This window comes from Ovis canadensis, chromosome 2, assembly GCF_042477335.2.
Source record: "Ovis canadensis isolate MfBH-ARS-UI-01 breed Bighorn chromosome 2, ARS-UI_OviCan_v2, whole genome shotgun sequence".
Lineage (NCBI taxonomy): Eukaryota > Metazoa > Chordata > Mammalia > Artiodactyla > Bovidae > Ovis > Ovis canadensis.
In genome coordinates this window covers 239,950,134-240,064,276 of record NC_091246.1, presented here as the reverse complement: position 1 = coordinate 240,064,276, position 114,143 = coordinate 239,950,134, and the positions used below count along the sequence as shown (strand labels likewise).

General features: G+C 46.9%; 1 protein-coding gene, 2 long non-coding RNA genes and 1 other non-coding gene across 5 annotated transcripts; 2 read left to right on the top strand and 2 right to left on the bottom strand.

The window, feature by feature from the left end:
* Positions 1–5,718: 5,718 nt before the first annotated feature.
* Positions 5,719–10,008, bottom strand: LOC138432958 (uncharacterized). The gene is made up of 3 exons (XR_011254055.1): positions 9,631–10,008; positions 7,592–7,739; positions 5,719–6,153 (listed from the first exon to the last, which is right to left on the bottom strand). It is a non-coding gene; the product is annotated as an uncharacterized lncRNA (long non-coding RNA).
* A 6,341-nt stretch (positions 10,009–16,349) lies between these two features.
* TRIM62 (tripartite motif containing 62) lies at positions 16,350–54,176 on the bottom strand. Its single transcript, XM_069574729.1, has 6 exons — positions 54,079–54,176; positions 53,123–53,647; positions 38,073–38,168; positions 32,755–33,011; positions 31,514–31,629; positions 16,350–18,864 (listed from the first exon to the last, which is right to left on the bottom strand). Exons 2-6 carry the CDS (start codon positions 53,528–53,530, stop codon positions 18,314–18,316), a joined length of 1,428 nt encoding a protein of 475 aa, XP_069430830.1. The 5' UTR covers positions 53,531–53,647; positions 54,079–54,176; the 3' UTR covers positions 16,350–18,313.
* LOC138432959 (uncharacterized) lies at positions 53,114–58,993 on the top strand. 2 transcript variants are annotated; one of them, XR_011254057.1, is made up of 3 exons: positions 53,114–53,212; positions 56,523–56,636; positions 58,603–58,993. It is a non-coding gene; the product is annotated as an uncharacterized lncRNA (long non-coding RNA). The 2 variants fall into 2 exon arrangements; XR_011254056.1 differs by lacking the exon at positions 53,114–53,212 and adding an exon at positions 54,042–54,345.
* A 6,001-nt stretch (positions 58,994–64,994) lies between these two features.
* LOC138434959 (U6 spliceosomal RNA) lies at positions 64,995–65,101 on the top strand. Its single transcript, XR_011255005.1, has one exon. It is a non-coding gene; the product is annotated as a U6 spliceosomal RNA (small nuclear RNA).
* Positions 65,102–114,143: the final 49,042 nt, after the last annotated feature.

Genomic DNA, 114,143 nt, shown 5'->3' with positions numbered 1-114,143 from the left:
GAGGGATTGGGGGCAGGAGAAGGGGACGACAGAGGATGAGATGGCTGGATAGCATCACCGACTCGATGGACATGAGTTTGGGTAAACTCCAGGAGTTGGTGATGGACAGGGAGGCCTGGCATGCTGCGATTCATGGGGTCGCAGTTGGACGCGACTGAGCGACTGAACCGAATCTTGGAGGATGGGATGGCAGGGGTTTATCCCTGAACCTCGAGGCAGGAATATCTAGGCCCTTCTCCTCAGCTCCTGAACAGCAGCCTAGATCCCGCTAAGGGCAGACCACTAACTGGAAAAGACTAGGGACCCCGCAGGCTTCCAGAATTATAACCCAGGAGAAACCCGGGTCCACATACTATGAATCTTAGGTGGGGAGGGATACAAGATATCTCAATAGCTCTTTCTGCTCTTCCGCTCAGCTGAGTGACCTTGGGGTAGGATTACCATGTAAAATATAGGACGCCCTGGTAAAGCTGAATTCAGAAAAACGACGGCTACTTTTTCAGTAAACGTATGGCCCATGGGCTAACACTGTTGTTTATCTGAACTTCACCTTTAACTGGGCGTCCTGCATTTTAGCTCCTCAATCTGGCAACCCGACCGTGCAAGTCACTGTCTCTCTCTGGGTTCGTTTTCCCCATCTGTGCAATGGGTGTATTCCAGAGACACTTGCCTCAGGGACTTCTCAGGTGGAGCAAACCACCGCGAGGACGTCCCTCCCCGCTGCGAGGAGTCGCGTGGGAAGCGCGCTGGTCTTGGGAGAGGTTCTGGCTGGAATATGAACCAATCCCTGCCTCTAGAAGCTCACTTTTCTCATCTGAGTCTCCGAGTCTATCCGGAGTGGAAACGATGCCTTTAAACACCGTCTAAACTAGCCTTCCTCGCTCGGCTCCCGGCACAAGCCAAGTCCCCGGGGACGCGGATTTCCGGCGTCGTGACGTCACTTTCGTGTCAGAGAGCCTCCCAGGTTTCGAGCCCCCCGCGCTCTGGCGCCCCCTGCCTGAGCGGAGGAAGACTTTACCAAACAGCGAGAACAGACAGCCGAGTCCAACGGTTGAAGGACAAGACAGACGGAGCTCGCAGCCGCCACGAATGGAAAAATCGCACCTTTGCCGAGGGAGGGCCTCCAAGGGCAAGGGGTCCTCCCGGGACGCAGCAGGCAGGCAAAGGTGCAGCCGGGCCCCTGCTCGGCTAGAAAAGCCCGCAGTAACACCGGAAGTGGGCTTCTGCCCGCCAGCTACTTACACTTCTCCTTGCAAAATAGGAGTATCCATGAGTAACGGGACGTGAGAGCTTTATCGATCTTGGGAGGCTTGTCCTCAGTATCCTCCCCATTCATCCATTTCACTGCCTAGAGGAGACGCCTGATGAATTCACGCAGAAAATCACGGGCTTTGAAGGAATTCCTGACTTGCAGGCCAATGTGTTTTACCTTTCAAAACGATACTCACTGTGTGCCATGCTCTGCCCTACCCCTTCACTCTCATCTTCTCATTTAACCCTCGCAAGCCTGTGAAGTGGATATTATAACAGGAACGCCGATTCCTCAGTGCCTGTGTTGGAATCCTGGAATCCTAAGCAGTTATTACCTGTGTTTCCTGTGCATCTGTGAAATGAAATAATACACCTATCTCATACCCTAATTCTGAGGATTAAATAAGTTAGCATGTTTAAAATACTCAGAACAGCAGCTGATCCGTGGTCACCATAGGAACCACTTAGGTGACCTCCATTTAAAAAATAGGAAACGGAGACTTTGAAATGAAGTAACTTGTCTAGAATAGATAGTGTTAAGTACTAGTGGAGGTAGGTAGGGAAGCAGCTCTGCCCCCTCTGGAGGAACTTCTCAATCATACTCACCCAGCCCTCTTCCTGTGAAATCCTGTGGGGACCATGATTGTCTTAGGAGCCCCACAGGTATTTATTTAGTAAGACCCTATAACCACATGACTGCTCTCTGGGCATTTAAATAACACCAGTCAAGATGGTGAGGTTCTATAACTTGTTCTGTACATCTCCGCTGAAGATGGACTTCCCTGGTAGTTCAGATGGCAAAGAATCTACGCACAATGCAGGAGACCCTGGTTTGATCCCCAAGTTGGGAAGACTCCTTGGAGAAGGGAATGGCAACCCACTCCAGTATTCTTGTCTGGAGAATTCCATGGACAGACCGTGGGGTCGCAAAGAGTTGGACACGACTGAGCAACTAACACTTTTCACTGGCATACATCTCCATTGAAGATGGTGAGCCTGCAAGGTCCACTCCTGCTAAATCTCACTGATATAAAAGTAAGCAGAAATGAACTTCTGAATGTGTTGAATCTGAGATCCTGTGAAAGATCCAAATGGAAACAATTATAACTTGGTGTGGTAAGTTGTGTGTTAGTGGGAAACAGAGGGTTGCAAGCGAGGTCTGGTTAGTGAAACTGCCTGCTAGAGTGGGCCTGGCAGAAGCAGTGGATGGAAGCAGAAACCTTGGTGGAAAAGTAGGAGCTGGCCAGGTAGAAAAGCCTGGGAAGACTGAGGGAAGTTTTCCAAACCAGGGAAATGGTGTGTAAAGGGATAGTGGTGCAATAATTCTGTGCACTTTCTCAGGAACTGGAAGATGAGAATGCAACAGCGATTGAGCCATTATGAAAGGCAATGTGGTAGTGCTGGCAAGTTAACAGAAATTTCTGAGAAAGGGAGAGAAGAAATCAGCTTTGCACTTTAGGTGGCTCATTAGAGGGAGTGAAGGGGTTGTGATATGCAGTCTCCAAGATGTCCCCAGTGACCTCAAACTTCAGTATTCACACCCTGCTATGATTCTCTCTCTCTCTCTCTCTCTCTCTCTCTCTCTCTCTCTCTCTCTCTCTCTCTCTCCAGTATGGACTGGGCTTGTTGATTCCATTCTAATGAACAGACTATGTTAGAAGTGATGGGTTACCACTTCTGAGATTAAATTACAACAAAAAACCTGTAGCTTCCGTCTTTGATACCCTGGGGCTTCGCTGGTGGCTCAGAGGATAAATCGTCTGCCTGCAATGCAGGAGACCCGGGTTCGATCCCTGGGTTGGGAAGATCCCCTGGAGAAGGAAATGGCAACCCACTCCAGTATTCTTGCCTGGAGAATTCCATGGACAGAGGAGCCTGGTGGGCTACAGTCCACGGGGTTGCAAAGAGTCGGACATGACTGAGCTACTTTACTTACTCACTTGCTCACTTGCTCTTGGGGGAAGACATCTTCCACATTACAAGCTGTCCTATGGAGAGGTTTAGGTGTCCAGAAATGGATGTCTCTGTCCAATAACAAAGACTTGAGGGCTTCTAATAGCCATTACTGGGCTTGAAGTTGGATCCTCCTCCAGGTGAACACTGGGATGACTGTAGCCCTGGTCAACGCTTGCTGGCAGTCATGTGAGAGACCCTGAGCCAGAGGCACCCCCTAAGCCATGCCCAGATTCCTGACCCACAGAAACTTCGAGATAATAAATATTTGTGGCTTTAAGTTTTAACAAAAAAATTAAGGTAATTTTAATGCAGCAGTAGATAACTAGATAATAGACAGGGATTAGAAGCAAACAGAAAGTAGGTTGATTAGGAGGGGATGCTTGTTCTAGGCCAGGGAAGAGATAATGAGAATCTGGATTGAGGCATTGGCTGTAGGGGTGGATGGATCTGAGATAGGTCTGGAAGTAAACAAAAGATATTTGGCAATGAAGTTGGATGAAGAATGAGGGAGAAGGTGGAGGAGAAAATAACACTGGTGTTTTGTAACATGGGGGATGGTATTAGCTAGAGTTGCCAGCATGCAAGCCTCTGGGGATAAGTTTAAAAAGTAGCTCCTTGAGATTTCTGGCAACAAGAAGATAGATCAACAAGCAGACTCGTGGACAAAGAGAACAGCCACTGTGGTCTGGGGGAAAGGTACTGCAGAAAAACACAGAATCAAAGGAGTAAGAACTGGAAAGTGCTCTCTTCCCTGAATTAAATTTATTTGTCAAAACGTATGGTGTACTGTTCTCTCCTTCTTCTGCTCATTCATTCAGCAAGTATATAGTGTCTTCCCTGCGGCAGGTGCTGTCCCGGGCACTGGGGACATAAATGTGAGCACAGAAGTCTTTGCCTTCATGGCATTCATGTCTTCCTCGCAGGAAGAGAAGCAATAAGAATTTTGGCTTCTGCCTGTTAACCCTCTTCGACGTTATTTCTGTCTTAATCTTTGACAGTTTCAACACACACAGAGATGATCCTCCTGACATTGTTCTCTCAGTTGCTTGCTTCAGAGATCTTGTCCTAGACCTTGCCATGAATTTAACGCTCTAACAATACCTCGTGTCTTTCCAGTTATTCTCCTCTCTCCTATTGTGACTCCATCAATCTTCAGTGCCAGGAACTGAAATCTATTAATCTTTCATTTTGCATTTTCTCCCTCCCTGTTAATGTCCTCTCTTCTGGTTATATCAGTCAGGCTAGGCTATGTGGTGCTGTAGTAACAAACAATGCCAATATTTCAGGTTTATATTTAAGGCTTGCATTGTAAGCTTTAATACAGTGAAGAAAGATTTATTTTCTGCTCACACAACTTGAACATTGTTGGTCGACAGAGGACTCTGCTTTTCATAGTGAGAAACCCAGGCTGATGGAAAAGCCACCATTTCAAATAACATTGGTCAATATGTGAGAGGGGAAAGAGAACTCTGGAGGGTCTTGGCAATTAAATGCTCCATCTAGAGTCTGTAATCTAATTGGCCAGAACTAGCCACATGGCCACACCTAGCCTCAAATGGACAGAAAAGTGCATTTCTTCCCAGAGTCCAGAAGCAAGGGGTGGGGTTGGAGAACTGGAATTTTTATGAATATCTCTTAAATATTCCCATGCCGGCTTAAATTCCATAGTTATTTTTATCATCATTCCCTTGCATTTACCCACTACTTCCTTGCCTCTTTTTTATTTGTTGTATGTATACTCTCTAAGCAAAACCACAACTCTGGTTAAATATAACTTTCCACCTTCACCCATGCAGCAGAAAGCTCTTCTTAGAGTTGCTGGAAACTTCCTAGGACAGGACCTCCAGTTTACCATAGATTGGGCCAATATTCCTGTCTTTCAAATTTCAGGATCAGCAGTTAGGTGCGAGCAGGAGCATTCAGAGGACATTCCATTGAGGGAGGAAAGACACATCTGTTGATTGATCTCCTATTGTGGACCACTTTGCAGGCATAACTACCGGGGACTATGCCTTAAAGATCATAGATTTGCCTCTTTGGTTGCCAGAGAGAATAGGGGAAGATATGTGAGATGGAGTGATGGGAAGGACTGCATCTTAATATTTCAGCTGCTGCCACCAAAGTCTATCATCAACATCTTTACCTCTCATTCTCTCTTCAGCTCCTCCTAACTGATCTCCCTACCTCGAGCTTCAAGTCCTTTTCTGTCCATTCTGTAAGTGGAAGTCAGAGTGATCTTCCTAAAGTTATATATATATTTTGTCATGTTACTTCTCGATTTGAATCTCTTCAGGGGATGCCCACTGCTTTCAGAATGAGGCCAGGACTTCTTAGCAGATCCTTCATCACCTTGAATATCTTAATCTGTGCTATCCATTAGGCAAGCGACCAGCCTCATGTGGCTGTGGAGCACTCCAAGCATGGCCAGTCTTATTTGAGATATGCTATATGTGTAAAATACACCCCACATTTCAAAGACATGGTTCAAAGAGAAGAATGTAAAACATCTCATTAGCAGTTTAAAAATCTTTACTAGATACTGAAATGATAATATTTATCTATATTGGTTGAAATGAAACATTGTTAATGTTAATTTCACTAACTTCAATTTTTAAAATGTGGCTACTTAGAAAATGCAAAATTTCATATGCGGGTCCTATTATACATACACTGGACCATGCTGACTGTATACCCCACCAACTTCATCTCTCTTCACTGTTCATTTTATTTAAAGTTTTTTCTTGAAAAGTAACAAACTGATTCTGAAAGAAATGAAAATTAAAAGTTTGGGGAATTGATTGCAAGGACTTTCAGAATCAAAAGGAGTATTGATAAATGGGTCTTTGAAAGGAGCAGGGTAGCTCCAGGGGCCTCAGCAGCAGAGGTTGACAGGCATTAATATAACTCAGCTCCATTTCTGGGTGTCACATTCCACAATTCAAATTCCTGGGAAGAGAGAATTTGATTAGGTCAGTTTAAATCAGGTGTGTCTACTTCTGGATCAATCCACAGTGACTAAGAGAAGAAGCACTCGCTGTGAGACGCTTATTGTAGAGTTCTCACCCTCAACCCTACAGCCATTATGTTCCTAAGGGGCAGTAGAAGCTCTCTAACTTCTAGGAGTCAGCAATATTTTTCTTTCAAGGACAAGATAGTAAATGTTTTAAGCTTTGTGAGCCAAAGAGTCTCTGTGACAACTATGCCACTCTGCTGTGTAAAGCAAGAGCAGTCAGAGACAGTACATAAATGAATGGGCGTGACTATGTCTCAGTAAACTGTATTTATAACACTAAAAAGTGGGCCATAGTTTGCCATCACCTTACCCTGTACTTTCTTTTCTCTCTGCCTCTACTATCCTTTCCCACCTTCCTTCCAGCAACTTCCCATCATCCTCAGGTCCCAGTTTAGATGCCACTTCTTGGAAACTTTCCCTAACCCTCCCCCTCTAGCTTGTTGTTGGTCTCTGCTTTACGCTCTGCTAGACTCCTGTACTCTATCCAAGCACTTCTCACACTCTGTTATCATTGTTCTGTAACAGCTGCTAGATTCTAGTTTGGGTCTCATTTGTTGTTATAATCCAGCACCTGGCATGCCTGGCACTTGTTACACAGCTGGGTACCACTGGATAAATGTAAGACGCCATGGACCTGTGGCTGGCAGACAGTCAGAACAGACATCCCTACATCTTAGGGCAGTGCTGCGAATTCTGGGCTTTTGTATTAAGCTGCGTGAGACCCAATTTCCTCACTTTGTTGCTCCTCTGAATCCCAGGTTTCAGGTGGTAGACGAGGAGTCTCCTGGCAATTTCCGTGCCATCCAAGCCTTGCCTGCCAGGGGCCATAGGGCTATACTCTCCTCTAAGAACCATAGAAAAAGCTGAAACAGCATGACCTCAGGAAATCACTGGCAATGCGAGTGTTTAGAGATATGAGAAGTGGAAAGACTGAAGGACTGCAAGCCTTGGATACTGTGATAAGCCATGCCACAACCGGGGTGAAACAAGGAGTGTTCTCATTCGGTCCCAGGAGGAGGACTTTCTGCTCCTTGGTCAGGTTCCCTGTGGAGGCCCCACCAGGCAGGGAGCATCCCTGGAAGGTAAGGGGGCAGTGTGGTAAGGGCAGCCTAGGTCTCATAGTCACCCAGAGCCACAGTTACGGGGGCTGCAGAATGAGCTTCCTTGACCTGCAGGGTTGATGATTACATCCAGCAGAACCTGGACTGTGAGGCCGCACATGTGGCTGTGGCCTCTGCGAGGCTTTATCCAACCCAGTACATCATCCCTTGTTGCTTCAAGACAACGAGGAGAATTTCTTCTCTTATGGGAGACAAAGAATAAAGCTGATTTAGAACCGCCCCCCGTGCTGAAGGTGCTTAAGTGGCTCACCTGGGCCCTCATGTGGGTGGCAGGCGGGGGTGGGTGACCCGAGACAGCCGGCGGCAAGTTTTCCATAAGATGAAGCTGATGATCAGGAGAGTGGACGAGGAGAGCAGGGTTGGGATGATGATCGCTGCTGCCGGCAGGCCACCCACGTCTGGGGACGAAGGGACAGAGGCATCAGGGCAGGGGCAGCGGAGTGCTCCCCAAGGGCGGGCTGTTCCCTGGCCCTCAGTAGCTGGGGCCCCACATAATATTGGGGCCCCAGGTCTGAAGGAGGACTGGTACAGAGCAGTCACAGGCTTGGAGGCAAAGACTGAGTGGCCTTGGACAAGCAAGCCATAGTTCATTTCCCCCAGTGCTGGCACTTGGTGCTAGGCACGTGTTTGTGGACTGAAAGGGAGAGGAGTGATGCTACAACACAGGTGCTTTCCATACCGCGTCTTAGCCCGTAGCAAGCTGCCACCTCCACTTAGCAGATGAAGAAGCTGAGATGCAGAGGCTGCCTCTTTGGCTCACATTCAATGCTTTAACCACATGATCTCATTTCTGGCCTCCTATCCCTAGCATATGCTGTTCCCGTTGCCCGGAACACTGTCCCCAACTCTCACTCATGCTGCAGGTCTCGACTTCCACGGTACCTCCCCCAGTGGCCCCTCTGATTTTCTCTCCTCTTGTCCAAGCCCAGTCCTCTGCGCGTGTGCTATGACTGTCTGGTCACTATCGCCTCTTTGATGGAGACCTGAGACAAACCTGTCCCTGCTCATCTCAGTGCTACCACATAGTAGCAGCTCAATAAGGGTTTGTTAGGTAAGAGATTGAATGGCAGAGTGCGGGAGTGGAGAGCACAGTGGGGCTAAGAGGAGAGTGGGGAAGGGGCTCCCCTACCCACAGGTAATGTCACCTTTGCTCCTTTGGGACCTGCCCAAAGTCAACACTTCCCGGAACTGAGCCAGGGGAGGGTAGAACCAAGCTGGGCTGAGCAAACATAACCTTTTCTACCTGACTGCCCCAATCAGTTCTGGGCATTTGACTCCAGTCCAAGGACTGTTTCTAGCTCAGCAGCTTCCCTCTTTGAAAGCTAGCCAGGCAGCACAGGAGGTGAGGGTGGGCTGGGAGGCAGAAAGCCTGGCTTCACCCAGCTCTGCCATGAACACGCTGTATGACCTTGAGGAATCCACCTCCCCTCTCTGGTAGCAGTTTCCTCAACTGTAGCAAGGGAAGAATGATCTCTGCACACACAGCACAGTGGTATGTGGATGGGCTAATAATAAGGAGTGTGGGCTTGGGGGTCCCACAGCCCTGGGTTCATATCTGAGCTTTACCATTTAATGTGGAAAATCATTTTAACTCTACGGGCTGTGTTCTCATCTGTGAAATGGGAATAAAAGTGGGTACCTCCTCTTAGGCTTGTTGTGAGGATTAAACAAGTTGACAGCTAATAATACACATTATGTTAATGACCCCTCAAACAAGCCCTGGTGCACCATTAGATTTAACCAACCATACGGTCTTCAGGGGCTTGGAGAGAAAAGAGAGCATTTGGGAAAACATGGGTTTGAATTGGGTTACAGAATTCCAGAGCAGGGAATTTGCCTTAAGAACCACGTGGTACATTGGAGGGGAAACTGAGACCCCCCCCCAACCACTGCCCGCCGCCCAAAGAGTGGATAAGAGTCTGGTCCAGGATCACACTTAATTCCTTACTATTTGGCTGGTAAATTCCTGGGGCAGAGCATGGGCTGGGAAGTTGGCTATTTGCTTTGGGAACCAGAAAACTTTCAAGTGGCTCAGCTCCTTCCCCTATCCTCCCCCAATCCCCATCTGCCCCTGTTACTCCTCCAGTCCCAGCAGCATGAGGAAAAGCTGGCTGAAGAGCTGGCTGAAGTACAAGGGCAAGTGGCACTCCACTCCTCCCCTTCCACTTGATTCCAGCCTCCCTGCTCCACTTCAAGGTCAGGATTGCCCAAGTCCCCCACCCTGCAGGACTCAAGAAGCCCAGGGTCTAAGTGAGCAGCAGGGTTGGAAAGCAGCAGGTATCTACTTACTGCACCGGTGGGCGGCAGTGGAGAAGTTGCAGGGGGGCCCTGGGCCCATCCGTGGGGTGTTGGGACCTTATCCCAGGAGGGGTGAGGCGGCAGGTATTCAAGGCCTTCCTGGGCCTTCCCTTCCTGAAAGTAGGGGGCAGGCCAAGGTTAAACCCTGGTGCAACAGGCTCTGGCTCACTGTTGCAGCAGGCTCCCTACTCAGAAGGGGAGTCAGGACAAACAGGCTACTAGGGGGACCTCAAGGTCAAACAACCTTATTGTATTAAATTGATGCTGTAGAAGACTATTCAACAATATGGGAAAATGCACACAATCTAGTATTAAGCGGAGGAAAAAAATAAACTAGCGAACAACAGGAGAGTGTGTTCCAATTTTTGTAAACAAACACATGTACTCACATGGAGAAAAACCAGCAAACGTAATCACCTAGACATGAACAGTGGTTATCTCTGAGCAGTGGCTGATGGGAATATGTACTCTGTGTGTCTTGACTGTATTTCACAATTTTTCTACAATGAACATGTTATAAGAAAAAAAGTTTACTTAGGAAAGCAAGACATTTAAAATGAGCAAAGAACTTCCCTCATGGTCCAGCGGTGAACAATCTGCCTGCCAATGCAGGGGCCATGGGTTTGATCCCTGGGCTGGGAAGATCCCACATGGCTGCAGGGCAACTAAGTCTATGCGCCACAACAAGAAAATTCACCACACTGAGAAGCTGGTGCATGGCAGCTAGGGAGTAGTCCTGGTCACTACGACTAGAGAAAGCCCGAGCACAGCAACGAAGACCCAGCACAGCCAGAGATAAATAAATAAATAAAATTTAAAAATAGAATGTGGAAGGCTTTTGACCAAGAAACTGTAGGAATTTATAGAACTCACGGTCGCAAAGAGTCGGACATGATGCATGCACGCACAGAACTCATAGGAAATTAAAAATGAACATATTTTTATAAAAGAAAAGGCTATCTTTGTTTATGTACAAACAAGAATGCTTAGAAGGACCTGCAACAAACTGTAAACAGGTGTTGACTCCTGGGAGCAGAATGAGGGGACTTTCTGTTTTATAGGCTTATATCTATTGTAATCTTTTTGCAAAAAGCAGAAGTTATTTTATAATGAAAAAAAAAAAAAAAAGACAATCAAGGAATGTTCCTCATCTTTGCCGGCTCTTCCTGGTTCTCTCTGGGCAGAGCCTGGCCGGGAGTGTGTCAGTGTGCTCGTCCTGGGCATCTTTAGGGAGGAGCCATTCCTGGTCTCTATGCCCCTTCCCAACTTGGACACATTAACCAGCTTGGACACTAACCAGCTCCAGCCAGCAAAGATTTTCTTTCTTTTTTTCATAAGTTCTTTTTTTGGGTGTGAATCACTTTTAAAGTCTTTTTACTGAATTTGTCACAATATTGCTTCTGTTTTATGGTGTTTCTTTTTTTTTGGCCTCGAGGCATATGGGATCTTAGCTCCCAGACCAGGGATTGAACCTTCACCCGCTGCATTGGAAGGCAAAGTCGTAACCCCTGGACTACCAGGGAATTCCCTAGCAAACATTTTCTGTGACCCTCTCTGTACCCATGACCCCAGGGAACAAGATCCCTGCTTCACGATGCTCATGGTCTAGTGGTAGTGGGAGACCCAAAGTGCTTCAAGGGTGCAGAACGCTGCGTTCCACTGGACCTGAATGACGAGGACAGCTTCACCTTGAATGGGACGTGAAGGATGAGTAAGATTTCTATTCTAGGAGGTAGACAGGTATTACAAAAGCAGAAGTGTTAAGGACCAAAATCTGTTCCACACTCTCCACCTGAGATCCCAATATTCTTTTTTAAAAAATATTTATTTATTTATTTGGGTGCCCTGGGTTCTAGTTGTGGCTCATGGAAATCTTCAGTCTTCATTGCAGCATTCGGGATCTTTAATTGCAACATGTGGGATCTAGTTCTCTGATCAGGGATTGAACCCAGGCCTCCTACATTTGAACACAGAATCTTAGCCACTGAGTCACAAGGGAAGTCCTGATTTTAATATTCTGAGTGCTCTGATGCTAATATTATATACATCATCATTTTTTTCCTCCACCAGGAGATCCTCAAAACAGAAAGGCAGTATTGAGTCACCATTAGCCTGTTGGTTGCTGGCGAGGGGGAGTGAGGGCTGAAGGCTGGGTCAAGAGTAGGACTTGGATTGGTTCAGTACATGAGAGCCACAGTCATTTCTGGCCAGGTCTGTGCCCACACAGTAACTGCTGCTGTATTGCTGCCTATATGGAGCCTTCCTATTCCCACTATTATCTTTCTCCCACCTGCTTGGTGTGGTGTCTGAAATCCGACCACTAGCTGTTCTCTAAAAGAGGTTTCTTTATACATGTGCATGGGTTGGGGAAGGAGGCATCGAAAACCACAAGTCAGTTACTCTAAGGAACACAGGAGGGTAAGTGTTGATGGAGGAATGAAACGGGTGGAGGAGGGCATTCCAGAAGTGTGACAGAGGGAGACCCTCAAAGAAGAGGGAAGGTGAAGTGGATGGAGACTGTTGGACAAATTCCATGAGGCTGCCTCAAGCTAGAACCTTAGAACTAGAGTTTCTAAACTTGTCCCATAGCCCACGGCCACCCATCTTTTCCAACCAGAAGTGGACATCAGTAAGGTGGCTATTCTGGGAGTTGTCCAGGGTCACTGATGAGTCAGTGAGACTGAGTGGGGGTCCACTCCAGATTTACAGGTGTGTCTAGATCTTGGCCCACAGCCCACACCTGTGAGAAGCACACACCTCCAGCTGGTCTCTGTTTTTTCCTGGGACTTCCTGGGGCCCTTATCTGCTTCTCCTTCCTCCTGGTGGCAGGAGAAGAGCTGCTGAGCCTGGGACCCCATTCCTGATTTGTAGATCTGGCAGCTTAGTCATCGAGGGGCTTCACCTGGGGTTTGCAGTGAGTACAGGAAGCAGGCCCAGGGTCTCAGCCTACAGGGAGAGAGGGGGCAAAAGCCCCTTCTTTAGGAAAAAAAAACCCAAATCCCTATGGAATCAGGGGACCTCCTTGGGCCATCACCCCCAGTGCCCTCTCTTACCTGTGACTCCCAGTAGCTCCAGCAGCTGCCCAGGTGGCTGTTACTAGCTCTGGACTCGGTTGCCAGTAAGGGAGGTACCAGGTATGGGTAGGCACCGACTGACTCTGCCCCGGAGGAGGGGCCACTGGGGTCCAGGCCAATTCTCCGTTCTCTTCCGGGAAGAGGATGGAGAAAGGTAACCAGCTCTTAGTGCCTGGAGCTGCAGGGACCCAGGCCACTCCCCTTCTCCTTTGGCTCTGACTCCAAGTTCCCAGGGGGTAGGAGGAGGCATCAGAATCCACAGCGGGGAGATTAAAGGTTGCATGAGAAACTGATGGCTGTGAGTCTGGAGACCTGGGTCTGGGCTTGCTCTCCCTCATGGACTGGTGACTTCCCATTCGGGTCTTAGCATTCTTACCTGCGAAATGATGGCGTTGAGGCCAGTGGTCTCTTAGCAGCCGTCCTGAAGTCTATGATGCTGACTAGCATGCTCAACTGGGCTGTCTCCACTCAGAGAGGACTTCCTGACTCTGCTTGTTCTTCTTCTTCACCTGGGTTCCCCTGTTTGGCTCTGCCATGTGCTATATGACCTTGAACTAGAAACCAACCCTCTCGGGGCCTCCAGATTGGGCTGGAGGAGCCCTTGGGTGCCTTGAGCATTCAGACTTGATCATATTGCAGCCCGCAGTTTTGGGGAGCTCACCAGGGCTTGGGCTTTGTGCCTCTGGCTCTAGCTTCCTGAAAGGCCCTCCCTTGACACGACATCAGAGTAGGAAGCCCCCTGGTCCTCGGGTCCAAAGTGGCCGCTCTTCCCCTGCTTCACTGCATTACTAGGGTGAATGGGGAGCATTTTGTAACAGTCAGAAATATGATATAACTGTCAACATTTTGAAAGAAGATGGAAGACTGTTCTATATTCTATTCTATATTCTATCTAGGGTAAACAAAAATCTACATAATTTAAACCAGATAGAAAAGAAAAACAAAGGAAAATGAGCATATTTCAAAATAAAAGTCCCCCATCTCTTGCTATTTTTTAGAGACTACGCCTCCTAAATGCGTCTCTCTTTTTCTCTCGCTTTCATTCCTTCTCCCTCCCTCTCTCATTCCCTTTCCTTCTCATTTCTTCTTTGCTTCCCAGCACTCCTTCTTCCCCAGAGACGCTGGCTAGAATTGCAGATGTCCCAGAGTAAGGAGAAATTACCTTTCCCTGGTGGGAATGAAGATTCAGCACCTCGGTCAGCACACTGCCCCTCCCCCAACCTCATCCCACTCCTTTCCATCTGCATTTAAGCCTGTGACAGGGTCCTTTGCAACTTACATTTGGGTGGAGCATCTGGGGAGAGTGAATAGAGCTAAGACTCAGACAGGAGGGGATGAAGCCAGGGATGCTGCCCAGGTGTGAGCAGTCAGCCTCCTGGGATGGCCTCTCTGGCAGGAGAGGAGGCCCATCCCCTGAGCCCCTGAGCTGAGCCTGTGCTGCTAGGAGGCCTTATCTCTGTTGTTTTCTATTCCTGCTGCCACCCCAGAAAGACCCAGAGCTAATGGCCTTGTTAGGTGCTGAGCGGGCCAAGCCCTGGGACCAACATAAGACTTACAGGATCCTGGGCCATCAGAACCACTGCCTTGGCAATCAGTTAGCTAGAATCTGAATCTCCTTGATAGAAATGGGGAAACAGAGGTCCAGAAAGGGAGAGAGACCTGCTCCGGGTCACATAGTGCCTTCACGAGTCCACCTTTGATCTGTGAGGTACATGAGGTGGAGTCTATAGGTGAAACTAGTTGCATAATTCAATGGTGTGGAGTCTGGGTTAAGTTCCCGCCTTGAATCCCAGGGGCATCACACTTCTGGTGGCTGCTGCCTGTCACTGAAGCTGTTCTCAAAGTTGAGAAGCATTTCCAGGGAGGCCAGTGAAGATTTGGGCTTTAGCCTTGGACAGGCCTGAGTCTGATTTTCAGCGTTACTGAGTACTGGCTGTGGGTCCCCTGGGAAGTAGTGTTTCCCTGCTCAGATACTGAGATAATGATACTGACTTCATGGGCTTATTTCGATGTTAGATAAGGTGCAAAAAGTCCCACTGCTTTGCTTGCTGACCATGAACATGGTTGTGAATGGGATTTTTGTCATTCTATCAATTCTTTCCTGCCCTGGGGAAGATCCTTGCTGATCCGTGCTTCCAAACCGAGGCTGGACTGCCTTTGTCTCCCCTCTTCACTTACCTGTATTAAGTGTGGGGTTCCTGGTGTTGTACTGGCAACCACAGATTCTTTCATTCAGGAAGTCTCTGGACACTTCATACCTGGAGGTCCCCTGATTTCCCAGAGTCCCCAGTTGGGTGTTAAGATTAGATCCCTACACTCCAAGACACTTGGAAACCAGGGGTGAAGATAGGGCAACAAGCAGCCTTTCTGGGACCAGGTGCTGAACCTGAGTCAGGGGAGGGGAAGGAAGGCCTGTGGACAGGTTACTCCTCTTCCAGGGGACAGATGCCCTGAGCAAAATAGAGGAGTGGGCTTGGGAGGAGTCACAGGGATCTGAGAGCATGGGACGAGGGGGTGATGGGGTTCTCTGGTCCCAGGCTCACTCCCTACAGCTTCTCTGTAAACTGGGGCGCTATCAGCCATTCAGACACCTTTCCCTCTGCCCTTGCCAACAGCCCCTCCTCCTCCTCATTCATGTCCATCTTCCAAGAACCGCAAACAAGTAGTGACTTGGGTAGTTCCCTCTCTCTTTCCTCCCCGCCTCCAGGTATAGGTGAAGATCCACCTGGTGCCTTAGAGAGCACCCAGTCTAACCTCCCTCATTCTGTAGGTGAGGCAATGGAGGAAGGGACCCTCAGGGTACAAAACAAGTCAGCACAGAAACAAGACTAGGCCCAGGAATCCTGCTTCCAAGGCCGCTTCTCTGCACTGCGCAAATCCAGGGGGGCCCAGTGGCCTTTCTCCTTAGCGCACACACCTGCGTGCCCACATGCAAGGCCGTGACTCCAGGCGGAGGTGGGATGGACCTCCTCTGACATGGAGAACCTGGGGAACTGCCTGGCCTGGGTGGTCCCACACCCCCTCAGAAGGCACAAGAAAGAAGATAGACTCCTTAGGAGCAGAGCCAGCCCAGAGGTTGAGAAAACCCACCCAGCTCTAGGCACTGACTCTGGGAGGCAGCTGGGTGACAGGCAGGTCCTCCCTAAATGCATTGCACTTTGCAGCTTATAACACATCATGTGAGATTGGTGTGATTATCCCCATTTTCCATGTGAGAAAACTGAGGTCCAGAGAAGTTAATTCATTTTTCTAGAGGCACACAGTGACAGAGCCTGGATTTAAGCCTAGGTCTGTGGGGTTCTAGGGCCCAGTCTCTTGCCACTGTCTCGTGAGCTCCTCTCTGCTTCCAAGGCTACCACCATGCCCTCCTCCAGGCCAAGACTGACAGTCTTCCCAGACTGGTAAATTGTGATGAGAGTGCCTTGGGCTCAATTCTAAACTCGCTTAGTGTGGGACATGGGGCTGTAAGCAAGTCATGTCCTCTCTGTGAACCTCATTTTCCCCCTCTGTAAAATGGGTATGGTGCTACTCAGCCGGGTTGCTGTGTGGATTAGCCATGTTGATTTATGTATGCTGCCTGGGCCAGGATGGGTGGGCCTCTGTGCATGTCAAAATGAATGGCACTGACCACTCACAGCCTGTAACTTTAATTTAATACAAATTCATCATAACTCACAAAATGGGTAACATTTAAGATAAAAATACTGCTGGGGGTGGCCCAGATTCTGGTAGCTGAATGGGTGGGGTGAGACTGAGGATTCCTCCTGCCCAAGGGAGGTCCCCATGGGCAGCAGTTGTGAGGTGGGAGCCCCCCCAGGTTCAGCTAGTCTGGCTCCTTTGAGATGGGTATGACCAAAGACCCCAAGTTCAGAATCTAGGCCCCAGAACTGGAATGGAAAGCCTAGGGTGGGAGGCTTTCAGCTTGGTTCTGCAGGCTCACTCTAGGGGCGCCTGTCCTGGACAGGGACACAGCCTTGGAGCAGGACACCTAGAGGCTCTGCTGCCTCAAACCCAAGGCCTAGAGGTGGATTGCAATGGCAGAAACTTAAAGTGAGCTTGTTCAACACCCATTCTCACTTTCTTCTATTGTGCCTTTTTGTATGGATGAAGCTGGAAAGAAGAAAAGTACATTTCCCAGACTCCCTTGCAGCCAAGGTTCTGGATCTGATTTATGTTTCCCCAAACAGAATCCCTTGTAGAGATTTGGATCTGGAAACCAAATTGTCTGGAGGGAGGCAGGCCTCAGGACATCATTTACTGGCATGGACAGTAGCAGAGACTGCACAGTTCTGCAGCCAGTGGCTTCTGATGCAGTGGCTGCCTGCCGATGGGAGCAGCGTTCTTAGTCATAGCAGACGTGATGAATTTGGCGGCTGGGAGCTGTTCCTGGAAATTCAGCAGAGTCGGCTCCTCTAGCCCTTGCAGTGATTTTGCAAAGCCACTAGGGACGTGGTAATAAATCCTTGTCTAATTAAAAAAAGCTAAAGCAGCTCATGTTTTCTGCAATAGTATCCCAACTGAGACAGATGCCAAGATTGATGGGGGGGCCTAACCGACAGCCCACCCCAGTGCTCAGGGCCTAAACAACTGCTCTCCCCAGCCTTGCTACACCCTTACCAAGTCAAGAGGCCTGGTTGGACCTTTGTTCAGAGCTACTGGGGACCTCCACCATCCAGTGATGCTTGTCCTACATGAGCCTTGGGGTGTGCCATCCTGTTGCCTTAAGACCTGTGGGCTTACTGGCTGTAACACGTGGGCTCAACTCCTGGGTGCCTTCCACAGGCCACAGCGTCATTTTTATTGTTGCTGTTGCTGTTTAGTCACTAAGTCGTGTCCGACTCTTTTGCGACTGTAGCCCACAAGGCTCCTCTGTCAATAGGATTCTCCAGGTAAGAATACTGGAGTGGGTTGCCATTTCCTTCTCCAGGGGAATCTTCTCGACCCAGGGATCAAACCCACATCTCCTGCATTGCAGGTGGATTCTTTACCACTGAGCCACCAGGGAAGCCCAATATCACTTTTACCCACAGATAAATGGGAAAATCAGGAACTATAAAACTCTTGGTACAGGGGTGGAAGGAGAGGGTGGTTCTCAGGCGACTTTGGGGCTAGCTACCACCTGTGACCACCGTGGGCTATGATCAAGGACAAAACAGCCCATCACTTGCTTGGTCAGGGGCAAGTCTCAGGCCTGGGAGCATAAGAGGGTTCTCTCTGCAGCTGCCAACTGCTGGCAACACTCTGACACATCCTGAGGTCAGGGCATGTGGGCGGGAAGGAGACAGGGATACAGTCACCTGCCAGAGAGGAGGATGAGGGGTTAGGCAGGGGCTGCCATGAGGAGAAACCAGGTCTAGTTCTTGGACCACAACTGCATCCCCATCAAGGTCAGAGCTACAGAACATCAGTGCTGGAAGAGATTTTCCGGGTCACAGAGCACACCCTCCATTTCACAGATGGGGAAATGAGGCTGAAGGGTAAACAACAGGCCTGAGATCTCAGGGGTGGCCCCGCTGGGGTGGAGTCCAGGCCTCCCGTCTATGGGGGCAAGGCTCTTGCTGGTGGCCAAGCCCAGGCGCCCACGGTCGCCCTCCACTGCACTAGATGCGGACGGTGTTGATCCGCAGAGGCTGCACGTTCTTGCCATTGGCGTGGCTCTGACCCGGGCTGAAGTAGGAGCAGAGCTTGCCCGGAAACTTCTCGCGGAAGGTGTAGAGCCAAGACATGTCGTCGGCGTTATAGAAGATGAGCAGGCCTTGGTCATAGTCCAGGAAGACGCCCACCTTGTCGAGCTTGTCGCGGACGTTGAGCCGCGTCCAGGGCTCCGTGCAGGCGCTGTACTGGTTGCCGTCGTGCATGACGATGCAGTAGAAGCCGCGGCTGGGCTGGATCTGGATGCTGCCCTTGCGACTCGCGGCCTCGTGCGCCAGCCCGATCACCCACTGGGTCTTCTCCGCCACCACCACCTCCCAGTAGTGGACGCCGCTACTGAAGGCCTCTGAACCCAGCACTGACACCTCCACGTCGAAGCGCTTGGGCGAGTCCTGCAGCGGCTGTGGGTGCAGGTTGCCATAGGCCACGATGGTGCAGTCGTCGGACAGAATCAGGCGCTGGTGGGCGGTGCCCGGGTCCAGAGTGAGGGCGGCTGGCACTGCGGGGATGGGGGAGGAAGAGAAGATGAGTGGAGAGAAGGCTGTGGACCCACTCAATGGTGCCTCCCTGAGGCCAGGTTCTGGCTGGCCCCCAGGAGGCTGTGTGATGCTGAATACAAGCCTGCCCTCTCTGGGCCTCAGCTTCTTCCTTTGTAAAACGGGACGGTGACAGGTTGAAACTCGGTTGTAGAGGAAAAGAGCTATGGCGGCTTGTTCACTGATGATTTCCCCGGGGGCAAAGCTCACAGTGGGTACTCTGCAAAAATTTGCTGAGTAAACCTGAATGAGGTCCAGAATTGGATGATTTCAGAGCTGAGAGGAAGCTTTAAGAGTCTTCAGGTGCTGGATAATCACTCTGTGGGGTAATCTGGAAACTTGTGGGGGTGTTTGAGTTGTTTCCATAGGTAGGATCCAGGATGCTAAATTCCCTGAATGAAATGTGCAGGGTGGTCCCATACCCCCCACCAATAAGTTTCGGATGCTCCCCCAGATATTCATGTGGATGAAAAAAATCTTTACAATGACCCAGAACTATAGTTTAACTCAATTTTACACATAAATATGAAATAATATTTGTACAGTTTTAATATATAGTGAATATTTTGAAATGCAACTACCCCATAAACTGGGGGAACACTGAATTTGTTTTGTCTGGAACTTCACTAAGAATTGTTCGCTTTTTTTTGGAAAGTACATCTCTAAGAACACCATTGACCAAGATAACCTACCTATTTCAGACTGCATCTGAGGCAGAATGGTGTTTACCTATGGTGTGAGCACCCGACTCATTCATTATGTTTTCTGGGGTGGTTGTGAGTGAGCTTCTACATATTGACATATACAGTATTTTATTATAACCCTTTCCTTCTATTTTTTCCTTTATATGTATCATAGAATATATACATATATATGGGTGCCTATATACTTGACATTGTGAGAAGGTCATACTAATTTTGAGTCATTACAAATTACTTGTTATGAAAAGTATATGATGGGTCTGAAAAAGTTGAAAACCACTGATTCTAGGCCAATCCTCCCATTTGACAGATGGGGAAACTGAGACCAAGAGAGGAGACTTGACTAGTCTCAGGTCACAGACAAACACTGGCAGAGCCAGGACTAATCAAGACCAGGTGCAATCCAGCCCTAGCCTTCTCTTCCTGCCTGCCTCTCACTCACCACCTCCCATTCCAGTCAGGGCCAAGCCTTCACCCAGACTTTTCCCTCCTCCACCTCACCTCTGCTTGTTGTAATCATCCCCATGAGACTCAGTCCCAGCGCTCATCCTCAGGGAAGCCATCCTGATTGCTTCCTCTGAAATTTCTCAGCGTTGTTTGTGCCTCTCTCCTGACACCTGGGATAGTCTTCTGTGCCCACAACTTATCACGTACACCAGGAGGGCAAGGACCATGTACTCTCCCAGCTAGGTTCTCCCTGGCGTGCCCCGTGCCCAGCATCTACATATTGACATATACAATCTCCCCCATGGCCTAGCATGGGGAAAGTTTCCAGAAAGGCTCACCATATTAAACGGACCCTGCTTGTGTTGGTCTTTGGGCAGGCTGGGACACTCAGCTCTGAGGTGGCCATATTGATTTTGCAGGCTTGGCTCTCAAAGTCTCATGAACTCTTGTCAAAGATTCTGTTTACTCTTGCCTCCCTGAAGGAGCTGATGCCTAGCCAGAAGAAGGAGTTGAGAATTGGCTCCTGTTAGCCTGGAGCATTTCCATGGCAGAGCAAGACAGAGGGGAGAAAAGAAGAAAGAATTCTGTCACTGGTTCCTTGGAGCAAAGGAGGGACTCCTCCATCTGACTCTCTGGTGCTTTCGTTATCTGGCGGAGAAGGGCCATGATGATGCTCGGCTTGAGCATCACTTCCAAATTCAGCCACCTCTCCTGGCTGTGTGTATGTAGAGAAATAAAATGCCTCAGTGATGGCCATCATCTCTAACAGGGAGTGGCAGCCAGTCCCTGAACGGTGCTCCTGTTCTCAGTCGACTAACAAAGCTGACCATTGACTTAGAGCAAGCTCCTTTCCTGAGCTCTGTCAGGAATAAATTTAGTCTTGAGTTTTACACCCTCCTTTCCTATTCTTAGAAGCCAGAGGGCTATATGGAAACAATTAGCCCTGTGAATAGAGAGGTCAAAGGAAACATAATTCTCTATCCAGAGACACAGACGAGAGGAGCCATGAGAAGGAGGACACCGAGTCAGCAGAGGAACGTTTCACCCTGTCCTCTGGTCACAGCGCAGCCTGTCAGACCAGAAGGCTCCCGCCACGTGGAATGTGGGCGTTCCCACCGCGGGGTCAAGAGGTAGGAGGTGGAGGGGGTGCTGGAGGTATGTGTATGGGGGAGCTCGGGAGAGAGGAAAAATCTAATCAGATACACATGGGGCCACTCCTGGCTGTGGAATGTGGGTCATACTCAGGTATTCGTGGCAGAGGGGCAAGAGAGACAGGAGATGGGCACAATGCCAAGGTGTGGGCAGCTATCTTGAGTGCCTCGGGGAAAACTGGGCCTTATATCGGAGGTGCCAGGATGATCTGAGGAGACCAGCCAAAGGCAGAACCCGGGCTCGGAGAAGGATGGGGCTGGAGAGGGGGCGAGAGATTAGCACGCTGGAGGGCTCAGCTCCATACTCTTACGTCGAAGTAAGGCAACGTGGGCACTTCCAGTGCCACTGGTGAGTACGGAGGGCACTCTAGGAGGCAGCCAAGTGGGTTTTCAGTGGTTCTGAGATTGGACCTGCAGGGATGAGCTGTAGGATAGAGGAAATCCGTACTGAACTGGGTGCTAACTCCTGGGGGCGACCTGCAAGGGACAGGACTCGCCACTCATTGCGTGGACCTAGGGGAGGGGTCTGCTGTTCATTGGTCATTTCCGGCAGTAGAAGTGGGTTGGGGGCGGGACCTGATCCACAGTGGGCAGCGTCCAACAGCCCAAAGGGCGAGGCTAGGGGCAGGGCCTGGCATCCTTATTAGGCAGAGGGTGTGACCTGATTCTTAAGAGGCTCTTGCACCCTAAAACCTGGGCTGAGGTCCGCCTCCTCATAAAAAGAGGTCCTGTCTTCGGTCCTCCATTCTGTACTTCCGGACAGAACTGTGCTTTTGAACTGTGGTGTTGGAGAAGGCTCTTGAGAGTCCCTTGGACTGCAAAGAGATCCAACCAGTCCATCCTAAAGGAGATCAGTCCTGAGTGTTCATTGGAAGGACTGATGTTGAAGCTGAAACTCCAAAACTTTGGCCACCTGATGCAAAGATGTGACTCATTTGAAAAGACCCTGATGCTGGGAAAGATTGAGGGCAGGAGGAGAAGGGGATGACAGAGGATGAGATGGTTGGATGGCATCACAGACTCAATGGACATGAGTTTGGGTGAACTCTGGGAGTTGGTGATGGACAGGGAGGCCTGGTGTGCTGTGGTCCATGGGGTCGCAAAGAGTCGGGCACAACTGAGGGACTGAACCAAACTGAACTCTGAGAAGTCAGTCCCCATATGGGTACTGGCAAACCTTCCACCCATCCTTTATTTTCAGAAGAGGTGCCAGACTCTCCTGAGGATGAACAAATCCTGTCCCCTGGGGTTCAGCATTTTAAAGGTCAGAGCTCTTTTCTAGATCCTGGGACAATGTTTTACACAAACAGAAAGAAGGAGCCGAGGCAGCCCATCTGGTCTCCAGGTGTGTTCTCCATCCATTTAAGCATCTCTGAAAAGTAACCTAACCGATCACATGGACCACAGCCTTGTCCAACTCAATGAAACTATGAGCCATGATGTGTAGGGCCACCCAAGATGGATGGGTTGTGGTGGAGAGTTCTGACAAAACGTGGTCCACTGGGGAAGGGAGTGGCAAACCACTTCAGTATTCTTGCCTTGAGAACCCCATGAACAGTATGAAAAGGCAAAAAGATAGGACACTGAAAGATGAACTCCCCAGGTCAGTTGGTGCCCAATAGGCTACTGGATAAGAGAGGAGGAATAACTCCAGAGAGAATAAAGAGGTGGAGTCAAAGTGAAAACAATGCCAAATTGTGGATGTGACTGGTGATGGAAGTAAAGTCCGATGCTGTAAAGAACAACATTGCATAGGAACCTGGAATGTTAGATCCATGAATCAAGGTAGATTGGAAGTGGTCAGACAGGAGACAGCAAGAGTGAACATTGACTTCCTAGAAATCAGTGAACTAAAATGGACTGGAATGGGCAAATTTGATTCAGATGACCATTATACCTACTACTGTGGGCAAGAATCCTTTAGAAGAAAGGAGTAGCCCTCATAGTCAACAAAAAGAGTCAGAAATGCAGTACTTGGGTGCAATCTCAAAAATGAGAGAATGATCTCTGTTCGTTTCCAAGGCAAACCATTCAATATCACAGTAATCCCAGTCTATGCCCCAACCACTAATGCTGAAGAAGCTAAAACTGAATGGTTCTATGAGGACCTACAAGACCTTCTAGAACTAACACCCCCAAAAATGTCCTTTTCATTATAGGGGACTGGAATGCAAAAGTAGGAAGTCAAGAGATACCTGGAGTAATAGGCAAGTTTGGCCATGGAGTACAAAATGAACCAGGGCAAAGGCTAACAGAGTTTTGCCAAGAGAATGCAATAGTCACAGCAAACACACTCTTCCAACAACACAAGAGAAGGCTTTACACATGGATATCAGAGATGATCAATACCAAAATCAGACTGATTATATTTGCAGCCGAAGATGGAGGAGCTCTATACAGGCAGCAAAAATAAGACCGGGAACTGACTGTGGCTCAGATCATGAACTTCTTACTGCAAAATTCAGACTTAAATTGAAGAAAGTAGGGAAAACCACTACATCATTCAGGTATGACCTAAATCAGATTCCTTATGATTATACAGTGGAAGTGACAAATAGATTCAAGGGATTAGATCTGATAGATAGAGTGCCTGAAGAACTATGGACGAGGTTTGTGACACTGTACAGGAGGCAGTGATCAAGACCATCTCCAAGACAAAGAAATGCAAAAAGGCAAAGTGGTTGTCTGACAAGGCCTTACAAATAGCTGAGAAAAGAAGAGACATGAAAAGCAAAGGAGAAAAGGAAGGATATACCCATCTCAATGCAGAGTTCTAAAGAACAGCAAGGAGAGATAAGAAAGCCTTCCTAAGTGATCAATGCAAAGAAATAGAGGAAAATAATAGGATGGGAAAGACTAGAGATCTCTTCAAGGAAATTAGAGATACCAAGGGAATATTTCATGCAAAGATGGGCATACTAAAGGGCAGAAACTGTATGGACCTAGCAGAAGCAGAAGGTATTAAGAAGAGGTGGCAAGAATATACAGAACTGTGCAAAAAAGATCTTCCTTGACCTAGACAACCACGGTAATCACTGCCCTAGAGCCAGACATCCTGGAGTGCAAAGTCAAGTGGGCCTTAGGAAGTATCACTATGAACAAAGTTAATGGAGGTGATGGAATTCCAGTTGAGCTGTTTCAAATTCTAAAAGATGATGGTATTAAAGTGCTACACTCAATGTGCCAGCAAATTTGGAAAACTCAGCAGTGGCCACAGGACTGGAAAAGGTCAGGTTTCATTCTAATCCCAAAGAAAGGCAATGCTAAAGAATGTTCAAACTACCACACAATTGCACTCATCTCACACACTAGCAAAGTAATGCTCAAAATTATCCAAGCCAGACTTCAACAGTACATGAACCAAGAACTTCCAGATGTTCAAGCTTCATTTAGAAAAGGCAGAGGAACCAGAGATCAAATTGCCAACATCCGCTGGATCATCGAAAAAGCAAGAGTGCCAGAAGAACATCTACTTCTGCTTTATTGACTATACCAAAGCCTTTGACTGTGTGGATCTCAACAAACCATGGAAAATTCTTCAAGAGACGGGAATACCAGACCACTTTATCTGCCTCCTGAGAAATCTGTATGCAGGTCAAGAAGCAACAGTTAGAACTGGACAAGAAACCAGAGATGGGTTCCTAATTGGGTAAGGAGTTCGTCAAGACTGTATGTTGTCACCCTGCTTATTTAACTTCTATGCAGAGTACATCATGAGAAACGCTGGGCTGGATGAAGCACAAGCTGGAATCAAGATTGCCAGGAGAAATACCAATAACCTCAGATATGCAGATGACACCACCCTTATGGCAGAAAGCGAAGAAGAACTAAAGAGCCTTCTGATGAAAGTGAAAGAGGAGAGTGAAAAAGTTGGCTTAAAACTCAACATTCAGAAAATGAAGATCATGGCATCTGCTCCCATCACTTCATGGCAAATAGATGGGGAAACAGTGTCAGACTTCATTTTCTTGGGCTCCAAGATCACTGCAGATGGTGACTGCAGCCATGAAATTAAAAGATGCTTGCCCCTTGAAAGAAAAGCTATGACTAGCCTAGACAGCATATTAAAAAGCAGAGACATTACTTTGCTGACAAAGATCCGTCTAGTCAAAGCTATGGTTTTTCCAGTAGTCATGTATGGATGTGAGAGTTGGACTATAAAGAAAGCTGAGTGCCAAAGAATTGATGCTTTTGAACTGTGGTGTTGGAGAAGACTCTTGAGAGTCCCTTGGACTGCAAGGAGATCCAACCAGTCCATCCTAAAGGAAATCAGTCCTGAATATTCATTGGAAGGACTGATGCTGAAGCTGAAACTCCAATACTTTGGCTACCTGATCCGAAGAACTGACTCATTGGAAAAGACCCTGATGCTGGGAAAGATTGAAGGCAGGAGGAGAAGGGGATGACAGAGGACGAGATGGTTGGTTGGCATCACTGACTCGATGGACAGAGTTTGAGCAAGCTCTGGGAGTTGGTGATGGATAGGGAAGCCTGGCATGCTGCAGTCCATGGGGTTGCAAAGACTGAGGGACTGAACTGAACTGAGACCTCAAGGTCAAAAGGCATTCAGGAAGGAGCATGGACTGCAGGGGGCCCAGGATCTGTCTCCTGGCCACCATCAATCACATACTGCAGCAACCCAAGCAACAGAGAAACTCCAAAGTCCAGCAGCTCCAAAGACTGGGCAGCAAGTCATTTGTGCCTCCTTGTTCTCAAGGACAGCTTTGAGGCCTGACAGAGCAAGAAACACCATCAGTTGTTTTCTCTGGTCAGGCCTTTAAAAAGTCTGATTCCTCCTGCCTACTCAGGCCCTCAGCTGCACCCAGTGGGGCATTAAAAAAAAACACTTTCACATCCTCTAGCTCATGAGACCAACACAGCAGCCCCAGCAGCACAAATTACTGTACCCATTTTTCAGAAGAGGAAACTGAGGTTCCAAGGAGATTTCTCTGAATTAAGTGGCTTGCTTAATTTGCCACTTGGGGTGGATGTGGAACCGGAACTCAAGCTAAGGTCTTTTCACTCATGTTCCTTCGTTTAGGCCCCAGAAAGCCTGTTCAGCAAGACTGAGGAAACATCTGATGATTCATGATAATCATAAGAAATAGGTGTCATGCATTTACTAAGTTCCAGGATTATCATCACAAATAAATAATCTTATTTAATTCTCCTACCTACCCTGGCCATAAATCATACCTTCCACCATCTGTTTCACAGATGAGGAAACAAGCTTAGACAGGGTGGAGATCTGCCCTGGGTCACACAGCTTGACAGTGAATATGTTGGAACCCAAAATGATTGGATTCAGATAAGCAGGGGGAGGAGAGAGCAGCCCAGAGAGGGAGGTGGCAGGAGCAAAGGAAGCAGTGTCTGGTGTCCTCTGGACAATGGCCACTTGTCCTGGGTGGGGAGGAAGTTGGTGCCCAGGAGATGGGGCAGTCAGGACAGGCAGTTGCAAGAGGGTTTCCAGTGTCAGCTGAGGGGTGGGGCAGGGTTGTGGGTGGGAGGTGGAGAGTCGAGGTTCCAGAGCAGGGGAGTAACAGGTGATAGATAAAATTCTCTGGTGACCCAGTATGAAGCCTGAACTGGAAGGCGGATAGGCAGGAAGCTGCTAGAATCCAGGGCTAAGTCCCTGGGGGCGCCTGCCCCTCCCATCTAGACATAAAGGGCCTTGGTTTTGGCAGAAGAGCCAGAGTGACTTCACAGGCCCTACAGACAAAGGAAGAGGCCCGGCTAACCAGGCCACTGTTCTCTGAAGCCCCAGGGCTGCTATCTTTGGCAGGATGTTCAGAGCGCACACTGGGTCTCCCTCAGCCCCTCTTCTACAGGCTGCTTTCTCAGGGGAAGTCATTCTTAACTGGGGTGGATCTGCCTCATAGGGGACATTGGACAATGAATGAGATATATTTGGTTGTCACATGTGGGTGTGTATGTGTGTGTAGCATCTAGCTGGGTAGAGACCAGGGATGCTGTTAAACATCCTACCATGGAGAGGACAGCTCCCAAGACAAGGAATTATCCAGCCCCAAATGTCAATAGTTCTGAGGCTGAGAAAGCCTGCCCTGGGGCAATCAGCAAATTCCCACATCCGTTTGCTCTCTTGTGGGGGAGTCAAGAAGGGAACACCAGTATCCCTATAATAGAGGAGGAAACAGAGGCTTGGAGGGAGGAAGGGGCTTGTCCAAGGATGTGCAGCAAGTTCCTTCATTTAACAAATAATCACTGAGCACCTACTTAATACCAGGCTATTACAGTAACAGAACTGAGACCAGGACTCATTCATTTTTTTATTCAATCATCCACAAACATTTACTGCGCTAGCTGCTGGGGGTGTAGAGTGATGAATCAGACTCAGCCCCTGACCTCTCAGAGCTCACAGTTTAGTGAGAAAGACAGCCATGCAGACATTAACAAGAGAGCAAGACCAGGAAAGCCCAGGGCTACTTGGAGAAATCCAGGAAGGCATTTCAGAGGAGGTTTTTATAAACTACGATGTGAAAGAGAGTAGGAGTTAGTTCTCAAAGACTGAGGTTTGTGTCAAGGGTTTTAGGGTTAGGGAACTGCTTGTGCAAAAGTGAGAAAAGTGTGCAGGAGAGGGAATATGGCTCATGTAAGCCCTGAAGATGGCTCAGTGTGTCTGGGTGTGATGTAGAGGGAGAAGGAGAGGCTGCTGCTGCTAAGTCACATCAGTCATGTCCGACTCTGTGCGACCCCATAGATGGCAGCCCACCAGGCTTCTCCGTCCCTGGGATTCTCCAGGCAATAACACTGGAGTGGGTTGCCATTTGCAGGGCCCAAATCTCACAGTGCCTTGATATATAAGGTTTAACTGTCTGGATTGCCTTGCTGAGCTGTGATGGGGGTGGGGCAGGTGGTAGCTGAGATAAATCAGCTCCTGAGACCATCTGCCTGAGGGGCTTCCCTGGGTCAGGACCCTTGGCCGGGCTTCTTGCTTCTTTGAATTATGCCGCTTCACCCATGTGTGGCCCTCACCCTGCTGGGTCCCACTGTGAAGGTCCGTCCAAGGCTGGGAGCACACAGAGACCACCCCCACCCCCACCCCAGGAGGATAGTCCAGAGCCCTACACAGTCGGCTGGAAAATGGGCCCTTCCCCCAACTACTGCCCCCTTTGTCAACGAGGGCACAGATCCAGACTAAAGGGTACTAGGAGGTATTCCTTCATCTTTGTGAAATTGGTCATGATGCATCAGAGGCGGCCTTCAGTCACCTAGAGGGGAGCCCCATCCCTGCCCAGCACTCGCACCCTCAGTGATCATCCTCAGTCCTTCTCCATCTGTACCTGGAGGCCAATCGTGAGCATCCTGGGATGCTTCTTTGCATATATCATTCTCAATGCCAGGGATTGTCTGGGGACACCTCTAGGCCGCCTCCTCCCCGAGCGGGAAAGCCTTCAGTTTTCAGTGCTCAGTGCAAACACCATCTGCTCAGTGTTCCCCTGGCTCCGGCCCTGACCCACCCAGAGCTTCCTGTTGCCTCTTGGGCTCCCATGGCTCTGTGCAAGTCCCTCACCATGGCCCTTTTCCCATGGACTCTCAGGGTCTGTTGTCCCATCTGTCTCTCCTGAACGTGCCTCAAAGGACTTTCAATGTTTGTAGATTGAAAGAATGAATCCAGACAGGTGCAAAGAGCTCTGATTGCTGTGTGACCTGGGAAAACTGGTGAGCCTCTCTGAGCCTCAGCCTCCCCAGCAGCCTTCCTGGGTTGGTGGTATGAGGCCAGAGAATGCCTGGTAGGCTTAGTAGGGAAGGGCACACCCTTTGGGTCTGATAGATCAGGTTCAAATCCTGGTTTTACCATTGACCAGGTTATTACCATGATCAGTTCCTAACAATTCTGTGCCTTAGTTTCCTCATCTAAAAAATAATAATAGTGTCTATCTCTTAGGGACTAGTCCCCTCTACATCCTCGTCTCCTCTCTATTGGACATTGCACCTGACTCAACACAGAAGGTCCCCTGCTAGCAGTAGGTTAGACTCTGATGCCCTGGTGGGTTGTGTGATGTTGGGAAGGTGTTGATCTCAGAGTCCCAGGGTCTACTGACTCTACTAGAAACCCATTTCAGACTTTCTCCCCTCTCAGCCAACCTCCCATTTTCATCCCAGCGGATGACCTTGCTTCCTACCTTACTAGGAAAGGCAAAGCTAGTTATCAGAACAGAATTCCGAGCTCCCACCCCCTGCCCCTCTGCTTCGGTGCCCGTGTATTCTACCTCCTCTGGGCTCCCAGCAGAGGCTGGGGTGGACCCCACACCCGACAGCGCTCCAGCAACTCTCTCTCACTCATCCTCAATTCTACCTTTTCCTATTGCATCTTTTCTGTGCCCCACTTCCCCCATGTGCTGTGCTGAGTTGCTCAGTCATGTCCAACTCTTTTCGACCCCATGGACTGTAGCCTGCCAGGCTCCTCTGTCCATGGGGATTCTCCAGGCAAGAATACTGGAGTGGGTTGCCATGCCCTTCTCCAGGGGATCTTCCCAACCTAGGAATCGAACCAGGGTCTGCTGCTTTGCAGGTGGATTATTTACCAGCTGAGCCACCAGGGAAGCCCCCCTTCCCCCCAAACATGCTATCATTTCTTCTATCTTAAACAAACAGCTCCCGCCACACTCTCTCTCCTTCCCATAAATAAAACTCTTTGAAAGCACTGTCTCCACTTCCTCTCCCATTCTCTCTTGGATGGCCTCCAATCAGGATTTGCCTCCATCGCTCCACCAGAGCGGCTCCTGTCAAGGCCATCAAGACCAAGAGAACAGTCAGTGCTGATCCTTCTGCACTTGGCGTTGCAGCCTGGCCACCACCAGCCACTCCCCTCCTCAAAACACTTTCTCCACTTGGCTTCCAGGATGGACCAGGTCTCCCTCCTATTCTCTGGCTGTTCCTTCTCAGTTTCCTTGACTGGGTCCCCTTCCTGTCCTTGACTTCTAGGAGGGCCCCAGGGCTCCAATTGTTAGCATGGTCCTCTCTCTTTTCTCTCTACCCTCAACTCACCTCCTAGGTGATTTCCTCCTTGCTCATTTGGTTCCGTCCACATGTGGACACCACTGGCCCAGACCCTCCTCCTGAACTGCATACGGGTCATTTCCACTGCCTTCTCCACATCTGCACTGAGACATCTACTTGACATCACGAATCTCACATGCTTACAACTCCGTCTTCCTGGTTACCCCCACCAAAATCATTATAGTCTTCCTTTTTTTTTTCCTTCTCTTTCTCACATCTGAGATCCAATGCATTAGAAAATCCTGTTGGCTTTCTGTTCAGTATGGATCCTAAATCCAATCACGTCTCACCGTGTACACTGTTATCACCCTGCTTCAGACCAGCATCACCTCTCACCTGGATTACTGCAGTAGGCTCCTGACCTCTACCCTTTACTCCTTGCAGTCTAATCTCAACTCAGCAGCCAGAGGAATACTTTAAACACTTAAAAACTCTACTAGTAACTCATGTTACTGTCCCAAACCCTCCAATGGCTCCCATCTCACTCAGCACAAAATTGAAGGTTTTTACCTGGGCCCACAGGCCCTCATGGTCTGGCTACTGCTACCTCCACTCTCACTCATTCCACTCCAGACTCCACTGGTCTCCTCACTCTTCCCTGAACATGCCTAGCTGCTCCTGCCTCAGAGCCTTTGCACTTGCTATTCCCACTGCCAGGAGCACTCTTCCTAGGATATCCACATGGCTCACTCTTCTCCATCTTCCTTCAGGTCTTTACTCCCTCCTTCTCTGGGAGGTCTTCTGACTGAATCCACTACTAAACGTTTTATCCTGCTTCAACACCTGTTAGCCCCCTTCCTTATCTTTTATCACTATCTAATAAACTATGTATTTTACTTATATAATTTTGTTTTCTTTCTCTCTCACACCCTAGGATATAACTGAGATGCACGAGGGTAGGAAGTTTTCCCTGTTTCATTCACTGCTTTATCTTCAGTACCTAGAATAGTGCCTGGTGTGAGGTAGGTGCTTGATCTCTTCTGTACTCATAGAGTGAATGAGTGAACAGCCCAGAGCCTCAGTCTCTTCATCTAGAGAATGGGCACACTAGTAGAACCAACCTCCTGGAGTTGTTTCATTATAAAGATTCCCTGGGTTGGGCTACCGCAGGTGCCAGCACAGGCCTCGGAACATAGTAGGTGCTTATTAAGGTACCCTTCCCATCCCTCTTCCCTGCCTCCATGCTGTGTGTAGAGCAGGGGGTTGGACTGGGCAATGGCCCATCTAGCTCCGACCTGTGATGATCCTTGCCTCTTCCTGGGCCCTCTGGTGAGTGGCAGGAAGGGGTTTACCTGGGTGGATGTCTTGGAACAGGGACTTCCAGATGGTGTATTGCAGGGGGCCTGTGTACTTGGAGGTTGGGAAGTCTTCATAGGTTAGGTTGGTCTCATGGATTTTCCCTTTGAGCCTGGAAAGAGAGCAAGAGAGCAGACCACGTTGAGGGCTGGATTCCCATCCCAGCACCTCAGGGTCGCTGGCATAGGGAGAGGCCATGCATGGGAAGTCTGCCATACCCAGACTCAAGTGCTTGCTTCTCCCACTTCCTAGTTCTCGAGCTATCACCCTCAGTTTCTTCATCTTTAAAATGGGTACTATGGTAACACCTGCCTCTTAGGCTTGTGAACACTGTGTGGCTTAATGCATGTAAAATGCTTAGCACAGTGTGTGCCTCATGGTCAACACAATACATGACATCAGCTATCAGTACTGGTCATTGAAAGCAAAAGTCAAGGTCATTCAGTCATGTCCAGCTCTTTGCGACCCCGTAGACTATATAGTCCATGGAATTCTCCAGCGGGTAGCCTGTTCCTTCTATAGGGGATCTTCCCAACCCAGGGATTGAACCCAGGTCTCCTGCATTTCAGGCGGATTCTTTACCAGCTGAGCCACAGGGAAAACCAATAATTAAGTGTTATTATTATTATTATTTTAAAGTTTTATTTATTTGTTATTTTGGGAGGGCCACACTACGCAGCATGCAGGATATTAGTTCCCCAGCCAGGGATCGAATCTATGCCCCCTGCAGTGAGAGCAAGGAGTTTTCACCACTGGACCACAAGGGAAGTCCCAAGTATTATTATTAAAGGTAGCTATGGAACCAAAGAGACCTGGGCTGGAATCCTGGCTCCCCCATGTACTAGATGAAGGGCTTTTGCCAGTTGCTCCAGTTTCTCTGTGCCTCAGTTTCTACATGTGTGAAATAGGGATGACAGTGGTAACGACCTCCAAGGGGTTAGTAGGGTTATAAAAAATATAATTATAATAAATAGTATAAAATGTATATTTATAATATAAATCATGCAAAACAAGTAATATCCTATAGGATTATAAATATGATGTATAAAATGGCGTGCATACGCAAAGCCTTCACCCCAGGCTATGGCACAGAGCAGATGTCCTGTGTGTTTGATGGAGATTTTAATGAACGATTTCTCTGCTAACCACCCCCATCTGCCTCCATTCCCTCCATCATACAGGGGCCGGGGAGGGGGTGACCCAGGTGGAGAAGACTCTGGGGCAGGCAGGCACTTACCGCTCAGAGAGCGAGGCCATGCCGGCCAGGAAGGTGTGCCGGTCAGTCTCAGCCAGCCGCTCTTGCAGGATCTGCGCTCCCTCTTGCACCTTGCGCAGCTGCTGGCTGTAGCGCTGGACTTTCTGCTCGATGTCGGTTAGCGTGCGAGCCGTGTCTGCCTCCAGCTCCTCCAGCATGGCCTTCTGCCGCTCCCGCAGCAGCCGGTGCAGCCGCTCGAACGCCTCCCCGATGGTGGTCCGCAGGCTTTTGGTGGAAGACTGTGAACACGGTCATCAGGGGTTAGTCAGGGAGAATGGATGGGGTGATCCCTGTGTGAGAGGAGGAAACTGAGGGTCTTGGCACGCAGAGAGGAAAGGGCAGGAAAGGTACGTTCAGTGAAGAAATGGCAAAAAGCATGGCAGCAGAAGAGAACTGGCCTAATCAGGGACAACAAATAGTCTCCGTTAGGAAACAAATGAAGTGGTCCAGACGAGACAATGAGGCTTGAGCTAGAGGAGCAGCAGATGGACATGGCTTGAAAGACATCTGTAGGGGGGGCCTCCGTGGCTCTGGTGGCCAACTGACTGGCTGTAAGGGTAAAGGAGAGACAGATGTGAGGATGATGTCTGGATTTCTGGCTTGCGAATGGGAGGGATGAGGAAGTGGGCCGGGGATATGGGGGGATGGGCAGAGAGCAGGTGCTGAGCTCAGTCTACGAGACAGGGAAATTTTCATTTTTTTGAAAATATCACTCATGCAGCCTAAGCAAAGATGCCAAGGACATCACAGATGCCAGAGAGCTTTATAAATGGCAACATTCTGGGCAAGTCTGGGGGTCATGCAACCTGTCCCACTTCCCCCAGACCTTCTTGCCAGGGAACAAGAGTTAGGGGTTAAAGCCACTGTCACAGAAAGACAAGCATGGACTTGATTGATTCTCTCTGTCCCCAAGGGCACTGCCAGGCCCAAGAGGGGGTTGAGTGGTAAAAGGCATAGCTTCGGTGCCCAAGGGCACTGGGTTTCCCGCTGTGGCAACTTTAGTCACCTGATATCTCTGAACCTTGGTTTTCTTATCTGGGAAGAGGGTGACATAAAGACATTGTAGGGGTACGATAAGTGAGGGGAGGCTCACAAAGCACATGACGTTGTTTGAGGTGCAGCCCCAGAGCCTGGTTATTTAAACACTGGAACAGGCCCATTCCTGTTCGTGGAGAGTCAGGTCTTCGTGGAGAGATGGCTGCTGAGCTGGGGCCTGAAGGGTGAGCAGGATGTCAGTTGGGGGTGGAGGGGGGACGGGCCGAGGGGGACAGCAAGAGGCGGAATGACACAGGGTACAAAAGTGCTGCTCAGCGGCAGCAGCAGCGTGTGGGGCCTGCCTCTGCAATTTGACTTTGTGGGATTCTGACTGGGAGTTCACAGAGTCAGAGACCCCGCTGTGTTCAGTGCCCAAGGCTCTGTGGGAAGCTCCACAAAGGCTCAATTAGGGCCTGTTCCCTCCTGGTCGTGGCTGTGGGCCGGCAGGAAGAGCTGCTGGCAGTGGGCCAGCCTCCCTGCGCATGCCCACCCAGCTCGCCAGGCAGACAAAGGGGGTGGTGAAGGGTGAGGCTGGGGATGAAGGGCCAGGCTGCCTGTGGCCTCTTGGAGCCCCCTCACCCAGGGAAGGCGAGGTTCCTGCAGCAGCAGGTCATGGTGGGGAAGATGGGGCCTGCCCACCCTGGACCGTCTGCTGCTGCTGCCAAAGAACCCTAAATCTCATGGCCAGCCCTTCTGGCTCCTCCTCGGCCAGTCTGCAGCAACATTTGGCCCAAGGGCCAGCCTCTACCAACTGAGAATTCTGGTTTGCCTCCCACCTCTGTGGCTGCTCCCTCCCTGCCATCCCTGTTCCTGAGGACTCATCCAGCCCTGGCTCCTTTTGTTCATACACGACATGCCCTCCCTCGTCTTCAACTCCTGCTGCTTTGAGGCTACTTTCCAGATCCATCCATCTTGAAGGCCTTATGTGTCTCCTGAGCTCCACATTCATCTTTACACCTGCCTCCTCCACATATGGCCCTGGGTTCCACCAACTCACTGGTTTAACGTGTCAACTACACCTAATCTTTGCCAACAAACTTGCTGCTGGAGTGATCCTTCTAAAGTGCAAACTGGGTCACAGTCAGTCTTGTGTTCAGGAACATCTCTTGGCACCTTGATGACTAGTATAGCGCTAAATTCCTTAGTCTGGAATTCAAAGTCCTCACTCTAATCCCAGCTTACCACTCTAGTGCCATTGCACTGTAAGTCTACCCACCTAGAGTGGACCCCTCCCCCAGCAAATGTTTTATTCAACTGGCAAACTCCTACTCATCCTGTGAGACCCAGACCAAAAGCTCCCTTCTCTGTGATACCTTCCCTAACTTTTGTAGCCAGTTCAACAAGCTAAATGCTCCCACAACATTTTGTAAATATTCTTAATATGCTGCCCCATGTTTTATGTGGCTCCCCAACTAGTGAATGAACCCTTCCTGGGTGGGAATGACATCTTTCTTAACCCTGCACTCCTTGTGCCCATCCCAGGGCCTGGCACAAGGTTGATGGTCAGAACCTGCTTCCCTGCGTGAAGGAGGGAAGGGTCTGGCCCAAGGCTGATCTGCAGAGGTGGGTGCAGACTCTACCGTCTTTCTTGGTGGGGGCCCAGTGTCTCCAACACAAGAGGAGAGAAAGAAGCTGGGAGAGGGCAACTCAGAAGTGAAACATCAGAGTGACAGCCACCCCAGGAGCCCTAAGTATGTCCCTGATGGGTTCTCTAGGCCTTCTGGGCTTGCAGACCACAGAGCCAGAGATCTTGCTGAGGACAACCCAGTGTGAGGCTAGAATATGCCCTATGATCTGACAGAATTAGACAGTAAGCTCTCAACTAGCTACTTACTAGCCATGGGGCCTCAGGCATGTCCCACAATCTCTCTGTGCCTCAGTCTCCGTGCTAATAAAATGGAGACAACAATTCCTACTTCAAAAGGTGTGTTTTTTCCTCACTCATTTGTTCCACAATTATTTATCATTGTGGCAGCAGGCACAATTGAAGGCACAATTGTGGCAGGAGAAGACTGAAGGCAGGAAAAGGGGATAACAGAGGATGAGATGGTTGGATGGCATCACTGACTCAATGGACATGAGTTTGAGCAAGCTCTGGGAGTTGGTGATGGACAGAGAAGCCTGGCGTGTCACAGTCTATGGAGTTGCAGAGTCGGACACGACTGAGTGACTGAACTGAACTGATTTGTTGTGTGCCAGACAGTGTATAGGTTCTGGGGAATCCTGCGGTCATGGAGGTGACGTTCTGTGCAGTTCAGCAGGACAGTGGGTAGGGAACACAATTCCCAGCACAGAGAAAGATTCAGCTAAACTGGTGTGCCCCGTTTACTCTAGTTTTTTCTAGGACAGAGCCAGGCCTGCCCCACCCCCAATCCCTTCAGTGCCTCGACTGGGAAAGCAGCCCCCACCTCAGCCCACCACATCCCTGGGAACGCACTGGGGCTTGGAGGAGCTGGGGCTGTTTCAGAAAAATACCCTGCCAAGAATGCGTCACTCGGTCAGGGCCGACCAAGGAAAACATTGGGCCTGGGGAGGGAGATCAGACGGGCCCTCAAGCCGGGCCACTGGAGGGGCAGGCGCCGCAAGAAAGCTGAGCCGAGTCAGGCACCAGGTGAAATATGACCTCCAAAGCATCCATAGGCATTTCTTGTATAAACACCCCAGTCCAGACAGGAAGCAGGGCTGGGGGAACTGGAGGGGAAGGTGGCCCCACAGGACCCCCCAGAGGTAGACAGATGGACAGGAAGGCAGGGGAAGAAGAGGTCAGTGGAGAAAAACAATGGTGGGGGGGTGGTTGGAGAGAAGAACAGAATGCTGGGGAGAAAAACAGACCATAATATTCCCCTTTCACCCAGACAGAGGCTTTCATTTGCTTCTCTTCACCTGAGAGGTACTGGATCTCCACGCAGGTGGGAAACTGAGGCTGTGAGAAGCAAAGATGCCAGAGTTCTGGGTCTGTTTCTCATCTGTTGCCCACTGAGGGGCCTGCCTGGAGGCACTCCAGAATGTTCTCTGAAGAAATGTCTGTCATGACCTCCCTGAGACCCCACAGTGGGTTGGCAGCCAAGCTGGGGCACAAGTCTGAATCTCCAATGGCCTCTCCAGTGACCTCTGGAGGCCCAGAACATTCCTAAGGCTTGCCTCCAGCTGCTGCTGGCAGCGGCATTTGCAAATGGAGTGCTGTGCTGTGTGTGCTAAGTCACTTCAGTCGTGTCCGACTCTGTGCGACTCCATGGACTGTAGCCTGCCAGACTCCTCTGTCCCTGGGGTTCTCCAGGCAAGGACACTGGAGTGGGTTGCCTCGCCCTGCTCCAGGGGATCTTCCCGACCCAGGGACTGAACCCACGTCTCTTTTGTCTCCTGCACTGGCAGGCAGGTTCTTTACCACTGAGCTACCAGGACAATGAAACCACCCAAGAGCTTAGCAGCCAGGTCTAGGTCCCTGGTGCGTGGTCCCAGAAGGACAGCAGAGAGTAAAGCAAGCCTTGCTCAGTTAGAGAGATATCTGTGGAGGACTTGGAAGGAGCCCCTTGGAAGCGTGCTAGGATCCAGAACAGCATGGCTGGACAGAGCCTGGCAGAGTCCCTGCTGCACAGATGGGAAGATTAAGAGTGCAGAAAAGTATGCAGTTTACCCAAAGTCACACAGCATGGAGTGCCTGGATCAGACCCCATAGCCTTCCTCTCGGGTCAAGGAAAAAGACTTTTCTGTTCAGACCATCTTATCCAAAGCCTGCAGGGTTTGCTCCTACTCTTTATATCTTCACGGTCCGAGTTTCGGAGAGGAGATTATACCAGGGTTGAGCCACAAATCATCAGGAGGACTTGGAGGGAACATTCTCTCCATGAGATTGGAGGGATTGCTAACTCTGAAAATGGGTGTGTTTAATAACAGGAGAGGAAAAAGAGACTAAGTACCTTCTTCCAGTCCCGTAGGACGTCAAGGTTTTCCTAGAGGGTCCCTGATCCCACCTCAAATTTCACCCAAAGCAGGGAGCGAGGATCCTATCTTTAACCCCGGGCACCAGCCCAAATTCTTTCCTTCTGTCATCTGGGAGAAGGTCCCTGCCACTTTACCTTCGCAGAAGCCCCAGCCTCCGCCCTGGCCGCATGCCCCACCCCTCTCACCTGGAGCTTGGGCCCTCGAAGCCCCTCCCCTCGCAGCAGGCTCGATTTCCCCGCCCTTCAACTGCCAACTGGCCCCGCCTCCACGAAGCTCCGCCCCCATCTCCAGCAGTCCCGCCCCCACCTCCAGACCAGGCTCACCTTGGTCTCTGCCAGCTGTCGCTTGAGCAGCTGCAGCGCTTCCGTGTGCTCCCGCTCACTGTCCTGAAGGGCCTGAAGCTGCTCCTTCAGCTCCCTCTGGAACACAGACAAGACAGGAATGGCGGAGCAGGCCAGAGCCAGCCCGGTATTTCCTGGTGACGGTGATGCAGAGGCCAGGGCTAACTGCTGCGGGCGCTGGAAGCTGTCCTGGCCCCGTGCCTCCCCTGCCCCAGCACCCTCCTCCCGTCACAGTTCAGCAACCACAAAGTCCTGTAGAGTCTGTCTCCCAAGTATCTCCAGAGTCTGTGCCCATCTTTCATCCAGAGTTTTGCAACAGCCTCCACTCGGGCCGTCCTAGGAGCTTCTGGTCCCCCAGTCTCCAATCCACCTCCACATACTTTCCGACCCCCTGATGTGCTGGTCAAGACTCCTCTGGCAGGAATCAAGGCTGTACCACTGTCCAGGGCTGTGACAAACTCCCCACATCCTCTGAGCACTTCCCGACCCTAGCACAGTGGGCTAGGCACTGTCCTCAGACCTTAGCTTGTATGGGGTCATCTAATCCTCCCAATAACCCTGAAGTAGGCATTGTTATTATCTCCATTTTCCAATGGAGAAACTAGTACAGAGAGGCCAAGAAACTGGCCCCCAAACTTACAGCTAAGCATGGAAGGGTAGTGCCAGAATCGTAACTCGGGGAGCCTAGTTCTGGAGACCATGATCATGACACCAGGTGACGAATTTTCTTCAGTAATGAACAACAACAAAAATCCATGATAGACAACATGTCAAAATTTTAAAGGACAGGATCATTATGACTAATTTTTCCTTTGCCTCTGGTTCCAATATGGCTCAGTAAGACATGGCTAGTCATCTTGTTTCTACTTACAAATCTGATATTTTGTTCATCATGCAGTTTTTTGGGCATTAATTGTGATTTTTAAAAATTTCATTAAGAATTATTCATCTTGATTACTGAGTTTTGGGGCATCTGCTTCAGCTTTGCACCTGAAGCAAGTGTCTCAGTGACCTCATGTTCATCCCACCGCTGTCTCCAACATCCTTCCCCCATCAGTCCCAGCCAGCCAAAGCGGTCTTCTTCCTGTTCCTCACTCTGGGCTGTTTCGGCTCTGTGACTGCACTTGCTGTTTCCTTTGCCTGGTGCACTTCGTTCTCAGATCCACAACCCCTGCCGCCCCTCCCCCACCCCACCCATTCTTCTATAGTATTAACATAACAACTCAGATGCTGCCTCCTCTGAGAGGTCTTGCCTCACCAGCCCATGCACAGTGGCATCCCTTCCACCCTCCATCACATCCTGTTTCATGGTCTCCATGATCTTGCTTATTTACCTGACAGTGTGTTTACTGTTCCTCTCCTCCACTGCAATGTGAGTTTTAGGAGGGCAAGAATCTTGACTGACATGTTCACTGTTCTGTCCCCAGCACTTAGAACAGTGCCCAGCATACAGTAGGGCCTCAATAATTATTTGTCAAATAAATAAATGGGGCATAGAGATGGATGGTTCCCAGTGAGTGTGTGCGTGCTAAGTCACTTCAGTCACGTCCTACTCTTGCGTAACCCTATGGACTGCAGCCTGTCAGGCTCCTCTGTCCATGGGGTTCTCCAGGCAAGAATACTGAAGTGGGTTGCCATGCCCTCCTCCAGGGCATCTTCCCAACCCAAGGACTGAACTTGTATCTCTTATGTCTACCTGCACTGGCAGGTGGGTTCTTTACCACTAGCACCACCTGGGAGGCCTTGGCTCCCAGTACTTCTGGACATTTGGTCCATGGTATCACAGCTGGTTGTTCTGGCTATCCTTCATCCATCCCCATGCAGGGCAGGCCTACCCTACCATTTTCTATCTCCCCTGCACCCATCAATGGCCTGGCATTGAAATGGAACTCCAAGAAGTTTTCTTTGGGAGTGAATCTCCATGGAAACAGCCTCTGGCTTGGGCTCTCTAGTCAGCCTGGGGTGTGAGTGGTACCAGGGAGCTGACTTACCTGTTCACCCCCACCTCCTGTTCACCTGTCTCGTCAGAGCAGGGAGAGCCCTTGAAAACATCTAATCCAACTAATTTTACAGGCTAGATAGCAACGTGAGAAAATGGTCACAATGACATGCTAAGGGAAGCATGTAGAAAACAAAATGATCTGTGCTTACTATCCCTTATTCACGCAACAAATATTTATTGAGCAATTGTGATGTACCAGGCAGTGTGAGGCATTGGGAACACAGCAGAGAACCAGACAGACATAGTCCCTACTGATAGGGATCTTCCAGTCTAGCGGGGAAGACAGATAACATTGTTGTTTAGTTACTAAGTCATGTCTGACTCTTTTGTGACCCCCATGGATGGTAGCCCTTCAAGCTCCTCTGTCCATGGGTTTTCCCAGGCAGGAATACTGGAGTGGGTTGCCATTTTCTTCTCCAGGGGATCTTCCTGACCCAGGATTGAACCTGCATCTCCTGCATTGGTAGGCAGATTCTTTACCACTGAGCCACCAGGGAAGCCTTCAGATAGTTATCCATTATGGTCTATGCCATGGACAGAGGAGCCTGGCAGGCTATGGTCCATAGGGTCACAAAGAGTCAGACATGACTGAAGCAGCATAGCATGCACACATGGTCTATGCTCTAGAGAAAATAAAGCCGTGTAGGAGGGGTGATGAATTTAGTAGGGTGTCAGAGAAGCCTTCTCTATGGAGGGCACACCTCAGATGACAGGTGAAGGATGAAGAGGAAGCTTGAAAACACAAGCTAGATAGAAAACTCGAAATAGCTAGTTTTATGGGAGTAGAGAGCTGCACAGACATAATGACTGGAACTCTAGTACCATCTCAGGCCATAAGGCAACCAGAAAGATGGATATGACAGGCCGAAACCAGTGAAACGGAAGGAAGAAGCAGCCTTAGTCCCTGATGGGGTAGCCACACCATCACTGCACTCAGGGATGTGCTAGGAAGCTTGCCCTCTGGAAAAAAGATAAATAGCCTCAGTTTATAGTGCTGGCCAATTTCCATGGTGTAAAGGCTCCCTCAAAGCCAATTTCAAGCTCTCCAAGTGAGGTCATCAGACGCAGAGGTGAGACAAGATTTGCACATTTAGTTCTCAGGAACTGGGGCAAGTTGGCCCTGGTAGACCATTGCCTGCGCTCCTTTCCTATAGACCTGTTTTATGTGGAAGAGAAATACATCCTCATCTAATTTCAGTTACTTTGGGCAGCTCTCTATTACTAACAGTTGGGAGTCATTCCTAATAGATTCTCATGCATCTGAGCCACTGGAATAGACAGATCATGTTCAGCTAAGAATACAGAATGACTGCTCCTCCCTGACGGCCTCAGGTCTGCCCAGCTTGGGACAGTCTGCCTGAGATGTAGAGTTGGAGGAGATGAAACAAATGCTACAACTCTCTCCCTTGGTGGCCCTCCCAGACCCAACCAGTCAGGCAGTTCTTCAGATTCTCTGAGAAAACTGCCCTGGAGGCCACGTTCTTTACATTGCTCAGGGCACCCCAGGGACATGGCCAAATTCCTCCCTGCTTTCAGGGTCAGGGAACAACAGGATCCCAGGAGCAATGGAATACTCATTCGTCCATCCGCAAACATGTGCTGAATGAGGCCTCCTTGGGCCCCCCATGCTGCTGTGTCAGTAACAGGGAGAGGATGGGGGTGAGTCCCAACCCATGAAGCCTCAGGAGGTGTGTAGATGGGCTGGGTGAGTGGGGGAGAGACAGGGACAGAGACATTTACATCACAGTGAAAGCTGGAATAGTGATATGGCACCCCAAAACTGCCCTTCCTCTCATGTTCCCCATCTCTGTGCAGGGCACACCCCCTACCCCTGCTGCTACCCAGGCCAGAAATTTAGGAGTCACCCTTGACACGGTCCAGTCACCAATCCAATCAGTCATCAGGCTTGCCCTGGAATCTGTCTTATCCTCTCTATACCTACTGGCCCAGCTCAGTTTTTAATCACTTCTTTTCTGGACTGTGGCTCCAGGCTCCTCCCTGCCCCACAGAGCAGCTGGGATGATGGTTCTCCAGGATGGATGTGTTCCTGCATCTCCTCCCCAGGTCCCTCTGCAGGATTTCCACATTGTCTGGGGAGAAGAGGGCATCCCAGTTGGCTCAGTAGTGAAGAATCCATCTGCCAATGCAGGAGGTATAGGAGACACTGGTTCAATCCCTGGGTCGGGAAGATCTCCTGGAGTAGGAAATGGCAACCACTCCAGTATTCTTGCCTGCAAAATTCCATGGACAGAGGAGCCTGGCTGTAGTCCATGGAGTTGTGAAGAGCTGGACATGGCTGAGTGACTGAGCACACACATACGCTGGGGAAAAGGGCAGCAAACCTGAGCGAGGCATTTAACGCCCTTCAGTATTGACCCCAGAGTTCTTCTCCAGCCTTTTTTCTTCATCCAGACCTAACTTTCAATGCAGTAGCTGCTAGTCACATATGGCTATTTAAATTCAAATGAAATAAAATAAAATTGAAATTCAGTTCCTAAGCTGTACTGAGTTGGACCATAAATAAGGCTGAATGCCAAAGAATTGATGCTTTTGAACTGTGGTGCTGGAGAATACTCTTGAGAGTCCCTTGGACAGCAAGGAGATCAAGTCAGTCAATCCTAAAGGAAATCAACTTGAATATTCATTGGAAGGACTAATGCTGACGCTCCAATCCTTTGGCCACCTGATGTGAAGCGCCAATTCATTGGAAAAGACCCTGATGTTTGGCAAGATTGAAGGCAGGAGGAGAAGGCAGGAGAAGATGAGATGGTTGGATGGTATCACTAACTCAACGGACATGAGTTTGAGCAAGCTCCAGGAGTTGGTGATGGACAGGGAAGCCTAGTGTGCTGCAATCCATGAGGTTGCAAAGAGTTGGACACAACTGAGCAACTGAAAAACAACAGCTATACTACAGTGAACATTTCAAGTGCTGAACAGCCACAGGTGACTGGTGGCTATGGTATCAGATGGTGCAGATGCAGGACACTTCCATTATTCCAGAAAGTTCTACTGGACAGTGCTGCTCTAGATGCATGAAGCAACTTGCTGTTCCCTCTGTCTGGAAGGCTCAGCTACATGGTTTTCTCTAGTTGTTGCTGCTGCTGCTGCTAAGGTGCTTCAGTTGTGTCCGACTCTTAGCCACCCCATGGACTGCAGCCCACCAGGCTCCTCCATCCATGGGATTTTCCAGGCAAGAGTACTGGAGTGGGGTGAGTGCTTATCTCGGAAGACCTAGATCAGATGTCACCTCCACTGAGAATCCATATCTCAACTCGATTCTGTTGTCAGACAATCCCCTGTGTGCAGAGCCTTCCCTCACACTATCTGGCACATGCTGCATTTTAACAGCAAGGTTACCTGTCAGTCTTCCCCATGAGGTATAGGCTCTTAGGCCAGGGACTGTGTCTGAGAGATTTTCACACCCTCAGTACCTAGGAGAGCACCAGGCACAGAGTTTACATCGTGAATCTGCCCTGGGGAGAGGCTAGGCTGTGTCAGGGCTCATCTCTGAAAGGGTGGGCAGAGTCCCCAGGCAGGCAGCTCTCCTCAGGTGGGCTACAGATCCTGAGGGAACAGCTAAGTTAGGAAAAACAAAACATAGAACCCACAGAGCAGGACTAGGAAGCGGCCTGGGCTTTGTTACTCACCCTGCCTTCCCTCCTTCCAGAACTGGGATCAGACCTGACCCCCTGGGTTAGGAGACTGGCTTTGTCATCCATTAGCTGTGTGATCTTGGGCAGGTACCGTAACCTCTCTGGGCCCCAGTCCCTCATCTGAGAAATGGGGATAACAATATCTCCTAGGATTGGAAGGGTGAAATGAGATAATGGTAAGAAGTATTGTTTAGCCTTACAGGGGAGAGCCTGGCATACACTGGGTGCTTTGGGGACAGGGGGGCCACCATGTCCCATGTGAGGTTCCCGGGTCACTTCTCCATGTCCCTGTGGTTTGCTGTGTCAAGCCCCTCCTTTCCTCCTCAGATGGCCAGAATGGGAAGGGGCCCCAGGGACCATCTAGTCCAGCCATCTGGATTTCTAGAACAGGGAACTGAGGTCCAAGAAAAAGGGACTGAGTGGCCCGTGGCCACATAGTTTGACAGAGAACCAACTGGGAAATCTCCTCCCAGCAGATGTCAGACAGGAAACGAAGCTGTTGATGAACTCCTCAGTGATAGAGCTAACTGTGCGGAAGGACACTGACCCTCCTGGAGGCTCAGAACCGTGTCTGGAGGTGGTGTGGCCTAGGTTTGAATTTCACAGGCAGCATGTCACGTAGTTCGCACAACCGCATGAGATTAGTGCCTCTGTCACCTCGGTCTCTCAGAGGGGGAAACAGAGTCTCGGAGAGGTCAGGCAGTGTGCTAAAGGGGACAGAGCCTGTAAGAATCCGGAGTGGGGATCTGAGTGACTCCAAAATCCATGCTGGAAACCACTCAGTCCCTCTGTCGGCAATACAACAATCACGCCTGGGCACCCACGGTCAGGCTTTGGGCCAGTCACTCCAGGGGGCTGGGGGGCTGCAGACAGCCCTTGCCCTTGAGAGTTTGTAGTGAGTAGGAGAGGCGGAAATAGAAACAGGTAGACTACAAGGGAGAACAGGATAAACGTGGAGGGAACCCCTAGGAGCCCGGCTGTGTTTGTGACTCCCTCCCACCTCAGTTGCCAAATCTATAAAGTACAGCTAATGACAGCACCGGCTCTGTGGTTGTTGTGAGGATTAGGTGACTTAATTCAGGACCTGTCTGGAGGCCCAGGAAGTGCTCAGTCACTCGTAGTTGTCATTATCATCACAATAATTATAATTGTATATGAAATAGGAAGTTTCTTAGAGTTTATTTCTGACGGAAAGATCTGGGAAGATGGATGGATGGATGGCTGGGCAGAGTCCCTTCTAGTCTCCAGGGTGGGGCCAGAGCATTCCAGATGGAGAGAACTAGTCGGGTAGGGGCACAGGTATGTGCAGGAAGTGAGGGGCAGTTGGGGGTGGCCCAGGTATCTGGGTGGAGTCTCAAGCTGGAAAGGCCAGTGGGGCTGGCTGGGATGAGGGCAGAAGGGGGTGGGGTGGAGTTGGCCTTGGAGGTCAGCCGGGAGGAGGGCGTGTAGCTGGATTCTGCAGGCCCCATCAATGCTGGGGCAGAACAGGAATGGGGGTGGGGGGTTGGGGGGTGGGGGGATGCCCTCCTGAGGGCAGAGCCGCTGGAGAGGGGGCAGAGTCAGAGCGGGTGCAGACCCAAGCACACAATTATGCAAATATGTCAGTTGAGAGACTCTGAGGCTCCCACATGCATAGAGAGGCCAGGCCTGGGGCAGCAGCTGAGGGGGAGGACAGAGAGCCAGGGCTCACAGGCCCCCAAGGCCAGACCTCCCTTCTTACAAGGCCATCCCTCCTCCAGCCCAGAGGATAAAGCTGCTGCCAGAAGCCATCTCCACCGGCTTCAGGGACCCTCTCACCCGTGTCACCGTTCTGCCCCATGGTAACAGCACGAACTTGGGTGTCAGAAAAACCTGGTTTCAAAACCTGGCTGCATGCCCTTGGTAGATCACATCTTCCCCTCTCAGAGCCTTATCTATAAAATGAGGACCAGAGCCACTTGGCGGAGGATGTGATGAGGATAAAATGAGATGAGACTCTTGAAAGGGCCCAGCGTGGCGTGGCTCACGATAGGTACTCAAGACCCCTGGGTGCTCAAGACTCCTCCCCTCCTCCACACCCAGTACTGCCTTCTCTTCCCTCCTCTGGCCCAAAGCTGTCCCAGATCTTCACAGGGCACACTGAACTTGCCTCTTCTCTCCCTTCCCCCAGGTCTCTCTTCTACTCGCAGACCCTTGATGTTCCTGTTTCTTCTGTCAGACCTGAACCCTGAGGCATCTTCTCAGCCTCTGAGCCTGCCCTGTCCACTTTGAGCCTCAGAGTCTCTGGCAGGGCAGCACCAAGTGATTGTGCCCCCTCTTCCAGGCTGCCCACCAGGCCCACCCACACGCCACCCCTTAAGGCATGCTGACCAGGCCAGCCTCGCCTGCTCTAGCCTGTTTCTAGTTTCCCTGCATCTCCAGACTCAAGTCCATGCTCCTTGGGCAGGAGTGGTGCATTCAAGCCCCTTTCCCACCTTTTGCCCTCCAGTCATGATGAACCACCGGCTCACCTTCATGCCTGTCCCTGGCTGACTCAGATCATCATCTGAGTCCAAGTTCTGGCTTCAGCAACGTGTACTGGTTGTGTGGCCTTAGGCACAACTTCTGAGCCTGTTTCCTCCCGTGAAAAATGGGGCAATGAGACCTGTCTCCTAGGGCTGCTGTGAGGGTGAGACGAGAACGGGTATCTGCCCCCGGCACTCTGCACATGGGACCACGGGTGTTGCTTTTCCCTCTGTAGCATCTCCTCTCTCTGCTCTCAAGACCCAGTTGTCAGCTGGGGAACCTGGCCAACCCTCAGTTGTGGCCACAGGAGCCTAGGACATGATCCGGCAGCTTATGGGCCTGTCTCCCAGGAACCACAGCAGGGCCAAGTTAGTCTTGCTCTCTCCTGGCCCTCAGTGAGCCAGCGGAGGAGTGTCAACTGAGTAAATTATTGACTAAATCTCTGAAACCAAGAAGGACACCATCTCCACATCCTTGACAACCACCTCTGTGTTCAAACAGAATTCAAGGTCCAGAAAGTAAACGATGCTGTGAAACCAGCACTGGACTGAGATTCCAGGGAGCTGGGCTCTGGACCAAACTTGGGCAAGTCAGTTTCCCCATTTGCACAGTGGGGAGAGGATGGAAGCGGATGGTTTCTGAGGTCTCATTTGGATGTTCCCTGAGGCAGTTAGGGTGGTGTTGGTGAGGGGGAAGAATTCTGAGTCAGACAGACCAGAGTCTGACCCAGCTGTGCCTCCTACTTGCAGCATGATCTTGGGCAAGTTACTGAGCCTCTCAGCCTCATCGTCTTCATCTGTGAAATGGGGCTGATCCTAGTCCCACTCGGGGAGCGGGGAAAAGGAAAAGGGCTTCTGTAAGGATTCAAGGCCGGTAACAGCACCTGGCACATAACAATGGTCCAATACACTCTGGCTCGTGTTTTATAGGGTTGTTATTGTTTCTATTGTCACTTTCTACCCGATCCTTTCCTCTCTAGAAAATAAACGTCCTGGGGTCCCCAGCTTCCATTCTGAGTTTCAGCCCCGTGACCTGTGCTCAGCCAAGGTGCTCTGGATGAACTGGGCTTTTCCTGGCTGCCCACACACACCCGTGAAGAGGGAAGTAGAGATGCCAACTGCGGCCGTGGGTCTGACTCACTGGCAGCCTTGCCCCTGTGGAGCCTGCTTTGTGCACACAAGTCCTGCCCTCTCCTGCAAAAAGTAACAGCAGAGGCCACTTCCCCCAGACACAAACAGCCCGGCTGTCCACAGTGGCAAATAAAGCACCTTCACACCAGTTGTCTCTGGATAGGCAGCAACTCACTCTCCCTCTTTAAGTTTTGTTTTGATTTCCACTTCCCAGGTTGGGAGAGGGTGCAGAGAAGGCAGCACCTTCTGCTCGGCTGGAAGAAGTGAGCGTCAGGATTTGAATCCAGTCCCTCGGCTCTGTTCTTTCCTCGTGTGGCTGCTTCAGGGGTCTCTGGAGCCCCATGCCCAACTCCTCAGGGCTCCCATCCAAGGCTGATCCATTGCTGTCTCCCTTAGCATGAAGGAGGCCTTGGGAAAGGCTCCAGCGGTCACATGAGACCTGGAGGGGGTGGCTGGGACTGCATCCAACCCCTTGCCTGGAGGTTAGGAAGCTGAGATGGCCAGAGAGCCGGATGCTGTGCCCGAGTAAGATGACATTCAGCACCTGCCCTTGGAGCATCAGCTGGCACAGGCAGACAGTGTCCGGAGCCTGACCCAGTATACTTGAACTACAAAGACAGGCAGGGTGCGGGGGAGACAGCCACCCGGCCCTGAGAGGCAGCTCAGAGGCTATGCATGGTCCACTCAGCCAGGCTTCAAATCCTGTCCCTGCTGTTCACCAACTGGGTGACCAAACAAGTCACTGAATTCCTCTGAGCCTCGGTTTCCCTATCTGTAAAAAGAGTAAATTACAGTACCCACTTAACAGGGTGTTATGAAAAACATTAGATGAGAAAAAAATAAATGAGTCAGTACACAAAAAATGCTTAGCACATTCTTGGGCAGTGGACTAGGACTCAGTAATATTGACCGAGAAGCCGCAAACACTTCTGAGATGGTGGCTCCTTCCCTCTACTTTGCTCTGTGGTCCAGTGCTCAGCAGTGAAAAAAAGGGAAGGCACACACACACACACACACACACACACACAGTTTACATGACAAAATTTCTGTAGAACTGTAAACAAATCTTTAAGAAAAAAAATCCTATTTTTCCATGGGGTGGGACTATGGGGGGATTTTAACTTTTACATTATATAGTTCTGTTTCTTATGTTAATTTTATACTCAGAAAAAATAAAGATATTTAAAAATTGCTACCGCTAACTGTGTGCCAAGCACAGCATCAGGCACTTTTAATACAACCTCCCTCTTATGACATCCTTGCCATGATGGTTATATTATCCCCATGTTAGCAGGTGGAGGCTTAGAGAAGTGAAGTGATCGGATCAAGGACACACAGCTTATCGGTGATGATGCCAGGATCTGACCCCAGTATTGGAATCTGGGGTACAAAGCCATTCTACTTGGCAGGTCAGGGAAAGCTTCACGGAGGAGGGGCTCTTTGAGCTGAGCCTGGAAAGCTGAGTAGGACTTCTCCTGGCCTGGGTTCTCAGCCTGTTGTGATTTTGACCCTAGGGGACATTTGATGAAGCCTGAAGGTATTTTTGGCTGTCAGAGCTTGGGGTGGGCCATGCTACTAGCATCCAGTGGGTGGAGGCCAGGGATGCTACTTAACAGCCCACAGTGCACAGGATTGCCTTGCATAACATAGACTTGTGTGTGTGCGTGCTCATTCACTCAGTTGTGTCCAACTCTTTGCAATACCATGGACTGTAGTCTGCCAGGCTCCTCCCTCCATGGGATCTCCCAGCAAGAATACTGGGGTGGGTTGCCATTTCTTTCTTCAGGGGATCTTCCCGACCCAGGAATCCAACTTGCATCTCCTGCATCATCCTACATCGGCAGGCGGATTCTTTACCACTGTGCCACCTGGGAAGCACTGCCTAAATAGACTTATTTGGCCCCGAATGTTAATAGTGCCAAGTATGATGTAACATACTAGAACTGCCATTTATTGAGTGCTTACTATGTGTCAAGTGCAGTACCAACTTCTGGCCAATGTCATCTTATTGAATTCAACCCCATTATTCCCATGCTGTGAAGGAGGTTCCTGAGGCTCAGAGATGATAAGGAACTTCCCTAAGGTCACACAGCCAGAAATGGTATTGCAGACTTGGAGCTGCTTGAATACAAAGCCAGAGCCCTTTACCTCTCTGCTCTGCTGCGTCTAGGATTTATAATAAATGAAAACAGCTCCAGGCTAACTGTTAGGAGGAGAGGGGGCTGTGAGGAGACTCCCGCTGAGCCAGGAGTAGCCTATTCTGGCTTCAAGGCGTTGGGAAAGGGGAGGATCCTCTCCTCCCTGCGCTGCCATTTCCCCATCTGTCAAAGAAAGTTTGTACCAGATGATCTCCAAGGCCCTGCTGGCTTGGAGTCTGTTATTCTCCAGGAGAGGGGCCCAGCCCAGGCCTCAGGAGCCCTGGGGACAAGCCACCAGCTGCTGGGAGAGGAGGGGGTGTGACAGGCAAGCCCAGTCTCATTTCCAGTGCATAAATAACTAATGAGCCCCACTTCCCCATGAACAGAGTGGGAGTCATGGGGGTGGGGAGTAGCTTGAGCCTCACCCAGCAGCTTACTTCTCCACAGGGGAGGATGTTTCTCTGCCACTTTCTTGCCAAGCCCAAAGGAGGTACCAAAACAAGGCCTCCTTCTCAGGTGAGAGGCAGGTCTGGGCAATCGCCCAGCTGGGCACTTGAGGTCTCATACGTAGAAGGAGAAAGGATGGGAGCGCGTGCTGACCCAGCCCCTAACCTGTGCCAGGCATCTCAATAACAGATTCATTTCAGGTCAGCCTCATGAAAATCCTGGTAGGAAAGAATCATTCTGATGCCAGTTTACAGGCAAGAGCCTGGAGGCTTCCGTAAAGAGATGTGCTGATTAGACAGACATGGCTGAAGGAAGGTTTAGAACCTAAATGTGACCGACCCCAGGACACTACACTAGAGGGTGAGTGAGTAGCAGTCTTATTTTCCTTTTCACCCAAGAATGACAGTGTTTCAATAAATATTTGGACTCTGTGGGAGAGGGAGAGGGTGGGATAATTTGGGAGAATGGCATTGAAACATGTATAATATTCATTTATGAAACAAATCGGCAGTCCAGGTTCGATGCAGGATACAGGATGCTTGGGGCTGGTGCATTGGGATGACCCAAAGGGATGGTATGGGGAGGGAGGGGGGAGGGGGGTTCAGGATGGGGAACACGTGTACACCCGTGGCGGATTCATGTTGATGTATGGCAAAACCAATGCAATATTATAATTAGCCTCCAATTAAAATAAATAAATTTATATTTTAAAAGATTTATAATAAATAAATAAACATTTGGAGAAAATATATGTTCACTTTCTCCTGCCTGCCCCAGGTCATGGAACAGATGACAAAACCCCACACCACCATAATTTGGATTTGCTGGTTTGCAGACAGGGGATTCAAATGTTGGAAGGCAGAGTTCTCCCGAGCTAGAAAGTCAGACAGGGAGAAGAGGGGCTGAGCGGCAGGGATGGGGTCCGGCTGGGGTCAGGCTGAGCGTTCTAGGCCAGCTGTCTCACTGTCTGGCAGTGTGACTTTGGGCATGTCACATCACCTCTCTGGACCTGTCTCCACATCTACATGATGAAGAGGATGGACAGATGGTTTCAGACAGAGTCCCTCCAATCTCTTACTACCTGCGTACCCAGTCCTGTCCAAGCTTCTCTCCTTCTCCCTGTTTATGTAACTTCATAGATGGGGAGATGGAGACACCAGAGCCTGGCACAAGGGGCTCTGGGAGTAGAGGGCCAATGCCACCCTTGTGCCAGCTCCCAGAACCCCCAGCCCTTGCTCTCCATCTCCAAACAGCCAAACTGAAAGGGAGTCAGAGGTGATTTGGGGATTAAAGGAACAAGGAGCAGATGAGGTGAACGCAGGGTCATTTCTCCTAGGGCCAGGGCATCTGCTGATGCAGGTTGGCTCACAGAGACTCATGTATAAGGGGGGTGACTCCCTACAACAGGGAAAATAGTCATTTAGGTCCTGCTTAAGTAGTCAAAAACCTTCTGCTTCCAAAGGCTCTACAGTCTGGGCCAACTTAGATCAGGGCTGGTCATTCATTCAACCTTTACTGATGTGCGCTGTGGGCCAGGCCTTGTGCCAGGCTTTAGGTCCACAGATATGATGACTAAGAGACTGTCCCTTCTCTTGGTGACTGTGTGCTAGTCTGGTATCCTGAGGCCAAAGACACAGGTTTGCTAGATTTAAATGGTTTAGCTTGAGAAAGAGATTCCAGGCCCACAAAACTTGGGAATCATTTTATTAAACACAGCAAGATGGGTTTCTTTGCTACAAGATTTCTCCAAGCCTTTAATATGCAAATGTACACTGAGAATTCTCCAAGGAGGGTATAGAGAATGTACTTTGTTTTCTAATTATAGCTAATCTTGGAACAGTTTTAATATCTATTTTTTATTTATTTATTTGTCTATGCCGGGTCTTAGTTATGGGATGTGGGATCTTTAGTTGCAGCAATGCAAACTCTTGGTTGCGGCATGTGGCCTCTAGTTCCCTGACCAGGGATTAACCCCAGTCCCCTGCCTTGGAAGTGTGGAGTCTTAGCCACTGGATCATCAAAAAAGTTCCTGGAACACTATTTTTTTAAAATATTATACTTATTAACAAAGACTACAGTGCTCCACTCCAAAGACTGGAGTTTAGAGAAGGCTTACATAGAGAGGGCATTTGAGCAGGGCTTTGAGAGTTGAACAGGAGTTGGTCAGTGAGGATGGGAAGGCTGCAGGGAGATCAATTACAGTCCTAGGGTGACTATGATCAGGCTACTCTGCATGTACTGTTTCACATAGTCCTCAAGGTCCTGATGTGGGCGACAGAGCTAAAGAGGTCACTAAAAGTCCCTGGAAACTCCTAGAGGTCCACTCTCTCTCTTTTCTTGAATCACCTCACCTCAGGGTCTTATTACCCAAATCTTGAGTCTATAAGTCCTATCCTCACTCTCAATTAGCCCCTACTCTGATTTCAACTCAGAATGATTTTTACAGTATCTGAACTTGATCCCAGCCTTAGACCCTCACACACCTTGCCCTAGCCCCTGGCACCCAAACTCACTCTCAGCAGTTTGCTGACCCTCATTTAGACCCTCTCTTAGATTTAACCCTGACCTGCCCAGAGTGATCTAGCCCAGGTACTGATCCCCAGGTCCTGATGCATACCTGATCGAAACCCCAAGGACATCATGCCCCAAAGCCTGCAGCTCAGCTACAATGTCTAGTCCAGACTCATCCTCAGACGGCGGCCCCAACCCCTGTCCAGTCCTGACTTTGTTCCCATCCCCCACCTGTGTCTTTGTCCCCAGCTCAATCCTGAACCGTTCTTACGTGGGCCCTGTCTCCAGGTCCCACTCTAGGACCTCCCACAGTGGCCCTGCTCTTGCCCAGCTCTGATTCGGCCGCGTCCCTAACCTTGCCCCAGCCAGTACAGCTCTGATCCTATTTGTCCCTGCCTTTGCACTCCAGTGGGGCTCTCTCCCCAGCCATGGACCCACCCCCCGCTTCAGTTCTGAGACCCAGCCTGGCGAACCCAGCTCAAAGCCCCACCCTCAACACCGCCTCCTCGCCGCGGCCCCGCCCCGTCCTAATTCTGATAGGGCCCTGACCCCGCCGTTGGCCCCGCCCTATGGCAATTCTGACTGGGCTCTGCTCGCGCGGTCCAGCCCTGACCCCGCCCCCGGCCCCGCCCCGCCCCCGCCCCAGGCCGAGCGAGCAGCTCACCTGCAACTCCTCGAAGGCATCATCGATGCCGGTGACCTGGTGCTGCTCGTGTAGCGCGGGTTCATCGCAAAAGAAGCAGAGCAGTGCGCGGTCCGTGAGGCAGAAGAGCTTGACCTTGTCGTGTGCCTGGCAGGGTCGCGCGGCCCGGCGCGCGTTGAGGATGGCGTCCAGGGGGAAGGCGCTGTAGCGCTCCACGATGTTGGCCAGCTTGAGGCTGGGCGCGAGCGCGGGCTCCGCAAACGTGCGTCGGCACTCGGGGCAGTCGCGGGCGCCCTGCGCCTCCTGCCTCACCCAGTGCTCGGTGATGCAGCGGCGGCAGAAGTAGTGCTCGCAGCCCAGGCTCACCGGGTCCTGGTAGATGCTCAGACAGATGGAGCAAAGCAGCTCGTCCTTGAGACTGCATGCCATGGCGCCAGGGGCGGTGGAGAGGGTCCCCCGAGATGCAGGGGGCGGCGGGGAGAGCGCGGCGCTGTTGGGGGCAGCTCCTGGGAATGGGTGCCAGGAGCAGGCCCGGAGAAGCAGGAGCTACAAGAGAAGGAAGAGGTGTTGTCCGAGAGCGGGGTAATGCAAGTAAGAGGTTCGGGATAGAGACTATCGGAGAAGCGAGCCCAGGAAGGTGGTCTCGAGGTAGTGGGCGACCCGGAGCGATGGGTGCTGGAGGGAGGGGGCCATGGGTGTCTAGGGGAGGGTGCTCCCAGCAAGAAGGGTCTAGGGAAAGGGGCTGTCCCGAGGGATGGGTGCTGGGAGAAGAGGATCAGGGAGGGGGGCAGACGCCTTGGGGGGGCTGTAATACCAGGATAGGTGCGGTGGGGGGAGGGGGAGAAGCTGGGGATGGGGAATTCTCGGGGAGGGGGAAGAGCCACCCCTCGGCTGTGCCTGGCAGAGGAAAGGAGGGGTGTGAGCCAGCTCAGCTGCTCGAGCCCGGCCCCAAGACCCGTCCCCGCGCGGCCTCTTACCCTCGCTGGCTCAGAGGCCACTGCTTCGGTCCCAGCGCAGCCTCTCAACCCGGAACCAGCCGAGCCAAAGCTGCCGGCGGCCTCGGCTCCCTCCCCGCCCCCGCGGGCGGGGACCCAGTGACTCCGCCCTCGCGGCGGGCGGGGGAGAGAAGGGGCAGGGCCGGGACTCCAGCCTGCGAAACCCCTCCCCGCCCCCACCATTCTCCAGCTCCCAGGGGTGCGAAAGCCAGCTGTTCCTTCAGGGTCTGCACTTGGAACCACATCCAGGTCTCGCTTGGCGTCCCTGCTGCGGAGGTGGGGCGGCGGGGGGGAGGCGGGAGAAGTGGGCCCGCTAATTTGAGAGGATAAGGAGTACAGGATCTTTTTGGATCATCAATGTGAAGATTGGTGAAAAATAATATTTTATATTAAAACAAATACAAGTATGTTGTTTAATCTGCGTAGAATACAACTTTTGCATAAAATGTAAAGATAAAACTCGAGAAATACCCTGCTTGCTTACAGCAAGTTCAAGATCCTCACACTTCCAAGCCCTGGGGTCCCATTTCCTCTTCACTTTCTTAAGCAGTGCTAATGGCGGAAGTTGGAAAGTCCTGGCCCTAATATCTGACCTGAGGAGTTGTCTCCACTTAGCAAGCATTTCTGGAGTGCTATAGAATGAGTGCTGTATTATGGAGAGGGAGAAAGAGTAATAGGAGACCTGGTCTGCATGCCAGATGGAGAGGGGATAAGGGATTTCTAGGCAGAGGGGGCAGCATGTGCAGGAGCACGGAGGTGTGAAAGGGGAGGAGAATTTTGGGGAGGTGTGAGTGGTTCTCTACTGTTGGGGTTGGGGTGGAAAAGGGGCTAGAGTGGGGTGGAGGGCATTGAGGGTCTTGCTGAAAGATTTCCTGAAAGCATTGAGCTTTCAAGCAGGGGACTGACCTGGTCTGATGTGAGTTTCAGGAAGTCAAGGTGATGCTTATTAGCCATTGGCAAGATGAAAGCAGACTTTCTGATTTGTCCGCATATGTGCAGTGCTCTGTGGACAGTGAAGGTGTGTAGCTCAGTAACAGTAGCAAAGATGTGGATTTCAAGAAGAGAGACCGGGCAGCAGTAGATTAATGTTGTCATAGTGCCTGCAGGTGATGAGACCTGAGCTGGCGCCATGACAGTGGGTAAGGAGAGAAAGACAGGATACTGAAGGTATAGACACTCTAAAATTTTGTAATGGATTGACTATGGAGTGAGAAAGAAGGAGGCATGAAGGTGGCTCCCCCCAGTTTCTGGCTCCTCCAGCAACATCTTCACTGGAGTTAAACTTTTATCAAAGCACAATTTAAGAAAAAGTTTGATGTTTACCCCTCTACTATGTATGTGTCCTCCATCACATCGTTACCTGGTTTCTTGTCTCCATCATTGCCAGAAATAAGTTGGTAGCCTGTGTAACAACTATTCATGGATTTTTCCTTGCAGTCAGAGCCCTGATTTTGTTCAGGTGGCCCCCCCTTCCCCATGTGACTAAGGGTCGGCTGACCCCAGTCCAGCTCTAGGAATAAGTTCTGTTCAGTCCAAATCCATCATGATGGTTACATTCCTCTCGCCAGTGATGGCTTAGATTTGGACATATGATGCAGGTCTGGCCTTAAATACCAGAGGGGAATCTTGTGGCAAGGACACAGCTTCTGCAAAGGGTCTCTTCCCTATCAAAACCAGTCTGCCCATTTTGCTGGTTATACTTGTATGTGTTTGGGGGTGATACTTGGAATTGCTCCCAGTCTGAGGATGCAGCCAATACATGACAGAGGCGGGGAGAATCCTGGGGAAGAGGAGCTGGTGCACTGATGGAGAGTTTAGACCTTTGGATATATGAGATGGTCTGTCTTAGTGCTTAAGCAGGTTTAATAGCACTGTGCTTTCTCTTGCCAAACAAAAGAATCCCAAATGATACACTGATATGCACCTTCATTTTTTTTACAAAGAGGGCAGTGTCTAAATTATTGAAGCATTTGAAATGAAAAAAGGCTTGATGATGGATGAAGCAGTGGGCTTCATTTATTCAACATGTAATCCATCCTCCTCTTCTATAGCAATATAGTAGCTGGAGAAAGGATGAGTCTGCTAGGTACCACATTTTCCAGCTGCTCTTGCAGCTGAGTGTGGTTTTGTGACTAAATCCTTTGTAATAAAATGTAATAGAAATAGTCCTAAGGCACGTGCTCTTCTGTGTTCCATTTCCTCTTCCCTCATGGTGTCTCAGATGGTAAAGAATCTGCCTGCAATGCAGGAGACCTGGGTTCGATCCCTGGGTCGGGAAGATCCCCCAGAGAAGGAAATGGCAACGCACTCCAGTATTCTTGTCTGGAGAACCCCATGGACAGAGGAGACTGGTGGGCTCCATGGGGTTGCAAAGAGTCAGACATGACTGAGCAACTAACACTTTGACTTTTCATGTTGAAACACAGAAGGAACCCAGCTTCAGTAATGCTTCAGTGAGGCTGACAGAGCAAAGATGAGGAAGGAACCTGGGTTCCTGAATGACTTCATAGAGTGGATCACCCACCAATGTGGACTAGAGAGTGAGAAATAAACTTCCTCTTTCTAGAAGACTTTGTATTTGGGATTCTGTTGTAGCAGCTTAGTCTACCCCATGCTACTCTATAGCTGTTTTTAGAAGAGGCTTTTGTACTATTTTATGCTACTGTCAAAATCTTTTCAATAGCTAAGTTCCTCTTAACCTAGCACCAATCTCTTCTAAAGAGTATAGAACATGGTTTTCTCTGGCTGAAGGTTGCAGTCTCTTAGACCCATCACAGTTCTTTCCAGCTTTCAATCTTTTTGCCCTTCGAGTTGTTGTTCTGAATTTACCATTTCCACTAAGATACTGGGCACCACCCTCCTGCAGACTGTTAGTTATATTTCTTTGGCAAGTCATTGCTCTTTCTGGATGTGTTTCTCCAACCTGATGCGGCTGAGAGGTCAACCAGGACTTTGTGATCCTGACTGCAGGGTATGCCACCCACTTCTATTCATACTCTAAAGAATAATATCAGGAGTTAAAAATTTTTTTACACTGTCCAAGAGATATTATTGAGTGATCAAAGAAAAAAGGAAGAAGGAGACCCCATAAACACAGATACATGGACATGGGCACACGCAGTCCTATGCATGCTCACAGGCATTATTTGTATAGCAAAAATCTGTAGACCACTATAGCAATCCTAACTGTGTTTACATGTAGGCTAGGGTGGGGGGGACTTTAATTATGACACTGTATAGCTCTATTTGCTTATTGTTTAGTTTTATAATCAGAAAAAAGATTTACAATAGAGATCAGCACAACATCATAAATCAACTACACTTCAGAAAGAAAAGACACAGTTGATTCTCATCTTCATGGCTTCTGTATTTGCAAATTCGCCTACCCCTCAAATTTACTTGTAACCCCCGCCCCCCAATCAACACTTGAGGTGTTTTCATTGTCATTTGTGGACATACAGAGGCCCAGGGTAGCAAATATTTAGATTGTCTGATACACAACAGATGTGAAACCAGTCTCCTTGTTTCAGCTCTCATACGATCAACTTTTCATGATCTTTTCAGGGCCACTTTTTCTCCTCACTTTGGGGGCTTTTTGTTGGTGATTGTGCTGTTTTAAAATAACTCCGAAGCATGGCACTAAATTGCTGTCTTGCGTTCCCAAGTGCACCAAGGCTGTGATGGGCCTTGGGACTGGAGGCAGTTGGGGGAGTGTGTTTGATAAGCTTCATTCAGGTTTAAGTTATAGTGCTATTGGCCATGAGTTCACATTAGTGAATCAACAGTATATATTACATAAGGTGTTTTTAAACAGAAACACACTTAAAACAAGGTTATGTATTGATTGGTTGACAAAAATGCAGCCAGAGGCTCCCAGGAACCTGCCTCTGTATTTCCTCAAGAGGCAATGGTTTAATATTCCCTATTTCAGTCTCTGCAGCGACTTAGTGGAACATAACTATGTGAGTGTCAAGAGTCGCTTGTACTTAAAGTTGTGTCTAACAGCAGTCATCAGTTCAGTTCAGTCACCCAATCATGTCTGACTCTTTGTGACCCCATGAATCACAGCACACATCAGTAGGAGGTACCAAACGTCGTGCCCCTTTCCCTCCAGGTAACACTGGCTTGAGGACTTTGCCAGTGGCTCAGTGGTAAAGAATCCGCCTGCAAAGCGGGAGATGAAGGCTGGATCCCTGGGTTGAGAAGATCTCCTGGAGGAGGAAATGGCAACCCACTCCAGTATTCTTGCTGGAAAAGTCCCAGGGACAGAGGAGCCTGGGGGGCTGTAGTCCACGGGGTCAGACACGACTGAGCTCCGGGGCACAGAGAATGTGTAGCACACCAAGCAACATTGGCTCAGGTCTGTGAAGGGGGAGCAGCAAGAGAATGAACATGGATTGAGCCACTTCTGTGTGTCAGGCCCTGCACTAGCTGCTTGGTGTCCATGACTTTTATTTAAGCCTTGCAACAGCCCTCCAGACTTATCCTTTTTCTCCCCCTTTGCAGATGAGAAAACTGCAGCTCAAAGGGGAGACATGACTTGCCTCAAACCAGAGCAAGTAAAAGGCACAGACTTCTCCACCCCCAGATATTGGAGAGAAGATTCCACAGTTGTGCATCTTGGAGCTGGGTCACATCTGGGCCCATAGCTCTATCCGATGGTCTTTATAAGCTATCCAGCTAGCCTCCCTTTCTCTTCCCTTCTCCACCACACCAACCCTTGGCGTGTTTGCTCAAGTCCCATACACAGGCCCCTGCTTCTTTCTCAGTGGGGGACCTAGCATCCCATACTAGGAAAAAAGTCCCTCCAGGGGGCCTTCTTAGCATCCACTCCCCTTCAGCCTATATCCATCCTTTGTGCAGTGAAGCTGAGTGTAAAATAAACAAATGGAATGAAGTCAGTGCATTTATAACTTGATTCATCCTCAGCTCCTTTCCTCTAGTCTGAGCATGAAGTTCCCTTAGTTCTTCCACGTAGGCCTGGGTTGGATCCTCTCAGGCCTCCTCTGGGATCTGACTCCTTCAGTTCTCTCCCTCTCCAGCCTGTATTTTCATTTCTTGCCTTGGCATTGACTACTTACCCTCAGCCAATAAACAGGGTCGAGTTTCTCTTAAAACAGCCCTCTCTCCACTTCCCCCGTCTTGAACCACCACCTCATTTCTTCTTGCCTTTCTCTAGCCCAGCCTCTTGGAAGAATTGTCTGCCCACCCTCTCCTGCCATTCATCAGCCACGGCAGCCTGGCCCTGCTCCCCACCATTTCACCAAACTCACTAATAACCTCCTAATTGCCAATTAAAGATAGCTGCTAATACATAGCTGCTGCTGCAGAGAAACAAAACACAGAGACAAATTAAGAGAAACTTTGAAATATTCATGATTACACCACCCAGAAAGACCTATTGTTAATACTTGGCTTATATCCTCATAGGCGTTTATCACACGTGCACACACACACATATACACGCATGCATGCACACACAAGGAAGAAGGGAAGAGGGAGGGGGAGAGGGAGTTTTTTTTAATTAATTCTTAAGAGAGAGATTTTTAAAAAATAGAAATGAGTTCACTCTCTAAATCATTTCTTTTTGAGCCACATGTATCTTTAACATAGGGCCTTCCAGGAGATGACCTTGAGAAAATAGTTGATTTGGGAGGTGTTTTAAAGTAACACTACGGAGAAGTGGGAAAGTGACACAAAGAACAGGAGGCAGCCCCTATGGCTGTACTATTAAGCCAGCTAGCACAGAGGGCAAGTGACAATTTCTCCTGCAGAGAAGCCTCTAGGAAGTGGGAAAAAACATGCCTCACAGTGATCCCACCCCAAGGACGAGGAAGCTGGGCATTTATACACCATCTCTGAGTGTTGAGGTTGCTCCCCAGTACTTGTGACCTGTGATGTATGTTGTCAGCTTCCTGCAGTTCTGAAGAGAAGATCCCTCAGCCACGGTACATATACTGGCCCACTGAGGGGGCTGAAGGATAAGGACAGGGCAACAATAGTATCTGTGATGGTCCTCCTTACACACCCTCAGATCAACTAGCCTCCCACTTCAAGTTTCATGTCCTGCCCCTGCTTCTTCAAGGTGGTAACCAGTCTTTTTTTTTTTTTTTTAAAAAAAGAAGACAACACGAGGATTAGTGGAACAAGACAAAACGCCACTGCTGTCGTTGGTCCTGAGATGCAGTGATGCTCGTCAGCTTCCTTCTCTACCACCCTTTAAAAAAAAAAAAAAACGGTATTTGGCTGTGTCAGGTCTTAGCTACAGTACACAGGACCTTCCCTGTGGCATACAGACTCTCTCGTTGTGGCACCCGGGCTCAGTTGCTCCACGGCATGTGGGATCTTATAGCTGGTGGGATCTTAGTTCCTCCACCAGGGATTGAACCTGCATCCCCTGCATTGCAAGAAGGATTCTTAACCACTGGACCTCCAGGGAAGTCCCTCCACCACCCATTCTAGATGCCTCTCAGCTGAATCAGCTGGGGTCCCTTACTCCTGCCACTTCAGTAACTCTTCTTTGCCTGCACTTCTCCTACATGAGAAGCTCAAAGTTGCCAGGAGGCATCCATAATTTTAGATTTAGTAAAAACCATTATGGTAGCTTCTGGTAGGAGTGTTCTTTTACCCTCTAGGAAATAGGATCTCTATTCTGCTGCTGCTGCTGCTGCTGCTAAGTCGCTTCAGTCGTGTCCAACTCTGTGCGACCCCATAGACGGCAGCCCACCAGGCTCCCCCGTCCCTGGGGTTCTCCAAGTAAGAACACTGGAGTGGGTTGCCATTTCCTTCTCCAATGCATGAAAGTGAAAAGTGAAAGTGAAGTCACTCAGTCGTGTCCGACCCTGTGCAACCCCATGGACTGCAGCCCACCAGGCTCCTCTGTCCATGGGATTTTCCAGGCAAGAGTACTGGAGTGGGGTGCCATTGCCCTCTCCCTAGCAGAGCCTAAAGGTTTGGGGATAAGAAGCATAAATTTACCAAATGGGACACCAGGGATAAAGGTGAGAAGGGCCACATCCATGGTTCCCAGAGCTGTATAGTCTACTGATCAGGAATATAGCATGTGTTTATGTGATGGTTACTGGCTGAAGGTATATATCTTAAGGACAGCATCTTGACCCTATCTTCTAGCTGATGCCTTAGTTATACTTTCAAGTGATTATCCCAATATTTCCTCAAGATGGCAGCTTCTGGTTGATATGGTATAGAGTAAGACCAGTGGTCACTATGGTCATGCCCACTTCCTCCATGGTCATGCTTTTGGGGATCCCATCATGATAAATTAGACACTCCGGGAGCCTTCAGATAGTAATGCTAACCAAGAGATTATGAACTGAGAAGACAAACCTGCATCGATCCCAAGAAGCCGTGGATGAGTCACGGCCCCTCTGGGATGGTTGGGTTCTTTGTAATCAGCCTGTCACCCTGTGCCCTCCTTCAGGGGTGGTACCCTATCAAGTAAATCAGTCTTCGCTCTGACAGACTGAGCGCTGAGACGTAGTAGTACCTAGACTGGCTTTGGTGAGAGGGAGCGCATGCCGTTGGGCCATGCAGGGCTTCCATCCTTGCTGCCATGGCTGCTTGGTTCCCTGGCCGATTGTGCATGCTCTGAGGTTAGAGGATGGCTCATTTCTATGGGGTGGGCTGTGCTCTCTACCTGCCTATTCCATGCCTCCTCTACAATGGGCACTGTCCGGTAGACACTGAAAGGAGCCTGAGATCCATACATTCTGTAACTTCTCTCCGAGGTTAATCCACAAGCTTCTTCTCCAGATTTCCGTAACTCCCAAGTTTTCAGTCTTGCTCTTTGCAGGTTCCTGATTAACCAACCAAGCCGTCACCACTGCCCAGGAGTGGCCTTTATGCACAGGCCACCTCTCCTTTTGAACCAAGTTTAGAACTTCAAGGTCTATCAGCGATCCCTCAGATCCCTGTGGGTCAGGGCCCCTTGGTAGACCTTCCATCCACTTTGACCTCTGATGCTTAAGTGCTGCCACCTGGCCTCTGCTGTTCAGGAATCCCACTGTCACCCCATTAATATAAACACTACAGAGTCCGGGCACACAGCATCCTCCCCTACAGTCCTCAGCTTAGAAAGGACAGCCACCACTGAGCTGCTCCATGGGCCAGTGTCCCCTTCATAAGCTCATTTCCAGTGAGTATCAGTGAAAGCAGCTTACTGAGAACATCTCAGCTAGAGGGTCCTCTTGTTTTAGGTAATGTTTTTCTTCTCGGGAGCCCACTTCTCTCTCCCTTTTGACTGCTTCCTCCAGTTCTGGCAGTTCATGTGTTGCTTTATCGCTGATTGTAGCTATTCTTTCTGTCAGTTGTTAAACTGGTGCCTAAATGCTACATGTACGTGCTTGCTTGCGTAATTGCTCAGTCATCTCTGACTCTTTGCACCCTGCCATGGACTGCAACCCGCCATGGACTGCAACCCGCCAGGCTTCTCCATCCATGAAGTTTTCCAGGCAAGAATACTGGAGCGGGTTGCCATTTCCTCCTCCAGGGGATCTTCCTGACCCAGGGATTGAACCTGCATCTCCTGCGTCTCCTGAATTAGCAGGCAGATTCTTTACCACTACGCCATCAATGCTATACCCTGTTGTTTAGTACTGGAGACAGGATTCAGAAAATCATGTCAGCATCTCCAGTTGCTCCCCATTATGCCTGCCAATAAGGAGTGCAGCAGGGTGTTGACAAGGCTAAAGCATGAAGGAGGGACTCACTTCTTCCTTCTAGCACAGCAGTGCCTCTGCGGCCGCTGAATCTAGTTTGCAGTTTTTCCAGCACTCTGTAGCAACAGTTTCCAACACTTTGGTTCCTCTCCTTGGAGGTCTGAGTTTTAGTTTCTTGGAATCCCTCCTCCAAGCTTTTCCATTTTTGTAATTCCACCCTTTTACCTTATTTCATGAGCCTTGGACATGGCATCTTTTCTTGTGATTGCTGTCTTTGTGATAACTTGGCAATTGCTCTTTTTACCTTTCCAGTTATCTAGTTAATGTCATTATACCTACTTAATACTTTATGTGTATCCAATGTGCTAAGTCACTTCAGTTGTGTCTGACTGTTTGTGACCCTATGGGCTGTGGCCTGCCAGGTTCCTCTGTCCATACTCGATTTTATTAAAACAGAGTTGAGGTTTCTGTCTCCTGATTGAACCCAGATCATTAATTTTTTCAGGTTTCAAGGAGCCATCCCAGCTCCAGGGGCCTTTGCCAGGACGACAGATCCAGAGACCCAGGAAAGTACTTCCATCTCAGCAAACTTCTGTAATCCAACTCCACGTTCCATTCTGCTCCTGACTCAACACCCTCAAAATCCATTCCCAGATTGCTGTTGCTACTTATTAGTCAGATAACAACGCCAATTACTTATTAGCATTTTTTGTTTGTTTTTGGTAAAAGTCTCCAAGCAGAGGTAGTACGTCCTCAGTGGGGCTATGCTAGGACTTGAGCTTAGTGATTAGCCCAGAGTGACAAGAGGAAGTAGTAGCAGGCCTCCGAGAGGGCAAATATCCTTCTTGCAACATACCTGCCTTAGGTGAGGCCTCTCCCTGGTCTCTAGGCAAGAAGGGGAGCCTCTTACCCTCCAACAAAGGGAAGTGGGACACTTCTGCCACTCTAATCATTGGGTCCTGGTTCTGGTTTTCCCTCCAGCAAAGGAGATTAGGAGATCATTAAATGCTGTCATAGAAGTCTTCTGGTTCTTGTGCTATGGCCTAGATTGTTAGTTGGCTAGTTAGTTGCAGCCTATCATTTTCTTCTTTCATCACATCAATGGTACTTAACAACAACCAACAAATTCCACAAGCTCTTTTAATTACCATTACCTCCATATCTCTCAAATGTTAGAGAGGCTATAGAAACCATCATACCCCCTTACACTTGTGTCCAAGCCCCCCAGTCACCACAGATGAGAGTCCTTATAATAGGAGTTGGTCACCTGTTATAGTGAAGGTGACCAACTTCAAGCCACGTCAAGGACTTCCAACAATGGGGTCCTGTCGTCCCTGACTGGCAGGTGACCCAACTCTAGAATTTCATCCTAAGGATCTGATTCCTAATACCACTTCTGATACAGACTGTCCAGATTTGACAAGGATTTGAGTTCAGTTCACTTATTTGGGAAGTGTCGGTTGCATTGGGAGAGAAGTGGGAGGTGGTGAAGGAAAGGAAGACAACCAGTTACCACAGTTGGTAATCAACGCTTCATCTAGCAGGGAAACTAGGAAATGGTAAAAGACATGTTTTTCAGAAATAACCCATGTGAGGGGAGGCGGTTGGGTTTTTTAAAAATATGTTTATTTGTTTGACTGTGCCAGGTCTTAGTAGCAGCATGTGGGATCTTTAGTTGGCATGTGGGATCTAGTTTCCTGATGAGAGATGGAACCCAGGACCCCTGCATTCGGAGTGCAGAGTCTTAGCCACTGAACCACCAGGGAAGTTCCACGAGGTGTTTTATATACCAACTCTGAGCATCACTGGTTACAGGCAGATGCTAGCAGTTGATAGGAAAGGTCCAAGGGATACACTTGTGGAACTGACAGCGTCTACATCTATCTGATTATTTGGTTAAAATGCAGATTCCTGATTGCGGGAAACTCTGAAGAGCATGCAAGACTTCTCTACAACCTCCTGAGACTCTATAATTATTTCAAAATTAAAAGTTAAAAAAATAGATAGGATGACCAGAGAAACCAGTTACATGCAATTAACTGACTACATCTACTCACTGTGTGTTTGGGGTTTGATTTCAGTAAGTATGGGTACTCCAGTGAAGAAGTCCCTTTCACCTCCTACTGTAAATAAATAGAAATGATTGATAAAATATAATACATGTGTTTTTAAATACATAGCTGAGATTAAAAAATTGTAGGCAGAAAAGAGTCACCTGGGGTGCTCGCTTCGGCAGCACATATACTAAAATTGGAACGATACAGAGAAGATTAGCATGGCCCCTGCGCAAGGATGACACGCAAATTCGTGAAGCGTTCCATATTTTTTCACAGCAGGATCCTCTATGATCCACCTCCCAGAATGCTGGAAATAAAAGCAAAAATAAACAAATGGGATCTAATTAAAATTAAAAGCTTCTGCACAACAAAGGAAACTATAAGCAAGGTGAAAAGACAGCCTTCTGAATGGGAGAAAATAATAGCAAATGAAGCAACTGACAAACAACTAATCTCAAAAATATACAAGCAACTTCTGCAGCTCAACTCCAGAAAAATAAACAACCCAATCAAAAAATGGGCCAAAGAACTAAATAGACATTTCTCCAAAGAAGACATACGGATGGCTAACAAACACATGAAAAGATGCTCAACATCACTCATTATTAGAGAAATGCAAATCAAAACCACAATGAGGTACCACTTCACACCAGTCAGAATGGCTGCAATCCAAAAATCTGCAAGCAATAAATGCTGGAGAGGGTGTGGAGAAAAGGGAACCCTCCTACACTGTTGGTGGGAATGCAAACTAGTACAGCCACTATGGAGAACAGTGTGGAGATTCCTTAAAAAATTGCAAATAGAACTACCTTATGACCCAGCAATCCCACTTCTGGGCATACACACCAAGGAAACCAGAATTGAAAGAGACACATGTACCCCAATGTTCATCGCAGCACTGTTTATAATAGCCAGGACATGGAAACAACCTAGATGTCCATCAGCAGATGAATGGATAAGAAAGCTGTGGTACATATACACAATGGAGTATCACTCAGCCGTTAAAAAGAATTCATTTGAATCAGTTCTGATGAGATGGATGAAACTGGAGCCGATTATACAGAGTGAAGTAAGCCAGAAAGAAAAACACCAATACAGTATACTAACACATATATATGGAATTTAGGAAGATGGCAATGACGACCCTGTATGCAAGACAGGGAAAGAGACACAGATGTGTATAACGGACTTTTGGACTCAGAGGGAGAGGGAGAGGGTGGGATGATTTGGGAGAATGACATTCTAACATGTATACTATCATGTGAATTGAATCGCCAGTCTATGTCTGACGCAGGATGCAGCATGCTTGGGGCTGGTGCATGGGGATGACCCAGAAAGATGTTATGGGGAGGGAGGTGGGAGGGGGGTTCATGTTTGGGAATGCATGTAAGAATAAAAGATTTTAAAATTTAAAAAATAAAAAACTAAAAAAAAAAAACAAAAAAAAATAAATAAAATAAAATTTTTTCAAAAAAAAAAAAAAAGAGTCACCTGGGAATAATTGTAATCACAGCTTGCTATAGTGTGGGTGTGAGGGTTAAGTTTGTATTAACAATACAATGGTGGTGGTGTCAGTGGTAGGGGAAAACCAAGAAACTGAAAGAAAATTTGTCATGGGGCAGGTTAAGCGAATGAAGTTTCTTGTGAAACTACCCAAAGTACTCCTCTGCAATGTAGGGCACATAGGATTTCTTTAGAATCAACTCCCACTAGAAAAACAGTACAAAGTACAAGAAGAGAAAGACTTCTAGGAGATGGAAGTTAGAAGATGAAACAACTTGGATAATTCACACGCTGTGTTGTGTCCTCCAGAAAATAAAGGCAGGGGGTGGAGTTAGGAGTTGGGGTGTTGCCTATGAAGGATAAGAGGGGAGGAAGCAAGACTGGGCGGTGAGAGCCTTGGACATGATGCAGACTTGACAAAGCCTTTGCTGCTAACCCAAAGGGGAATTACAGAGCAGATATTGCACTTTGGAGGAGTCCTGTGTTGAACAAAAACGGTGAGACTAGTTCCCTATTTCTAATCAGTCATTGCTTGGAGACTGTCAAGGAAGAGCATGGTCTCAATTCAAAAGCCCAGGCAGGTCATAAAGGTACTAATAATCCCAGGTTGTCAGCTAACTGCACCCCTTCTGGTTGAATGGGGTGACTTTTTCTTTTTAATGACGGGCGATCTGAATGGTGCACATGGCCAAAACAGAAAAGTCTGAAAGATGAGAATAGAAGTATGTTTAAAGAGATAAAATTAGGAATAGAATGTATACAGCTTTTTTTAAATTAAAAAAGAACCAAATAGAGATAATAGAAATAAACTATTGAAAACTCATTCGTGTTTTGAGAAGTAGACTAGACATTAGGCTGGAGAGAGAATTGGTAAACTTGATTGGCCTGAAGACATCACCCAGGCTGTAGCACAAAGCAGCACAAAGAAATGAAATTATGACAGCTAGCAAAGAATATCAGCCGAATGCAGGGGCTCTGAAGCCACACGCCTGGGATTAAATTTCAACTCTGTTACTAGTTAGCCTTGTGTGCTAAGTCATTTCACTCGTATCCAACTCTTTGTGACCCTGGGGACTATAATCAGCCAGGCTCCTCTGTCCAAGGGATTCTCCAGGCAAGAAGACTGGAGTGGGTTGCCATGCCCTCCTCCAACCCAGGGGCCGAACCTGTGTCTCTTATGTCCCCTGCATTTGCAGGTGGGTTCTTTACCACTGGAGCCACCTGGGAAGCCCAGTTATAAGGGCTTAGGCGTATTTTTAAATCTCCTTGTGTCTCAGTTTTCTCAAAGGCAAAATGAAGGTAAAGTTTACCTGCTTGTTGTGTGTGCGCTCAGTCGTGTCCCTCTGTGACCCCGTGGACTGTAGCCCAGCAGGTTCCTCTGTCCATAGGGTTCTCCACGCAAGAATACTGGAGGGGGTTGCCATTTCCTCCTCCAGGGGATCTTCCCGACCCAGGCATTGAACCCAGGTCTCCTGCACTGCAGGCAGATTCTTTGCTGCTGAGCCACCAGGGAAGACCTCATGGTATTACCATTAGGATTATATGAGTTTATGTTTCTTGTCACTGAGTTATAGTTCTTATAGCACATAGTAAGTATTCAGTAAACATTATCTAACATTACAGAGAAAAGGAAAATATGAAAGATAAATTAAAAGTCATGGTGGAGAAAGCAAGAAGTTCCAACACTTATCTAATCAGTCCCAGATGGAGACAATAGGGAAGAAGCAACATTTCAAGAAATGATGATGAGAATTTTCTATATATGAAGAAAAATGAGCCCCTAAAATGAAATCACTGAGTTCTGAGTAGTTTTTAAAATGTCATTCCCAGAGATGTTGTAAAGAAATTGGAAAATAATAAAGATAAAGAAAGAAATCTGAAAAACTGCTAGAGAGGAAGGAGGTTATCTATAAATGAATGATTTCTGCCTGAAGCCATTTTCTCATCAGCAACAATAGATGCCAGTGGAATAAAACTTCAGAGTGAACAGAAAAACAATTAGGATCCTACATTCTGCCAACTAGCATTGAAATGTGAGTGTAAAATAAAGAAATTTTCAGAGATTTACAGACTGAGAGATAAGGGAATCTTATCTTAGACGTTGCTCCAAGAATTTATGAAGGATGAACGTCAGAAAGAAGAAAATTAAACACAGTGGAAAAGACTTCTCTTCCAGTCAAGACAGAATAACAAGAACTAGACGTACCTTCCTGCTTGAGACAACTAAGAAAAGCTAGACAAGATGTATGAAGTGGTGGTTCCCAAGGCATCAGACGTGAGGCTATAAGGGGCAGTGATCTCTGAGAGATGGGAAACTAACAACAGCCCTGTAGTTGCCCCAGCTTACTGCCTAGAGAAAGTTTCCAGGCCACAGTGCAGGGAGAGGGACCTCAGACAGACTCCAGAGGTATTCCTGAAATTAGGAGACAGATCCCTGAGATCAGGGAGTCCAGGGAGGCCAGAGAAGCTAGAATTTACAGGACAAAGTACCAGCTAGTGTACTAGCCCAGTACTGAGTATTGATCAATGTATGCATATGAGGACAGGATCCAAGGCAAGGGAAAGGACCTCCCAGAAGGATTCGAGGAAAAAATTCTCAGAGTTCACATACAGCTAATAAAAAGGCCATTTCCACCAACTAGAGAGGAAAATATCATAATTCTTGGGAATCTGAGTAGAGAAATCAAAAGAATTTTACCTCAGCAATGGGGAGAATTATCTCTCGGCTAAATACTACTCTGATCCTGTCCAAAAAGTTTAGAAGCAAGACTTTTGAAAGGGTCAAATTATTTCCAAGTAGCCTAACCAGATGTTCAAGCTGGATTTAGAAAAGGCAGAGGAATCAGAGATCAAATTGCTAACATCCGCTAGATCATCAAAAAAGCAAGACAGTTCCATAAAAACATCTACTTCTGCTTTATTGACTACACCAAAGCCTTTGACTGTGTGGATCATAGAGAAACAAACTGGAAAATTCTTCAAGAGATGGGAACACCAGACCACCTGACCTGCCTCCTGAGAAATCTGTATTCAGGTCAAGAAGCAACAGTTAGAACTGGACATAGAACAGACTGGTTCCAAATTGGGAAAGGAGTATGTTAAGGCTGTATATTGTTACCCTGCTTATTTAACTTATATGCAGAGGACATCATGAGAAATGTTGGGCTGGAGGAAGCACAAGCTGGAATCAAGTTGCCAGGAGAGATATCAATAACCTCGATATGCAGATGACACCACACTTATGGCAGAAAGCAAAGAAGAACTGAAGAGCCTCTTGATGAAAGTAAAAGAGGAGAGTGAAAAAGTTGGCTTAAAACTCAACATTCAGAAAACTAAGATCATGGCATCTGGTCCCATTACTTCATGGCAAATAGATGGGGAAACAGTGGAAACTGTGACAGACTTTATTTTCTTGGGCTCCAAAATCACTGCAGATGGTGACCGCAGCCATGAGATTAAAAGATGCTTGCTCCTTGGAAGAAAAGTTATGACCAACATAGACATCATATTAAAAAGCAGAGACATTACTTTGCCAACAAAGGTCCGTCTAGTCAAGGCTATGGTTTTTCCAGTAGTCATGTATGGATGTGAGAGTTGGACTATAAAGAAAGCTGAGCACCAAAGAATTGATGCTTTTGAACTGCAGAGTTGGAGAAGACTCTTGAGAGTCCCTTGGACTGCAAGGAGATCCAACCAGTCCATCCTAAAGGAGATCAGTCCTGGGTGTTCATTGGAAGGACTGATGCTGGAGCTGAAACTCCAATACTTTGGCCACCTGATGTGAAGAACTGACTCATTGGAAAAGACCCTGATCAGGGAAGAGATTGAAGGCAGGAGGAGAAGGGGAAAACAGAGGATGAGATGGTTGGATGGCATCACCAACTCAATGGAAATAAGTCTGAGTAAACTCCGGGAGTTGGTGATGGACAGGGAGGCCTGGCATGCTGCAGTGCATGGGGTCGCAAAGAGTCAGACACGACTGAGCGACTGAACTGAACTGAGCTGAGCTGAGCCTAGCCATATCCAGAACAAAGCTAAAGAATATTTATAAGAATACAAAAATGATCCAGCACCCACAAGGTAAAACTCACAATGTCTGGCATCCAAAAAGAAAGTACCAGGCATGTAAAGGAGGAAAATACAACTTATCAGGAAGAGAAAAATCAATCAGAACTACCCAGAAGTGACACATGATAGAATTAGGAGACAAGACATTAAAACACATATTATAACTGAGTTCCATAAGTTCAAAAAGCTAGAAGAAAGATTAAGTATGTTAAGTAGAGTCATGGAAGATATAAAAAAGACCCAAATCAAATTTCTAGAGATGAAAATTACAATGTTTAAGATGAATGGAATTAATGACAGTTTTGATACTGCAGCAAAGATTTATGAATCTAAAGACATAGCTATAGAAACTATCCAAAATAAAACATACAAAGAAAACAAAAAGATGTTAACAAATGAAATAAGCATAAACAAGCCGCGGGATAACTTTAAAGCAGCCTAACATATGTGTATTTGGAGGGAGAGAAGTGGAGGGACCAAAAGCAGTTTGAAGAAATGTCTGAAAATTTTCAAATCTGATGAAAACTATAAATTCACAGATCCAAGAAATTCAATAAACCACAAACACAAAAACATAAAGAAAATTACAGACACAGCATATCAAATTGCATAAGACAAGCGATAAAGTGAAAATCTTCATGGCAGTCAGAGTAAGAAGACACACTGCTGGGACTTCCCTGGTGGTCTGATGGTTGGGAGTCCACCTGCCAGTGCAGGGGACACGGGTTTGATCCTTGCTCCGGAAGGGCTTTGGGGCAACAAACCCTGCCAGCCGCAACCACTGAAGCCAGAGCGCCTAGAGCCTGCACAGGTGTGCGTGCTAAGTCGCTTCAGTGGTGGTCGACTCTTCACGACAGATGGACCTGAACTGTAAGTAGCCCGCCAGGCTCCTCTGTCCATGGAATTCTCCAGCTAAGAGTACTGGAGTGGGTTGCCATGCCCTCCTCCAGGGGATCTTCCTGACCCAGGGATCGGAGCTGCATCTCCTGCCTTGGCAGGCAGGTTCTTTATCACTAGTGTTACCTGGGAAGATTGCCAAGAGCCTGTGCTCCAGCAACAAAAGAAGCCCCCCTGCAGTGAGAGGCCCCTGAACGACATCTAGAGATGAGCCCCACTCGCTCTGACTAGAGAAAGCCTATGTGCAGCGACGAAGACCTAGCACACAAAAAATAATAAATAAATAAAATAATTTTTTTTTAAAAGACGCACTACATGCAGAAAAACAGAATGATAACAGCAGATTTTGTATTTGGAAACAATGCAAGCTAGAAGATAGCAGATCTTCAAAGATACTGAAGGTACTCTGCCAACCTAGGTTTCATAATTTAGATAAAAATGATAAATTCCTTGAAAGATACAAATGACCAAAGCTCACTCAAGAAGAAAGAGATAACCTGAATAATTTTATAAGTATTAAATAAATTGGGGCTTCTCAGGGGGCTCAGTGGTAAAGAGTCTGCCCGCCAGTGCAGGAGATGCGGGTTCCTTGATTCTTTGGGTTGGGAAGATCCCCTGGAGAAGGAAATGGCAACCCACTCCAGTATTCCCGCTTGGACAGGGGAGCCTGGTGGGCTATAGTCCATGGGTTCGCAAACAGCTGGACACGACTCTCCAACTGAGCACATATACACACACAAATAAATTGAATTTATAGTTAAAATCTTTCCACAAAGAAAACTCCAACTCCAGATGGCTTCACTGAGGAATTCTTCCAAATGTATAAGGAAGAAATAATACTAATTTTACACAAATCTTCCATAAAATCGAAGAGGAGGGAATACTACCTGATTTATTTTACAAGGCCAGCAAATTGACTTCAACAATATATAAACAGGATACTATCAATACATCATGGTCAAAAGGATACATGCCCCAGGAATATAGTCAATATAATCCATCATATTAACAGACTGAGAAAGAAAAGCCATGTGATCATCTTAATAAGCAGAAAAAACGTTTCACAAAAGTCAAATCCATTCTTGATCAAAACTCTCAATGCTGTAGAAATAATAGGGAAGTTCCTCAACTTGATAAAGGGCATTTATGAAAAACGTACAATTTCTACCATATTTCATGGTAGAAAGATTAAATGCTTTCCCTGGGGATCAGAATCAGAGTAAAGATGTCAGCACTCATCACTTTTATTGCATATTATACTAAAGATTCTTGCCAGTGCTACTGGAACAAATAAGTGAGTTAGTTAGGTTTGACACAAGATTAATATGAAAAAATCCATTTTATTTCTTAGAAACAAATAATCAGAAAATAAAATTTTAAACATTATTTATAGTAAAATATATTAAATACTTGGGGATGACTCTGACAAAAATGTATAAGACCTATCCACAATAACAATGCTTTGCTAAGAAAAATTAAAGAAGACCTAAACAAATGGGATGCTATACCTCGGTCTTAGATTAGTGGACTCAATATTAAATCAATTCTCCCAAAATTTGTCTATAGATTCAACTCAATCTTAATGAAAACCCTAGTAGACTTTGTGTGTGTGTGTGTGTGTGTGTACAAACTGACAAGCTAACTCCAAAATTTATATAAAAATACAGAGGATGTAAAATAGCAAAAACAGTTTTGAAAAAGAATGTGAATGTTGAAGGACTTATAAAGCTATAGTAAGCAAGACAGTGTGGGATTGGCTTCAAGATAGACACTTAGATCTATAGGACAAGATAGAGATTCCAGAAAGAGAGCCACACTTAGTCAATTGATTTTTGAAAATATGGGAAGGCAATTCAATTGAGAAACGATAATCTTTTCAAAAAATAGTATTGGAACCACTAAACATCCATAGGCAAAAAATGAAAACAAAAATAAGACCTGAATCATGGACTTCAATGTATGCCATAAAACTATAAAACTTCTGGAAGAAAACAGAAGAAATTCTTTGTTTGTCTTGAGTTAGGCAAAGATTTCCTGTATATAGTACTGAAATTTTAAAACATTGATTACAGCATGCAAGGAAAAATTGATAAACTGGACTTCATCAAAATTAAGAAAAATCTATTCTTTGAAAGACGCTGTTACAATAACAAGAAGACAAGCCACAGACTGGGAGAAAATAACTGCAAATCACTTATCTAATCAAGGACTTTTATGCAGAATATAAAGAACTATAAAAACTCAATAAAAAGAAAACACACAGCTTCCCCCAAAATGGGTAAAAGATTTGCACAAACGCTTCACCAAAGAATATTTGTGGATGGCCAACAAGCATATAAAAAGATGTTTGACATCATTAGTCATCATTCAAATGCAAATTAAAACCACAATGAGATACTACAATGCACTTACTGTAACACCTAAGGCCATACAAAGTGCTGGTGAGGATGTGGAGTAACAAAATCTTTCTTAAATTGCTGGAGAAACTGTTCAATGTACAACTAATTTGGAAAACAGTCTAGCAGTTTCTTAAAAAGTTAAAAATACACCAACCACATAACTCAGCCATTCTACTCCAAGGTGTTTAAGAGAAATAAAACCATTGTTGCATGATGACTTATACACAAATGTTCATTGCTGCTTTATTTATAATAGCTCAAATTGGAAATGGGGCTTCCTTGGTGGCTCAAATGGTAAAGAAGCCGCCTGCCAACGCAGGAGATGTGGGTTCAACCCTTGGTTTGGGAGCATCCCCTGGAGAAAGAAATAGCAACCCAATATTCTTGCCTGGGAAATCCCATGGACAGAGGAGCCTAGGGGGCTACAGTCCTTGGAGTAGCAAAAGAGTCAGATGTGACTTAGCAACTAAACAACAACAACAAATTGGAAATAAAGGTCTCAAATCAACAAGTAAATGGATACGCAAAATGTGGTATACCTATAAAATGGAATGCTACTCAGCAATACAAAGAACACATTATTTATATATGTAGCAACACAGCTGAATCTCAAAATAATTGTGCTGAGTGAAAGAAGATAGAAAAGAGTTGTTGTTGTTGTGTAGTCACTAAGTCGTGTGCAGCTCTTTTACGACTCCACAGGCTGTAGCCTGCCAGGCTCCTCTGTCCATGGGATTTCCCAAGCAAGAATGCTGGAGTGGGTTGCCATTTCCTTCTCCAGGGGATCTTCCCGACCCAACGACTGAACTCGCATCTCCTGCACTGGCAGATTCTTTACCACTGAGCTATCAGGGAAGCCCGCTTCCTATACGACTCCATTCAAACAAAATTCTAGAAAATGAAGCTAATCTATAGTGACAGAAAGCAGATCAGTGGGTGCCCGAGGATGGGGTGGGGCAGGGAGCTCCACTCCGGAAGGAGGGAGAAATTACAAAGAAGTACCAGGAAACTTTTGGGGTGATATTCATTATCTTGACAGTGGTGATGATTTCACAGGTGGTATATATGTCAAAACTTATCAAAATTGCTCACTTTAAATACGTGCAATTTTTCTGTGCCATTTATCATATGCCAATTAGACTTCAATAAAACCTTTAAAAAAACAATCCCAGAAGAAAAGCGTGGGAAGCGAGAGGTAATGATGAACAAAGAACCTGGCTAATGTGTTGGTGAATCTAAATAAGCCATAATGATAAGAATTATAAAATGGATTGAAAACATCTGATTTTGTATTGGGTGGTAGAAATCAGGCAAGGGATTTTTATTCAACTCTCTATTTTATCTGTGCATTATGCACGCTTCACTTCTGTGGTAGCTAAGAGAACAAAGAAAGGGGATTTTAAAAAAATCAATTAAGAAAATGTGAAACAAGAAACAGGAAGTAAAGAAAAAGCAGGAAGTAGCTCAAGTCACAGGAAAGGAGGTAGGAATAGCTTAATGCACCGCCTTAAAAATTTTTGTGGGGGGTCTAGGAAGGCTTCCTGGAAAAGGGGACATTTATTTAAGATGATTTTAAAGGATGAGCAGAATATAATACATACTGGGGGTTGCATTAGCAAATGCACAGGAGGATAAAGAGGCAAGCTAGAGGGACTTCTCTGTCAGTCCAGCGGTTAAGACCACACTTGTGGTGCAGGGGGCACAGTTTGATCCCTGGTCAGAGAACTAAGATCCATCATGCCACACAGTGTAGCCAAAAAAAAAAAAAAAAGACATGCTAGAGTCAGCACACAGGGTGTGACCCCTGGGGAGAGGCCGGAGGCTGCAAACTGAGGGACCACTCACTAAAGGCCCTAGGAGATGACAGAGGGGAAACCACAGAAAGATTTTCCAATCAGAGGCGTTGTGGTTGGAGGGGTGTTTTTGACACATCCCTGGAGGTGATCTGCAGAAGGGAATGGCTACCCACTCCAGTATTCTGGCTTGGAGAGTTCCAACGACAGAGGAGTCTGGCAGACTACAGTCCATGGGGTCACAAAGAGTCGGACACAACTGAGCGACTTTCACTCCACTGGAGGGTGGTATAGAAAATGAATTATTGCGGCAGTACTGGAGGCAGGTGGTAAGAGGGTTGAGGGGAGGTCGTGGAAGCAGAGGGAAGAAACCATCTCTCATTCTCTTACAACTCAGTTTCCTGGTCACCATCAATGACAGGCCTTTTGGTACGAAGATGTCCCCAGGCATCTTATGAGACTAAGTTGGAAAGAACTGTTTCCCCAGCAAATCGCTGGCAGCACCATAACTGTGGAAATATGCTATTTAAAAGTGACCTAACTTCTGACCTCCAGATCTGCCTTGCGACATGAGAGCAGCCAGCAAGGAGCCCTGGCCTTGGGTCTGAAGGTCTGGGTTCTGGTGTCTGAGTCAGCACTGGCTCACTGTGTGAACTCCACCAAGTCCCTTGCCCTCTCTGAGCACTACCTGATCAATCAACTCCCGCCTGAAAGTGAGGATGTTGGACAAGCAGGCCTTCCTATCTTTGACCTTCACAATCAGCCTGCAGATCTGGCTCCAGTTCTGACTCTCCTTAACATCCCAACCCACTGGGTGAGCATGCCCCAACCATGTCGCGTTGGGGGCAACCAAAGCATGCCCCAATCCATGGGGATTAGCATGTCCCAACCCCACCACTGGTCTTCATCTCTTGGAGAAGCAAGACTCTCTGATTTCTTCCTTCCCTAGAATGAAAATACCATTACTGTTTTCATGAGTTAATTGTTAAAAGTTTAAGCCATAAGAGAAGTATAAGGGAGAACATAAAATTCAAGTGCAATCTTAAAATGCAAAGGTAGTCACTATTAAGATTTTGACCACAGTCTTCCAGAATATTCACTCTGTTCACACACACACACACTCATATGTACACGTGCACACATATACTTCAAACATTCACATACACAGCTTGATGTGATAAAATCATAGTATTTTAACTATGTTGTACGGGCTTCCCTGGTGCCTCAGAGGTTAAAGCGTCTGCCTGCAGTGTGGGAGACCTGCGTTTGATCCGTGGGTTGGGAAGATCCCCTGGAGAAGGAAATGGTAACCCACTCCAGTATTCTGGCCTGGAGAGTCCCATGGATGGAGGAGCCTGGTGGGCTACAGTCCTTGGGGTCGCAAAGAGTTGGACATGACTGAGCGACTTAACTTTCACTAGCTTTCAATTATGTTATAATCTAATCTAACGAATCTATTTTTTTCCACTCAATGGAAAAAATTGTCATGGAATCTATGGAAAGATATTCTGTTATTTAATTTTTTAAATCTTGATTATATACTCACATGAAAATATACCATGACATTTATGCAATGCATAAATGTGATCAGCGTGAACATGGGCAAACACTAGTCACTTCTTTATTTTTTGTGGCTTCCTATTTTCCTCTATCAAAGAATGGACTATGAACACTATTACAACGAACATCTTTAAACATACATCCTTTTGCATTTTTTGAAGAAATATTCAGATGTGGAATTATTGGGTTCAAGATGTGAATATTAAAATTTTTATGTATATTGCTCAACTATCCTCCCCAAAGTTAGTACCAGTTCTCACTTTTGCCAACAATATGAGTGTCCACTTCTCAATACCACCACCCCTCTTTTTGGTGGGTAGCAGTTTTTGTAAGCAATGAAACTTACATATAAGGATTGCCTTTGTCAACACCTTTTTTTTCTAAACAGGAGGCATTAAGCATTTCTAAGCTAATAGGTGAACGTGTAACTTCATTGTTTTTATTTTCATTTCTTTGGTTTATTAGTGACGTGGATCATCTGCTATTTGGAGCTATTTGGATATTTTCTTTTGTGAAATGGTCTGTTTATGTCCTTTATTCATTTTTCTGTTGGGTATGTTTGTTTCTTATTGTTTCTAAGAGATCTTTATATATTAGAGAAGGAGAAAAGGAAAGATATAAGCATCTGAATGCAGAGTTCCAAAGAATAGCAAGAAGAGATGAGAAAGCCTTCTTCAGTGATCAATGCAAAGCAATAGAGGAAAAGAACAGAATGGGAAAGACAAGAGATCTCTTCAAGAAAATTAGAGATACCAAGGGAACATTTCATGCAAAGATGGGCTCTATAAAGGACAGAAATGGTCTGGACCTAAGAGAAGCAGAAGATGTTAAGAAGAGATGGCAAGAATACACGGAAGAACTGTACAAAAAAGATCTTCACGACCCAGATAATCACGAAGGTGTGATCACTAATCTAGAGCGAGACATCTTGGAAAGTGAAGTCAAGTGGGCCTTAGAAAGCATCACTATGAACAAAGCTAGTGGAGGTGATGAAATTCCAGTTGAGCTATTTCAAATCCTGAAAGATGATGCTGTGAAAGTGCTGTACTCAATATGCCAGCACATTTGGAAAACTCAGCAGTGGCCACAGGACTGGAAAAGGTCAGTTTTCATTCCAATCCCAAAGAAAGGCAATGCCAAAGAATGCTCAAACTACCGCACAATTGCACTCATCTCACATGCTAGTAAAGTAATGCTCAACATTCTCCAAGCCAGGCTTCAGCAATACTTGAACCGTGAACTCCCTGATGTTCAAGCTGGTTTTAGGAAAGGCAGAGGAACCAGAGATCAAATTGCCAACATCCGCTGGATCATCAAAAAAGCAAGAGAGTTCCAGAAAAACATCTATTTCTGCTTTATTGACTATGCCAAAGCCTTTGACTGTGTGGATCACAATAAACTGTGGAAAATTCTGAAAAAGATGGGAATACCAGACCACCTAACCTGCCTCTTGAGAAATCTGTATGCAGCTCAGGAAGCAATAGTTAGAAGTGGACATGGAACAACAGACTGGTTCAAAATAGGAAAAGGAGTGTGTCAAGGCTGTATATTGTCACCCTGCTTATTTAACTTATATGCAGAGTACATCATGAGAAACGCTGGACTGGAAGAAACACAAGCTGGAATCAAGATTGCAGGGAGAAATATCAATCACCTCAGATATGCAGATGACACCACCCTTATGGCAGAAAGTGAAGAGGAACGAAAAAGCCTCTTGATGAAAGTGAAAGAGAAGAGTTAAAACGTTGGCTTAAAGCTCAACATTCATAAAACGAAGATCATGGCATCAGGTCCCATCACTTCATGGGAAATAGATGGGGAAACAGTGGAAACAGTGTCAGACTTTATTTTTTTGGGCTCCAAAATCACTGCAGATGGTGATTGCAGCCATGAAATGAAAAGATGCTTACTCCTTGGAAGAAAAGTTATGACCAACCTAGATAGTATATTCAAAAGCAGAGACATTACTTTGCTGACTAAGGTCCGTCTAGTCAAGGCTATGGTTTTTCCTGTAGTCGTGTATGGATGTGAGAGTTGGACTGTGAAGAAGGCTGAGCACCGAAGAATTGATGCTTTTGAACTGTGGTGTTGGAGAAGACTCTTGAGAGTCCGTTGGACTGCAAGGAGATCCAACCAGTCCGTTCTGAAGGAGATCAGCCCTGGGATTCCTTTGGAAGGAATGATGCTAAAGCTGAAACTCCAGTACTTTGGCCACCTCATGCGACGAGTTGACTCATTGGAAAAGACTCTGATGCTGGGAGAGATTGGGGGCAGGAGGAGAAGGGGACGACCAAGGATGAGATGGCTGGATGGCATCACAGACTCGATGGACGTGAGTCTGAGTGAACTCTGGGAGATGGTGATGGACAGGGAGGCCTGGCGTGCTGCGATTCGTGGGGTCACAAAGAGTCGGACACAACTGAGCGACTGAACTGAACTGAACCTCAGACCGCCTGGTTCTTCAGGGTCCTTCAGTTCAGTTCAGCTCAATCTCTCAGTCGTGTCTGACTCTTTTGGGACCCCATGGATGGCAGCACACCAGGCTTCCCTGTCCATCACCAACTCCTAGAGCTTGCTCTAACTCATGTCCATCGAGTTGGTGATGCCATCCAACCATCTCATTCTCTGCCATCCTTTTCTCCTCCTGCCTTCAATCTTTCCTAGCATCAGGGTCTTTTCCAATGAGTCGGTTCTTTGAATCAGGTGGCCAAAGTATTGGAGTTTCAGCTTCAGCATCAGTCCTTCCAATGAATATTCAGGACTGATTTCCTTTAGGATGGACTGGTTGGATCGCCTTGCAGTCCAAGGGACTCTCAAAGTCTTCTTCAACACCACAATTCAGAAACATCAATTCATTGGTGCTCAACCTTCTTTATGGTCCAACTCTCATATCCATACATGACTACTGGAAAAACCATAGCTTTGACTCGACAGACCTTTGTCAGCAAAGTACTATCTCTGCTTTGCAATATGCTGTCTAGGTTGTCTAGGTTGGATATTGTTTTTATTTTCACTTCTTTGGTTTGTTAGTGAGGTTGATCATCTGCTTATTAGCTATTTGGATATTTTCTATTGTCAAATGGTCTGTTTATGTCCTTTATCTATTTTTCTGTTGGGTCTGTTTGTTTCTTATTGCTTTTTAAGAGCTCTTTATATATTAGAGATTTAACCTCAGACCACCTGGTTTTTCAGGGTCCTTAGGGTTGGGCAACATGGTCCCCTGCAGTCAGATTCCCAAGAGACTGAAGCAATTCTGCCTCTGGTCAGCGGAGGGCAGCAGTGGGCAAGATTCATTTTCAGGCAGGACGCACTCAGGCCTGCCTGGAGTAGGGCGTGCGTGTGCGCGCGCGCGCGCGCGCGCGGACACACACGCACAAAGACCCTTTCAGAGAGCTTTTCAGGAAACCACTTGGTCCACTGACACTTCAGGGGCCCCCAACACAGATTCTTCTTAGTCTCTGGAGACAGCTGTGAACATTGAAGAGAATCCATTTCTAAAATTAGACTGAAGTCAAACTCCAACTCTGTCACCTCCCAGCTGTAGGTTGGGCACAACTTTTATGACCTCCTTACCTCTCAGTTTTCTCATCTGTAAAATGGGTCCAATGATACCCTTCCCAGCGTGTGATGAAGGAACCATGAATAGAGGGACGCTGTAGTCTGGCAGGTGCATGTGCTCAGAGAGTACAGCCCAGGCCACCCAGCTCCCTCCCCCCTGCTCCCCCACCCCACCCCCCAGCCCCATAATTCAACCTACTGAACAGAGGGAAGCTCTGGCTCCTGCCATCATGGCTGTGTTTGCTCCTTCCCAAGCCTGCCCCATGTTTGATTGGTTCAATGTAAGGAAGATCCCTGGTGAACTGGCTGTGTGGACGGAGATTGCAGGAGAGGAGACCAGGGAGGAGGGGAAGAGGTAATACAGGTCCACACCAGGCAGTGGGGAAGACGTGGGTGGGAGAGACCAGTGAGAGAGAGGCAAAAAAGGCCAGCACTGGCAACCGATGAGATGCGCTGGGCAGAGGAAGGGTGGATGAGTGGTGAGCTCTACCTGAGGGACTGCAGGGCCCGCTGGGGGAGGTGCAGATTGCTCACAGAGGAGAGGAGTTCTGCTTGCACTTTGCCGAGTTTGACTTGCTAGAGGGACTTCCAGGACCAGCCCCCACCCCACCGCCCCCGCCCCTGCCAATCCCCAGCAGTGGGAAATCCTAGCTCTAGCCTGACCTTTCCCCTCCTCCCTGTCTTACCTCCCCACTCCCCTAGGCCTGCAAAACCTGGGTCCATCCCTGCCCAGGAATCAGAGCTGCTCTAGATATAATTCAGGCCAAGGGAGGGGATCATCTCCTTCCCTGCTTTTGCTCCCATCTCTCCCCTCGCCTGGCTCCCCCAGCTCCCTCGAGGTCCCAGGTCAGGGGAGGGGGACAAGAGAGAGACCTGTATTTGACTCAGGGTCCCCTACCACTCCCTTCAGCTAGGAGCAAGGCAGGGCCCAAGGGGTCCCTGACTCAGGAGGGGAAACCGGAAAAGTGGGTTTCTGATGGGAACAACTATGGCCTGGAGCTGGGATGAGTCATCAGGCAGAGAGGGCAGGAGTTGGAGGACAGGGCTGGGCCCAGGACCCTAAGCTGTGGGTTTCTGGGGGAGGAGAGGTGGGCAGGTAAGAGGTAATAAGGTCCTGGGACTCTACAATGCTGGCAGGGTTGGGAAGGGGGGGTTGTTCAATCTCCAATCTGGTCCCAATCTGAGAAAGGAATCATAGACTTTTATTCTTTGTTTCTATTAACGATGATCTTCACTTTATAGATTGCTTACTGTGTGTCCAGCCTCCTGCTAACTTCTTTACAAATGTTACTCGACTTAATCTTTGCTTGCCTTGTTGTCAAGCCCTGTTTTACAGAGGAGGTCACAGGAGCTCAGAGAGGTTAAACCATTTGCCCCTGGGTCACAAGTGCAGAGTCAGGGAGTCAGGGCACTGTCCTCTGTTTGACCCTAGAGGCTAAGAGCTCCCATCTTCTCTCTGCACCACCTTCCTCAGTCCTGGTTGGACTGCGTGCTGCACCCATGAAGATGAGTGGGTTTCCACCTGGGTCCCGGGCACCCAGAGTCCTGGGAGCTATCGTCAATGTAAAGATACCCAAACAGTGATCAGTACATTCGTCCATCATTAGGTCACCCTAGGCATGGTTTCCCTGATGTCAAAGGGTTCTGAGCATGTTTTTAAAATTTGTGGGCTTCATGGGGGAGGACAAAGCTGGTTGGTGCTAACTGGGGGAATGTGGTGGGGCCTTTCACAGATTGGCAGGGCCACGGGCATCTGTGAAGGAGGGTGCTGGGGACTCTTTCAGGTTCCTTAAAGCTGTGCTGTCTGTGATTCTGGGAAGAAGGGGCCAGGGTGTGTGCACGTGTCCTGGCCAGCAGCCCCCGCTGTATGGAGGGGGGCAGCATGTGCTCCTTTCCTATCCAGCCTGAGGTAGGCAGTGGGTGGTAGGCGTGGCTTCCAGAATATTATCGACACCTCAGGAATGTATGTGGCTTTAGCAAGCCCCAGCCGCAGGCAGAGGAGTGGGGTACAGGACAGGGCCTGTCTTGGTGAGAGTGGGGACCCTCAGAAGGGTCCCCACCAGGCAAGTTTGGTCTGAGGCCAGGTTTGGGGTGGGGCTGATCAAGAAAACTGCACAGTGAGTGTCAGGCATCCCTGCCCACTGCCCCAAGCTGGTTTCCCTCCCCACCTGCTAAGCTCTACTCAGCTTCACATCTCCCCACTTGTTTCTCGAAGATCAAACCCAGGGTGCATGCTACAGCCTCTATGTCCTCATTTATCAAACCATAGAGTACCTGAACTGTACCAGGCATTTCTCTTCAAGATCTTATTTAATCCTCATAACCTACCCAATTACATATTTTTAATCATTAGTTTACGGATGAGGAAAATCTCAGAGAGGTTAAGTGACTTGTCCAAGGCCACACAGCTACCACTGTAAATGTCAGAGCTTTGTGGAATCCAGGTGTCTGACTCCAAAGCTGATTCACTTATTTTACTAAGCTAGGGGTTCAGAGAGGATAAGATGTGGTTCTTACACTTGAGGGGTGTCCAGCCTCTTCCTGCTGCTGCTGCTAAGTCGCCTCAGTCGTGTCCGACTCTGTGCGACCCCATGGACTGCAGCCCACAAGGCTCCTCCGTCCCTGGGATTCTCCAGGCAAGAACACTGGAGTGGGTTGCCATTTCCTTCTCCAATGCGTGAAAGTGAAAAGTGAAAGTGAAGTTGCTCCGTCGAGTCCGACTCTTTGCGACCCCATGGACTGCAGCCCACCAGGCTCCTCCGTCCATGGGATTCTCCAGGCAAGAGTGACGGAGTGGGTTGCCACTGCCTTCTCCACCAGCCTCTTCCTAGGTAGATAGGTCATCTCACACAGTGCGAGGGATGGAGCAGAAGAATTCAGCAATAGGAGCACAGGTGGGGATGGCTGCCCTTTTTCCTACTGTAGACAGTTTCCCTGGTGAGAGGGGCATGACTGCAGGCATTCAAGTCCTAAATCATCTCTGAGAAGGAGGAGGAGAAGAGCATAATGGAGAGAGAGAGAGAGAGAGAGAGAGTGTGTGTGTGTGAGTGTGGGTGTGTGTTGTGATGACAGAGTGCCTGGATCTAGCTGTTTATGAGGGTGTATTTCCCAGCAGAGTCAGCCAATGATTTCCTATTTTTGCTTAAGCCAGTTTGATACTTACAACTGAAAGACACCAACTTAATGCCACTTGTAGAGCAAGTAAATGTCTTCTAAATGGAACTCTTGACTTTTTCCCCCCAAATCTATGCCTTTCCTGCACTTTCCCATCTTGATATAAGGCACAACCATCCACCCAATTACTCAAACCCTTGTCTTCCTACCCCATACCTAACCCAGCAACAAGCCCTGCCAATCCTTCCTCCAACATTTATCTCAAGCCCATCTATTTCTCTTTATTTGCACTGCCACCCTAGTCAAGGCCACCATCATCCGTCACTTGGGTGACTGCAAATAGCCTTATCAGTGGTCTCTCTGCTTCAATTCTTGTTCCGTCATAAACATTTCTCCACATAGCAACCAGAGAAATTTTTCAAAAATATAAATGATCTTATCATTGTCTTGGGTAAAACCCTTCAATAATTTCCCATTGCATCTGGAATGAAACTCATGCTTTTTGCCAGGGCAGCTAATATCTGACACTTACATACTTTGTAATGCCATCATGTCCTGTTTCTATTTCACAAAGCTGCCAATCTCACATCTGTTTCAGAGAGCTTGCATTTACTGCTCACTTTATCTGGAAGAAACTACATCTTCACATGGCTGTTTCTTTCTCCTCATTCAGGCAGCACCTCACTATCACCTCTCACAAAGGCCTTCCTTGAGCACCCTAGCTAAGAAAGCATCCACTTTTCACTCCAATCCCAAATTTCTCTCCACCATTCAGTTTACCTCCTTCATGGCCCTTTTCTTGGTTTGAGATTTTAAGTGAATCACAAATAGACTAGCCATTGTAAACACTGTGGCCCAGCTTCAGGTCAGCTCAATCTCTAATAGCATTAAGGTGATCTGCCTCTAATATTTGTTGAAAGTGAAAGTATATTCTTTCTTGAGGATGGCAACATAAGCCAGAGCTTCATATTATCTCTACATTTTTTAATGCATAAGGTCAAATTTTATTAAAAATTTAAGATATACAAAGAAACATGAATTGACCAGCAAAATCAAGAGAAAAAAATATGTAATAGAAACAGACCCAAAGGAGATCCAGTTATTAGCATTATCAGGCTTTTCAATAACAGTGATTAGTATAATCAAGAAATTAAATAAAAAGATGGATAATTTCAGCAGAGAAATACAAAATTATTAAAAATAAATTCTATAACTTAAAAATACAAAAATTGACCTTAAGAACTCAACAGATAGGCTCAAGAGCAGATTATACAGACTGAAGAGAGAATAAGTGGGCTAGAAAAAGACAAAAAGAAAACATCCAGACTAAAGTGAAGTGAAAGTCACTCAGTCATGTCTGACTCTTTGCCACCTCATGGACTATACAGTCTATGGAATTCTCCAGGCCAGAATGCTGGACTGGGTAGCTTTTCCCTTCTTCAGGGGATCTTCCCAACCCAGGGATTGAACCCAGATCTCCTGCATTGCAGGCAGATTCTTTACCAGTTGAGCCACAAGGGAATCCCAAGAATACTGGAGTGGGTAGCTTATCCCTTCTCCAGCAGATCTGTCCAGCCCAGGAATCAAACCAGGGTCTCCTGCATTGCAGGCAGATTCTTTACTAACTGAGCTATCAGGTAAAGAGAGGCTAAAGGATGAAAAAATACAGAAAGAATGTAAAAGATGTATGAAACACAGTGAAAATGTCTAAGTTATGCATAATTAAAATCTCATGAAAGGAAATAAAAAATAGATCAGATGCAATATTCAAAGAAATGATGGTTAAGAATTTCCAAAGCCAAAGAAAGATATCAAGTCACAGGATGCATGAAGCACTCTAGATAGAACTCTAAGGTAAGGTGAGGTCGCTCAGTCATGCCCGACTCTTTGCGACCCCGTGGACTGTAACCTACTAGGCTTCTCCATCCATGGGATTCTCCAGGCAAGAATACTGGAGTGGATTGCCATTTCCTTCTCCAGGGGATCTTCCCGACCCAGGGATCAAACCCAGGTCTCCCGCATTGGAGGCAGACGCTTTAACCTCTGAGCCACCAGGGAAGATACAGATAGAACTCTAGATACAATTAATACAAAGAAAACTGAATTCAGACACACAATAGCAAAACTTCTGAAAACTAAAGACAGAAAATTTTAAAAACAGTGAGAGGAAAAAATATTGTATCTCAAAAGACTATGCAATAAGACTTATAGCAGAGTTCTACACAGAAACCATGGAAGTTGGAAGACAATGGAATGAATGAGAATCTCAAATTGCTGAAAGAAAAAACTGCCAATCTAGAATTCTATATACATTACTACTATGACCTCATCTATTCTCCCCCGCACTTGTATAGTTTAAGTCATGGTTTCTTTTTTATAAAGACATGTTCATACCATAGGTTCTTTATACTGTTTGTTCCCTCTACTTGAGTCACCCTTCCATTAGATATTCATATGGTTACTGCCCTCATCACTTTCAAGTCTTTTTCTCAAAGTCACCATTTCAATGAGGTCAACCTTGAACACCATATGTAATTTAATTAATTTATTTTTTAGAATTAAACCCCGTATGTGCCAGAGATGCTCAGCGGGCTCAAACAAACCTTGTGAGCACCAGGACCAGTGACCCCACAGAGACTGAGACAGAACGGTATTTGAGTGTCTCCTGTGGAGGTACAGGTCAGCACTGGCTTGCTGCAGGGGCAGGGGCTCTGGGTGCAATAGACCTGGGTATGGCATAAGCCCTCTTGGAGGAGGTTGCCATTAACCCCACCATAGAGCCACCAGAACTTACACAGGAGTGGGAAACAGACCCTCGGAGGGCACAAACAAAACCTTGTGTGCACCAGGACCCAGGATAAAGGTGCAGTGACCCTCCAAGAGACTGACCCAGACTTGCCCATGAATGTCCAAGAGTTGCTGGTGAAGGTGTGGGTCGGCAGTGGCCTGCTGCAGGGTTGGGGCCACTGTGTGCAGCAGTGTGTGCATGGGACCTTTTGAAGGAGGTTGCCATCATCTTCATTACCTCCACCATAGTTTGGCCTCAGGTCAAACAACAGGGAGGGAACACAGCCCCAACCATTAACAGAAAGTTGGATAAAAGATTTATTGAGCACAGCCCTGTCCATCAGAACAAGACCCAGTCTCCCCCTCAGTCAGTCTCTCCCATGGAAAGTTTCCATAAGCCTCTTATCCTTCTCCATCATAGGGCAGACAATGAAAACCACAATCACAGGAAACTAACCAATCCGATCACATGGATCACAGCCTTATCTAACTCTATGAAATTATGAGCCATGATATGTAGGGCCACCCAAGACGGATGGGTCATGGTGGAGAGTTCTGACAAAACGTGGTCCACTGGAGAAGGGAATGGCAAACCACTTCAGTATTCTTGCCTTGAGAACCCCATGAACAGTATGAAAAGGCAAAAAGATAGGGCACTGAAAGATGAACTCCCCAGGTCAGTAGGTACCCAATATGCTAATGGAGATCAGTGAGAAATAACTCCAGAAACAATGAACAGATGGAGCCAAAGCAAAAACAACACCCAGCTGTGGATGTGATTGGTGATGGAAGTAAAGTTGGATGCTGTTAAGAGCAATATTGCATAGGAACCTGGAATGTTAGGTCCATGAATCAAGGCAAATTGGAAATGGTCAAACAGGAGATGGCAAGAGTGAACATTGACATTTTAGGAATCAGCAAACTAAAATGGACTGGAATGGGTGAATTTAACTCAGATAACCATTATATCTACTATTGTGGGCGAAAATCCCCTAGAAGAAATGGAGTAGTCCTCATAGTCAACAAAAGAGTCTGAAATTCAGTACCTGGATGCAATTTCAAAAATGACAGAATGATCTCTATTTGTTTCCAAGGCAAACCACTCAATATCACAGTAATCCAAGTCTATGTCTTGACTAGTAATACTGAAGAAGTTCAAGTTGAATGGTTCTATGAAGACCTGCAAGATATTCTAGAACTAACACCCTCAAAAGATGTCCTTTTCATCATAGGGGACTGGAATGCAAAAGTAGGAAGTCAAGAAATACTTGGAGTAACAGGCAAATTTGGCCTTGGAGTACAGAATGAAGCAGGGCAAAGGCTAATAAAGTTTTGCCAAGAAAATGCACTGGTCATAGCAAACACCCTCTTCCAACAACACAGGAGAAGACTCTACACATGGACATCACCAGATGGTCAATACAGAAATCAGATTGATTATATTTTTTGCAGCCAAAGATGGAGAAGCTCTATACAGTCAGCAAAAACAAGACTGGGAGCTGACTGTGGCTCAGATCGTGATATTCTTGTTGCAAAATTCAGACTTAAATTGAAGAAAGTAGGGAAAACCACTAGAATATTCAGGTATGACTAAATCAAAGCCCTTATGATTATACAGTGGAAGTGACAAATAGATTCAAGGGATTAGATCTGATAGACAGAGTGTCTGAAGAATTGTGGATGGAGGTTCATGACATTGTACAGGAGGCAGTGATCAAGACCATCCCCAAGAAAAAGAAATGCAAAAAGGCAAAATGGTTGCCTGAGGAGGCCTTACAAATACCTGTGGAAAGAAGAGAAGCAAAAGGCAAAGGAGAAAAGGAAAGATATACCAATTTGAATGCAGAGTTCCAGAGAATAGCAAGAAAGATAAGAAAGCCTTCCTCAGTGATCAATGCAAAGAAATAGAGGAAAACAATGGAATGGGAAAGACTAGAGATCTCTTCAAGGAAAGTAGAGATACCAAGTGAATATTTCATGCAAAGATGGGCTCAATAAAGGACAAAAGTGGTATGGACCTAACAGAAGCAGAAGATATTAAGAAGAGGTGGCAGGAATACACAGAAGGACTATAACAAAAAAGATCTTCATGACCCAGATAACCACGATGGTGTGATCACTCACCTAGAACCAGACATCCTGGAATGCAAAGTCAAGTGGGCCTTAGGAAGCATCACTAGTGGAGGTGATGGAATTCCAGTTGAGCTATTTCAAATCCTAAAAGATGATGCTGTGAAAGTGCTGCACTCAATATGTCAGCAAATTTGGAAAACTTAGCAGTGGCCACAGGACTAGAAAAGGTCAGTTTTCATTCCAGTCCCAAAGAAAAGCAATGCCAAAGAATGCTCAAACTACCACACAGTTGCACTCATCTCACACGCTAGCGAAGTAATGCTCAAAACTCTCCAAAACAGGCTTCAATAGTACACGTCAACTGTGAACTTCCAGATGTTGAAGCTGGATTTAGAAAAGGGAGAGGAACCAGAGATCAAAGTGCCAACATCTGCTGGATCATTGAAAAAGCAAGAAAGTTCCAGAAAAACATCTACTTTTGCTTTATTGACTACACCAAAGCCTTTGACTGTGTGGATCACAATAAACTGTGGAAAATTCTGAAACAGATGGGAATACCAGACCACCTGACCTGTCTCCTGAGATATCTGTATGCAGTTCAAGAAGCAACAGTTAGAACTGGACATCGAAGAACAGACTGGTTCCAAATTGGGAAAGAAGTATGTCAAGGCTGTATACTGTCACCCTGCTTATTTAACTTTCATGCAGAGTCTATCATGAGAAATGCTGGGCTGGATGAAGCACAAGCTGGAATCAAGATTGCTGGGAGAAATCTCAATAACCTCAGATATGCAGATTACACCACCCTTATGGCAGAAAGTGAAGAAGGACTAAAAAGCCTCTTGATGAAAGTGAAAGAGGAGAGTGAAAAAGTTGGCTTGAAACTCAACATTCAGAAAACTAAGATCATGCCATCTGATCTCATCACTTCATGGGAAATAGATGGGAAACAGTGGAAACAGTGACAGACTTTATTTTTTTAGGCTCCAAAATCACTGCAGATGGTGACTGCAGCCATGAAATTAAAAGACGCTTACTCCTTGGAAGAAAAGTTATGACCAACCTAGACAGCATATTCAAAAGCAGAGACATTACTTTGCCAACAAAGGTCCGTCTAGTTAAAGCTTTGGTTTTTCCAGTAGTCGTGTATGGATTTGAGAGTTGGACTATAAAGAAAGCTGAGTGCTGAAGAATTGATGCTTTTGAACTGTGGTGTTGGAGAAGACTTGAGAATTCCTTGGACAGCAAGGAGATCCAACCAGTCCATCCTAAAGAAAATCAGTTCCGAATATTCATAAGGACTGATGCTGAAGCTGAAACTCCAATACTTTGGCCACCTGATGCAAAGAACTGACTCATTTGAAAAGACCGTGATGCTGGGAAAGATTGAGAGTTGGAGGAGAAGGGGATGACAGAGGATGAGATGGTTGGATGGCATCACCGATTCGATGGACTTGAGTTTGATTAAGCTCCAGGAGTTGGTTCTGGACAGGGAAGCCTGTTGTGCTGCAGTCCATGAGATCGCAGAGTTGGACATAATTGAACAACTTAACTGAACTGAACTGAATTTATTTTTTACTGGGGTATAGTTGCTTTGGGGCTTTCCTGGTGGCTCAGTGGTAAAGAATCTGCCTGCCAATGCAGGAGACATGGGTTTGATCCCTGGGTGTGACGATCTCCTAGAGAAGGAAATGGAAACCCACTCCAGTATTCTTGCTTGGGAAATCCCATGGACAGAGGAGACTGGTGGGCTATAGTCCATGAGGTCACGAAGAGTCAGACATGAGTTAGCAATTAAACAACAATATAGTTCCTTTAAGGACACCCTATTTTATTTATTTGTTGGGGTACAGTTGCTTTATAAAACCCTATTTTAGCCTGTAATCCATTTACTCTTGATTCTTCTTCCTTGAATTATTTTCTCTATATATTATTACCTTCTGATATATTATTACCTTCTGATATATTGAAAGTGAAAGTGTGAACATATTAGTCACTCAGTCATGTCTGACTCTTTGCAGCTCCATGGACTATAGCCTACCAGGCTCTTCTGTACATGGAATTCTCCAGACAAGAACCCTGGAGTGGGTAGCCATTTCCTTCTCCAGGGGGTCTTCCCAACCTTGGGATTCCTGCATTGCAGGCAGATTCTTTACTGTCTGAACCACCAAGAAATACTTTATGATTTTTTCTCTCCTTTGACTTAAATATAAGCTGATAAATGCAATTGATTCATTTAAAATGTATTTAAAATAACTTCAGCGTTTTTAAACTCAAGAGGGTCATTAAGGGTATTTGGTTTACCATGATGCCAGAAACAGAAGTCTCCCTTCTTTATTTGTTTGTCCTCATTCTGATTTTTCCCTCTGTCATTTATTGTAAGATAAGACTAATCCTCTCTAGAACAGATGAGAGTGATAGACAGGTGGAGAGAAACTGATCGGTGCTTAAGTATGCATGTTTTCAGCTGCATGTTACAGGAAACCCAACTACAAGTGACCTTAGAGAAAAAAGATATTTATTATCTTATGTAAGAAGTCCAGTATGACTTTGAGACAAGACTTTGCCTGTGTTAGTTTGAGGCTAACATCAATTAGGTTTCCATTTTCACATTTTATCACACTCAGAAGGCTGGTTGCTACACAGTTTCATAGAAGACATGAAAATATCTTGCTAAAGAGGAATAGTCTATTGTTCTCCATCTTCTTTTCTTTATTTTTTTAATGTGGCTGCACCCAGTCTTAGTTGTGGCATGTGGGATATAGTTTCCTGACCAGGGATTAAACCTGGGCCCCTTGCATTGGGAGCTCAGAGTCTTAGCCACTGGACCACCAGGGAAGTCCCTCTCTATCTTCTTTTAAGGACCAAGAGACTCATCTTCTTCATGACTCCCAGCAGACCTCTTTCCTGTTTCATTGACCAGGACCTCATCACTAGGCCATTATAAAACAATGTACAGGGAAAGACAATGGATTATTATGATTGGCTTAGACTGGAATGGTTCAGACTCATGAGGAAGATGTTTGCTTGATACTGGACCAAAATCAAGGTTCTGTCGCCAAGAAAGGGAGTGCAATTGGGAGGGCAACCCATAGGATTCCTTACATAGCATCTTTCAGGTTATCATTTTAATGGTCACTTCACATCCTTGATCTCACTAATCATAATCTGTCCAGGGGTATTTTATCATTGTATTTTGCAGATGAAGCTCAGAGATGTTGGGTGACTTGCTGAAGAACATAGAGCTAAGACATGTTAACATTCTGTTTGGGGTCCACCCACAGATGTCCTGCCTGTGGGTCTGTGATGGTTTAAAAAACTGGCCACAAAACGCATACATGAGTATTCATGGCAGTATTTGACATGAGTCAAAACCAGAAACAACCTAAATGTCCATTAGCTGATAAAAGGATAAACAATATATGGTTATATACAAACAATGAAATATCACTTGGCCATAAAAAGGAATGAAGTTCTGATACATGCTTCAACAGCACAAAACACTACATATGTGATTCCATTTATGTGAAATGTCCAGAAAAATCAAATCCGCTGAGACAGAAAGTAGATTAGGTGTTGCCAGGACTGGGTAGTCAGGGAGAGGGGATGTTGGTGAAAACTTAAGGATATAGGGTTTCTTCTGGGGGTGATGAAAATGTTCTAAAATTGCGGTGATGGATTGAACAACCCTGTGAATATACCCAAAACCAAAGAATTGTATGCTTTAAAGGAGTGAATCATATGACATGTGAATTTTATCTCAAACTATTAAGAAGGAAATTGGCTGCAAACTGTTTGAAAAACAATCCTCCTGTGGAAAGGTGGAGTCTGTGTAGCCTACGCTTGAGTCTGAGTGGGCTTGCGGCTGCTTTGGGTACGACTGAAGTGACCATACATAACATCAGAGGCTCCACCTTTCAGCAACTTCCACCTGGTTCTCCCTAGACACTGGTTCCTGAAACATTCCCTCTCAGAATCCAACCGCCATGCTGTTTGAAGTCATATTGAGAGGCCACAAGTAATAAGACTTCCAGGTGACTTTCCCAGTTAAGCTCAGCCTTCAGCCATCCAAGGCCAGGAGCCAGACGTGTGAGTGAAGGAGCCTCCAGACTATTTCTGTCCCCAGCCACTGGAGTCTCCCCAGGTGAAGCCTCAGACATCTTGGAGCAGGGACAAACCCTTCCCACCATTGTTGTTGTTCAGTCACTAAATCATGTCTGACTCCTTGAAACCCTGTGGACTGCAGCACACCAGGCTTTCCCTGTCCACTCTCGCCCGGAGTTTGCTCAAGTTCATGTCCATTGAGTCAGTGATGCTATCTAACCATCTCATCCTCTGTCATCCCTTTCTTCTCCTTTTGTCTTCAAATTTCTCAGCGTCAGAATGTTTTCCAATGAGTCAGCTCTTCACATCAGGTGGCCAAAGCACTGAAGCTTCAGCTCTAGCATCAGTCCTTCCAATGAACATTCAGGGTTGATTTCCCTTAGGATTGACTAGAAAACCAGAGAACCACCTCCTCCCAGTCCCATCTCCGTTCCATCTGATTCCTTCCAGGTCCCTCATTCAGGTGCCCTGGAGAAGCAGATGGTGGTTGGAACTGGGGAGGGCAAGGGTCCTTCTTTTCTTCTCACTCAGTTCTTTTCTTAGGGTGCTTCCCTCACATTGTATATGATTGACAGTTTCATCGGTGAGTTCAAATTCCTGTTTTAATACCTAGAACACCTGCCTTGACACCTGTTTGCCTTGACACTAGGAATTAGGAAAAGGAACTGGGTTTGTATAATTTGCATTTTTTTTTACGTAAATTTGCTGAGCTTTAGTTACCCTCTGTCTCTGTCTCTTGCTCAGACTTCTCTCCTGAGCTCATGATCTCGAGACCTGACTGCCTGCCAGGCCATTCCCTGTCCGTCATGATGGCCTGCTGCTGCTGCTTCTAAGTCACTTCAGTCAGGTCCGACTCCGTGCGACCTCATAGATGGCAGCCCACTAGGCTCCCCGTCCCTGGGATTCTCCAGGCAAGAACACTGGAGTGGGTTGCCATTTCCTTCTCCAATGCAGGGAAGTGAAAAGTCAAAGTGAAGTCGCTCAGTCGTGTCTGACTCTTAGCGATCCCCTGGACTGCAGCCTACCAGGCTTCTCCACCTGTGGGATTTCCCAGGCAAGAGTACTGGAGTGGGGTGCCATTGCCTTCTCCGATGTCCTAGAGCTCCTGAAATCAGTGTGTGCATAGCTAACACACCATCTTCCCTTTAAAACCTGTCCCTTCTCCCATTTTTTCCATCTCTGAAAAAGGAAAACCATCCATCCAGTCACTCAAGCCTGAAACCCTCTAATCATCTTCTCTATACTTACCCTCGGGCCTTCTCATTAGTGCTTCCCCCTGATAGCTCAGTTGGTAAAGAATCCACCTGCGATGCAGGAGACCGTGCTTCAATTCTTGAGTTGGGAAGATCCACTGCAGAAAGGATCGGCTACCCACTCCGGTATTCTTGGGCTTCCCTGGTGGCTCAGCTGGTAAAGAATCTGCCTACAGTGTGGAAGACCTGGGTTCAATCTCTGGGTTGGGAACATCCCCTGGAGAAGGGAAAGGCTACCTACTCCAGTATTCTGGCCTGGAGAATTCCATGGACTGTAGAGTCCATTGGGTCGCAGAGTCAGACACAACTGAGTGACTTTTACTTCACTTCTTATCTAGTATTTGGGCTTTAAACATTTCTCCTCAACTGTTTCTAAAAGAAAGGCCTTCCCTAGTGGCCCTCCACCCCACCTTGGCACACTCTGTCCCCCTCACCTGGCTTTGCTTTTCTCTATAATACTTAACACCAGCCTCCTCAGGCCTTGCTTGTTTATCATCTGCTTTCTCACAGTTTAATGGAAGCTCTGAGAGCTTAGGGTTTTATGTGTCTTGCACATGCTGGTTTCTAGAACAGCTCCTAGATCACTAGTGGGCTCCTTAATAATTGTCTGTGGAATGAGGGGATGATGCCACCAGCTTCCTCACCCACGTTCAGTCAGCCACAAAGTCATTTCTATATTTTCCTGGACCCACCGCCACCTGCACACCCCCCGAGTCAGCACCCTGATCCTGCTGCTTCAACCATCACAGCTGTCTATTACAATGTCCCTCCCTCTGCTTCCTAGGCCACTTAAAACATTAATTTTGATTATTTTCCCCCAATATAAAAATAAAGTAAAAATACATGTTGCCAGTGGAAAACTTAGAAGACACATATCAGTGAAAAAAGAGGGGGAAAAACCCACCCACATCCTCACCATTTAGAGACAAGCACTATTTACATTTTGAAGTGTTTTCCTACCAGTCTTTTTGTGTGCATAAGCTACTGCATTTTATACAAATACCAGTGCTTCTGACAATTCTCCAATGAATGCTCTACTTTGAAGAAATCTATCATCATGGTAGCTAACATTTAAATTTATTATGTAACTTTAAGCATGTCATTTCACCTTTCTATGCCTGTTTCCTCACCCATAAAATGGGAATGGTATTAATACCTACCTTCTTTGTGGGTTGTGAGGATTAAATCTGAACAGTGAGCCGGGTAAGTGCTCAGTAACCATCAGCTATTGTTATTGTTGCTGTTTCTGATTGCTTATGCTGGACCAGGCACCTTTCTAGACATGCTACATGCACTGAGCCCGTACAGTCCTTACTCTCACCCCATGAAGTAGGTGTGGTTATGTGTGTGTGTGTGTGTCTGTATGTTAGTAGATCAGCCGTGTGCAACTCTTTGCGACCCCATGGGCTATAGCTTGTCAGGCTCCTCTCCCCATGGAATTCTCTGGACAAGAATACTGGAGTGGGTTGCCAATCCCTTCCCCAGGGGATCCTCTCAACCCTGGGATCGAACCTGGGTCTCCTGCACTGTAGACAGATTCTTTACCATCTGAGCCACAATGGAAGGTGTGGTTATAACGGTAACACAGTAACATAAAGAGGCTGCAGTGGTTTCACAAAGGAAAGAGAAAGCAACGCTGGTCAGGGCTCTCTCCAGTTTACAGGAAAGTCTGATGCTCCCACTATCTGGAGGATTCATAATACCAAAAAAAATAGCTGGTGTTCCCTGAACATTAATGTCCATTGGGCCCACTGCTAAGTGTTTGCGTGAGCAGGCAGTCCTCCCACAGTGCCGATTTTCATAACCTGAACTGCACAGAGCTTGATGGATCAATTAGCGAACACAATTTGCATCCCGAGGCTTGTGATTGGTTATACACAACTGCAAGCTGGAAGCTGCCGGAAGCTGCAGCTGCGTGCGGCTGCTGGCTGGGTCTGGCTTTGTTTATCCTAACAATGGTTGCTTCTTAAGGTGTGTTCCTGATGGTGCTGGAGGTGATAGACAGAGGAAGGCGAGTACTCCAGAGGAATATCTAGATGTAATCAAACCCAGAGATGCTCAGAGATGTTTAACATTCATAGCTGAACACATATTGCTAGAGTAAGCACCTTTATCATTAAAAAATCGGTAAGGAAAATGACTTTGCAATTGCTAGATTGAAAGTCTGTAGTCTGCCCGTTTTCACATTCGTTTTTATGATTAATTTCAAAACAATAACACAATGGTAATAATGATAGTAATAACCTTCATCAGTCTTTCTTGAACTTACTATGTGCCAGGCCCTATGCTAAGAGTTTTATATACATGATCTATTTAATCTTTACAATCACGTTGTTTGTTATTGCTATTTTCCAGATGGGGAAACTGAGGCATAGAGAGACATGACAATTGCTCAATGGCACACGGCCAGAAGGAGGCAGAGCTGGGCTTTAAACACATGTGATCTGACTTGAGCCAGAAGTCTCAACCTCATTGTACCATTGGATCATTGATACCATGAGATTTCTTTGTTATTGCATGATGGTTGAAAGAGTCCATAGCATCTCTTTAGTGTTCCTACCCATCCCAGGGGATGATTACCATTATTTCTGCTCTTTGCCAATGAAGACCAAGGCATAGGGATGTCAAGCAAATTGCCTTTGGGAGTCACACTGCCAGTAAGTGGCTGACCATGGTTTCAAAATGACACCTGATGAATCCAAAATCCTTGACCTCCCTGTCTGGGTCAAGTCCTCTTGCTGTTTCCTCTCCTAGCATCATGTGCTTGAAACAGAGCACAGCTAGGTCATGGTTGTCATTTTATACACACGTGGTGTGGTTATTGGCTTGTCTCCCCAACTAGGGGGTAAGCTCTGTGAGGGCAAGGTCTGTATTGAGTTTTGCTCATTATTTGTCTCACCACGAACAGGTGATTAATTATTATTTGTGGATTTGAATGAGTGGATGATGGATTCTGCCACAGGCACTGAGTTAGACCCAGGGAATGCAGCCCCACTGAGGCAGTTTCTAAGGCTCAGGGCATTGGGTTCAGCCTGTATTAACTTCAGGAGTCATAAAATAATCTCAGCACCTGAACCCACTGGCAATAAAGGCCTGGAATTACCTTTATTGCCCAGAACTTGGACCCAGGTCCTTGGAGTTATGATAATGCCCACGGACTAGCCAAATCCATTCCTATGTCTTTCTTGCTGGAAAGGCCTATTTTATTTGGGTGCCACCCTCTTGCGGTCAAGCATTCAGAAGACAGACCCCTCCTCAGTGCTTGGACATGAATGGCCCTAAGCCAATCGTGGTGATTATACTCCCTTTGCCAGTGTTGGCTTAATGAAAAGTACATGATTTAATCATGGTCAATGGGAACTGAGGGGAACTTTGATGAGATGCTTCAAATAAAAGTTTTCTTCTTTTAAACATGCATGGGAGGAAACACCTTCTTCATGCAACATTGTCATGTCTGCAGATGAAGGTAGGCATTGCTGCATCCATTTTGCAACCATGAGGCAAGCTAACGCCAAGAGGGGAAGGAACGTGGTGCATCTTTAAAGGCATCGCTGAGCCACTGAATTTCCAAACTCTAGAATGTTTCTCCTTTGTTATGTAAGAAAATGAACTCCTTATGGATGAAATCTATTTAGTTGGAGTTTCTTGCTGTTCAAAGGCTCCTGACTGGCACACATGGAGCCTCTGGCTCCTGTGGAATTTGTCCAGTTGTTCAGCTGCATGTCTGCACATTAAGCCCTCATTTAGGGGGTGGAAACTAACATTTGAGGTTCCTAATACAAATGCATTGTCTCATTTATTCCACTGCAAAGTAGATACTTTTAATTCCAACTTGCTGATAGGGGAACTGAAGTACTATCTGGTAAAGTGATTTGTCCAGGACCACACAGACATTGCTATTTGCTCATGGGATAAAACCCAAACTTCTTACCCTAGCATTCAGTACCCTTCAGGATCCCTGGTCCTCTCTACCCTCTTCAGCTTCAAGTCTCACTATTCTGCATTCCCCATCTCACTCTAGCCAGACCAAACATCAGTTTCCCTGGTGTGCCCTTTAAACATGTTGCTCCATCTGCCCAGGATAATCCAATTCCTTTCTGCATGATTCCTCACTCTTCGGGCATTAGTTTTGCTGTCAGAAGCCTTTCTTGATCACCTGAACTGGCTTTGGTCTTCCCTTTTTTTGCATGCCACAATGCCCTCACCCGTCGCTCCTCACCCTTTGTATAGTTGCCTGAAGTCATGTCTATCTTCCCATGAGATTGTAAGATTCTAGAGGCTTAGCAGGGCAGTGTTGTGCAGAGGTCATGAGTTCAGAATGTGGGACTTGAATGTGACTGCCAGCTCCATCGCTTCCCAGCCATGGGACTTTGTATATTCCTTCATCTTTCTGGGCTTTAATTTCACTCCCCATAAGATGAGGATATTAAATAGATTCTACCCTGCACAATTTTTGTGAGGATTAAATGAGTTCATTCATGTAAAATACTTAGAACACTGCCTGGCACATTGCAAGTTCCCAATAAATCTTGTCTATTTTTATTACCTCTGCACTCCAAGCACTTGGCACCTGCCAGACAATTTGTTAAAGGAATGAATGGAGCAGTTGTGATAGTTAGTTTTATGTCAACTTGACTAGGCTATAGGATATCCAGGTATCTATTTAAACAAGATTTCTGAGTGTGTCTGTGAGGTGATTTCCAGAAGAGATCAGCATTTGAATCAGTAGACTGAGTAAAGCAGATTACCCTCCCCAATGCGGGTGGGCATCACACAATCTGAAGAGGACCTGGGGTGGGGAGGCAGAAGAAATGAATTTGCTGTCAGTCTGAATGTTGGAGCTGGAACTGTGGTCTTCTACACTCAGTTTTGGACTGACACAATTGATTCTCCTGGTTCTTGGGCCTTTGGGTTTGGACTGGAAATGCACTGTCTGCTTTCCTGGTTCTTTAGCTGACTGGGGAACTTCTCAGCCTTCATAATTCCATAATGAGCCAACTTCTTATAATAAACATCATCTATCTGTCTATCTAGGGGTTCCCTGGTAGCTCAGCTGGTAAAGAATCTGCCTGCAATGCAGGAGACTCTGGTTGGATCCCTGGGTCAGGAAGATCTGCTGGAGAAGGGATAGACTACCCACTCCAATGTTCTTGGGCTTCCCTGGTGGCTCAGTGGGTAAGGAATCCATCTGCAATGCGGGAGACCTGGATTTCACGCCCATGGTGCCCATTGCAACCCACTCCGGTATTCCTGCCTGGAGAATCCCCATGGACAGAGGAGCCTGGCAGGCTACAAACCAAGGGGTCACAAAGAGTCAGACACAACTTGAGTGACCAAGCACACACATCTATCTATCTATTTCTGTTCCTCTGGAGAACCTTAATACAGAGTTGAAATTTAGGTTACCCAGAATAATACCCTTGGGCACTGATGCGGGTTGAAGTTAAACACTATTAAGGTTCTTGCATCAAACACAGGGGCTCAAATCCTAGCTGTGTGACCTCAAGCAAGTTACTTCACCTCACTGGGTTCCATTTCCTCCTCTGTAAAACGAGGAAGCCAATCCCCACCTTGAGAGATTGTTATGTCTATGAAAGATTCATTTGGCACAGAGCCCAGAATATAGTGGTGGCTCAAATACCTTAAGTTTCCTTGCCCCCACCCCATGTCATAATTTTTGCCAAGGGCCACATCAGAAGAAAGGATGTTAGGAAGTTGGCTTCTGGCCACTCAAAATCTCAAAGGATAAAGTGGTCTTTGTGATTTAAAGGCCCACTCTCCGCTCTGAGCTGTCCAGGCCCACCCCGCCTCCCCCCCACCACACACACACACCATTCCAGGGTACTTTGAACTTACTCAGCTTTGACGGGAAATGGACCCCCCTACAGCAGAGAGATTGGAAAGAGCAGGCCCTCCCTGCTTGCTTCCCGCTGAGAAAGAGGAAGCAGGAGGAGCTTTGAGGAGCGGAGACAGCCTGGGTGAGCACTATGGTTTCCCCGGGTGACCTTGACCAGCTCCTGCACCTCTTCAGGGCTCCCTGGGCCCCATCTGTCCAACAGGGTTGGACTCCATGACCTCTGAGGTCTCTTCCGGAGCAGGCATTCTGGGACGCAGGAAGTGGGACCCCTTGGCGGCCGGTGGGCCGGGGAGATCAAAGGATGGCTCCACCAGAGGAGGCCTCCCAGCTGCCTGCCCTCCGGAGCAGCTCCGGGCTTCCTGCTCTGCAAGGAGCCTGCAGTGTAGCCCTGGGAACTGCGGAGGCCACTGCCCCAACATCAAGTTTCCTCACTTCCCCCACCCCCAGTCTTGAGTCAAAGGTTTGAGATACTTGACTCCATTTTCCTCCATTAGCCACCTGTGATGGAGGCACCATGCTGTGTATTCTTCAAGTATAATTCATGGGAAATGTCTGTCTGTGCCTTAGGACACTGGGGACTTCCCACTTTCTGGCCTCCTGGAACCTCCCTGGACTCTGCATGGCTAGGGGATCCCATCCACATCCCTCACCTGGCCTTTGAGGCCTAGTGCCACCTGCCCTGGCTGGCTCTAGCTGGTTGATTTCTCCTGGCTCTGCTCAGTGCCACCTCTGCCACCAAACACAGGTAAAAGCCTGTGAGACAGACATCATTGCCGTCTTTGTTTTCCAGCAAGACGGAACAGAGACTTGGGAGGGTGAGAGATGCTGAAGGTGTCTGGGCAGGGAATTCCCTGGCAATCCAGTGGTTAGGACTCGGAGCTTTCACTGCCTAGGGCTCATGGTCAATCTCTGGTCAGGGGACTAAGAACCCGCAAGCTGTGCAGCCACAAAGAAAAAGCCTCTGGGCACCTCCAGGCTGAGCCCAGTCTAGGACCCTCACCTCCTTTCTCTACATCCAGTGCCTGTCCATGCTCTCACCTCTCCACTTCCACTGGTCAGGGCTCTTGGCTTTGTGCAGTGCAGAAATCCAACTTGAAGAAGCGTAAGTCAAAAAGGAAGACATCAATTTATTAGAAGGATATCAGGGTAGACTTTAGAGTGAGACCAGGAGCCAGACTCTGGGGGTATGAACTGACTCTGCCACTCCTAACAGCACAGCCTACAGCAAATGAGGAGCCAATGAGGTCACTTCTTGGTGCTCTAATTTCTCCACCTATATGATGGAGCTTATAAAATGCCTCCTTCCATAGGTTGTTGGGAAGGGTCAATGGATTAGGGCAGTGACAGCGACCCACAGTAAGAAAAGCACTTTATATCATGACCCAGTACACACGTACTACAAAACAAGCACCTGTAAAACAATATTTCCTCTTCTTACGTGTGATATACTCAGGGATTTTCTTTTGTAGCTTAGTCTAGTCCCAGTTCTAGTTTAGTCTATTTTGTTTATTGAAGAAATAAGTATTGGTAGCAACTCCTTAAAATGATTTCATGACCCCTCCCTTTGCCATGGCTTGTGGTTTGAGTTTAAAAATTAATTCACATCTATTAAGAGCTTCGTTGGTTATCCATCTTAAATATAGTAAGGTGTACATGACCTTCCCAAAGTCCCTAATTATCCCTTCCCTTTTCCCCCTGGCAACCATAAGTTTGTTTCTTAAGTCTGTGAGTCTCTGTTTTCTAAGTTCATTTGTATCATTTCTTTTCCGATTCCACATATAAGTGATGTCGTATGATATTTTTCCTTTTCTGTCTGACTTACTTCACTAACTCTACCCCAATACAGAATGTTTTGGGTGTTAAAAAATAAAAACAAGAATCCACATTAAAAAAGAGAGCTTAGCACATCATCTGGCATGTAATAAGGCCTCAATAAATGTTAGCTTACTATCATTGTCATTATTCAGGGCAAACAAGCAAGACTGGAGAAGGACGGGTTTGACTGAAGCAGGCACTGCAGTACCATCAGGGTTTTCTCTCTGGCCTCTGTGACTCACCTTGGCTCTTCTTTCTGTGTGTTGGCATTTCTTCCTCACTCCAGCTTTGCCATTTGGTAGAAGCCGTAGCTGCAGCTGTTCTATTGAAAGTCACTCAGTCATGTCTGACTCTTTGTGACTCCATGGACTATACAGTCCATGGAATTTTCCAGGCCAGAATACTGGAGTGGGCTACCGTTCCCTTCTCCAGGGGATCTTTCTAACCCAGGGATCAAACCCAGGTCTCCCACATTGCAGGCAGATTATTTACCAGTTGAGCCACCAGGGAAGCCCCTGGTGTTCTAAGCAGCTATTCTAATATGCCATCAATATGGCTTTACTACAAATTATCATACTAACATTTACTGAGTGCTTCTGAGGATCGGACACTATTCTAAGTCACTACAGTTTTTTTTCTATTTCAGTCCTTATGGTAACCTAGAGTCCAGAGCAGAGATTGGCTAGATGCTCATCAGATACAGTTTCTCTTCCTGGACCCACAAGTGAACTACATTTCCCAGAACCCCTGCATCTAGGTGGGACCACAAGACTAGTTCTTGCCAATGGAATATGTGTAGAAGTGACCTGTGGTCCAATGCAGGTAAGAATGAATGCTCTTCTGTGCTCTCTCTTCAATCTGACCGCTGACTGAAGACAGGGCAGCCTTAAAGCTAGATGTTAAAGATGGTGGAACAGCATGGTAGAATGGGTGTGATCTGCAAATGACTTCATGGAGCAGAGTTGCTACTAACTGTGCCACCTGCTTCTGACCATCAGCAGTGGACTATGAACAGCATAAGAAATAATTTCTTTGTTGTGCTAAACCACTGAGATACTGAAGTTGTTTATTATAGCAATTGGCATTATCCAGTCTGTTTAATACATTTTTTTAGTCCGTGTTTTACAGATGAGCAAACTGATGGACGAAGATGTTAAATAATATATATTTTTTGCAAAAATACCAGGTAATAAAGTCAGGATTTGAACATGGTTAAGTCATGAGCCCACATTTTATCCATCTTTCTATGTTGTTGATCAGAAGCCAGCAAACTCCAGCCCACCATGGGACAAATCCAGCCAGGACTGTTCCGTTACGTATTGCATTTTCCTCTTTCACTTGCAGAAGGAAATTGCAACCAACTCCAGTATTCTTGCCTGGAGAATTCCATGGACAGAGGAGCCTGGCCGGCTGCAGTCCTTGGGGTCACAAAGAGTCAGACACGACTGAGTGACTGAAAGGACAGAGTTTAGCACAGATGGAGGAGTTCTGAAAGAGATCTTATCTCCCTTTCCCTCAAAACTGAAAATATTTACTGTCTATACTTTCATTAAAAAATTAGGATTCCAGCTCTAAACTGTAAAATAAATTCTCTTAGAAAGTCAGATTGAACCATGTGCCTATGGATGGACCAATCATCATAGCCGAGGAGAACAAGACACTGTGATTGGCCAAGCTTAGATCAGGCGCTTGTCCCTCAGCCGATGGATGCCTCAAGGACGGCAAGGTTGTATAAAAAAGATGTAAAGCCAAGCCAAAGCAGGTGTTACTGACAGAAACGTGTCCCCCTAAAATTCACATGTTGAAATTCTAACCCCCAATGTAACTGCTTGGAGGGAGGGTGATAATTAAGGTTAAGTAAAGACAGATGGGTGGGGCTTTAATCCCATAGGTGATCTTGGACTTCTAGCCTCCTGAACCATGAGGAAATAAATTTCTGCTGTTTAAGCCACCCAGTCTTTTTGCTATCATGCTACAGTAGTCTGAATAGGCAAATACAGGAGGAGGGTTTTCCACATGGTTGTGTGTTGCCTGGGGGCTTGGGAACAGAAACATGGTGAATTAACCCTGGGAGCCAAGGAACACCCACCCCATCCCCCAATCTGTATCAGTTGCTTTATCTGCTGTTGTTTAGTTGCTAAGTTGGGTTGGACTCTTTGAGACCCTATGGACTGTAGCCTGTGAGGCTCCTCTGGCTATGAAATTTCCCAGGCAAGAATACTAGAGTGTGTTGTCATTTCCTTCTCCAAGGGATCTTCCCGAGCCAGGGATCAAACCCACGTCCCTGCATTGGCAGGCAGATTCTTTACCACTGAGTCATGAGGGAAGCCCCTGTTGTATTATTATCAAATACTATTAATGATAGGGGATTATAAAATGGTTGATAATTATACCATTGGACAGAACAGTGGCCACAAACTTACTCTGGGGGGATTTGTAGACAAAAATTGAAAGGAGATCTCAGATTTGCTCTCTCCTGCTTCAACATCCTTGGCAAGACCCAACACATGGGCTCCAATAGGGACCCCCAGCATTCCCTCCGGGACCCCTTAGGTCTATTTTCCTGGTACTCATATATACATATTGGTACGTAGACACATACAGGTATTTATACACACATGGCCATGTATTATGCATATTGTTATACAGAAAGTAAGAAAGCACTCCAAACCATGAGGAGACTTCCAAAGGACACAGGAGCTAACTTGAAGGGGTTCCCACTGGCCGTATCAGGGACAGTCTGAAAACCAAAATAATAAATGATAGTAATGGATTATACACCATCGAGTAAAACAGCAACCTATGAGTCCCTGTTGATACAAATGAATGAATGAATGAGAAGGAAATGGTTTTTTCCTTATCATAGAATGACAACCACTAAATATGGATAGAATGAGAGTTAGAAAATCACCAAGGGATGGTATTATAGAACCAGTGGGTAAAAGCCTGATGAGGAATAAGGTATTAGCGGGGTCTCAGAGTACTTCCCCCTTGTTATTTATTAGTGTGCCTTTCCAGTGGTTTCTAGGTTCACCTAGTGTTGAGGTAAACATCGTCAATATTGGGATAAGATGACGTGCTGTGCTTTCTGATATGATGTCCTGGATCAGTGGTGGACCAAAGATGGAGCTATCTGGTGGAGTGTCCACCGCCCTGGGTGCAGGCAATAAAGAGATGAATTGTATTTCTAAAGAATTTAAAAGTAGTAAAACTGACTAAAATTTATTTGCTGTTTGTGATGACCACATGCCAGCAGTTTGGTGATTAAAATATTGGAAAATAATCTAAGCAATTGTTACTGTTACTTTTGAGTTTCAATTATATATTTAGTATATACACACATGTGTTTCATATGAACATATTTTAGTGACTTATTTTGTAATAAATATTGAGTTCAAAGCAGAAGTGTATTTGGAGAATTCCCAGTTATACAGCTGACCTTGGCATATGTGGCCTCTGAAAAATGTGGGGTTTTTTTCCCACTTTTCTTTAGAGTACATCAGTTTCAGTTCTTGAAACTATTTGAGCTAACTTTGGTGCAGTTTGTGCCCACAACCTCTACTGTACTATATATTCCAGGATTTAAATAGTAGACTCGAGATAAGCAATGATAGAGTGGTGGCAACAAAACTGATCTTGAGATAGTTTAATTCTGACATTCTCTGTGACTACCTGGAGTTTTTCCCCCATGTGTGACATTTTTTTGAACTTTAGAAAAAGGGTAGTCATCTTTTCAGGCTCGCTTCATTGATGGAAAATGCTGTAGAATTAGGAACAGTGAAAAGACTTTCCCAAACAAAAGCGATTGCTCCACGTGAAGCTGTGCATGCAGTAGAAATAAGGCTGGAAAAGTTAACCTCAACCTTTGAAGAACTGCACGATCCAAAGGAGAACCAGTTCAGATTTTGCTTTCTGCGGTGTGTGACAATTTTCCCCTGAGTTATCTTTGATCAGTTGTGAAGTTTTCAGTGAGGTCCATCAGACACAGAAATATCTGAAGCAGCTGGAATCAGCCTTGATCCCTGTACAGTAAAACATCAAGCTTTGAAACTGCTTCTTGAAGGTTGGTGGACAGAAATTGTGGAAAAGCTCATTAACTATGCAAGAGCAAATGTGAGGAAGTGGCCATTTACATAGAAATGATCATCAGATTTCAAAAAACAGAGCTAAGAAAATAAAAGATGCCGGTCTTACCTGGCCAGAAAAAATAAAAGGGAGATGTCTGAATGCTGCAATCGTTTTCACCAAGAACTGGATACTTTTGAAAAACAATGTATCATAGAATGTCAGTTTTCAGCCATTTTGTCTGTTTTCATGAAAGAAGAAAAACTGTGGAAGTTCTTTTTTTTAAAAAAAAACAAGTATAATAGAAATATTTCCACTGTGGAGCTGTTTGAATCAGTATCAATTTGAAAGAAACAAAACCATGAGCAGCACTGAAATTTCTTGGATTTATTGTGAAAAGGGATTTTCTTGAGTGTCTTAGAAACTTCCCTGTTTTTCTATTTGTTTATCTGTTGATTCATATGAAAGAAACTGTTCTAAATTAAAACTAATAAAAACTATTCTTGGAACAAATAAAGGACAGATTTATCAATCTAGTTATGCTTTCCATTAAGCACGAAAATATGAATCAGATCAATTCTGATGAAGATGTGATAAATTTATAGCAGTGGAAGTGCAGAAACAGAAGCTATTAAGTTATTATGCATTTCAGTGACAGACCAATATGTAGGTATATTTTTCCCCCTTCTTATAAAAACTACACTGATGTAATTAAAAATCATTAATCCATTAAATTTTTTGCTCCTAGAATATGTTTTAATATTTCTATTTCCTCATATTTTCATTGGCATTTCTGTGTTTCTTTTCTGGGTCATTATTATCACTCGTACCATTTCATGAACATCTCTGAAAATAATTGTGTCATGTGTAAGAGGAGGATCTGTGCTGGATGTTGGGTGCCCAAGTAGGGCACTGAGAAGGATACAGTCTTCAGTGGTATTCCTGAAAAAAGTGTATAATCGGATTCTGATCGTGAAGAAACATCAGACAAACCAAAACTGAAGCCATTTTACAGAATAACTTGTCCATGAATCTTTAAAAATGTCAAGGTCAAGAAAAACAAAGAAAGACTCAGGAACTGTTTCAGACAGAAAGGGACTTCAGAGATATGACAATTAAATGCAATGTGCCATTGTAGGTTGGATCCTGGACTAGGAAAGAATAGTTACAAAGGACATTAATGGAGTAGTAATTGACAAAATTTAAACATGGCCTGTGGACTCAACAGAATTGTATCAGTGCTAGATTTCCCGTATTTGATGATTGTGTTATTGCCTTTAAGAGTACTTTTTTCCCTAGGAAATATTTAATGGAAAGGGGCAAGATGTCACCATATGAGTGTGTGTGTGTGTGTGTGCGCACGCAGATATATGTGTAGATAGATAGATATACATTTTTATCTATATACAGATAAAAGATATACTCTTTTTAGAGTGAATGAGGCAAAATGTACACAATTGGTGAAACTGAGTAAAGGATATTTGGGAGTTTCTTATACTATTGTTGACCATCTGGTGATGTCCATGTGTAGAGTCTTCTCTTGTGTTGTTGGAAGAGGGTGTTTGCTATGACCAGCGCATTTTCTTGGCAAAACGCTATTAGTCTTTGCCCTGCTTCATTCCACAGTCCAAGGCCAAATTTGCCTGTTACTCCAGGTGTTTCTTGACTTCCTACTTTTGCATTCCAGTCCCCTATAATGAAAAGGACATCTTTTTGGGGTGTTAGTTCTAAAAGGTCTTGTAGGTCTTCATAGAACCATTCAACTTCAGCTTCTTCAGCATTACTGGCTGGGGCATAGACTTGGATTACTGTAATATTGAATGGTTTGCCTTGGAAACGAACAGAGATCATTCTGTCGCTTTTGAGATTGCATCCAAGTACTGCATTTCGGACTCTTCTGTTGACCATGATGGCTACTCCATTTCTTCTGAAGGATTTCTGCCCGCAGTAGTAGATATAATGGTCATCTGAGTTAAATTCACCCGTTCCAGTCCATTTTAGTTCGCTGATTCCTAGAATGTCGACGTTCACTCTTGCCATCTCCTGTTTGACCACTTCCAACTTGCCTTGATTCATGGACCTGACATTCCAGGTTCCTATGCAATATTGCTCTTTACAACATCGGACCTTGCTTCTATCACCAGTCACATCCACAGCTGGGTACTGTTTTTGCTTTGGCTCCATCCCTTCATTCTTTCTGGAGTTATTTCTCCACTGATCTCCAGTAGCGTGTTGGACACCTACTGACCTAGGGAGTTCCTCTTTCAGTGTCCTATCATTTTGTGTTTTCATAATGTTCATGGGCTTCTCAAGGCAAGAATACTGAAGTGGTTTGCCATTCCCTTCTCCAGTGGACCACATTCTGTCAGACTAAAATCAGATTGATTATATTCTTTGCAGCCAAAGATGGAGAAGCTCTATACAGTCAACAAAAACAAGACCAGGAGCTGACTGTGGCTCAGATCATGAACTCCTTATTACAAATTCAGACTGAAATTGAAGAAAGTAGGGAAAGTCGTTAGACCATTCAGGTATGACCTAAATCAAATCCCTTATGATTATACACTGGAAGTGAGAAATAGATTTAAGGGCCTAGATCTGATAGATAGAGTGCCTGATGAACTATGGAATGAGGTTCATGACATTGTACAGGAGACAGGGATCAAGACCATCCCCATGGAAAAGAAATGCAAAAAAGCAAAATGGCTGTCTGAGGAGGCCTTACAAATAGCTGTGAAAAGAAGAGAGGCGAAAAGCAAAGGAGAAAAGGAAAGATATAAGCATCTGAATGCAGAGTTCCAAAGAATAGCAAGAAGAGATAAGAAAGACTTCTTCAGCGATCAATGCAAAGAAATAGAGGAAAAGAACAGAATGGGAAAGACAAGAGATCTCTTCAAGAAAATTAGAGATACCAAGGGAACATTTCATGCAAAGATGGACTCAATAAAGGACAGAAATGGTCTGGACCTAACAGAAGCAGAAGATATTAAGAAGAGGTGGCAAGAATACACAGAAGAACTGTACAAAAAGATCTTCACGACCCAGATAATCACGATGGTGTGATCACTCATCTAGAGCCAGACATCCTGGAATGTGAAGTCAAGTGGGCCTTAGAAAGCATCACTATGAACAAAGCTAGTGGAGGTGATGGAATTCCAGTTGAGCTATTTCAAATCCTAAAAGATGACGCTGTGAAAGTGCTGTACTCAATATGCCAGCACATTTGGAAAACTCAGCAGTGGCCACAGGACTGGAAGAGGTCAGTTTTCATTCCAATTCCAAAGAAAGGCAATGCCAAAGAATGCTCAAACTACCGCACAATTGCACTCATCTCACATGCTCAAAAGTAATGCTCAAAATTCTCCAAGCCAGGCTTCAGCAATATGTGAACCGTGAACTTCCAGATGTTCAAGCTGGTTTTAGAAAAGGCAGAGGAACCAGAGATCAAATTGCCAACATCCGCTGGATCATCAATAAAGCAAGAGAGTTCCAGAAAAACATCTATTTCTGCTTTATTGACTATGCCAAAGCCTTTGACTGTGTGGATCACAATAAACTGTGGAAAATTCTGAAAGAGATGGGAATACCAGACCACCTAACCTGCCTCTTGAGAAATCTGTATGCAGCTCAGGAAGCAACAGTTAGAACTGGACATAGAACAACAGACTGGTTCCAAATAGGAAAAGGAGTACGTCAAGGCTGTATATTGTCACCCTGCTTATTTAACTTATTTGCAGAGTACATCATGAGAAACGCTGGACTGGAAGAAACACAAGCTGGAATCAAGATTGCCAGGAGAAATCTCAATAACCTCAGATATGCAGATGACACCACCCTTATGGCAGAAAGTGAAGAGGAACGAAAAAGCCTCTTGATGAAAGTGAAAGAGAAGAGTGAAAAAGTTGGCTTAAAGCTCAACATTCAGAAAACAAAGATCATGGCATCCGGTCCCATCACTTCATGGGAAATAGATGGGGAAACAGTGGAAACAGTGTCAGACTTTATTTTGGGGGGCTCCAAAATCACTGCAGATGGTGACTGCAGCCATGAAATTAAAAGACGCTTACTCCTTGGAAGAAAAGTTATGACCAACCTAGATAGTATATTCAAAAGCAGAGACATTACTTTGCCAACTAAGGTCCGTCTAGTCAAGGCTATGGTTTTTCCTGTAGTCATGTATGGATGTGAGAGTTGGACTGTGAAGAAACCTGAGCGCCAAAGAATTGATGTGTTTCAATTGTGGTGTTGGAGAAGACTCTTGAGGGTCCCTTGGACTGCAAGGAGATCCAACCAGTCCATTCTGAAGGAGATCAGCCCTGGGATTTCTTTGGAAGGAATGATGCTAAAGCTGAAGCTCTACTACTTTGGCCACCTCATGTGAAGAGTTGACTCACTGGAAAAGACTCTGATGCTGGGAGGGATTGGGGGCAGGAGGAGAAGTGGACGACAGAGGATGAGATGGCTGGATGGCATCACTGACTCGATGGACGTGAGTCTGAGTGAACTCTGGGAGTTGGTGATGGACAGGGAGGCCTGGCATGCTGCGATTCATGGGGTCGCAAAGAGTCGGACACGACTGAGCGACTGAACTGAACTGAACTGTACTATTGTTGCGACTTTTCTATAAATTTGAAATTATTTCAAAATGAAAATTTACCCCCTTCCCACAAAACCAAAAATACACAGGGTAAGCTGGACCCAGTGGTATGTGAGGTAACGGGAAGAAGATGACACTGAGCCATCTATTATGGGTGAACAGAAAAAGGTGTGTGAAATGTATCAATTCAGTGAGAAGAATTATGGGAAGGTGACGAGGAGGCTGTGAACAGGTGGAATCTCAGACTCCTGAAGTATTACCGGGGGAGGATATACAAGCCACTGAGTATGTGGTCCTGGTGCTGGAAGGACCTATCAGAGTGCCGAGAAGTAACCTTGGGCAAGTCCTGGAAAGGATGGACAAAACTTCACAGAGAAGAGAGAACGGAGATGAACCATAGGGAGAACAATATTTAAGAGCTGGCTGAAGAAGAGAGGTCTGCAAAGTAAATAGGAAAGCAGTGATCAGAGGGCAAGGGAGAGTTAAATGCCACTGGTGTCACAGAAGTCGAGCAGGAGAAAGTGGTCCCTGGGGACAAATGCCATGAAAAGCCAAATAGGACAACAGGCTTTTAAAGTGGAGCCTAGCGAGGAGTTAGCAATAACCCCAAGAAATGCCTATAAAGACTCAGGGAAGGACAAAAATTCATTAAGACGTCAAAAACCAAGGTTAGAACTCTAGCCATGATTGGAATCAAGACTTCCTACTAACTAGAACTTGACGGAAGTGGATTAAGAGGTGGAATTAGCAAGGCACAAGTGATACTTGATAGGAAAGGGCAGGTTGTAAATATCTCATCCTTCCTTCCCTTTCTGTCCCTGGGGCAGTCACTTAAGGTATGTTGCCATTGGAAAAAAAAAAGGGCAGCTGTGCCTCTAAGCTTATGCTTTTGGGGGAGCCAGAGTGTTGTCTCCACAACAGCCTTTAAAAAGTCCATATAAAACTTGCAAGTTCTAGAAAATGACCAAGTAGGTGGTGGAGAGAGGGACCTAGGAGTGCATTGTATCCTGACTTGTATTCTGGTTAACATTTCTTTTTTCTCTTTTTCTTTATGTACTAATTTTCTTCATGTATTATAATAAGAGAAGGAAGATACTCAAAATAATTATATGAAAGTTCGGTAAAATGCCTTTGTGAAAAGGCCTGGGCTACAAAAAGACTGGAGGCGTATACATCCAAATATTAGCGATCAAAGGAGATTTTCCCCTCCTCCTACGACTTTTATTAATACATAGATTTAAATGTTTCTATCATAAGCATGAATTGCTTTTATAATGGAGTGAAATTAAAGAAAATTTTTTAAAGGAAAAGGAAGTTGAAAAAATGCCTATGAGTTTGGAGACTGGTGAAAGAATTGTTGAGGGATGGGATGGAAGAAGCAGAAATGCAGTTGCTATGAATAATCGCTGACATTTCTAGAGCACTTTCTGTTTTGCAAAGTGTTTTTATAAACATTATCTCAATTTGTAGACTTTGCTGGCTGGATGGGACCCAGGGTCAGCTCCATTACTGCAGTATAAGGGAGACCTCCCTTAGGGGTCGGCAGTGGGTGCTGGCCCAGCTCATGTATTGATAGCAAAAACCATTTAAGTAGCAAAAGTGCCTGGTATTTAGCTCATTCTCACGTGAGTCCCTATTGGGCTTCCGTATTGGGCTTCCCTGATAGCTCAGTTGGTAAAGAATCTGCCTGCAATGTGAAGAGACCCTGGTTCAATTCCTGGATTGGGAAGATCCACTGGAGAAGGGATAGGCTACCCACCCCAGTATTCTTGGGCTTCCCTGGTGGCTCAGCTGGTAAAGAATCGGCCTGCAATGCGGGGGACCTGGATTCCATCCCTGGGTTGGGAAGATATCCCCTGGAGAAGGGAAAGGCTACCCACTCTAGTATTCTTGCCTGGAAAATTCCATGGACTCTATAGTCCATGGGGTCGCAAAGAGTCAGACACAACTGAGTGACTTTCTCTTTCACATGAGTCCTGTGAAGGAGAAGATACTATGGTCATCTTCATGTTATGGATGTAATGCACAGAGAGGGTAGGGGATTTTCCAAGGTCACACAGAACCAGAGAGCATGGCTCTAAATCTCCTCTGCGCTCTGCGGATGCTCCAAGCCTCAGTAAGACCTGCATCCCAGCATCTTCCCAGCCTTTCCTGCTGCTGCTGCTGCTGCTGCGTCACTTCAGTCGTGTCTGACTCTGTGTGACCCCATAGCCCCTCCTCAGTTCAGTTCAGTTCAGTTCAATTCAGTTGCTCAGTTGTGTCCGACTCTTTGCGACCCCATGAATTGCAGCACGCCAGGCCTCCCTGTCCATCGCCAACTCCTGGAGGCTGGTGAGTGTGGAGACTGTGTCTTTGTCAGCCTCAGGGATTATCTATCACACGTTCTCTTGATTCTCCAATCTCAGATCTGGGCCCAGGCTTTTGACACAAAAGCCCAGAACACGAGCCCTTTGTCACCCCCACCATCATGTCATCTCTGCCTGGAGGCACTAACCACAGGAGCGCCCTAGCTAATGGGATTGTTTCATGCAACAAATATTGATCAAGTGCCAGGTATGTGCCAGGCACTGCTTCAGGCACCTGGCATACAACCGAGAATCAAAGCCCAATGGAGAAAGGACTGGAGGCACAAGGGCATTTTAGAAGGGGAACCCCTCAGCTGATGCTTCAGAATGCTGTCCCTCCCTACTTCTAAGCACCCCACGCCACTGTGCAGGTGAGAAGGAGACAGGCCGAGGAAATGGAGTCAGACCAGTCCCCAGCATTCACTTGCTGTGTGACCTTGGCTACTGACTTCATCTCTCTGAGCCTCAGCAACTTGGTTTGTAAAAATGGGGATCACCAAAGCTGTCTCATGGGATTATGGGAAGCATTAAGGGGGGATCAGTTGCCTGAGTGTGGAGCCTGGCTTGGAGGAGGCACCCAGTAGGGAAGAGCTACCAATACTGTGTTTTTCTTATCTCTGGGGTTTCTCCCACGTGGCCATGAACCTCATTTAATCAAGCCTTCAGATTCCTTTCCTTGGCCCTCAGCTCTGCAGGAGCAGAAATTTGACTTTGTCAGGTCCGGGGGTTCATACTCTTGGGATCCTGATGAAGAAATCAGGTGTCAGGTGTCTCCTTTGTAGTGACCTGAGTACTGGGTCTACCTTCAGACCTGCGGCGACAAGCTTGTATGGAGTGTAACCTGTGAGGCTGGGTCTTGCTTTAATCCACTCAGCATCCCTGTGGATAGATAGATGGTCCCAGGTTCACAAAACAAACCCTGAGGCTGAGAGAGGGACTGCACTCCTGGAAGGATTTTGAATTAATTTATTTATCTATGTACTGGGTCTCCGCAGCTGCCCACAGGCTTTCTCCAGTTTCTGTGAGCGGGGGCTCCTTTCTAGCTGCAGTGCATGGCTTCTCATTGTGGCGGCTTCCCTTGTTGTACAGCATGGGCTCTAGGGCGCACAAGCTCAGTAGTTGCGGCATGTGGGCTTAGTTGCTCCGTGGCACGTGGAATTCTCCCAGACCAGGGATTGAACCTTCTCCCCTGCACTGGCAGGCAGATTCTAAACCACCCAACCACTGGAGAAGAACGGGAATTAGTATTTAAAGTGTTGTTCAGAGTCCAGGACCAGGACAAAGGGAGGAGGACTGATCCATGCCTGACCCGAGCAAGGCACTTAAAAGTGAGGGTTCTTTTGGCTACAAGGACATAACGCCTGCTGTAATGGGTTAAATGGCAGCACCCCCAAAAGGTTGTCTCTGTCCTAAACCCCAGAGCCTATGAACATTACCTTACTTGGATAAAGGGTCATGGTAGAAGTAATTAAGTTGAGAATTTGAGGTAAATCCATTGTGGAGTACCCGGATGGGCCCTAAATC

What these genes read in the sequence shown, in the direction of transcription:
- TRIM62 (XM_069574729.1), bottom strand. Translation starts at nt 53,530, where the DNA reads ATGGCATGCAGTCTCAAGGACGAGCTGCTTTGCTCCATCTGTCTGAGC. An exon ending in ATGGCCTCGCTCTCTGAGCG is followed by an intron (nt 31,630 to 32,754) that starts GTAAGTGCCTGC and finishes CTCTCTTTCCAG; the next exon opens with GCTCAAAGGGAAAATCCATG. An exon ending in GTTCCAAGACATCCACCCAG is followed by an intron (nt 18,865 to 31,513) that starts GTAAACCCCTTC and finishes CCATCCCCGCAG; the next exon opens with TGCCAGCCGCCCTCACTCTG.